Here is a 132,694-nt window from a genome sequence, read left to right on the forward strand (position 1 = left end):
AGGACAATTGCAAGTTCTATAGTCCAAGGCGTCTGATAGGATGAGAACGATTTATCAGTTCTCCAAGTGCAATTGAGAGACAATGGTTATAAGTATTGCTAAATGTACTGAGCTTTAGCAATATATCTGGAGGAGTAACAATAATGAGGGTGTCACGAGTGTAATTTCCTTAGATTTCTAAGCACCTTTGCAAGTGTTTTCTTATTCACCAACCAATCCATCCTTTGTAGAAGGCAGGGAGGGTCTGGCTTCATTAACCCTGTTTTACAAACAGGTGAATGAACACCCTTTTTGAGTGGCTCACCTCCACACTGATTGAGTTTTTGTAAAAGCCCACACCTCAGAACAAGGTAAACCATAAGGTTTGTAACAGGGAAGGCTCAACAAACACAACATGCTAACTATTTTTAAATGTAGCTGGAAACTTAACAAATATATCAGGATTAGAAAATGACTATTCAGTGAGTGCCCCAGTGATGGTCATTATTTGCTTTCTGTAGCCTTAATTATTACATCATGTAACCTCTCCAGGATCTTCACTGAGGGCTCATTGTGAGAAGAGTCAACCTTCAGGCTCATTAGCTTGTCCTGGTTGGTGACAACCTTACTGGCACTTCCTGTGGAGTTGGGCTATCGCCTATTACCATGGTCTCAATGTATCCAACCTACATTCTTTGTCTTGAAAATTTGACAAAAGCCAAGGTCTCTCCTCAGAAAAAAAGTAGACACTCCATTCCATTCATGGAGGTCAGGACCTCCTCAAACCCATCCCTGGGCATCAGGGTAGGAAACCAGGAGCTAGATAACACACACCACTCACACACACACAGCATCTCCCTTTCTTTGACATGAAAAAAATCGAGACATCCATTTGATATTAACTTTTTTTAAGCAGAGGAGGATAATATATGAAATACTTTTTGCTTTTTACTGCACATTGTGGAATATTTAAGAATTTGAGTGGGTTGTAATCATGGAGAGTAATATTTTTTAAAAATCCTCACTCAAAGATATATTTTTATTGATTTTTAGAGAGAAAAAGGGAGAGATAGATATAAAGAGACAAAGAGAAACAGAGAAACATCAATTGGTTGCCTCCAGACCACATCTCAACGGGGATGGAACCGGCAACCTAGGTATGTGCCCTGACCGGGAATCAAACCCACAACTTTTTGGTGTAAGGTTAGCCTTCGGACAACTGAGCCATCCAGCTAGGGCAATGCTTTTTTTTTCTTAAAAACTTCAAGGCACTGCCTTCTTTGATTCTCATTAAGCCCATGACAGCTATATTACTTTAATCGTTACAGGCAGAACTCCCTCCTGAATTCCCAAAGGCATTTAAATGTCCTTTCTGGTTGTATGCAATACCTTAATGGTGAAACCAGGTCAGATTCTATAGGCAAATTTATCCTTGCAATTAAAGGAAATAATTTCACAAACAGAGGGACCCTTGGGAAGCAGCATTCCAAATCTAATGAGGCCTAGCCTCGAACAGTGTTAACGCCCTTCACCGACCACCCTGCCCACTTTCAGGAAACACCTTGTTGATCCACTTGGGTTTTCTTCATTAATGATCTGCTTACATTATTGTTTACATTCAGTTTTCGCTTCCTAAGATCTCTCCTCTCTCATCCATTCCATTGCCTTTTCAGAATTTATGGATGGGATGGGAAGTGCTCCCTAGGCATGATTTATTAAGGCCTATTAAACATTCTTTTCCACGTTTAAATTTCTGAATCATTTTAATCCACAGTTTGACCCTTACTCTCTGCATTCGTCCGTGTTTCAGATGGAAGTTGTTTTCAGTGGAAGGTGTCAGCAAACCCAAAGTACTAGCACCTTCTGTGTGACAGAAGGTGACAGTCACCTGCAGTGAACTTTGGAGATTAGCAGTCTGAGACTAGACTGGAGCTCCCTCAACCATCAAGGACCCAGGTCCTTCTGACATGTTAACTCACCATCCTCAAAGCATGTTAGATTCTACCTCTTGTACAATATAGCTACTCAAACTACGGGAACTGGGTCTATGCTATATTCCAGTCAGCAGGAAGGAACAAAAAGGGCACACCAACTTCTGTTAAGGATATTTCCTAGGTGTTGCATATAACATTTATGCTCACATCCCATGGGCCAAAGCTTCGTCCAAGGCAAGACAGGCTGGGATTTTTTTTTAAATTTCAGGTGGTCTTGTGCCAGCAATAAATATGGGTTTAATTACTAAAGAAGAAGGATGAAATGGATATTGGTAAGGGTTAGCTATCTGGTAGCAGGGACTTTGCAGCAAGTCTGGATAACAAGGTGAGCAGTAGTCTTTGCAGTTATGCTGGCATCACTTAAAGAGAGAGTACTTTTCCTTCATCAAGTCTGATCTTGCCATAGTGCATAGTGAGTCTTGACTCACAACCAAAGCCAACGCTACAATATTTCGTGAACAATGAGACCTTTTGAAAATTTGTATTAGTTTTATTCTCATATAATCCGCATACAGGCTACTTTTCTGGCCCAGGTTTTTCTTGGTGAGGCATTCAAGAAATACCAAGTCAATATACAAAAACTAATTGGAGAATCAATTTGAATATTTTGTGAATTGATTTGACAAAGGCCAAAGTGAATGCATTCATAACATAGCATAGAACTTAAAACCATCTCCCAATTCTCTCAAAATCTCCCTCTCTCTCTCTCTCTCTCTCTCTCTCTCTCTCACACACACACACACACACACACACACACACACACACACACCACAGCATGTACACCCATTGTTGAACTCCCCACAACCCTCCCCCTAGCCTAGGCATGGCTGGCTTTTGTTGTCCTACCCTTCCCCATTCACCTGATCTCTTCCACTAATTACTGCCTGCCCATTCTTTGTAAAGCAATCAAACCAGTCTCAATACAATTCTGCACCTGACCTATTGCCCTAGTTCTCCAGGAAACAATCTAGATTAGATTAAATTGCTCTTAATGTTCAAAGGTCTAGAAGAGCCTGTATAGCTTATTTATTAATTTATCTGACCTTGGACACATAATAAAACATATAACTCTATAACCCCTTATATGTAATTGCAAAATCTAAATAGCTTTAGAAAGAAAGATTTCTTCTAGTTTATTTGTCAAGCAAAACCTGACCTTAACTTTGTGAGGGCATTTATAGTCTCGACAGCCCACTTGGTAGAAATAATTTTATACTTCATGGAGAAATATTAGTAAAACAATATTATAAGCAATATAGGACCTTTCTGAAGTCCTAATAATTCTGAATTGGAAGTAAACCATTGAGATGGAGAATTATTTGCAATTATTTCCCGTGACAATGCTCTATTTTATGCCTATGTGGGAGTAGACAAAATTTTCTTCCACTTTTTAAAATTATTTGTTGTACAAGCACAATATACAATAGGCACTGTGAAATATGTGTGCCTCAAGAAGTTGAACATGTGGTATGTTAAGAAAAATTACTCAGAACTTGGAACTAGGCAAAAGAGATCATTGGAGAAAGTTTTCAGTGGATTACTAAGTACGGTCTAGCAGACCCTCTCTGGGGATTACCATTTCCCCAGAAATTGCACAGCGGTGTGTAATTCTGTTTCATTTGCTACTAACTATAAAAAGTAGAAGCCAATTTGTAAAAAACAGATAAGAATGCAAGTGATTCTTTTCTGAGAACAATACAAATGATTCTGATCACAGCAAAGCAAATTAATTTTGTCCAGTAAATTCATTTTCATCAGTTAGAAAAGCTGATTCCAAATATTAGTTTGTTGCCCTGTCTAATATTAACCAGTTTTGCATCTACTGGAAAAGTGATTTCAGAATGCCTTTTCCTGACTGACTACATTAATCTTTGTTCCTCAAATTCTTCTTTGAACTAGGTATAGCATCTTAATGGTCCCTCATTCATTGAGTTGCGTAAAACCTCTGACACATACTCATTTTATATTTACATACCAAGTCAATATACAAAAACTAATTGGAGAAGCAAATTGAATATTTTGAGAATTGATTTGACAAAGGCCAAAGTGAATGCATTCATAACATAGTGTAGAGCTTCTTAAAACCATTTCCCAATTCTCTCAAAATCTTACACACACACACACACACACACACACACACACACACACACACACACACCAGTATGCCCCTTGTTGAACTCCCCACAACCCTCCCCCTAGCCTAGGCATGGCTGGCTTTTGTTTTCCTACCCTTCCCCATTCACCTGATCTCTTCCACTAATTACTGCCTGCCCATTTTTTGTAAAGCAATCAAACCAGTCTCAATACAATTCTGCACCTGACCTATTGCCCTAGTTCTCCAGGAAAAAATCTAGATTAGATTAAATTGTTCTTAATGTTCAAAGATCTAGAAGAGCCTGTAATGCTTATTTACTAATAAGCATTATGAATGTTATTAACCATTGAAAACAACTTTAAAAGGTGTTTACTCTCTAGCAACTCACATATCAGTTGACCAAAGATAAGCTACGGAAAACCTATAAAGGCAGTCAGTATACATTAAGTGATAAATGATAAATGATCAGTGTGGATTTGAGAGGTTGTGGTCAAGTTTCTGAATGGCTGTTCTTCTCATCGATTCTGCATTGCTTTCCATTCACTTGGCAGACAATTCTGATTTGCATTCTGGAGTGCAGAGGAAGGGAGGGAACAGACCAATGAGGCACGCTCCCTGTCCTGGAGTTGTTAACAGTTAACGTGGGAGATCTGGAGTTGTTAACACTTAACGTGTGAGGAAGATATGAACAAGTCATTTCAAACTAATGCAAATTGGTGGAGAAGAGAATCAAATTTGAGACCTTACCGTGTCCCTTAGACTTTATATTTATTACATTTTTTGTACTATTTTTTTAAACCTAAAATTGGGTAGGAATTTTACCACGGAGCATGGACAGCCAGCTAATTGCTGTAACAGTCATGAACAAGGAGCTATGAGAGCCCCAAAGCTAGTTTACATACAGGACTTTGGAGTTTTTCTCAGGTTTGGCATCCACCAGGACCAGCTCCTTGCTGGGAAGCCATAAATCGGGAAGATCAGAGGCAGGTAAGGGTAGCTGACTTCCCTGGGCGTCCAGTCTTCAGTGCGCTCACAGCCTGGGGAGAGCTGGTATTTGAGAAAGGGGGATGAGGTAGTGCCCAGAGTTGGGTTTTACCTGGAAAAGCACAGAGATGGCCACCCCTTTCTCCACCAGCAACGCGAGAAAGAGTTGCAGAAGGTGGACTTTAAACAATGGCAAATATTGACAGAAGTGAAGGTCATGGCAAGACCCTGTCGCCCACGTCTGTCACGTCTGTCACGGAAGGCTAAGCCTGCACTTCAAAGGGACCGGTCAGCTGGATTTGCATGAACAGAACCTAAGCAATTTCTGAAATTGAGTTTTAAAACTGGCAGTTCTTTTCCCACCCCATTAGGTTTTTGCAAAGTCCTCTCTGTAGCAACATCATACAGCTGTTCTTCATTTCCTGTTACAATTTCTTTCTTTTCTTTCTTTCTTTTTTTTTTTTTTTTTGCATTTTTCCAGGGAAGAAGAATCAATACAACCCGTTCTCTAGGAGGGAGGTGGTTGGACGGTCTGACCTTTAGCGGTGTTAGAAGACCTGTTTTGATCCAAACCAGATGTCCAGGCTGAGTTAACTTCGGCCTGAGTCAAGCAATTGATCACAAGATGTTTTTTCGGTTTGTGTGCTATCTTGTGGTTGTGCGGCTGATTTCTGGCTCAGATGGTACGTATGCTTTTCTTACGCTCAGTTTTCAAGGCACTTGATGATCAGTTTGTGGGTTGGGAGGCATTCTGTCTAGGATTTTCATGAAATTGAAATCAATGAAATGTATTTGTCGTCTTGAAAAATCTCAGGTTACTTGGCTGAGTTCTCGGTGCTCCATAGGGGCTTAGTACATATTTACTAAGTCTGCTCTGTAAGTGGGGGGCTACCTGGTTGCTTTCCCCTTCTGTTCTAGGAGCAAAAACAGTATCCGTTTCAAAATCTTCACTGGTCTTATACAAACTGCAGGAGTGCCTGTTGGGTAGGGAATTGCTCCTTTAGGAGTGGATAACTTATGGCTGAATTTGAGTGAAATTCCGGTTACCCTTTCGAAAACAAAACTTTGGGAATCGCAGGGTCGGGAGGGATGTGGATGTACCCGAACATGGAAGAGTACAAGGAATGAGAATCAATAATCCAGCAAAAAGAGAGTCAGATGGGGGGATCGAACGAGGGCTTCCTCACAGCCCCTGAGATGCCAGTGGATCGGTTTCCTTTTCCCTCCAGCAGAGAGCTGTCCGGAACTCCCCCCGGTGGACAACAGCATATTTGTTGCCAAGGAGGCGGAAGGACACGTTCTGGGGACCTACGTTTGTATCCAGGGCTACCACCTGGTAGGTGAGAGCACCTTGTTTTGCAACGCCTCCAAGGAGTGGAATGCCCGTACCCCCAGGTGCCGCTGTAAGTTTGATCTTTCTGCTTCCTTGTCCATCTTGTCATCCCACTGTATTCTTTCACATTCTACCTCCAGGAGCTCACGTTAAAACTCTGTCAGGCAAAAATCCCAACTTCTAGGAATCCATTTTTAAAGCACTCTAGTGGCGGGACTTCTTTTAGACGGTACATAATCAGCTCTGAATAGACTCACCCACCCCTCCAAGAAGGAAAGAATTTCCACCAAATAGTAAAATGACTTTTTTGGGGGGGAGGGGACTGTGATATGCTTAATATCATACAGATTTGCAATTTTTATATTATGAAGATTTTAAACGTATACAAAAGACGGGTGAGTAAAATGAAGGTGTGGTTACTTATCACCCAGCTTCAACAAGTATCAGCACATGGCTGATCTTTTTTCCACCTACAATTCTGCTTTGCATTATTATTACTTGGAGGTAAATCTATCATATCATTTTACGTCCTTCATCCTATAACTTTGAACTGAGAAAAAATGTATGTCGTCAATTTATAAACGTGATAACTGAGATCCACGAGACTTGCTCAAGTTCACAAAACTCATTTGTGGGTCTGTAGAGATGGAGAAGTAGGCTGTATTCTCTGTTATTACTACCTTTAGTAATAGTTGGATCGACTCTCCTTTATTCCCAGAGTAAAGAACACCAGCATGTTTACCTTTTATTCATATGACTAAATTCACATCTCTGCATTCTCTCCTGTTTAAATATATTTTTATTGATTTCAGAGAGGAAGGGGGAAGGAGAGAGATAGAAATATCAATGATGAGAGAGAATCGATTGGCTGCCTCTTGTACAACCCCCACTGGGGTTTGAGCCCGCAACCTGAGCATGTGCCCTTGACCAGAATCGAACCCGGGACCCTTCAGTCTGCAAGTCAATGCCCTATCCACTGAGCCAAACCAGCCAGGGCTCTCTCCTGTTTTTATGCCTAAGAAAACAAAATGAAGTAAAAAATGATAAGTACACATATATATTTGGCTGGATAAACAAGAAGGAAACACTTGCCTCAAACATAGGCTCAAGAATTTTGAGCAATGCGTTACATAACAGGATGATGAACTTGCTATTGGTAATTTCCAGTTAGATGCTTAACTATTTTTAGTACGTTCAAGTGCCCATTGTCATTCTTGTGCACGACCAAGAAGACCTTTTCACTCTTGGTCCTGCACAGGAGTGACAATGACCAGAGTGACACTTAGGCCGATCCAGTCTTTTCTCACCCTGATTGATACCCCTTGGTATCATGGACCCTATGAAGAAAGTGCAGTTTTAGCTCTAATTTCTTGTTTTCTCAATGAAGCGCCAGGAGGTCTAGTGTTCGCTGTGGTGGGTTTCATCCCACCTCCTGTTTTCTTCTTCAGTGGGCCACTGTCCCGACCCTGTGCTGCTGCATGGCAAGTTCAGTTTCCGGTGGCCTGTGAAAGCGAGAGACACAATCACGTTTACATGCAATGAGCACTACATCCTCAAAGGCGGCAACTGGAGCCAGTGCCGCGAGGACCACACCTGGGTGCCTCCCTTTCCCACCTGCAAAAGCAGTGAGTACAGTGGAAACAAATGCAAATCCCAAAGATGTTGATCAACAGTGGCAGCGGGGCATTCACCACATCCCTTGGATGATTTCCTCTCTTGTGTATCTGGGGAGGGATTAGGATCTAACAGACAGCCCAGAAACACGGGGAGCTCATGGAGCAGGGCCTCAGCTCCGGTGGTGTACTCCAGTGAAATGAGCAGCATTCAGTGAACAACGCTTTTTTCTTTTCTCGTTGTTGTTCATATATGTTTGTATATGATGGTGTTTTACAAAAATTATACTATATTATACATACTCTTCGATGTCTTGCTGTTTTTACTCAGCTATTTGTGTTGAATACCTTTATGTTTCAGTAAATATACACCTATGTAATTATTCTTGATTTAGCCTTTAATCTTGATCAACATTTTTAGACTTAATCTCAGAGCTGAAAGCATAATATCACTTCACCTGCTCATCGTATAGGTTAGGAAGAAAGCCAAGAGGGATGAAATGGCTTCTTTAGTGCCACGTGGTTACTGGAAGAGCCAGAACTAAAACTCACAACATCCAGTACCTCCTCCAGCTCTGTTTCCACAATTCTCATCCTCAATGATCTAAGCTCTGTTCTTTTTTTTTTTTAATGAAGCTCTCATTGTATAACTCTGTCCCTTGGGGGATGTCAGCCTCCATTTGAGCTCACACTATTGATTTCCTGTTTCAGAGAGTTACTTCTTCGACTTCTGTTTGTGGGCTAAATTTTCTTTTCTTGTATATTGACAATTAGCATCTCTACCACTTCACCTTCTTTCCTTGAGCTCCTGCCAATCAGAAAAGTACTCTCAAATTGCTAATGACTCAGGATGAGCCCAGGGAGGGGGTCTTTCCCATGGACAGATATGATTTTGAGGAGAAGGAAATGACTGGAGAACATACATGTCCCTAGATGCCACATGTGCTGCTATGAAGATAGTAGGTGCTGGCATAGACAATTACACGTAGGGGGTGTTGTTAATTGAGCATAACTGAACTTCAAAACTGTCTCTCCTATGCTCCTGTCCCTCAGGAGACTGTGACCCTCCTGAGAACCCAGCTCATGGCTATTATGAAGGAAAAAATTTCAACTCAGGATCTATCATTACTTATCACTGTGAAGACAGGTAAGAGGATGCAGCCTTTCAAATACAAGATCTTGCCCATTGAGTAGTAGCATTCTTTTTGGGAATGACCCAGTTGTGCCAAGCCAGCACGGCCATGGGTGAACCTGAGCTCAGGCCCCTGTTCCCCATACTTAGCCCCACGTTGGGCGCCATATGTGCTGCACCAGCACAGCTAGGATTGGTGAGCCTGAGAGGGGGCAGTGAAGGACTGAGAAAAGACAGACAAGAGGGGAAAGCTGGGTCTGGGTGGGACGCTGTCCTCTCTGATGGAGAACTAGCGACAGTGCCACAGCCTTCAAGCCAAGTCTTTATTTTATAGCCAGATTCCATGAGGTAAAGTAAGGGCGTGGTTACAACATTTTCATGGGTTTCGAATCTACTCAATTACATGCACCTGCACTTAGCCACGTGGGGCTACAGGTTTGGACCATAAGGTCAAGCTTATAACTACATATAGCCTTTGGCTAGAATTGTGCTGGGACTTGCAGGTGGCTTTGCCACGAGAGGATCGTGCCCTCTCATTAGTCCGAGGCTTGAACCTGTCCAAATGCTGTAGCTGCTTTCCACACCCAGTCTGTCTCAAACTAGTCCCCTGATTTCCTACTGCTCAGGATCCTGAGCTCATTCTAATTTTGAGAGCTGCCTCAGTCGACTTCCAGCTCCACCCAATCCCTAGAAGACAGATTCACCTTCCTATTTATCCTAATTAAAGTATCACCTTTTTTTCTGTTAAGTAAGACAAAATAGATACTATAAATGTATATTTTTTCCTAAGGACCCTCAGAACAAAAAACTCAAAGAACCACAGAACACATGGAACTGCAGAAATAGAAAGATTTAGAACAGTGATTCCCAAAGTGGGCGCTACTGCCCCCTGGTAGGCGCTGCACGATCCAGGGGGGCGGTGATGGCCACAGGTGCATTTGGGGGTGATGAGTAACTGCTATTAAAATTAAAAAAAATTAATTTCCAGGGGCTGAGTAATATTTTTTCTGGAAAGGGGGCGGCAGGCCAAATAAGTTTGGGAACCACTGATTTAGAATATAGGTCCTTAAAATACCCTAGTTAAGGTCTAGCCTTAATTTAGACTTCCTGGTCACCCACCTTACAGATCGCCTAGCTTTTTCTTTCCCTTGCCTCATTCTTATTGACTCAGGGTTATGTGCTCTCACTAGCATTTCAGTCTCATTATGTACCTCCAACAGACTGCAGTCAACTCTCACGTCTTTTTCTGATTAGAATCTGCAGCTTCTTTTCAGCCAGTTCACTAAGATGTATTTGAAGGCTCTCTCTAGCTTTCTACTCCTTTTTAGAGCCTAGATGACAGGTGCTTATTTAAAGTTCTTCCCTCACCCTCCCCATCCAAAAGCTGTATGTGTAAACGCACGTATTCAGAATTTCTCATGTTTTATGGGTTGGCTCATCAGTTGGGCTCTCCACACCCCAGGGAGCGGTTTTACTTTAGTACTACCCTGTAATACTGAGAGAACTTAAGCATGCCTTATGGATCCAGGGCCGAGAGGTGGGTTCTATCACAGTAAGAAATACCGAAATATAGCAACACAAAACCAGCCTTAGTTGTCCAGTTCAGAAGGTAGAAAGGCTAAGCGTTGTGGCCATTCTAATTTCTGTGCAGATACCGCTTGGTGGGCACACAAGAGCAGCAGTGCATTGATGGGGAATGGAACGGTGCACCTCCGGTCTGTGAATTGATCCCAGAAGCTTCCAAACCAGCTCGACAGATTGCACATGAGAAGGCACTGGTGAGTAGTAGGCTCTTGTTTGTCTTGTTCACAGCTGGATCTTCAGGGCCTGGCATTGCTCCTAGTACATGCTTAGTAAATAGCTGATCAATTTGGGATGTTTTTGAATGGGTTGGCCTTGACCTGATTGGGCGCATAAACTATTACCTCACATTTTTATATATGGTAGTTCCCATTTGCCACCCGACGAGGTGCTGTTAGTAGGAGTCATTGTCTCGTGTACTTTATAGAGCAAGGTACATAAACTCATGTCTATAATATCTTTATTGATTTCAGAGAGGAAGGGGGAGAAAGAGAAAAACATCAATGTTTTGATCAGCTGCCTCCTGCTCACCCCCTACTAGGGATTGAGCCCGAAACTCAGGCATATGCCCTTAACTGGAATCGAATCAGGGACCCTTCAGTCCGCAGACCAACACGCTATCCACTGAACTAAACTGGCTAGGGTGACAAATCAATGTTCATTGAGACTCCTCTTTTAGTTTATATTTACTACTGGGATAATAGTAAGTGTATGTGAGCATCATGTTTAAGATCCACATCCCTATGTAAATTAGCCTGGTTCTGAGCCCCCATTCACGGACCTAAGGCACTACTCATTATCTTCAAAATATCAAGCTGGCTCTCCGTTCTTAAGTTGTCATTTACAAAAATGTTTCTTTCTTCAGCTTGCCTTTCAAGAGAGTGAGGAACTTTGCAAAGCCGTAGAGAACTTTATGCAAAGATTAAAGGAAAATGGCTCAACAATGGAGGAGCTAAAACATTCTCTGGAAACAAAGAAAGCTGAGTTGGAGGCAACAATATCGCCCTGACATTGTAGCTGAGTTGACTGGGTAATGTCAATACACCTATAAATAAAGTTTCCTCTTGGTTCTGAAGTTGGTTTCAGATTTTTCTCTCATTGGACTGGAAAGCAACTTCATAGTAATCAACTGCAGTTGTATGATGGACCGTGTGTGTGTGTGTGTGTGTGTGTGTGTGTGTGTGTGTGTTTGAGTGTGGAAAGACCAAGTGTGATGGTTGTCTGTTTAAGACAAGAATTAGCAACACATTAATGGAGAGAAAAGGGTTTGATTTCCTGTATCCCAGGAAAATCAAAAGCTCAGATCATAGCTAAGAGTGTACCTCATATGAATATGAGACAGGAATGATGCAGCCAAAATTAGCCTCAAGTGAACCAAAATTATGAGGTAAAAATTAACCTTTTATTTTGGGAAATAGGCTCAAAACAATTATATCTTAAAATGAGCCACTAAGGAAAAAGTAGAATTAGGACCCAAACTCTCTCCTGGGTTTTGCTCCTATATCCTATTTATGAAACCAGGTTTTCAAGTATTCTGCAGTAAGATTGCTCATGGCCTTTTGGATGAAACCCATCCTGCATGGTAAATTTGAGATGGTGCAACACAAATGAATATATTCTTATATTTTTTGAGGGCAGAAGACTCAAGAATCTCAAGGTTTTCCTGTCAAGATGTTTTACTGAGCTGATATCACAAGCGTCTTCCATCTCCCACTCTGCCCTCTGTTTAAGACACATAGGAAATCTGAGTAAAATACAATCAAAATACACAAGAGAGCTTGAAATAATAGAAAATCTCTATGCGAAGTTAAGAAGAAAAAGAGATAGACTCTCGAGTAGCCCACAGTCTCTGAATAGACACAAGACATGGATGTACATGTCTTAATTCAGGATGGTTAGAATAAAATAGGCACTTTTCACAGAACAGTGTGCTATGGGAGCTCACCTGGGAGGAGCAGGATGTCCATCTGGGAAGAGTTAGAGGCAGGAAAATTGTCAAGGAAGATGTCATAGTTATTTGAGCCTTTAAAAATGAGTAAAAGTTAGAGACAAAGATTAGGGAGGAGACATTCCAAGTGGAAAAATAATTTGAGAAATGTAATAAGAGAGCCTGAGCTTTTTTAACCAAGTACGTCCACTTGTAGAGTTAATCGAACTTGAGCAAAATGATTTTTAATTTGAAGCTATTCATTATGTTATTACCTATATTGTCTGCATTCGTAAGACCTTGTGAGCATTTGAAATGTCCAATCTTAGAGAAATGTTAAATAAGTTAGGGCACATCAAATGTAATGCAATCTTTTATAGTGACAACTAGAGGCCCAGTGCATGAGTTCGTGAATGGGTGGGGTCCCTCCACCTGCTGGCTTGCCCAATCCTGATAGGGGCCGATTGGGGCCAGCCGGGGGGAGGAACCATGGGAGATTGGCTGGCTGCAGGAGGTTGGCTGTGGGAGCGCACTGACCACCAGGGGGCAGCTCCTGCATTGAATGTCTGCCCCCTGTTGGCCAATGTGTGTCATAGTGACTGGTCGACCGGTTGTCACTGTCGCTTAGGCTTTTATATATATAGACTAGAGGCCCGGTGCACAAAAATTTGTGCACTCGGGGGGGGTCCATCAGCCCAGCCTATGCCCTCTTGCAGTCTGAGACCCCTTGGAGGATGTCCACCTGCTGGCTTAGGCCTGCTCCCTGGGGGATCGGGCCCAAGCTGGAAGTCAGAAATCCCTCTGGCAGCCCAGCAGCCCTCGGGGGATGTCCACTTACCAGCAGGGAGCAGACCTAAGCTGCAGTCAGACATCCTTAGTGCTGCTGAGGAGGCGGGAGAGGCTCCCACCACCACCGCTGGGCTGGCAGCCATCAGCCTGGCTTGTGGCTGAGCAAAGCTCCTCCTGTGGGAGTGCACTGACCACCAGGGGACAGCTCCTGCATTGAGCATCTGCCCCCTGGTGGTCAGTGTGTGTCATAGTGACCAGTCATTCCCAGTCGTTCTGCTGTTAGGGTCAATTTGCATATTACCCTTTTATTATATAGGATAGTGGCCTGGTGTACAGGTGGGGGCAGGCTGGTTTGTCCTAAAAGGTGTCCTAGATCAGGGTGGGGGTCCCGCTGGGGTGCCTGGCCAGCCTGGGTGAGGGATTGATGACTATTTTCAGGCTGGCCACACCCCCTTTAGGGTGGGGGGGGTCTCCACTGGGGTGCCTGGCCAGTCTGGGTGAGGGGCTAAGGGCCATTTTCAGGCTGGCCAAGCCCCACGGTGACAAAAGCTCCCAACCTCTCCTTTTTTTCTTTTTTTTCATTCTGGGATTTATTTACCTTCTATAATTGAAACTTTGTAGTCTTGAGTGGAGCTCAGAGCCGGCTGTGGCAGGTGGGAAGCTTGGCTTCCTCCATCACTGGGGCAACCAAGCCTCTTGCTCGCTTCTTCTCCGTGGCTGCCGGCCGCCATCTTGGTTGGGTTGATTTGCATATAGTCGCTCTGATTGGCTGGTGGGCATGGCTTACGGCATAGCGAAGATACAGTCAATTTGCATGTTTGTCTTTTATTAGTGTAGATTATGAACAGAAAATCTTAAAAATATAATCTTGAAATAAAATACAGAAAGACAAGTCGTTATGATTGCATTTATTAAAAACCTTATTCTTGTAGAAAAGGACCAGGCAATAATAGGTACAGATGAAAACAGTTGTCTTAAAAGATGAAATTACAGGTGTTAACTTTTAAAATAATATTTTTTTCCCATTGATTTTTAGAGAGAGTGGAAGGGAGGGAGGGGGGATGAAAGAGAGAGAGAGGGAGAGAGAAAGAGAAAGAGAGAGAGAAGCATCAATGTGAGATTGGTTGTCTCCCTTCCCAAATGTACCCAACTGGCCCAGGGATTGATCCTACATCCCAGGTATGTGGCCTTAACCAGGAATCAAACCCATGACCCTTTGGTGTGCTGGGCAACACTCTAACCACTGAGAAACACTGGCCAGGGCTAAATAATAATTTTTAAGAGGTTCTCTGCAGAGGCAGGAAAGATGGGGCCTGTTTGGAGAATAGCACATTGTCTGAACTGGCCTGGATAAAGCATGGGAAGTGATGAGAGAAAAAAACTGGAAAGATCCATTACGGTGAGTTTATAGAGGGCTTTAAAAGGTATGTTGGAGATTTTAAAATTATTTGGTAGGCAGCGAGTACAAATAGAAGACTTTCAAGCAAGGAAGTGATGAGGACAGAACACAGACTGTAGGTACTATTGGTGAAAGTAGGAAAAGAACTGAAACAGAGAATCTACTACAATAGTCCCCATGAGCGACAATGATGACCTGAACTGGTTTGATGCAGTAGAAATAGAAAAGAAACAGCAGATAAGAGAGACATTGCAAAATCCAATAAAAATAATATGTCAACTGATTGAACATTGGAGGATGAGGGAGAGAAGAGTTTGAAGGTGAGTCTGAAATAGTATTCCTGGGAGCCTGGATTAATGTTGGGGTCAGAGGTAAGGCTTCTGGGCAGGAAATGAGAAGTTCGCCTTTGGATGTGCTGAGTATAAGTACTTGTAAGATGTCCAACAGGCACCCTAACCGGTTTGGCTCAGTGGATAGAGCGTCAGCCTGCGGACTCAAGGGTCCCAGGTTCGATTCTGGTCAAGGGCATGTATCTTGGTTTCGGGCACATCCCCAGCGGGGAGTGTGCAGGAGGCAGCTGATCGGTGTTTCTCTCTCATCGATGTTTCTTCTCTGTGGAAAATCAATAAGATATATTTTTTAAAAAAAGATGTCCAATAGACAACGTGAGTCTGCATTTAGAAGAGTAATCAGAGATAAAGATGTAGTTAGAGAATAGTTCTCTTATAGGGAATAGTTAAAGCCATGAGAGTAAGTAAGATAATTAAAGATGTAAAGAAAAAAAAATTTAAAAGAAGAACCTGGGATGTATCTATATTTAGAGATGAGAAGGAGGAAGTCGGGGTAACAATAATCAAGGAAGAACAATTAGTAAGATTGGAGCGTCAGGAAAGTCTAGGTCCATGGTCGACAAACTGCGGCTCGCGAGCCACATGTGGCTCTTTGGCCCCTTGAGTGTGGCTCTTCCTAAGCCTTAGGAGTACCCTAATTAAGTTAATAACAATGTACCTACCTATATAGTTTAAGTTTAAAAAATTTGGCTCTCAAAAGAAGTTTCAATTGTTGTACTGTTGATATTTGGCTCTGTTGACTAATGAGTTTGCCGACCACTGGTCTAGGTGAATGGAAGCCCAGAGAGAAGAGAGTTTCAGAAAGGAGATAATCAGCAGTGTTCCAGGCTACTGAGAAATCAAAGAAGATAAATTCAATAAATTTTGGGTTTGGAGAAAAGGTCATGTCTCAAAGAGGTCTTTCAGAAATGGTGGGAAGAAGCCAGATGGGAAGGCCACAAAGGCGGGCTGCGGACTGATTATGAGAAAGAGTAGGGAGGAAACGTGGGAGCCTTTTTTGAGAAGTTCAGCATCTCACAACGGAATATAATTTAAGGTTTCAGCAAGATTAAGCAATATTTCAGGATGAAAGACACACTGAGAATAAGGAAGGCCCTGGCTGGCAGCTAGCTCAGTTGTCCCGATACGCCAAGGTTTTGGGTTTGGTCCCCAGTCAGGGCACATACAAAAATCAACCAATGAATGTATTAATAAGTAGAACAACAAATAGATATATATCACTCTCTCTCCCTCTCTCTCTCTCTTTCTCTCTTAAATCAAGAAAATAGGGAAAAGGGGGGGGGGGGGTGTTAAGAGATCAACCAAAGGACTTGTATGCATGCATATAAGCATAACCAAAGGACACAGACAGTATGGGGGTGAGGACATGTGCTGGGGGGTGTGAGTGGCTGGGGAGAGGTCAATGGGGGAAAAGGAGATGTATGTAGTACTTTAAACAATAAAGAATTTAAATTTAAAAAACAAATAAAAGAAAATAGGGAAAAGAATAAACAAATATCTTCTGAAATAAGAGTGAATAGGAGAGAGAACTTGAGGTGGGGAGAAGCTACTGTAGAATGATGTTCTTTTTTAGTGAAGTAGGACACAAGGTCATCTGCTGAGAATAAGACAATTTAGTGATCTGGAGAGAAAAATGTGAAACAGTAACTCTGGAAAATAAAGAACTCCAATAGATTGGAAAATGGTATTTTCAAGACCGAATTTTAAGGTAATATTTCCTCTAACTTAGCTCTCAAAACTGTACAATGCGGAATCCTCCTTTATGCTCACTCTTGTCAAATCTTCAAATCATTTTCACCTTGTCACTTGACCCATGTGCTTTTTGCCTCTAATACCTTCCTCATTTTAATCTAATAATTTCCACTTTTCATTCAAAGCTCAGCCCAAATGTCATATCTTCTGTCAAAATGTCTGCTGTGATTCTATTCCTTCTTTTCTGAAAAATTTAAGAGACTTTTGTGTTTATTTTGTGTTTATTACAGAAAAAGCAAAGTTGTCAGGAAGAATTGCTTTTTAATAGCAATCTCCTGAGCACACAAACTTTAATCTTGAGGATTAATAACTTGATTGGATAATGTTAGAGTTTGGGACCCATCCTAGATCATGTGATAATAAACATGGCTGGCCATTCATTGCATTCTTCTGAGCAGCACCTAATGATAGACTAACTTCTGGAGGTCATTTAGTGCCCAGCATTTAGTAGTAGTGGGGTTGGTAGTAGCTAACATTTACTGAGTACTAATAATATTGCAAGCAACGTGGCACCAATCAGGAACTCAATAAATGTGTGAAACTCCCCACCTTTTTTCTGTTTTCTTGAGGTGACCAACACAGGTCAAGGTCATCTATAGGTCATGGTGTCCCAGGAAAGCCTGCTGGACGTAGCATCACAGAAAGTGGATCATGTTTGTGAACTTAGTCTGAACCCTATTGTAGTCAAGGATCCCAGGCTAGCAAAATTGAATCTTTCATAACCTCATGTGTTTATAATAGAGAAAAAGACTTCTGGCATCAAATTCACATTACATTTTCATTTAGGGGAAATGGTTGGCAAGGAGAAAAATGATTGCGACATGTTATCAAGAATGAGGGCTAGTAAAGAGGAAGGAGATTAGGTAAACACTGGTGCTGTGTTTTTGCTGTTAATCATTCACTGGGCCAATGAAGAGTCTGGTCATCTATTTCTATTCAGCTGTCCCCAATCAGTCAACCACATGGCTGTAATTCCGGGACTTTTGTGCACTGGAACCTGACCAATGACTAGACAGGTTCAGGAAATTCTGGTAAACTCTTATCTGAGGATGAACTAGGACTATTAGAGATCAAGGCAGTTTTCTTCCTTAAGAAACTGCTCCAGGCACCATAATAGAGTCTTCTACTGCTTCCTCAGCTACCTGCAGGTCAGTGGATTACTTTGGGTATCTTGGGGAAAAGGCTGGTGGTTGAGGAGTGCAAGATTAGAAGGATGAGACAGAGATAAACACTTGGGGTGTTTTCAGCAGAAATCTTTTCAGGGGTAATGCATTAGTGTGTTACAGGACTTAAAGAGTACTTTTAATCCCTTCTGAGCCTCAATTTTTAATTATAAATGGGGGAATAATAGATACATACTCAAAATAAACTGAAGTAGAGAAGAGGTAAGATGTTGCTCTTGTTATTGTATCTAATAGTTGAGTGTGTTCGTTTGTCGCTTTCTTTTTTAAAACCATCTATGTAGGAGAGTTGAAGCAGGAGGTAAGCCAGACTTCCCAGTGGGGTTCAGAGAAGATCTGGTTTTCATAGTCTGCATTCTGAAAATGAATGCGATTTCCTTTGGAGATTTTATTAGCCCCTCCATATCTCCTTCACCATGGACAGTCAAGACCTTTATAACTGATAACAAGGAGGATATTAGTCAGTTTCCAGTTAGTTTTTGAAGCTAGAAGCCGTGGTCATCCTCACCTCCGTTCTCTCCCTCACTTGCAATGTTGGTTATCATTTCTTCTTGAAATTCTCTTCCTGCTTGGGCACGACATAGGACTATTCTGGTCCTCATTTTAATTCTTCATCCACTTTTCTTTTTGTCAACTCCTGCGTTGTGTCTCTCTATAGTAGTACAAGGAGAATAAAAAGTAGAGTATCCAGAAGAAAAAGTAGCATTAAAGAAGGTTTATAGTAAGTGTAGACATACATTTGAATATAATATGAACACAGAAGGAAGGAACTGATAGATATAGAAATTCTATGATATGAGGGAAAGTGTGAAAACAAGTTCTTTCTGGAATCTCAAAGTGATGTGATTGAGAATGCAGGCATAAGCAGGAGACACAACAATTGAGACTGTAGAAATATCATTCTTTACCAAGGTATCTGCATTTAGGAGGAGTTTAATACATGATACATCACTGAAGTATCTATATTTTTATTTATTTATTTTTTTTAAATATATTTTATTGATTTTTTTACAGAGAGGAAGGGAGAGAGAGAGAGAGTTAGAAACATCGATGAGAGAGAAACACCGACCAGCTGCCTCCTGCACATCTCCCACTGGGGATGTGCCCGCAACCCAGGTACATGCTCTTGACCGGAATCGAACCTGGGACCTTTCAGTCCGCAGGCCGACGCTCTATCCACTGAGCCAAACTGGTTTTGGCAATGAAAGTAATCTTTAATGGAAGAAGAAATCTGGGGCTGAGGATTTTCCCAGTGCCCCTCAAAGTGTACTGTATTGGACAGTACTTTTTGCAAGAGACCCACCATGTTGACTATGGCTCTTGAGTTGGTTTCATTTCCATAAGAATGTAAAAGGCGATGATGTCATTGAAATCTGAGGGCATATGCTAGGGAAGTCTTAGCTTTTCAGTGGGCAGTTATAAAAGTCTGCACTTTGTAGACAATAGAAAGCTGATTTAAGTTTAATGTCATTGTTTTCATGATGGGAAACAGATTCAAGGAGCTGCTGTAGTTGCTACAAGATCACAAAGTTAGATGATGATACTGCTGGTCCTCAAGTTTAGCCCTAACCTCTACCTCCATACTCTGTGGTCTGCTGAGTTCTGTGCAGGTTCTGCTGAGGCACCACAAAGAATAGGATGGTGAACCACAAATACTGCACTTGGCCAACTGAGCTCCCGCACATCCTGACACCTAGTAAGGGAAGTCAGATCACTGTATCATCTCTTCAAAATATACAAAGCACTTCTCACACATTATTTCATTTGGTCCTCAGTAAGGTAGTCAATCGTTCTTAAGAAGATAAAACTGATTTGAGTTTTATTTATTTCCCATTTATTGGATCACTATTATATGCCATATACAATAGTAGGTTGGGCTCCTTACAAAGACACTTGAAGCCCTAGCCGGTTTGGCTCAGTGGTTAGAGCGTTGTCATGTGGACTGAAGGGTCCCAGGTTCAATTCTGGTCAAGGGCATGCGCCTCGGTTGCAGGTTCGATTCCCTGGCCCTCGTTAGGGCTCACGTGGGAGGCAACCAGTCGAAGTGTCTCTCTCACATTGACGTTTCTCTCTCTTTATCTCTCCCCTGCCCTTCAACTCTTTCTAAAAACCAATGGAAAAATATCCTTGGGTGAGGATTAACAACAACAAAAAGGTTGAATAAATAACTTCTTTGTCTTGAAGAAACTTACAGTCTATTTCAGGAGGCAGAAGTGAATCGATACAATACAATGTGGTGTTGCAATTAAGGTGTCAGAAATGTACTAGAGGAGCATAAAAGAGACTGATAGTTCTTGGTGGTGTTGGGCACTTCATCAAGGAAGTGACATGATCTCAAGGTTGGAGGTAAGAGCATTCATGCACAAGAGATATTCTACACAAATGGTTGAAGCTGTTTAAAGATCATTCCAGGGTGTGCTTTGGGAAAGGTAAACACTTTCATGAGGTTGAAGCATGGTGTTCGAAGTGAGCAGAAGCAGAGGAAGGGGGACGTAAGGAATTGGGACCCATGAGAGTTTTTTTTTTAAATATATTTTATTGATTTTTTACAGAGAGGAAGGGAGAGAGATAGAGAGTTAGAAACATCGATGAGAGAGAAACATCGACCAGCTGCCTCCTGCACATCTCCTACTGGGGATGTGCTCGCAACCCAGTTACATGCCCTTGACCGGAATCGAACCCGGGACCTTTCAATCCGCAGGCCGACGCTCTATCCATTGAGCCAAACCGGTTTTGACAAGTTTTTAAGTAAGTTGCTTTTTAGTATTATAACCACAGCAACAAGGACGCTGGCTTACACATGTTTGGAGGCTTTTGCAGTGGTCTAGTGGTAGGGAGAAGGAAATTACGGAGAACCGCACCCTGGACTATGGAAGTGGGGTGGAGAAGAGAGTGACTCTGAATATGAAAAGGGGCCAAGAGAGAGGAGGCTAGGATGACTCAGGTTTCTGGTGGGGGCGGCTAGGAGGAGATTATTTATTACTTTAGCCGAAACAGAAAGCACAGAGGTCAAGCAGTATTCAAAGGAAGAAAGACCATTTAGTTTGGGATCTGTTGGATTCAAGGTACCTGGGAGATAGAAATGAAGCAGTTGGAAATACTGATCTGAACCTTGGAAATTAGAACTTACATTTTTAAAAGGTTTGTTTTTTTTCTTAAATATGAAATCTAACAAATGGTTGCTAGGTCTGGGGGTGGGATAGGAATGGGAGAAATAAGGAGAAGCTAGTTAAAGGGTAAGAACTTTCAGCCGTAAGATGAAAATGGTTTGAGGTTCTAATGTCAAACATGGTGACTACAGTAGATAATATTGTACTGTATAATTAAAATTTGCTAAGAGAGTAGAACTTAAATGTTCTTGCCAAAAAAGTAAAAGATAAGTATGAGAGGTGATGCATGTATTAATTAACTAGAGAGTGGGGAGGGGCGATCCCTTGGCAGTACATCTGTATGTCAATCATCATGAGGTACACTTTAAGGAACTTACAATGAGCCCCTTACACCTCAGTCAAGCTGAAATTTAAAAATTCAAGAGTCAAATTTTTAGCTTTTAGAATTACAAGTGAAGAGGAAAGTGTCGTAATTTATTTCTGGATTTGCAAAGAAAACTGACAAATGGTTACACTTTTCAAAACCAAGTATTAATGTAAGTGTTATCCCAAAAACAATTTGCTGAGATAACCAGTCAGAATCATAGACTTTTACAGAGTTAAGGGTTACGTTCAATTGGCAAAGCTACAATCTCTAAAGTCCAGTAAGAAAAAAAAAAAACCCGTTTGCCAGATCAGTTTTATAATGCAGATAACTGCTTTTCTGCAGCTGCAGGGAAGAGAAAAGATTTCCTCCTCCTTTTGCTGAGATTTCTTTCACTACTTTTTTCAGGCTAAGCACTGGCATTCCACTAGTTAGCAACAAGAATACTGAAAGGCTCAACATTTCCATGGGAGTAATAGGGTAGAATACAATGTTTATTAACCATTGAGTTTATGGTGCATGTAAGGTTTTGTACCTACAGGAGCTAGTTGGGCCCAGAGGACTGTGAGTGACTCATGGATGATGCTTAAAGTCGTGGGAGTAGTGAGTCCCTCCCAGGAAAACAGTGAAGGGTGAGGGGAGAAGGCCCCTGTGAGGGCCAGGATCTCTGCTCTGAGGGTGGCACTGGGTCTCAGGGAAAACCCAACCAAGGGCTTCTGGCCCGGTCCAGCGGGCTTTCCTCTGTGCTGGGGCTTAGAGTCCCTTGGTGACACAGCCATCTGCTGATCCCGGTTGCCCCTGTCAGTTGGAACATGGGGCTCCCACCAATCTACAGAGGAATTAGTCACCAGAAGCCAATGAACTGAATGGCAATTCCCGAAGGATCAGTTCACTGAAGTCAATATATTGAACTTAGCAAATGATCAGTTTACTTAACATTGTCTTTAAAAGCATTCATTTTGGATATATTCAATAATTATTAATATATTCTTTTAAAGAATATTTAATGAATATGTTCTTTGTAGCAGCATTTTAAATATAATTTTGTTCAATTTTCTGAAGGTATGTCTTTAGTCTTAGGGTGTGCTTTTATGAATATAGTCAATGTATATATTTTTCTTGTGACTATACAATGATGACAACTGCAACAATTCATATGGGGAATTTTCACTTTATTCTATTATCCTGATTTTTTATAGTAGAATTCTATTTTGCCAACATATTGGCAAAGATGTTTTAAAATCTTTTCAATTTCACAGATGTCCATAGACATGCCAAATAGACTGCCTTATCAAAAATTAAAGACGCTTATTGCTATATTTTTTTATAGTTCATAACACTTTTTATTGCCCGGGAGAAATTTACCATATTTTATAAATTTCACGATTTAGTGGACTGGTTTTTATTATGTGGAACTTGCCTGAACCTCAACTGTCCTCAGTCTCATTGGATTGCTAGGTCAGAAAGAGGAGAGACTTGAGGTGGGAAGGGATGCACTAGGACAAGTGTGTGTGTGTGTGTGTGTGTGTGTGTTGGGGGGTGGGGGGTGGGACGGGACACATAGAAAGGTGGTGTATGAAATCCCAAAATGTGGGTTCTGGTTCCTCCCAAACTTTTAAGAAAACCTCAATTCACTCGATACATATTCTGTAAACACACTTTTTGTATGAAAATCATTTGATAAATTGTTCAGTAGGTTGAATTTATTAGGGGGTTGGGGGGCAGAATTGTCCTACCAGCCATATACAGAGTTCATCGGATAGGATGTGCACAGGTGGGCTGGGTTTGCCAACGTCTGACAACTGGGGGAGGAATGGCTTCATCAGAATTGAATTTTGAAAAGACAAGATTCTGTGGGTCATTAAAGCTAGGCCCCTCCACAAAGTGTGAAGGGCGACTATAAACTGCCCCCCCCCCCCCGTGTGGGACAGAAACTTCAAGGGAAATACTGAGCTGATACCCTTCATCGAAATGAAGATGTGCTTAGTATGAATTATGGACACATGGGAGTGCAGACTCGTCTGGGTCTAACAGAAATGTCAGAATTAAAGATAAAATTCAACATTTCTGGTGCCGGAAGGTGATTTGACTTTGGGTGGGGGGTACACAGTGCAATGTACCGATCATATGTCATAGAAATGTACACTTGAAACCTAGATAAGCTTTTTAACCAAGGTCACCTCAATGAATTTAATTTTAAAAAGAATGACTACTCAAAAAATTTAATATTTCATTAGGAGTGAACTTTGTATATTCCTTTAAGGACAAAGACTATTTTTAATGCAAATTTAAGATATATTGTGTTTTTTTTCCTCCCAAGGGAAAGAAAATGGTGGTGAAGACAAAAATACCCTTCATGATTCTGCTTTAAATAAGTCTTTAAATAAATAATGAAAGCACATGTCTTTACATATCTACATATATAGATCTCTCTCTCTCTCTCTCTCTCTCTCTATATATATATATATATATATATATCTAGATATAGAGCAATTTTTTCAAAACTGCAAGTTGCTTGATGGTTTATTTTTTTCAGTTGACAGTTGTTATGAGGAATTCCCAAGACTATACATAGCGATCCAACTCCTTTTCTCTATCTCGTCGTTTTCCAGCCCTTTTGTTTTGTTTTATATTTGTTCCCTTTTCTCTAAATCCTCTGCCATTTCTTCGGTCACATCATCTCTGTGGCTCACCTGGTCAATTGTAATAGCCTTCTTTTTTTATGTCATTTTAAAATTATATTATATTTTATTTTATTTTATTATTTTTCCCATCACCATTTATCCCCCATATACTCTCTTTCACCTCTGCTGCCCCCTCAGTCAACTTCCCTGTTTCTTCTCTTTGTTTAATCTCTTACGTACACATCTGCCATAGTGATCTTCTTAAGGCACAACAATGTCACTCCTTAGCTTTAAAGCAAAGAAACCCCAAACCAACCAACAAACAAAAAGGCTCTTTAATCCTCAAAGTAGCATCCATAAATTCCTAACTTGGCCTTTATATCCCTTTCAGGCACACCTTTACGTTGCCCCTTCCTTAACGACTATCTCCCCATCTCAGACACTATTTTCTAGTCACATTGAGATACTATCTACTGATCCCCAATTTGCCCTGCATCTATTCTGTAATTTTTAAAGCATACCTAACTCAGATACAGCCACCTCCTATCTCTCCCCTTGGAGTTAATCTGTCTTCTTAATACTCCCCACCCCAGAAGCTAACGCTCACTGTCTTGTGTTATAACATCTGTGCACGTCTTCTCTTCCAGCCTCGGCTGTAATTTTCTTGAGGACATGGATCCCATAGCTTTTATCCTAGTGCTTTATAACAAGTAAACATTCAATGACTGTTTATTAAACTGAGTTCTTTCAGCAGAAAAATGGTGGCGACGCCTCAGAGCATGCACCCTCCAAGAGCTCCCGATGAGACCCTGGATAGAAAGGGGAAAATGACAGCCTGGCCCTTCTCTAGGCTGTGGAGAGTCTCTGATTCTACTCTGTTCCAAATGGCCTTGGTGGCGGCTCTATTGGCTACTGTTCTTGGTGAGTCATGGACAAGTTTAGATTGGCCATAAACATTCAAGATCATCCACTTGTTCACAAGACTAACAAAGAGATGACTAAGCCTTCACCAGAAATCCATCCTCAGCAACCAAGGGTTTGTTGGACCAGGATTTTGGATTTATCTGAAATTTGGAATTTTAAGGGGATTTGGAATTGCTTGGAATTTAGGGGAATTTGCTTTACCCATGAAAGAGGCAGTTTTTCTAGACACTTCTGGCTAGATTTCTCCTTCAGGAATTTCCCAATCTGTCTCCCACCCATGACTTGAGACAAATCTATCTGAGGTATCAGCTTGACTGGACAATTTTCACTGCCAGTGGGTTTATCCAGAGTGGAGAGGGGGGCCACTAGGACTCCTAGGGCTCCTAATAAGTAAATCAGTTCTGTACTTGATTCTTGCTAGAAAAGCAAGATTAATATTTTTTTGTATTTCAAGGGCTTCATGTTTCTGCCTTCGTATCATTCAGAGTCCAAAAGGTACAAAACACAGTACACATTAAAAATATTATTCTTATTCATCTCCTAGTCACCCAGTTTCTCTTCCCTGAGGCAACCAATGTTACATAAAGTTATTTTTAACGAAATACTATGTTTCTGTTGAGGAAAATTGCAGGGATTTTTTGACTTTGCACAGATGCAGCTGAGTCAGCAGAGATGAAAAATCTGATGGGCTGATAAAATCGTATCTGCCATCTTTAAAAAATAAATTATCTTATATGCAATAGAGGAAGAATGAAAAACGTCTGCCCTTTATCATTATTATTCATCAACATACATGTATTACTGACCAGTCACTGGATTCATTGAGCAATAGAGATAACAGAAGTTATTATTTTTCTTGATCAGAAGAGAAAAGAATGGCTCTTGCTCTAAAAATCCTATTACTGAAAACACCAAGATGCTGTGTCCTGAGCTATAACTTACGGTGCTCTTTGTCATTTTGGTGTCCAGGCGATTGTGGTCCTCCACCCAGCTTACACTTTGCTTTTCCAACGAAAGAGTTGAATGAGACAAGCTACAAAGAGAGAACCCGTCTGGCATACAGCTGCCGCCCTGGCTACGTTAGGACCAGTTCAAAAACTAGTTATGTTACCTGTGAAAGAGGCAGTTGGCAGCACGAAACCTTCTGTATCAGTAAGTATGAACATTTATTCTCTTATTTGTGCTTTTTCCTTTTTTTTTGCAAAGTTGTCTCAGGAACTAAGCTTTCTGAATGCAAATAAGAACTCTTGGTCATTGAGAAACCACCCTGTTTGTCAGTGGCTGATTGCCATATACACATTGCCACTTTGTGAAAAACATAGCAAGCCCACAAACAAATACGTGAAACAGAAAAATTAGGAGCTACCTAGTTGCATTGAGAAGTAAATATTCAGTGAGTCAGGATCTGAAATAAGTTTGAATCTGAATCTCTGGTCTTTCTGGAAACAGAGTTCAAAGCTAGTCAGTCGGCCTTCTTTTCTAATGTCGTATCTGTGAGAACTTGACATCCCTAATCCTCATTTTAACTTTTCTCTCAGGGAAAAAATGCAGCAACCCAGGAGAATTACGTAATGGGGAAGTGATCATGAAGCCAGATTACTCTTTTGGATCACATATAGAATTCAACTGTTTAGAAGGGTGAGTGTGAGGCCATCTAGAAACAACACTTTAAAACAATTAATAGCTGATGTGTTTATAGATTTCAGAACTAAAAATGATGTAAAAAAGTACACACAGAATTCTTGCTTTTACTCTATCGCCAGCCACCCATTCCTCCTGTCCTTCAACAGGCATCTAGTTTGATGAGTTTTCTATGCATCTTTCTGGTGTTTACTTTTACAAATACAAGCTAATATTTTTATTTTGTACCTTTTCAATCACGAACGTAATGTTCAAATCCGGCTTTATCTTTCTTTATCGATACATACAGGAGACATTTCCATGTTTGTGCATAGAAAGGTTCCTTGTTAATAATTTTTTACAACTACATAAAATTTTATTGTGGGATATAGGATGGATTAATACTCCCTTTGATGGATCCCGGGGTCTTTTTAATCCTTTGCCATTCTGAACAGTACTCTGGTACATTTACCTTGTACATATATCATTTTGTACATATGAAGTCATATCTACAGGGTAACTTTCCAGAGTGGGATTTCTGGGTCAAAGAATACTTGTATTTGAAAATTGGAAAGATATTACAAGTTGTTCTCTCTTGGGGTTACATGGTTTTACAGAATATGCTCATGTCCGTCTCTCCCTATACTTGCCAACTAAGTGCGTTGCCAAACTTTTGAAAACTTGTCAATTTTTGGAAATTTTTCCAATTTAAGAGGTAAAAATAAAATCTCACTACAGTGTCAATGTATATGTCTCTTACTATGAGCGAGGTTGAGCACATTTTTATATGTTTAAGAGATGTTTGTATCTACTTGTAAACTATTTAGCACTGTATTCTCTCCTCCTGGCCCCACCCTATTCTGTCTTTTCTGTCAGTAGATTTATGTCATTTGTATGACCTCAGCATGTATAGTTAACATTACTGTTAAATACTCATATATGTCTGTAACTTTTTTTAAAAAATATATTTTATTGATTTTTTACAGAGAGGAAGGGAGAGGGATAGAGAGCCAGAAACATCGATGAGAGAGAAACATCGATCAGCTGCCTCCTGCATGCCCCCCCCCCCCCACTGGGGATGTGCCTGCAACCAAGGTACATGCCCTTGACCGGAATCGAACCCGGGACCCTTGAGTCCGTAGGCTGATGCTCTATCCACTGAGCCAAACCGGTTCTGGCTATATGTCTGTAACTTGATTTCACTCCCAACTCCTGCAGATGAGGAAACAAGAAAGTGGGCTTCGTTTTCCATCTCCTGTTACTTGTTACATTATTTCGGCACTGGCAGAGCACATGACATTTATGTTTCATTCAGCCACCCCACTTTTGTTTTTGTTCTAGATCTGCAAGTGCAGTGCTCACTGCCAGTTGTTTTGTGGTTTTGCTTTGGCTGAAATTTCCTGTGTCAGAGTGTGGCTGGCTACAGTTTGGCTTCTGGTGACTTCCTAAAAGAAAAGCTCCAAGTGAAAATTATTAAGTTCCTGTAGGTTCAATACTGTCTGAGGCCTTGATACTTAAAAGAGAACATGGCCAGATATAAAGTGCTTGGCTGAGACTGACTGGTGTGGCTCAGTGATTGAATGTTGACCTATGACCGAGGAGATCAAGGTTCGATTCCCAGGGCACATGTCTGGGTTGCAAGCTAGATCCCCAGTAGGGGTGTGCAGGAGTCAGCCAATCAATGATTCTAAAAAAAAATTTAAAGTCCTTGGCTGATAATTTCTTTTCTTGACTATCCTATAGATATTGCCACACATTTTTTTTTAGTGGATATTGATTTACAGACCTCTGCTGCATATATATATATATATATATATATATATATATATATATATATATATGTTTTTATTGATATCAGAGAGGAAGGGAGAAGGAGAGATAGAAATATCAATGATGAGAGAAAAATCAGTGATCGGCTGCCTCCTGCACGCCCCCTACTGGGGACTGAGCCTGCAACTTGAGCATGTGCCTTTGACCGGAATCGAACCCAGGACCCTTCAGTCTGCAGGCAGACACTCTATCCACTGAGCCAAACAATCTAGGGCCCTATCTGGATTTCTTATTCTTAAATGTAACTTGGTCTTTTTTTGGCCATTCAGAGATATTACTTTTTATCTTTGAAATCTAATAATCCTACTCTTAGTTATTTTCATCCAAACCATTGTGTTTACTTTTTGTTGCTATGTGATATACAATTTTAAAATGTGGGTTAAAGTATTATTCTACTTTTGTAATGTTTACTTGAAACACATTTAAAGTAGCTATTTTGTGGGGAGTTTTTGTTTTGTTTCTTCTTCAGGTTCTCCAATTAAGTATACGTTGATTCTCCTTTGCTGGTCATCTGTATCTCACATTTTTTTTCTCTAAACTTTTTTGTTATTATTGTTTCATTTTGTTAGATTTTTCTCATGTTTATCCTATTTCCCTTATGAAAAGCTGCTAAGAAAGAAAGGGAGCCCAGTTGGCGTGGCTCAGTGGTTGAGCATCGACCTATGAACCAGGAGGTCACAGTTCAATTCCTGGTAGGGCACAGGCCCAGGTTGCAGGCTTGATCCCCAGTAGTGGGTGCGCAGGAGGCAGCTGATTAATGATTCTCTCTCATCATTGATGTTTCTGTCTCTCTCTCCCTTTCCCTTCCTCTCTGAAATCAGTAAAAAATATAATTAAAAGAAAAAGGAAAAATTCAGCACTATGGTGCTGTTGGAACATTGATGTGTTCCTATTGAAATAACCAGAAACAGTACTTTTCACTTATGCTCCTGACCAGGTTGGAAACATTGCATTTGAAAGAAACTTAAAAAGAAAGACACCCTTAATTCTCACTATATTTTATCTTATTAAAAGATTCATTTTCTTAAGAACTGTTTATTTTTTTTAAAAGTTCTTATTAAATAAACTCTAGGGGCTCTTAAATTAGTTGAAGGTATCATTTATGCTAGTGTTCAATCATATTGTTGGCTATTCCTTGATAATAGTACAATTTGAAATCATACTAACAATCCTTTGTTTTTTCTGTTGCTATAATGCCTAGAGGGCAGAAAGCTTAGGAATCATCAAGAGCATTATTCTGTGAATGGGTGTATTCCTCTCCCCTTATCCTTGGGTATCTCTTCTCTCTCTCTGTGAATGCATTCCTTTTGGTAGAGTTTTTGGTGCTCGGGAGAGGGCAAGCTTCCGGAAGACAAGAGGAAACTGTAAACCAGGAGAGTTTGGAGCCAGTAATCTAGCTGGTACTCTCATCCAAGCTGCATAACACACTCAAATGAGTTTTTTTTTTGCCCGATATAGTCGTGCCTGAACTCTGGGTGAACTCCGTGACTGACATCTAGTTGATGTTCAATTATACATTTCAGAATAAGAGAAACCTCACATCTCCCCGCAGTGGTGAAATTTTACTGACTGGAGTGCTCAGTGGGAAGGGTTCTCTGAGAAAACCTTGTTTCTTCATTTTTTAATATGGAGTAACCATTCTATTCGTTTGGAAGCTTTTATGTCATTTAATTTGGGGCAGGGACAATTCCATTAACATCTTTTATCCTATTTTATTCAGGTATCTCTTAATAGGCTCAACCACTAGTTATTGTGAGATCCAAGATAGAACAGTTGGCTGGAGTCATAGTTTTCCAGAATGTGTGAGTAAGTAAAGACTTTTTTCTCATTTGACTCTACACTTCTACTGTGTTCGGTAATAGAACTCCTGTGCACCTTGGCTGCTTTTTTGCACCACCCGTGAGAATTTGCGTCATGAATGTGCGATGTGGAAAGATATCTCCCCTAATTATTTCTTCTTCTTCACGTACTCATCCCAGTTGCCAAATGTGAGCCCCCTCCAGCCATCAGCAACGGGAAGCACAATGGTTGGCGTGAAGAGTCCTACCCATACGGCTCCTCTGTCACCTACAGTTGTAACCCCGGCTTCTCCTTGGTGGGTGAAGCTTCCATTTCCTGCGCAGTGGAGAATAAAACAAAAGGTGTCTGGAGCCCCAGCCCTCCGACTTGTAAAAGTAAGTTGAATTGCTGGCTTATCCTTCGAATTTTTCCCTTTTGTTTCAAAGAGCAAGGAAGATGAATGTTTTGGGGGAAATGAAAGGATGCAAAGACAAACTGCTTCTTGCAATGATGAAAGCCATGTATTTGGTCAACCGATACTGAGGCATGCTGTGCCATTACGTAGTTACAAACAGCACCAATATCTCATTGGCTTTGCACAGTAGGTTGCTTCTCACGCACATTGAGTCTACTGCATGTAGCAACCAGCTCCGCATTCCAGGTGACACCTCGATATCTACAGGCCCTTTCACAGTGTCTTCAGAAGAGGAAGAGAGAAAAGCAAATTGTGACCTGGCTTTTATGAGCTTTGGCCTGGAAGTAACCCCATATCACTTGACATTGCAGCCTTCAGTCCAGTGGTTCTCAACCTTCCTAATGCCACGACCCTTTCATACAGTTCCTCATGTTGTGGTGACCCCCAACCATAAAATTATTTTCGTTGCTACTTCATAACTGTAATGTTGCTACTGTTATGAATCGTAATGTAAATATCTGATATGCAGGATGTATTCTCATTGTTACCAATTGAACATAATTAAAGCATAGTGATTAATCACAGAAACAATATGTAATTCTATATGTGTTTTCCGATGGTCTTAGGCGACCCCTGTGAAAGGGTCGTTCGACCCCCAAAGGGGTCTCGACCCACAGGTTGAGAACCACTGCTTTAGTCCAAAACTAGTACTGTGTAGTAGACTCTACCTAAGGGAAGTTGAGAATGTCATCTTTTATCGGTTCAGGAATCCGAGCTGGAAATTTTGGTTAGCGCTTGGAATGTCAACCACATATGCCTACAGGGCACGCTAAACCCACTAACCACCAGCAGGTCAGCAGGGCAAGGCGAGCAGTAATTGAGGTGAAAGCTACATTGTGGTATGACTCGTCTGCTAAACTTCCTCAGCTACTCAGGGCCCACACACTATCACAGTGATGGCGAACCTATGACACGCGTGTCAGAGGTGACACGCGAACTCATTTTTTTTGGTTGATTTTTCTTTGTTAAATGGCATTTAAATATATAAAATAAATATCAAAAATATAAGTCTTTGTTTTACTATGGTTGCAAATATCAAAAAATTTCTATATGTGACACGGCACCAGAGTTAAGTTAGGGTTTTTCAAAATGCTGACATGCCGAGCTCAAAAGGTTCGCCATCACTGCACTATCATTTACTATTCTGACTCCCCACAGGACACAATCAAACCAGGGTATATGAGGGCACGATACTGCAAACATGCCTAGGGTCTAGACTGCAGGGTGATCATGATCACCCCTGATACTGACAGATACTAAGGCTGGAAAGTTAGCAGGGCCAGGCTATGAAGGGCCCCGTGTGGTTCTCTCAGAAGTTCAGGATGAAGGTGATGGAGAGACGTTGAAATGTGTTGCATTTCAGAAAGGTAACTGGCTATAGAATGGCTGACAATTCGAAGTAGGACACAATTTAACCCATAGGCACCATCCAGCCAAGAAGTGAAAATGGCTTCAACTGTAGCCATGGCAGTGGGCCTGGAAAGAAGTTAAGGGATTGCAGAGGAAATAAGGTGGCAGGACTTTACCTGACTGCTGGGGGGCCGATGGGAGCGGTTTGTTCTTTGCTTGTGAGGGTGCAGATGTCTGATACCTTCCTTGGCTGCCTCATCATCGTGCACGTCATATAATCACCGTTGGCCACTGACCCACCCCTAAAATCATCCAGGAAGGTAGGTCATTATAAGGGGAAGATTTGGGGACTTTGAGAATGTGTTCCTCTGGGTCAGATATGACTAGTTTTTCTTGAGATACATGAGGAAGTGAAGTTATCCAGAAACCTCATTTTCCTGAGGTTTTTAAAAGTTGAAAAAAGATATACATTTATGTGCTTTTAAAAATGTTTTCCTTGTGGCTGCTTGATATGCACTGTATCAGGCTTTTTCCAATACTTGGAATTGGATTAGCAATAGCAGTAATATTCTTATTGCCATTTCTCTTTTATAATCCACTATCTTTTCTTATGCTACATTTTTTTTAAAGAAATCACCTGTCCTCAGCCATATGTTAACCATGGAAGGATCGTCTTAGGATTTAGACACTCCTATACTTACAAAGACTCTATTACTATTGAGTGCAATAAAGGTTTTACCATCAAAGGCAGCAATGTAGTTCGTTGTGGAGCTGATAACAACTGGAGTCCTCCTCTTCCCATCTGTGAGATCTGTGAGTATGAACCACAAAAGAACTTTAATGTTTGGCATCTAAAGTTACCCAGAAATGTTGGTGAGGGCATATTCATATGCCCAAGCCCACTTGAGTCACAGTAAGAATTTAAAATTTAGATCAATAATTTTCTTTATTTTTTCCTCATGGGAAAAAAGATGTATGACAATACACCGTGCAAGATCACTTAACATCACAAAAAACTGCCACATGCAATTATGCAGGGTGCACACTCCCTAAGGGGAGACATTAACACTGCACTGTGCTATGGATCAGGCTTCTGGCTGAGTGGCGCTCCCCCTATGGGAGTGCACTGACCACCGGGGGCAGCTCTTGTGTTGAATGTCTGCCCCATGGTGGTCAGTGCACATCATAGCAACTGGTCATTCCACCATTCAGTCTATTTGCATATTAGCCTTTTATTACATAGGATTCCGTTTTCAACAAAAGTTATCAGAAATGCAAAGAGATAGGAAAGATGATGATGAAAATTGCCTTTGAGGGGGCCCAAATGTTGGGCTTAGCAGAAAAGAAGTTCAAAGCAGTTATTATAAATATGTTCAAAGTTTCAAATTACTAACTGATGTCACTTGCTTTCAGCCTGAAGAAGTCCCTTTACTATGTCTTGTAAGGTGGTCATCTAGCAAAAGTAAGATACCACTTTACACCTGTCAGTATGGCTATAATAAAAAAGATAAAGTCACAAATGTTGGTGAGGATGTGAAAACATTGGAAGCCTCATACACTGCTGGTGGGCATGTAAAATGGTGCAGTCATTCTGGAACAGAGTTTTGGCAGTTTCCTCAAAAGTTTCAGTTACCCAACAATTGCCCTTTTATCTAACCCAAGGGGAATGAAACAGATGCCCACACACAAACATTTTATGTTAATGTTCACTTCAACATTGTTTGTCATTGCTAAGCACCCCAATGCCTGACTACTGAAAAAAGGAAAAACAAAAAGTGCTATATTTATGTAGTGGAATGTCATTTGGCAATGGAAATAAATGAAGTACTTATATATGCCATAACATAGAGGAAATGTGAAAACATTATGCTAAGTGAAAGAAACCAGTTACAAAACCCCCCACATATTACATAATTCCATTTATTTGAAAAGTCCAGAGTAGGCAAATCCATGGATAAAGTATATTAGTGACTCCCAAAGCCTGGGGGGGAGATGGGAATAGGGAGAGAGTATTAATGAGTAGAGAGTTCCTTTTGGGAATGATCAAAATATCCTAAAGTTGGATAGTGAATTCACAGCTCTGTGAATATACTGAAATCATTGGATTGTGTGTTTTATTTTATTTTTTATATATTTTTATTGACTTTAGAGAGGAAATGAGAGGGAGAGAGAGATAGAAACATCAGTGATGAGAGAGAATCATTGATTGGCTGCCTCCTGCACACTCCCTACTGGAGTTTGAGCCCACAACCCAGGCATGTGCCCTTGACTGGAATCGAACCCAAGACCCTTCAGTCCACAGGCCAACGCTCTATCCACTGAGCCAAACCAGCTAGAGCAGTGGTAGGCAAACTCATTAGTCAACAGAGCCAAATATCAACAGTACAACGATTGAAATTTCTTTTGAGAGCCAGATTTTTTAAACTTAAACTATATAGGTAGGTACATTGTTATTAACTTAATTAGGGTACTCCTAAGCTGGCCTTTGCTAAAAACGTCCTCAATCTGAGGGGTTGACCTCAGTGAAAATACCCCCACTTCTTCTAATGCCACTTCTTCAAAATAGACTAGCTCAGGCTGAAAACTGACTTCTGCCCATGAGCCATGAAGTTTCAATCGCACGTGGTATTTTGTGGAAGAGCCACACTCAAGAGGCCAAAGAGCTGCATGTGGCTTGCGAGCTGTGGTTTGCTGACCACTGAGCTAGGGCAGGATTGTGTATTTTAAATAGGTGAATTTTATGTCATATGACTTACATCTCAGTAAAAATCTTAGAAAAGAACCTTAACCTACATATAAGTTAAAATGTCTGAAGATAAAATGTAATAAATATCTAACTTGGCAGATGTTTGTATTATATTTTCATCCTATATAATAAAAGCCCAATATACTAAGTGTCCAGTCATCCAATTGGTCATTCAACCAATCAAAGCATAATATGCTAATGATATGCTAAGGCCACTCAACTGCTTGCTGTAATGTGCACTGACCACCAGGGGGCAGACGCTCCAACCGGTAGGTTAGCTTGCTGCTGGGGTTCAGCCGATTGGGACTGAGCAAGATGGGCCAGACACGCCCTGGAACCCTCCCGTGGCCCCTCCCAGGCTGGCCAATCTCCCACATCCCTCCCTGGCCCCGATCATGCACCGGTGGGGCTCCTTGGCCTGGCCTGAACCCTCTTGCAATCTAGGACCCCTCGGGGGATGTCGGAGAGCCAGTTTTGGCCTGATGACGGAACAACCAGTTGCTATGACATGCACTGACCACCAGGGAGCAGATGCTCAATGAAGGAGCTGCCCCCTGGTGGTCAGTGCACTCCCACAGGAGGAGCGCCGCTCAGACAGAAACCGGGCTCACGACTGGCGAGCACAGCAGTGGTGGCAAGGGCCTCTCCAGCCTCCGCAGCAGCACTAAAGATGCCCAACTGTGAGAGGTTGCAGGCTGGGCTGAGAGACACCCCCAACCCCCCCCCCCCCCCCCCCCCGTATGATATAAACCAGTAGAATCAGGAAAGAGCAAAGAGGACAAGACAAAGTCCCAGCTCAAAAGATGCTTGGAGTATTTTTGCTCTTGATCAGCCCTTTAATGAATCAGTATCTGGCATCATCTGGATGAGGGGGAATGAATTGTTTATTTTTTCCCAATAAGTCAGGAGATAAGAAACTTAGATTAATCTGGGACAGTTCTCCAGCCACATCTACCTAGCAAGCCTCGTGCTTTAATTCAGAGACTAAACTTTCTGAAGTACAATGAGGAGGAAGGAGAATTGACATTTGGGTGGTTGGCATGGACACACAGTAACCATTTGGTAATATGTTTAGTAAGAACGTCTCTGGTGTTGTGCACATGCCTATTGGGGCACATGTCTATGTGTGTATGTTGGTGTGGCTGATTCACCAGCCATGGCAGGCTGGTTAAGGGCTGAATGAACACATGGCACCCTTTGTTAGGAAAGGCTCATTGATCATGCTGCATCCCTCCTAACAGTGTCCTTTTCCCTTATTCTTCTCTTATGAGCAGATAGTTGTACTAACTTATCAGATATCCCACACGCTTCCTGGGAACCATATAACCACCGCCTACCAACAAAAGATGAACTGTATGAAGTTGGGACTGTGCTGAGGTACCGCTGTCATCCTGGCTATAAAACCGCCGGAAATGAGCCTAAGATTGTGACTTGTCAGAGAAATTTGGAGTGGACCCCATATGAAGAATGTGAGGGTGAGTTTCTATTTTTAAAATACTTTAGTATGTTAAATGTCCAGCATATTCTAGGATTTTCTGCCTTAAATGAATATAATTGTGTTCCTCAAGTTAAATTCATGATTATATTAATTCAACAGGATGACTGCTATTGCCAGAAGAGACCATCAAGGGCTTGGAGTTTGAAGAGCTCTCCCGATTTTCATTTGCCACTTGTGGGTGTGGGACCAGCCCATTTCACATCTCTGCCCTTCCTACCAGTATCGATGTGGCTTCCTCTTTAATTCCCTAGTTGTAGAACTTCCATTCAGCCAGATTTGGTTGTTTTGAATGATGGTTGTTCTGTTTAGTTGCAATTTTGATGCGGTTGTGAGGGGAGAGGCAAGTACTACGTTTACTTATGCCACCATCTCCACTGAAAGCCAATATAAGCTTTTGAGAACATTCTTCCTTCTGCATTTGGGGAAGTATAAGTTATTAGGAAGCTTAATAATGATGTGACCCTAAGTGAAGCCTTAAGGAGATAAATGTTATTTGTCACTGCTCTTGAATAATTTTGAAAATTTACATTTTCATCCAGGTTTCATCCAACTTCTCATTTTGGAGGTCTCATGCAATTATTTAATTGGAAGGAAGTGACTGGATTGAACTACTTTAGCAAACTAGGGACAGGGAGCGAGGACTCAAGGTGTCTTGGGGACCCTTGTCTGTTTCCCCAACCTCTCTTCTGAGGCGAACTCTTCTAAAGGTGGAAATGAGGTTATTAGCCATAGGAGCCTCCTCATGGTGATTTCACTAACCTCCCTTTTTATTAGCCTCACTTTCGATTTTTTAGAGATTTGCTGTCCAGTACCAGAGCTGAAGAATGGCAAAATCATTCCTCGAAAACAACAGAGGAAAGATTTGGCCAACAAGTGTGAATATTTCTATGGAGACTCGATTTCATATTCATGTCCTGGGAGACGTAACGCTGAAGCTTCATGCCAAGGAGATGGCACCTGGAGTCCTGAAACACCAACATGTGGAGAGAGTAAGAGCTATGGAATTATATTATTTTAGAAGTTTCTTCATATCAAAGTATTGGCGTTTATTAAGGGAAGGGTTCAAATTAGGTAAAAAGAATTTCTGTGCTCTGCATGATTCTTAGAATGGATGCATTTGTTTAATAGCACTGTCTGCATTCCAAATTTCTCTTTTCTCCCCAATGGTTGCTCCCATTTTCTTGACCTTCCTGGTTTCCTTTCCTGAATCAGTGAAATTAGGCCACATCTATTAGATCAGCTAGACTTCTGAACTATTGTGTTCTGCTTCTTGGTATTTATCTCTTCTCTTTCAGTGTTTCTGGTCCATATTCCTTAGCCTGCAGAACAAGACTCCAAATCTATTTGAACTTGCTTCCATTCTTCTGCTGCCTGTAAGCCCTCCTTCAGCCTGTCTCTCACTGTGAGATGCCTGCCTCTCCCTCACCAAGAGCATTTAAGTACTAAACACAATCCTCCCATCTCCCGCTGTGTTTCCATAACCCTATCTGTTGATGACCAGGAATAATCACCGCCACCTGAACAGTGATTCTTTGCCTTTCCTTCTGAAATAAGGAGCCCAAAGGATCTTCAGAGTGACCAGGTATCCTTCACAGTGGAGAAATCAATGGGAATCTTGTCTCCCTTAGTTGAAATGTTTCCACTTTGCCTAACAGCACTTTTCTATCTGCAGGTCACAGGGTTCAGGGATTAGAAGCCCATTTTCCCCAAAAGTTCACTTAGAGTGAATATAAATGGGGCTACTCATGCTTCCATCTCTTGGTTTCTAGGCTCATGGACTCTATTTTTTTAAATTGGGAACCCAGTACCATATAAAGGCTGATCTTTGATTTAAAGTGAATACTGTGTTCTTAAAGTTACTGTAAGTAATATTGTAAAGCCCCATTATTGTAAAGTACTGTCTCTCACCTGCACTTCAACTAACCCTTTAACAGCTATGATAAAGGGGACAAATGAACAGCCAGAAGAAGAAATACATGGGGCAAAGTCTGGGAGGGTCCCAAACATGGAGCTTCTGTGCCCATGGAGTTGTGGTTCTTCACCCTCCCGGTGGGTGGATGTGTTCACGCATCTGGAAGCTCTTTGAACTCCCTACTCTTGGAATTTTATGGAGGCTTCCTCCTGAAGGCATGATCAAGTATTAATTCGGTTTCCAGGAACTCTCTGGAAGAGGGGAAGATTCCAAACTTCTAATCATGGTTTGGTCCTTCTGGTGACTAGCGCCTCACAGGAGCTCACCCAGAGTCACCTCATTAGAATAAAAGATGCTCCTAGTGCTCTTATCAGAAAGGAAATTGCAAGGGTTTCAGGATCTTAGTCCCAGAAATTGAGGGGATATATTTCTCTAATCTTACATCGTGCTAGCATCTTCTTGCTCATTCAATAAAATTAATATGATGCCACTGATATACTGGATTACTGTGATATTCTTTATATGTTCAGATGCGCATGTAACTTCAGCCTATTATGAGAGGGGCAGGTGAGTTTTCATAGGACAAGGGTAAAATGGCAAATGTATGATCTTGACCCTTTCATGTGTGAGCAGATTGTTTCTGATCTTTTCTGATAGGGTGGGAAAGAAGGCCTTTGCTAAAACAGTGGCCTCATTTCCCTGAAGACATATTAAAGCAAAGTTACCATATATGGTACAGTGTCTGTAGTAGGGGCTAAAATATTGACTGTTCAACAGTCTACTGTAATTGTCCAGAATTCTAATTTTTGTAGTAAACTGACTGGGGAAATAAATAGAGATATGATGATAATGACCACCTCTACAACTTTAGAGTGGCACTAATTTCTCCCTTACTTTATTTTAAAGTAAATTTATGGAGTGACATTGGTTAATATGACATATATTTTAAATTGACTTTCCTTGCTTTAAGAGGGAGGGGTCTGGGGCAGATCAATAGTTTCTACTAGGTCTTCTTGCATGTGATTGCTGTTACCCCACAGGTCAATGACCCAGTATGGAGAATGGACCTACTAGGGTGCCATCATGTTCTTGATCATGAGGGTACGAGAGGGAAGCACAGGTACTTGGGGTTGGCTAAGTGATCCCTTGGGCAGAGAAGATGGCAGGACAGGACAGAGCCTACAGAAACCACACAGATTCTGGATGTGTTGTCGTTTATGTCCTATAAGCTCAAGCTCTCTCACTTTATGTCTTCCCAACAAGGTTGCTCTTATCCTCCTGTCATTGACCATGGACGTCCTAAACTAAGTAAACACACATTCTCACCTGATGAGGCTAAATATGAATGTGACAGAGGATACACTCTGGTTGGAAATCCCATACTCTACTGCAGTTATTCACGCTGGTCTGGTCCGCCTCCTCAATGCAAAGGTAACCCACCCCATGGATAAGTGGGAGGAACTGTCATGCAGGGATTGAGAATAACATTTCTTTCCAGCCAGAGGCAGAACAAAAACATATGATTTATTTATTTTAAATAATTACTATATCCAAATGGCACCCAAAGCAAACAAAAGTATAAGGGGTATACAGAAACATTAATCTCCCCTATTTCTTTCTCCCAGTTACAAAACTCAGCCTCCTTGAGGCAGCCCCTCTTCTCACTTTCTTGTATATCTCTGGAAATAGCCTACAGGCGGTACATTTTCTTGTGGCCTGGGCACAATTTTCATGGAAACTTGTTCTGGCATGAATGTAGGCTCTCAGGGGCTGATTCCAAACACCGGGAACTGAGCCTCATGCAGTGTAGGGCACCACCTGCCAATGCTGGAGGCCTGTGGTGTGGGAATCCCAGTTTGCAAACTGATGTGGGGGTGGGAGGGAGTCAAGATCAGGTTTGCTGTTTGCATGCATACAGGTTTAGTGTCACTTTGCCACCAACAACTCCAGGAATTATTTGTCACCATTGGTTCTTTTGCTCACAAGAGGACAATGGGCAAGAGATCATTGTATCCCCAGTGATTTGTAGGGATCACAATGGGAGGGATTGTTGCTTTGATGGCTGAGTCTGGGGTCATGTGCCTTTTTTATACCCTGTCATGTAATTTAAAGATGCTATGTCTTCAACAGTTTCTTAACTTCTCTATCTCATTTTTTCTTATTTAAATGGGAATAATAACAGTGCTCACTTTATAGAGAGGAGTGAGACGTCAATGACATAATCACATCAAATGGTGAGCCCTGAAGAATGATATGAGCCAATGCTCAATGTACATGGAAGCTAATATTATTGCTCTCAAAAGAAAAAAAACATAAGACAATGAGCAGCACCTACGTGTAGTTCATTTTCATAATCCTAGCCTGTGATCATGTCTTCTTTTCTTAGGCTTACAGATTGCTTAACTGTGCTTTCCTCGTAGCTGTATGTCCGACACCAGAGATAGAACATGGGAATCTGCTTGTGGATAAGGATCAGTTTGTTGAAAATGAAAATGTCACCATCCGGTGTGACTCTGGCTATGCTATCGAGGGTCCCCAAAACATCACCTGCTTAGAGGACAGGACCTGGTACCCAGAGGTGCCCAAGTGTGAGTGGGTAAGTGGCACAATTCAAGGAACTCCCTGTGCCTTCAATCCCTAAAAATGGTGCCTCCCCAAAGCACTGTCACAGCCAGCGAAGGCCAGATCTGACTTGCCAGGACTCATTTCTCAGTCATTCAAAAGGACTCTCTCGTTTTCCCTCGGAGCACACATTAGGATGGCAGGTTTTCCTGCTCTCACTTGAGAACGGGGAACGCCAAGCCCCTTAAGGAGAGGAGGTTCTCAGAGACCTGGGAGTACTCCTACATTTCCTTTTCCTGATTGTATAACACACTGTGTTCCATGTCTGGATGAGTAGCCGAAGTAGCCTCTGTCCCCACAGAGGCCGTGTGGAAAGCTGTCTCGGGAAGATCTAGATCCCTCTGGGAAGACTACAGTGGGGCCCGGGGTCTCCTGGTTGTCCTGCTCTCCCATTAATCCTGGGGGTGGTCTTGGACCTGACCTTCTGTGCTGCATTGTCAGGATCTCAGAGAAGCCTCCCAACCACTCACCACCTGTATCTCTTTTAGGTGGTCCCTGCAGGCTGTGAGCAAGTGATAGCAGGCAGAGAACTCACGCAGTGTCTCCCTAGCGTGGAGGATGTGAAGATGGCCCTGGAGCTGTATAAATTGTCTTTGGAGATTGAACTCCTGGAATTGCAGAGGGACAAAGCGCAGAAATCCATTCTGTAGTCACCACTCTGATTTTTCCCGGAAGAGGCATGATATGGTGCCCTGCTGCCTTCCATTCAATATGGGTCACTTTAGTTTAGCAACTCTGCCATTCTTTTGCATTGTAATGAATACCTAAAAATGGTAATTTGCCTTTTTTTTTGCTAGTGCTCTGAGATTATAGAATTGTTGATAATCTTGTGGCTCACATTTTTGCTTTTTTTGGACACAAAGTGCACATTTTTCCATTAAAAATTTACTTATACAGTTTTTGTCTTTGTGGTCATTGAGACTCTGTGAAATGAGGTCCATATACAAACCCCAAAATGTATTTACATAATTTACATTAATTGTATTGTATGGGTCTTGCTTATAGACTTGGGTTCGCGTCAGTTATATTTCCAAGGATTCCCTTACTGCATGTTCCCCATGGGCAAATCACCAGGGCCTCAGTATTTAGATTAAATGTCAACAAGCCCCAAAAGTCTTGTCCACTCTCTCCTATTTGCAGAGATTTGTGCCCTTTCTAAACCCCCAAGTGCTTCGTCTCTGACTTGCTAAGGCTGCCTCTTGACTTCATCTTATATGAAGGGCATTTATATGTGTCTGACCCACTTATTTCATCCTCAGAGATCAAACTCTGAAAGCTCGGTGAATGTGAAGCCCACCAGAAAGCCCCCTGTGCATTCGCAAGTCCTCCATCTGATCTGGTTCTCATTTTCTTTAATAGACAAATAAAAAACCTTGAGCAACTATCCCACACACAAGGAGACACCCCATGCGAATCGCTTTTATATCTCGAGGTATTTCGGAGGCTCTATTCACTTCCACTCACCACTTCCTCCAACCTTGCATCCTCTGCAATGAGGTCTATATACAAACCCAACAATGTTTTTACATAAAGTTACTACATTCCTTGTTTTGTATGGGTCTTGCATGTGGACTTGGGTTCTCACTCATATCTCAGCTCCACTGGCTCTCTTGTCTTTCCCTAGTACACAGTACCTAATGGTTAACATTGGCCTCTTTTGTTTAATTTTCCCAAACATACTCTGAAGAGGCAATGGCGTAGAGCAGGCTTTCAGTAAATGACAGATCTCACAGAGGGGCTTGGACTGTTAGGGAAACCCCCTTACTGGGAGGTATCTATCATGGTGTTGAATGCCATTACTTGCTCCTGCTATGAGGAATTCCTTTTGCTTCATGTTTATTTTGAGTTTCCCTTGAGGCAAGGACTTGTGGGTACTTACCAGTATTTTCTCTGAGAGGTGGCCTCAGAGAGCACGCAGAGTGGGTGGGTAGTAAGATGAAGAAGGAAGGCCAGTTTAAAGAGGGAGCATTGCTGAGGGGATTATTATTGCTGTTGCTGACAGGAGCTCAGTTATGCTGAGTGCCCTGTGAATGTGTGTGGAACCCAAGTATGATTCGTCCTCTGAATGAAGATAATGAAGACAATGTATAATTAGCCAATAGGTCTTGCTCATAGGACATCTGACCCACACTGCAGACCAGCTAGGCATGCTCCTGACCAAGCTGACACTGGTTCCCAATGGCACCTATGGGACTGTGTGAAGTAACGTCCAGAGATATGGACAGAGAAAGCAGACACTGGGGTTGGAAGTGGTCCAGAGTGTGCCAAAGTGAGAGGGCCCTAGTGATCTTGACAGGAGTTTGACAGTGTCTGCCACACACTTTGACAGTGTCTGCCACACACTGTGACATGCAGTGAAGGTTTTCCTGTGTGTGTACTTGCTTTCCTGTTCTGTCTGCCTTTGGTTTTTGAATTCATGTTCTCCTCTTTCTTCATGTATTTCCTAATAGAAAGTAAAACTTTGAGTTCCTGCATATTTGAAAGTGTTTTTATCCAAATACTTGGATAATTTGTTGGCCTTTTAAGATTCTATCCTTAGTATGGCCTTAGTTTAGCTTCCCAGCTACCTGAGACAAACTTCCTTTAAATATTGACAAAGAGGCCTTCTGGCTTTCACACTTTGATTTAAGTTGTGATTGGTTGCTTTGATCTCTCATTATTTCAGCTAAGTGCACTGAGTCTGTATTAATGGCACTCAGTCACCCAGTTTCACAACCATTATGGCCATTTCCACTGCCCCTCTCAAGTGCCCGAGGTATTGCACAAGCCAATGCACCTCCTTCCATCTACATCCCCTGGCACTTACCAGGTGAACATGTTCATAGTTGCAATGCTACAGCAAGCAGGACTATCAGTATTCACCCATGACCAGTGATTGCCAGTTGGCTGGTGGGTGATCCAACTATAGAATCCAATTCTTAGAGTTAGCCTTTGAGGTCTACTTGTGGTACAAACTGTCTTCAGTCAGTTTCTCCAGAATGGATTTAGATGTATCTAAACTTTTGATAGTGTGCTCATCAGGAAACACACACACACATACACACATACACACACACACAGACCCCAAAACTGTAAGGCAATGAAGTAGCAAAGGAGCTGAGCAAGGATGTGTTCTCAGCTAGTGTAGCCTTCATTTGATCCATGGTGAGCTCTAGCGAATAAACTGCCTCACAGAAGGTGGCGAGTGGCTACAGCGTTTGGACAGGTTCGAGCCTGGGACCAATGAGAGGGCAGGATCCTCTCATGGCAAAGCCACGTGCAAGGACCAGCACAATTATAGCCAAAGGCTATAGTTGTAAGCTTGACCTTGTGGTCCGAACCTGTGGTCCCCCGTGGCTAAGTGATATAGGCTGTGGGAGGTGCAGTAAGTAAACAAAGCTTGATCAGGTGCATGTAATTGAGTAGATTCGAAACCCAGGAGACTGTTGTAACCCCGCCCTTACCTTGCCTTGTGGAATCTGGCCATAAAATAAAGATTCGCTTGCCGGCTGTGATGCTCTCTCTCCATCAGAGAGGGCAGCGTCCCACCCAGACCCAGCTTTCTTTTCTTGCCTGTCTTTTCTTTATCCTTCACCGCCCCCACTCAGGTTCACCCAAGGCCATGCCAGCTCAGCACACAGAATTGTCCAGACTTGAGGCAAGGAATCAGGGCTTTTGTGTCCCAATATTAGTTGGGCATTGGTTGCTCCTGTGGGCTGGGGTATAACTTCCAAAGTATTAGGATGAGGAGGCTCCTGCCATTTCAGCACATTCTCTGGAGAAGGTCACAAATCTATGCCATTAACTACATCACCAATAGCTTCTGTTGGTGGACATTCCATCGGGGAAGGCCCAACAGTGTTGATTTACTCCCAAATGGCTGATTCATTGTCCTTATAGGAAGCCAACATTGCCCAAAAAGTGGAAATTATTTTGGTATAAAGAAAAAGCCTGTATTATCAAATCAGTCTAGGGCTCAGAATTTGACCTGTCTGGTAGCTACTAACTATCTAAGCGGTTTGAGGGCAGGTTACTTTTTCTATCTAAACTGGTTTCCTCATTTATGCAATGAGGAAGGTAAAAACTATGTCCTAGGGTTTTTTGAAGATTAATTATGCTAATTTATATAAAGTTCTGGTACCCTACCTGCTGAAAGATTAAAAGCAGGCTTCTGGTTAATCCTTTAAATCACTTCTCTTTATTGTGATTCCTCTTTCTAAAGGAAGTAGCCATTGGTGGCTTTGTTTTCCTTGATCTCTAGGAAGTTGACATTTATTTGTGCTTTCCTCAGCATTCCAATGAGTTTCCCTCAGTTATATTTGGTAATTCTTCTCATTTATTTTTGAGAGAGAAGCATTTTGGAGAGATAAGCAAATGGTAGTCATTCCAGTTCAGCTGAGTAGTGAAGGTCCCTTTAGGACAATTTCTGGAGCTTACTCATTTGTTTGAGGCAACAATCTAAGCACAGATATCCACAGCTGGTGGGCTAGATATGGACTCCAGGTTGGTAGTCTCATCTGTCCCACTCAAGGAGACAATTTAGGCAATAATCTGGATGAACAGTCAGGCAGTCTTCGATGGTTAAGAGACACTTATTCTTGGGGTTACCAATTCACGAAGCAGAACAAATGCGCCTTCCATTCACTTGTCTCTTACTGCTCAGAGACAAAGCCCTGGGCTTCATCCTCATCCAGCATCATCCAGACAGTGGAAAAGTCACACTGAACCTTCCTTTCTCCTTAATTGATCATCTCCAGCCATTTTCCTTTCAGTGCATGCTTCTCAGGCGCAGACACAGACTAGCATAGTTCCCACACCAGAACGGTTTCATAGAGTGAGTCATTTGGTGTTTCATGTATATCAGCAAACCCAGGAAGTAAAGAGGCTCCCATTGAAGTATTAAAGAATAATTATTGTTTGGACTAGATTCTTGAGTATTTCCTCACAGACTCATATTAGTGTGTTCTTGGTAATCCATAGGCTACCTAGAAAGAAATTTAAATTTCTACATTAAAAAACTTGATTCTGCCATAATCGGTTTGGCTCAGTGCATAGAGCGTTGGCCTACGGACTGAAGGGTCCCAGGTTCGATTCCGGTCAAGGGCATGTACCTTGGTTGCGGGCACACCCCCAGTGGGGGGTGTGCAGGAGGCGGCTGGTCGATGTTTCTCTCTCATCAGATATTTCTGACTCTCTGTCCCTCTCCCTTCCTCTCTGTAAAAAATCAATAAAATATATTTTTTTAAAAAAACAAAAAAAACTTGATTCTATGAGCAATTCATACTCCAAATTGAAGAAACCACTTTCCTGGACAAGGACTGTTTCTCAGATAGTTTCCTTTCTTTCATACTCTGCCTTGCAATTCCTGGAGAGCCCACCACATACCCTGTGCATCAGGACCTGCAATCCTGGTACCTTTTGCCTTCATTTACTCAGAGAGGAATCATATGTCCAGAAAGAAACTCATTACCGTTACCATCTGAATAGCAATGAAGTCTTGGGGTTACAATAGTAAATATGTAAAGAAGCCCACAGGGCTCTTGCATCAAGCTCCAGACTCTTCTTCTCAAAACGTATCAACTCACCCTGACAGATCTGAGCTCAGCGCCTGGTCTCCTAGTCACTCCCGCTGCCCCTCCCTTTTTGGTGACACAGGCCGAGTTCCTTAGTTTAGGCACCTTTTTGACTGTTACTTACAGAACATTTCTTCATTTTGATTCGAGGTGTCTAAGAGTGCTGAGCCCAGTGCGGCACCTCTGAGACTCTGCACCATGCCCCCCAAGTTGCAGAGCATTCTCCCAGCCCTGTACCTCCTGGGGGTCTTGACCCTACTGCTGTGCCTTCAGGCCTGTGTGGTGAGTACAGTGGTTATGGGGAAAGGAGGTAATTTCTCTAAGATATAAAGAAAAATACCAAACCACAGTTCATCAAATTTAGTCAATTGGTGGTAATTTATAATCTTTTTGAAAGAGTAAGATGAACTACGTTATTAATAAAATGAAGAATTTTAAAATATAAAAGAAATTCTTCTAGATATAGCCTGTTATTATGTCTAGAATAATTGTGTTGATATGTAAAAATTCTCATGAGGCTGCTTTAGCAAGGAATAATCTTTAATTTTGAAATCAATTTCTTACATTTCAATGCTCCAAAATGTTTAAAATACATTTACTTTCTAAAGAAGTTAATTATGCCATTTACAATCTTAGTGTTTTCTTGGAGTGGGGGCAGGGAATTTTATCAGCAAAGCAGAAATATTGTCTATTATCACTAATAGTAACTTTTCTAGAGTAAAATAAAGGACACTTGAAGAATTATAAACCATTACATAACTGTAAGACATTGTTGTTGAAATGTAGAAAATTTTTTACAGATGAAGTAAAAGAGTTTGAGAGAACTTTTGAAGATCTGTTGTTATGGAAATTAATTTGTTGTTATATTATCTAACTGGAAATGGCCTTTAAGCAAAATATTTTTCTCTTGTGCTAGATTTGTTTTTACCTAAGAAAATTCATTTTTGTAATAAAGATATCTCTGCATATTCCCTGAAAATGGATATCATGGCATAAAAAATGTTGGATTTGGGATAGCTTGGAGCTGGTCTCCGGGCCCAGGACCCCTGGTCCACAGTTAAGGGTCCCCAGGGGCCAGTGACTATAGCGCCCCCGCCCTGGCTCCGCCCAGGACCTGCCCCGGGCAAAGCCCGGTCTCCAGCGGCTCTTTGCCCCACCCTTTGGTGATTCAGAGCCCTGGAGCCACCCAGGGCGCTAATTTAAATTGATTTGCAGGACAACTGCGCTCGGCGGCTACCGACAGCTGGACGCGGGAGCCGCTGGATCTCTTTGTGGAGGCTGCCGAGTGTGGGCGCTGTGTCCCCGTCGCCGCGCCATGCGTCCCGCCCGGAGGGGCGCCCCCGCAGTGCTGCGCCTCCCCGGCTGGCTGACCCTGTCGTTGCTGCCGCTGCTGCTGTTCCTGTTGCTGTTGTGTCCACACGCGGCGCGGGGTGAGTGGGGGCCGCTGACCCAGGCCAGCGGGGTGAGCCCTTAGCCTGAGTGGGAGGGGCTGGGTCAGTCTCCATGACAACCGCGAAGTCTGGGGCCCTGGGAAGGTGAAGGGTATGGGCGTTGGTAATGGTCCCCTGACATCCTCTACCTTTAAAGATGAGAGCTCCTGCCCTGACTGGTTTGGCTCAGTGGACAGAGCGCTGGCCTACGGACTGAAGGGTCCCAGGTTTGATTCTGGTCAAGGGCATGTACCTTGGTTGCGGGCACATCCCCAGTAGGGAGTGTGCAGGAGGCAGCTGATCGATGTTTCTAACTCTCTATCCCTCTCCCTTCCTCTCTGTAAAAAAGTCAATGAAACATATATATATTTTTAAAAAGTTAGCTATTAGGGGTCTTGCTGTGCGGGACCCCAACTGCACGGCTGTAGGAGTGACTTTAGGATGAGGCGCTGATGGCTGAGGAAGCACCGGCTGAGTTTGCAGAGCAGCCAACACTGGGAAGCAGAAAGGCAGGGCTGGGCTGGAGGGATTGTCAACCCCCAACATCTCTTTCAGGGTGGGAGGCCACATAACCGACCCCGCGGGCCCCTAACCACACCTGGAGCTACACCTTTAATTGCACATCTCCAGGTGTAACGTTCCAACCCGGACCCAGTCTTTATTGTGCGCCTAGCAACCGTATCTAAGTGGAGAGAAATACTAAACCGCTTCAAAAAATAACGGAGGGAAGGGGTTTATTTCAAGATTGGAAGCCTACCAAGTTGTTGGAATGTCAGTCCGCACTGGATCGAAATGCTACGTGTGTATCAAAAACCATGGCTGCTTCCCTTTGCGTGGAGAAGGGAATGTTGCTATCTATTGAAAAGTGGTCTTTTCTTTAGTTCCATTTTTTTTTCATTTCTAGGTGACTGTGGTATCCCCCCAGATGTACCTAATGCTACACCAGATTTGGAAAGTCTTACAGCTTTTCCTGAAGGATCCATAGTAAGATACAATTGCGATCCCGGTTATGCGAAAATTAGGGGAAAGGTGAGCGGAGCGCACTGCCTTCCGAATGGCGAATGGACAAAGCTGGCACCATTTTGTAATCGTAAGTTCTTCCTTTCTTTTTAGAAAAGGGAGGGGGCCCTGGCCGGTGTGGCTCAGTAGTTGGAGCTTCCTCCCATGCACCAAGAGGTAGCTGGTTGGATTCACAGTGCGGCCACATGCCAGGGTTGCAGGCTCAGTTCCAGTAGGGGATGTGCAGGAAGCAGCTCATTCCGTTTGTTTCTCTCTCATTGGTGTTTCTCTCTCCCTCTCCCTTCTCCTCTCTCTAAAAATATTTTAAAAATCAATAAAAGCACCTGGTCTTCTAGTCACTCCCCCTGCACCCCCCTCCCGCTTTCGTGACACAGTGCTGGGCCTTTGCCAAGGCTGAGTTCCTTGGCTTAGGCACCATATTGACGGTTACTTACAGAACATTTCTTCATTTTGATTCGAGGTGTCTAAGAGTGCTGAGCCCAGTGTGGCACCTCTGAGACTCTGCACCATGCCCCCCAAGTTGCAGAGCATTCTCCCAGCCCTGTACCTCCTGGGGGTCTTGACCCTACTGCTGTGCCCCTCAGGCCTGTGTGGTGAGTACAGTGGTTATTGGGGAAAGGAGGTAGTTTCTCTAAGATATAAAGAAAAATACCAAACAACACTTCATCAAATGTAGTCAAGTGGTGGTAATTTATAACCTTTTTGAAAGAGTAAGATGAACTACGTTATTAATAAAATGAAGAATTTTAAAATATAAAAGAAATTCTTCTAGATAGTGGCAGTTATTATGTCTAGAATAATTGTGTTGATATGTAAAAATTCTCATGAGGCTGCTTTAGCAAGGAATAATCTTTAATTTTCAAATCAATTTCTTATATTTCAATGCTCCAAAATGTTTACAATACATTTACCTTCTAACTAAGTTAATTATGCCATCTGCAATCTTAGTTAGTGATTCATTGAGGGGAGGGAATTTCATCAGTAAGGAAAAATATTGTCTGTTATCACAAATACTTAGCATTTCTAGAGTAAAAGGTAGGGCACTTGGAGAACTATAAAAATTATATAAATATAAGGCATTGTTATTGAAGTGGAGAAAATTTTTTACAAATGAAGGATAAATAAAAGAGTGTAAAAGAACTTAACCAGAACTGTTCCAAGATTTGTTGTTATGGAAATTAATTTGTTGTTATATTATCTCAATGGAAATGTCCTTTAAGCAAAATATTTTCCTCCTGTGCTAGAATTTTTTTTTTATTGAGAGAATTCATCTTCATTATAAAGATATTTCTATGCATATTCATTATAAAGATATTTCTATGCATATTCCCTGAAAATGGCTATCATGGCATAAAAAATGTAGGATTTGATATTGCTTCGAGGGAAAATTCTGAATCTAAAATAATAGTTGAATGTTCTCATGTGAGCCAGCAGCTTGATTTGAAAGTGTGGAAGCCATGCCTTCTCCATCAATGAGAGAGGTGGGGGAAAGCATGGGCTTATTAAGGAAGAATTTCTATCTGGAAGGTGATTTTTCCCTCAAACACCTGAACATTACTGAGGAGTAGCACTAGGTTTAGGTTGGAGAGTCAGCGCAGCATGAAGAACATTCTGCCCAGGGGATGTTCAGGCCTCCAAGTTGTCTCTAAGTTCCCCTCTCTTAGAGTCTGAGGTAACAGAAGAAAACCTTATTAAATTGGTCAACATCTTTCAATTATTTCTTTATGTGTATGTTTCCCTGTCTCTTTCTCTCCTGTTTCCTGAAATCTTCCATTATCAATGGCCTTAATCCTATGAAATGGCATTTAATGTCTGTCAACTTTGACTTGAAATCTCCCTTTCTGATTCTGCCTCCCCTTTTCTTTAAAGTAACAACCTTCTGAGGCCAGAGACTTTGCTCATTGCCTCCATATTGGTCTGCCTCTACTATCTTATCAGCAACTCACTTCTACTCATCCTTCATGTATCTCCAAATCATTCCTGGACATCTTCCCCCGACACACCAGTCCTCAGTTCTGTCAACCTTTTACGGTAGAACTCATTTGTTGTCCTACTCTCCTAGCACTTGTGTGACTGGTGTTATAGTGTTGCTATTTAAATGGCTATATCTCATCTAAGTATATTGCAAGTATGGCTCTTAATATTACCTGAAGAGCCTAGTACAGAACTCCATACATATGTTATTCATGAAGATTAAGAGCTTTTTTTTTTTTTTTAAACCTCACCTAAGGGTAGGATTTTATTGATTTCAGAGAGAGAGGAAGGGAGAGGAAGAGGGAAACATTGACCTGTTGCTTCCTGCATGCACCCCAACTAGGGATCAAATTCACAATCTGGGTGTGTACCCTGATGAGGAATCAAACCTGTGACCTTTCGGTTTTTGGGTTGATGCTCCAACCCACTGAACCACACCAGCCAGGGCAAGAGCTATTTTTTATATTTCTAAGAAGGTACTTAATCTGAGGTTATATGGAAGCTGTTGATGTGTACACAGGTGAATTAAACAGAATGTTATCACACAATTCTCATGACACCAACTGGGTGTCCTAAATTTTAATTCATTCATAACACTGTCTCCCTGGAGGAGTGTCAGATCCCACAGGTTAAGGGCTCACTCCCACAAGACTGGTCCCACCCCAATTCGAATGCCAGTCACAAGGAGTAGGTCCCCAGAGTACCCCCCAACTTCTGTCCAACTAGGCTACAAATCAGAGGTTCTTTGAACCTCCTCCTAGGGTTTGATTAATTTGTTAAAGTTATATATATATATTTTTTTCTTTTTAAAAAAAATATATTTTATTGAATTTTTTACAGAGAGGAAGGGAGAGAGATAGAGAGTTAGAAACATCGATGAGAGAGAAACATCGATCAGCTGCCTCCTGCACATCTCCTACTGGGGATGTGCCCGAAACCCAGGTACATGCCCTTGACCGGAATCAAACCTGGGACCTTTCAGTCTGCAGGCTGACGCTCTATCCACTGAGCCAAACCGGTTTCGGCAAAGTTATATATTTTTAATGTTATATAAAGTTATATATATTTTGATTATCTCACATCATGCTAGCATCTTGTTGCTCAAGTATACTTGTGTTTCTCAAGTTAAATTTATGATTATATTAATTCAACAGGATGACTGCTATTGCCGGAAGAGACCATCAAGGGCTTGGAGTTTGAGGGGCTCTCCTGATTTTTATTTGCCACATGTGGGTGTGGGACCAGCCCATTTCACATCTCTGCCCTTCCTACCAGTATCGATGTGGCTTCCTCTTTAATTTCCGAGTTGTAGAACTTCCATTCAGCCAGATTGTGGTTGTTTTGAATGATGGTTGTTCTGTTTAGTTGCAATTTTGATGCGGTTGTGGGAGGAGGCAAGTACTACATTTACTTATGCCACCATCTTGACTGGAAGCCAATATAAACTTTTGAGAACATTCTTCCTTCTGCATTTTGGGAAGTATAAGTTATTAGAAAGCTTAATAATGATGTGACCCTAGTGAAGCCTTAAGGAGATAAGTGTTACTTGTCATTGCTCTTGAATAATTTTGAAAATTTACATTTTCATCCAGGTTTCATCCAACTTCTCATTTTGGAGGCCCCTAATGCAATTATTTAATTGGAAGGAAGTGACTGGATTGAACTACTTTAGCAAACTAGGGACAGGGAGTGAGGACTCAAGGTGTCTCGGGGACCCTTGTCTGTTTCCCCAACCTCTCTTCTGAGGCGAACTCTTCTAAAGGTGGAAATGAGGTTATTAGCCATAGGAGCCTCCTCATGGTGATTTTACTAACCTCACTTTTTATAGCCTCACTTTTTATTTTTTAGAGGTTTGTTGTCCAGTACCACAGCTGAAGCATGGCAAAATCATTCTGCAAAGACAGCAGAGAAGAGGTTTGGCCAATAAGTGTGAATATTTCTATGGAGACTTTATTTTATATTCATGTGATGGGCAACATAACTCTGAAGCTTCATGCCAAGGAGATGGCACCTGGAGTCCAGAAACACCAACATGTGAAGAAAGTAAGAGCTTATGGAATTATGTTATTTTAGAAGTTTCTTTATATCAAAGTATTGGTGATTATTAAAGGAAGGGTAAAAAGAATTTCTGTGCTCTGCATGATTCTTAGAATGGATGCATTTGTTTAATTGCACTGTCTCCAGTCCAAATTTCTCTTTTCTCCCCAATGGTTGCTCCCATTTCTTGACCTTCCTGGTTTCCTTTCCTGAATCAGTGAAACTAGGCCCCATCTAATAGATCAGCTAGACTTCTGAACTATTGTGTTCTGTTTCTTGGTATTTATTCTCTTCTCTTTCAGTGTTTCTGGTCCATATTCCTTAACCTGTAGAACAAGACTCCAAATCTATTTGAACTTGTTTCCTTCCTCTGCTGCCTCTAAGCCAGCCGTGGGCAAACTACGGCCCGCGGGCCGGATCCGGCCCGTTTGAAATGAATAAAACTAAAAAAAAAAAAAAAGACCGTACCCTTTTATGTAATGATGTTTACTTTGAATTTATATTAGTTCACACAAACACTCCATCCATGCTTTTGTTCCGGCCCTCCGGTCCAGTTTAAGAACCCATTGTGGCCCTGGAGTCAAAAAGTTTGCCCACCCCTGCAGTCTAAGCCCTCCTTCAGCCTGTCTCTCACTGTGAGATGCCTGCCTCTCCCTCACCAAGAGCACTTAAGTACTAAACACAATCCTCCCATCTCCCGCTGTGTTTCCATAACCCTATCTGTTGATGACCAGGAATAATCACCGCCACCTGAACAGTGATTCTTTGCCTTTCCCTCTGAAATAAGGAGCCCAAACAAGCTTCAGAGTGACCAGGTATCAGTCACAGTTGAGAAATCAATGGGAATCTTGTCTCCCTTAGTTGAAGTGTTTCCACTTTGCCTACTAGCGCTTTTTTATCTGCAGGTCACAGGGTTCAGGGGTGAGAAGCCCATTTTCCCCAAAAGTTCACTTAGAGTGAATATAAATGGGGCCACTCCTGCTTCCATCTCTTGGTTTCTAGGCTCATGGACTCTATTTTTTAAATTGGGAACCCAGTACCATATAAAGGCTGATCTTTGATTTAAAGTGAATACTGTGTTGTTAAAGTTACTGTAAGTACTATTGTAAAGCCCCATTATTGTAAACTCCCATTATCTCAACTGGCACTTCAGCGAAGCCTTTAACAGGCCATCCCAATGTCCTAACAAGTCTGCAGGTTCCGGGCGACACCGTTTGTAACATAAGGAGTGCATTTCAGGGTTGCATCCCAAAATCATACCTCTTTTGCTGTAGGTGGCATGTAGTGGGGTCCTCTGCCAATTGTTTAAACACTCTGTAATCCTTCAGATAACAGTGCTGACTGAAATCCTGTAGGCAGGAGAGGAAAATCCACACCTGGAATAGTTGTCTATTTCTGTCAGAATAAATAGCTGTCCCTCCAAGTGGAAGGGGGATCCAACATAGTCATCAACCAAGTGGCTTTAGGTTGTCTCAAGGGATGATATCAGGGACTTAGCATTGCTGCTGGCAGGTTGGATATTCAGTGACAGCAATTGCTAGTCAACCTTGGTAAGTGGGAGTCCATGCTGTTGGGCTGATGCTTGTCCTTCATCCATGTCGCCTTGACCACTTTATCCTTTTCCTCTTGTGACAGCTCTGCTGAGGCCTGTGACAGAGGATGGCTGACTTCAGCTGGCTGAGGCATTATTTTTTACTTATTTGTTTAATGCCTCTTAAATTGAGGGTGCATGGCTGGTGTTAACATACAAAATAAAAACTTGACACTTTCTGGCCACTCCCATATGTCCAGTCACTTGCTTCTCTCCCAGATATCCTTGTGCCAATCTTCCAATCTTAGTCCTTAAGGGGCTATGACAGACAAGCCATTCTTCATTCCAGGCCACAAACCCCAATTTAGTCTATCTTAGGCCACTTCTTTTTTCTAAAAAATAGAATGAGCAGATATATCACCTAAATCTCTGCCTGTCAGAAATATTTCCCCTTACTACTAACCTTTGAGACCACCCTGATTGGGCTCTATGCAGCTTCCATCTAATTTAGCTTGTACACACATATTACTAATATTCTTCTGTGAGCCAGGGACAAGCTTTCCTCTGTTGGGTAAGCTTGCTTGCAGTGGATACCCCATATAGCCATAAGTGCGAGCTAAGAGAGAGGCACTAGTGCCACAGTGAATGGGTATAAGCAAGATGTGGGCTCCTTATTTGTGCAACTTGCTTGTGCCATCTGGTCTTGCTCATGCTGAATCCCAGATGCACCACTTTCATCTTATAACAGATACTTGCCTGCCTGACCTTATAACTTTATGGGTCTGACAGACTCAGCTCATAATGAGTGATTCGGGCTGCATGGTCACATGATGACCCAAGGTCAAGAGCTGTCACGATCAAGACTAAGTAACATGCCGAAACCGGTTTGGCTCAGTGGATAGAGCGTCGGCCTGCGGACTGAAGGGTCCCAGGTTCGATTCTGGTCAAGGGCATGTACCTGGGTTGCGGGCACATTCCCAGTAGGAGATGTGCAGGAGGCAGCTGATCGATGTTTCTCTCTCATCGATGTTTCTAACTCTCTATCTCTCTCCCTTCCTCTCTGTAAAAAATCAATAGAATATATTTAAAACAAAAAGACTAAATAACATGCCAGGAATTGTATTTCAAAACATACGTAATTCTATGCTGCAGTGCATGGCCCTGCTTCAGTATTTCAAGGGCCTATGGTGTGATTGTCCCATTGACATTTGCATCTTTTTCTACTGTAGCCACCTCAGTACACTAGGCTCTGCAGGGTCTTAGGGCCAAGCAACAGAGAGGATTGCACTGCTGACTGGACTTGCCACAGAGCCCTCTCCTAACTTGGGCCCTATTCAAACCTGACAGTCTTTTCTGTCACTACCATATGGGTTGGAATAGTATTCCCAAGTATGGAATATGCTGCCTTTAGGATCTGAAAAGTCATGCTAAGCATTGTGATTCCTTCCTTGTGGCACATGGTACCATTTACAATAATTCAACTTGAGTTTAGATGGGATAGCCTAGCATGCCCCGAACCCTGGACATCTAACAATTTACCGGTGTGGCAAATACCTGAATTGTTACCTTCTATACTCTGGAAGATCATTATATGAATTGTAAAAACCAGTGTTTCTCATCTTGTGTTTCTCCCATGTCTTCTTTACTACTCACATGGGACACTGAAAACACTTCTGGCCACCACCTCTGTGGGTGGTTTTCCACATCACACAATTCTAATGACACCAACTGGGTGTCCTACAATTTAATTCATTCATAACACTACCTGGAGGTAGTGTCAGATCCCACAGGTTAAGGGCTCACTCCCACAAGTCAGGGACCACCCCACTTTGAATGGCATCATAAGGAGTAGGACCCCAGATTACCCCCAACTTCTGTCCAACTTGGCTACAAATCAGAGGTTCTTTGGATCCCCTTCTTGAGGTTGATTAATTTGTTAAAGTGGCTCACAGAACTCAGGGAAATACTTACATTTACCAGTTTATTAACAGATATGATAAAGGAGATGAATGAACAGCCAGATGAAGAAATACATGGGGCAAAGTCTGGGAGGGTCCCAAACATGGAGCTTCTGTGCCCATGGAGTTGTGGTTCTTCACCCTCCCGGTGGGTGGATGTGTTCACGCATCTGGAAGCTCTTTGAACTCCCTACTCTTGGAATTTTATGTAGGCTTGCTCATGTAGACACGATCAAGTATTAATTTGGTTTCCAGGCTCTCTCCCGAAAAGGGGAAGATTCCAAACTTCTAATCATGGTTTGGTCCTGGTGACTAGCGCCTCCCAGGAGTTCACCCAGAGTCACCTCATTAGAATAAAAGATGCTCTTAGTGCTCTAATCAGAAAGGAAATTGCAAGGGTTTCAGGATCTCTATCTTAGAAACTGAGGGCTGAGACCAATATATATATTTACATTATCTCACATCATGCTAGCATGTTCTTGCTCATTCAATAGAATTAATATGATGCCACTGATATACTGGATTAATGTGATATTCTTTATATGTTCAGATGCTCATAATAACTTCAAACTATTATGAGAGGGGCAGGTGAGTTTTCATAGGACATGGGTAAAATTGCCTTTCATGTGTGAGCAGATTGTTTCTGATCTTCTTTTTTGATAGGGTGGGAAAGAAGGCCTTTGCTAAAACATTGGCCTCATTTCCCTGAAGACATATTAAAGCAAAGTTACCATATCTGGTACAGGGTCTGTAGTAGGGGCTAAAACAGTGGTTCCCAAACTTATTTGGCCTACCTCCCCCTTTCCAGAAAAAATTTTACTCAGCGCCCCCTGGAAATTAATTTTTTAAAAATTTTAATAGCAATTAAACAGAAAGATATATGTATTAATGTTTCTACCTTTTTTGTAAAATATAGTAAAGAAAGGTGTAAATTAGAAACATTGAAGTTTGAAATTATGAAACTATTTATTGAACTCAGAATAGAAAGGTAATACAAAAAAAAGTTAAAACAAATGCACCTGTGGCCATCACCGCCCCCCTGGATCGCTGCAGCGCCCACCAAGGGGCGGTAGCGCCCACTTTGGGAATCACTGGGCTAAAATGTTGAGTGTTCAACAGTCTACTGTAATTGTCCAGAATTCTAATTTTTGGGGGAGGAGTCTGGGGCAGATCAATAGTTTCTACTTGGCCATTTTGCATGTGATTGCTGTTACCACACAGGTCAATGAGCCAATATGGAGAATGGATCAACTACCAATTTTGTTTATTCAGATTATACTTTTGAAGACTATAGAAATGACCACCATGTGATCGATTAGAGTGCCATCAAGGTTCTTCATCCTGAGGGTACGGGAGGGCAGCACAGGTACTTGGGGTTGGCTAAGTGATCCCTTGGGCAGAGAAGATGGCAGGACAGGACAGAGCCTACAGAAACCACACAGATTCTGGGATGTGTTGTTGTTTATGTCCTATAAGCTCAAGCTCTCTCACTTTATGTCTTCCCAACAAGGTTGCTCTTATCCTCCTGTCATTGACCATGGACGTCATAAACTAACTACACACACATTCTCAGCTAATGAGGCTAAATATGAATGTGACAGAGGATACACTCTGGTTGGAAATCCCATACTCTCCTGCAGTTATTCACGCTGGTCTGGTCCGCCTCCTCAATGCAAAGGTAACTCCAGCCCACGGATAAGTGGGAAGAACTCTCATGCAGGGATTGAGAATAACGTTTCTTTCCAGCTAGAGGCAGAACAAAAACATATGATTTATTTATTTTAAATAATTACTATATCCAAATGGCACCCAAAGCAAACAAAAGTACAAGGGGTATATAGAAACATTAGTCTCCCCTATTTCTTTCTCCCAGTTACAAAACTCAGCCTCCTTGAGGCAGCCCCTGTTCCCACTTTCTTGTATATCTCTGGAAATAGCCTACAGGCGGTACATTTTCTTGTGGCCTGGAGCACAATTTTCATGGAAACTTGCTCTGGCATGAAGGTAGGCTCTCAGGGGCTGATTCCAAAAACCAGGAAGTGAGCCTCACGCAGTGTAGGGCACCACCTGCCAATGCTGGAGGCCTGTGGTGTGGGATTCCCAGTTTGAAAACTGTTGTGGGGGTGGGAGGGAGTCAAGATCAGGTTTGCTGTTTGCTTGCATACAGGTTTAGTGTAACTTTTCCATCAACAACTCAAGGAATTATTTGTCACCATTGTTTATTTTGCTCACAATAGGACAATGGGCAAGAGAACATTCTATCCCAGTAATTTGTAGAGATCATAATGGGAGGGACTGTTGCTTTGATGGCTGAGTCTGGGGTCATGTGCCTTTTTTATACCCTGTCATGTAATTTAAAGATGCTATGTCTTTAACAAGTTGCTTAACCTCTCTATCTCATTTTTTCTTATTTAAATGGGAATAATAACAGTGCTCACTTTATAGAGAGGAGTGAGACGTCAATGAGATAATCACATCAAATGGTGAGCCCTGAAGAATGATATGAGCCAATGGTCAATGTACATGGGAGCTAATATTATTGCTCTCAAAAGAAAAAAAACATGACAATGAGCAGCACCTACATGCAGTTCATTTTGATAATCCTAGCCTGTGATCACGTCTTCTTTTCTTAGACTTACAGATTGCTTAACTGTGCTTTCCTTGTAGCTGTATGTCCGACACCAGAGATAGAACATGGGAATCTGCTTGTGGATAAGGATCAGTTTGTTGAAACTGAAAATGTCACCATCCGGTGTGACTCTGGCTATGCTCTGGTTGGTTCCCAAACCATCACCTGCTTGGAGAACAGGACCTGGTACCCAGAGGTGCCCAAGTGTGAGTGGGTAAGTGGCACATTTCAAGGAACTCCCTGTGCCTTCAATCCCTAAAAATGGTGCCTCCCCAAAGCACTGTCGCAGCCAGCGAAGGCCAGATCTGACTTGCCAGGACTCATTTCTCAGTCATTCAAAAGGACTCTCTTGTTTTCCCTTGGAGCACACATTAGGATGGCAGGTTTTCTTGCTCTCACTTGAGAACGGGGAACGCCAAGCCCCTTAAGGAGAGGAGGTTCTCAGAGACCTGGGAGTACTCCTACATTTCCTTTTCCTGATTGTATAACACACTGTGTTCCATGTCTGGATGAGTAGCTGAAGTAGCCTCTGTCCCCACAGAGGCCGTGTGGAAAGCTGTCTCGGGAAGATCTAGATCCCTCTGGGAAGACTACAGTGGGGCCCGGGCTCTCCTGGTTGTCCTGCTCTCCCATCAATGCTGGGGTGGTCTTGGACCTGACCTTCTGTGCTGCATTGTCAGGATCTCAGAGAAGCCTCCCAACCACTCACCACCTGTATCTGTTTTAGGTGGTCCCTGCAGGCTGTGAGCAAGTGATAGCAGGCAGAGAACTCATGCAGTGTCTCCCTAGCGTGGAGGATGTGAAGATGGCCCTGGAGCTGTATAAATTGTCTTTGGAGATTGAACTCCTGGAACTGCAGAAGGACAAGGCGAAGAAATCCATGCTATAGTCACCACTCTGATTTTCCCCAGAAGGTGCCCTGCTGCCTTCCATTCAATATGGGTCACTTTAGTTTAGCAACTCTGCCATTCTTTTGCATTGTAATGAATACCTAAAAATGGTAATTTTTTTATTTTGCCAGTGATCTGAGATTATAGAATTGTTGATAATCTTGTGGCTCACATTTTTGCTTTTTTTGGACACCAATTGCACATTTTTCCATTAAAAATTTACTTATAGAGTACAATTTTATCTTTGTGGTCTTTGTAGCTTTGGGGTCTGTGCATATGCAGACCCCAAAATGTATTTTCATAAAGTTACTACATTAATTGTATTGTATGGGTCTTGCTTGTGGACTTGGGTTCACGTCAGTTATATTTCCCTGGATTACCTTACTGCATGTTCCCCATGTGCAAATCACCAGGTCCTCAGTATTTACATTAGTCAACATGCCCCAAAAGTCTTGTCCATTGTCTCCTATTGGCAGAGAGTTGCACCCTTTCTAAACCCCCAAGTGCTTGCTCTCTGACTTGCTAAGGCTGCCTCTTGACTTCATCTTATATGAAGGGCATTTGTATGTGTCTGAACCACTTATTTCATCCTCAGAGATCAAACTCTGAAAGCTCGATGAATGTGAAGCCCACGTGGCAGCCCCCTGTGCATTCGCAAGTCCTCCATCTGATCTAGTTCTTATTTTCTTTAATAGACAAATAAAAAGCCTTGAGCAACTATCCCACACACAAGGAGACACCCCATTCGAATCGCTTTTATATCTCGAGGTATTTCGGAGGCTCTATTCACTTCCACTCACCACTTCCTCCAACTTTGCATCCTCTGCAATGAGGTCCATATACAAACCCAACAATGTTTTTACATAAAGTTACTACATTCCTTGTTTTGTATGGGTCTTGCATGTGGACTTGGGTTCTCACTCATATCTCAGCTCCACTGGCTCTCTTGTCTTTCCCTAGTACACAGTACCTAATGGTTAACATTGGCTTCTTTTGTTTAATTTTCCCAAACATACTCTGAAGAGGCAATGGCGTAGAGCAGGCTTTCAGTAAATTACAGATCTCACAGAGGGGCTTGGACTGTTAGGGAAACCCCCTTACTGGGAGGTATCTATCATGGTGTTGAATGCCATTACCTGCTCCTGCTATGAGGAATTCCTTTTGCTTCATGTTTCTTTTGAGTTTCCCTTGAGGCAAGGATTTGTGGGTACCTATTTTCCCTGAGAGGTGGCCCCAGAAAAATCGGCGAGTGGGTGGGGAGTAAGATGAAGAAGTGAGGGCAGTCTAAAGAGGGATCATTACTGAAGGGATTATTATTGCTGTTGCTGACAGGAGCTCAGTTATGCTGACTGCCCTCTGAATGTTTGTGGAACCCAACTATGATTTATCCTCTGGAGAATGAAGACCTTGGGTAATTAGCCAATAGTTCTTGCTCTCAGGACATCGGACCCACACTGCAGACCAGCTAGGCATGCTCCTGACCACGCTGACACTGGTTCCCAATGGCACCTATGGGACTGTGTGAAGTAACCTCCAGGGTAGAGATATGAACAGACAAAGCAGACCCTGGGGTTGGAAGTGGTCCAGAGTGTGCCAAAGTCAGAGGGCCCTAGTGATCTTGAGAGGGATTTGACAGTGTCTGCCACACACTTTGACATGCAGTGGAAGTTTTCCTGTGTGTGTACTTGCTTTCCTGTTCTGTCTGCCTTTGGTTTTTGAATTCATGTTCTCCTCTTTCTTGATGTCTTTCCTCATAGAAAGTAAAACTTTGAGTTCCTGCATATTTGAAAGTGTCTTTATCCAAATACTTGATGGATAATTAGTTGGCCTTTTAAGATTATATCCTGAGTATGGCCTTTAGTTTAGCCTCCCAGCTACCTGAGACAAGCTTCCTTTAAATATTGACAAAGAGGCCTTCTGGCTTTCACACTTTGATTTGAATTGTGATTGGTTGCCTTGATCTTTCATTTTTTCATTTAAGGGGCACTGAGTCTGTATTAATGGCACTCAGTCACCCAGTTTCACAACCATTATGGCCATTCCCACTGCCCCTCTCAAGTGCCCGAGGTATTGCACAAGCCAATGCACCTCCTTCCATCTACATCCCCTGGCACTTACCAGGTGAACATGTTCATAGCTGCAATGCTACAGCAAGCAGCACTATCAATATTCACCCATGACCAGTGATTGCCAGTTGGCTGGTGGGTGATCCAACTCTAGAATCCAATTCTTAGAGTTTGCCTTTGAGGTCCCCACTTGTGGTACAAACTGTCTTCAGTCAGTTTCTCCAGAATGGATTTAAATGTACCTAATTTTTTGATAGTGTGCTCATCAGGAAACACAAACACACACACACACACACACACACACACACACACACACCCCAAAACTGTAAGGCAATGAAGTAGCACGGTAGGGGAGCAAAGGAACAGAGCAAGGATGGGTTCTCAAGGATGGGTTCTTCACTTGATCCATGGAGAGCTCTAGAGTATACATTCCCTCACAGAAAGTGGAGAGCAGCTACAGCATTTGGACAGGTTCAAGCCTGGGACTGAGAGGGCAGGATCCTCTCATGGCAAAGCCATGTGCAAGTCCCAGCACAATTATAGGCAAAGGCTGTAGTTGTAAGCTTGACCTTGTGGTCCAAACCTGTGGTCCCCCGTGGCTAAGTGTATAGGCTGCGGGAGGTGCAGCAAGTAAACAAAGCTTGATCAGGTGCATGTAATTGAGTAGATTCGAAATCCATGAGAATGTTGTAACCCCGCCCTTACTTGCCTCGTGGAATTTGGCTACAAAATACAGACTCGGCTTGCAGCCTGTGGCACTGTCTCTCCATCAGAGAGGGCAGCGTCCCACCCAGACCCAGCTTTCTTCTCTTGTCTGTCTTTTCTTTATCCTTCACCGCCCCCTCTCAGGGTCACCCAAGGCCGTGCCAGCTCAGCACACAGAATTGTCCAGACTTGAGGCAAGGAATCAGGGCTTTTTGTGTCCCAATATTAGTTGGGCGTTGGTTGCTCCTGTGGGCTGGGGTATAACTTCCAAAGTATTAGGATGAGGAGGCTCCTGCCATTTCAGCACATTCTCTGGAGAAGGTCACAAATCTATGCCATTAACTACACCACCAATAGCTTCTGGTGGTGGACATTCCATCGGGGAAGGCCCAACAGTGTTGATTTACTCCCAAATGGCTGATTCATTGTCTTTACAGGAAGCCAAAATTGCCCAAAAAGTGGAAATTATTTTGGTATAAAGAAAAAGCCTGTATTATCAAGTCAGTCTAGGGCTCAGAATTTGACCTGCCTGGTAGCTACTAACTATCTAAGCGGTTTGAGGGCAGGTTACTTTTTCTATCTAAACTGGTTTCCTCATTTATGCAATGAGGAAGGTAAAAACTATGTCCTAGGGTTTTTTGAAGATTAATTATGCTAATTTATATAAAGTTCTGGTACCCTACCTGCTGAAAGATTAAAAGCAGGCTTCTGGTTAATCCTTTAAATCACTTCTCTTTATTGTGACTCCTCTTTCTAAAGGAAGTAGCCAGTTGGTGGCTTTGTTTTCCTTGGTCTCTAGGAAGTTGACATTTATTTGTGCTTTCCTCAGCATTCCAATGAGTTTCCCTCAGTTATATTTGGTAATTCTTCTCATTTATTTTTGAGAGAGAAGCATTTTGGAGAGATAAGCAAATGGTAGTCATTCCAGTTCAGCTGAGTAGTGAAGGTCCCTTTAGGACAATTTCCGGAGCTTACTCTTTTGTTTGAGGCAACAATCTAAGCACAGATATCCACAGCTGGTGGGCAAGATATGGACTCCAGGTTGGTAGTCTCATCTGTCCCACTCAAGGAGACAATTTAGGCAATAATCTGGATGAACAGTCAGGCAGTCTTCGATGGTTAAGAGACACTTAGTCTTGGGGTTACCAATTCACGAAGCAGAACAAATGCGTCTTCCATTCACTTGTCTCTTACTGCTCAGAGCCAAAGCGCTGGGCTTTCTCCGCATCCAGCATCATCCAGATATTTGAAATGTCACACTGAACCTTCCTTTCTCCTTAATTGATCATCTCCAGCCATTTACCTTTCAGTGCATGCTTCTCAGGCGCAGACACAGACTAGCATAGTTCCCACACCAGAACGGTTTCATAGAGTGAGTCATTGGTGTTTCATGTATATCAGCAAACCCAGGAAGTAAAGAGGCTCCCATTGAAGTATTAAAGAATAATTATTGTTTGGACTAGATCAGGGGTGGGCAAACTTTTTGACTCGAGGGCCACAATGGGTTCTTAAACTGGACCGGAGGGCCGGAACAAAAGCATGGATGGAGTGTTTGTGTGAACTAATATAAATTCAAAGTAAACATCGTTACATAAAAGGGTATGGTCTTTTTTTTTTTTTTTTTAGTTTTATTCATTTCAAACGGGCCGGATCCGGCCCGCAGGCCGTAGTTTGCCCACGGCTGGACTAGATTCTTGAGTATTTTCTCACAGACTCATATTAGTGTGGTCTTGGTAGACCATAGGCTACCTAGAAAGAAATTTAAATTTCTACATTAAAAAAATTTATTCTATGAGCAATTCATACTCCAAATTGAAGAAACCACTTTCCTGGACAAGGACTGTTTCTCAGATAGTCTCCTTTCTTTCATACTCTGCCTTGTAATTCCTGGAGAGCCCACCACATACTCTGTGCATCAGAATCTGCAATCCTGGTACCTTTTGCCTTCATTTACTCAGAGAGGAATCATATGTCCAGAAAGAAACTCATTACCGTTACCATCCCAACAGCAATGAAGTCTTGGGGTTACAATAGTAAATATGTACAGAACCCCACAGGGCTCTTGCATCAAGCTCCAGGCTCTTCTTCCCAAACCTTATCAGCTCACCCTGACAGATCTGAGCTCAGCACCTGGTCTCCTAGTCACTCCCACTGCCCCTCCCTTTTTGGTGACACAGTGCTGGGACTTTGCCAAGGCCAAGTTCCTTGGCTTAGGCACCATTTTCACGTTTACTTACAGAACATTTCTTCATTTTGATTCGAGGTGTCTAAGAGTGCTGAGCCCAGTGTGGCACCTCTGAGACTCTGCACCATGCCCCCCAAGTTGCAGAGCATTCTCCCAGCCCTGTACCTCCTGGGGGTCTTGACCCTACTGCTGTGCCCTTCAGGCCTGTGTGGTGAGTACAGTGGTTATTGGGGAAAGAAAGTAGTTTCTCTAAGATATAAAGAAAAATACCAAACAACAATTCATCAAATATAGTCAATTGGTGGCTAAAATTATTGTGTTGATATGTAAAGATTCTTGTGAGGCTGCTTTAGCAAGGAATAATCTTTAATTTTCAAATAAATTTCTTATATTTCAATGCTCTAAAATGTTTAAAATACCTTCTAACTAAGTTAATTATGCCATCTACAATCTTAGTTAGTGATTCATTGGAGTGGGGGTTGGGGGAATTCTATCAGTAAAGCAAAAATATTGTCCATTATCACTAATAGTAACTTTTCTAGAGTAAAATATAGGACACTTAGAGAATTATAAACCATTACATAAATTTAAGACATTGTTATTGAAATGTAGAAAAGTTTTTACAAATGAAGAAGTAAAAGAGTTTGAGAGAACTTACTAGAACTTTGGAAGATCTGTTGTTATATTATCTAAATGGAAATGTCCTTTAAGCAAAATATTTTTCTCTTGTGCTAGATTATTTTTAACCTAAGAGAATTCCTTTTCATAATAAGGATATCTCTATGCATATTCCCTGAAAATGACTATGATGGCATAAAAAATGTAGGACTTGGGATAGCTTCGAGGCAAAATCCTGAATCTAAAATAATAGTTGAGTGCTCTTATGAGCTAGCAGCTTGATTTGACAGTGTGGAAGCCATGCCTTCTCCATCACTGAGAGAGGTGGGGGAAAGCATGGGTTTATTAAGGAAGAATTTCTAACTGGAAGGTGATTTTTCCCTCAAACACCTGGACATTACTGAGCACTAGCTTTAGGTTGGAGAATCAGTGCAGCATGAAGAACATTCTGCCCAGGGGATGTTCAGGCCTCCAAGTTGTCTCTAAGTTCTCCTCTCTTAGAGTCTGAGGTAACAGAAAAAAACCTTATTAAGTTGGTCAACATCTTTCGATTATTTCTTCATGTGTCTGTTTCCCTGTCTCTTTTCCTCCTATTTCATGAAATCTTCCATTATCCATGGCCTCAACCCTTTGAAATCCATTTAATTTCTGTCAACTTTGACCTGAAATCTCCCTTTCTGACTCTGCCTGCCCTTTTCTTTATAGTAACAACCTTCTGAGGCCAGAGACTTTGCTCATTGCCTCCGTATTAATCTGCCTCTACTATCTTATCAGCTACTGGTTTCTACCCATCCTTCATGTATCTCCAAGTCATTCCTGGACATCTTCCCCCGATACTCCAGGCCTCAGTTCTGTCAACCTTTTCCGGTAGAACTCATTTGTTGTCCTACTCTCCTAGCATTTGTGTGACTGGTGTTTTAGTGTAACTATTTAAATGGCTATATCGCATCTAAGTATATTGCAAGTATGGCTCTTAATATTACCTGAAGAGCCTAGTACAGAACTCCATACATATGTTATTCATAAAAATTAAGAGCTGTTTTTTTTTTACACCTCACCTAAGGATAAGACTTTATTGATTTGAGAGAGAGAGGAAGGAAGAGGAAGAGGGAAACCTTGACCTGTTGCTTTCTGCATGCGCCCCAACTAGGGATCAAATTCACAATTTGGGTGTGTACCCTGATCAGGAATCAAACCTGTGACATTTTGGTGTCTGGGATGATGCTCCAACCCACTGAACCACACCAGCCAGGGCAAGAGCTATTTTGTATATTTCTCAGAAGGTACTTAATCTGAGGTTGTATGGAAGCTGTTGATTTGTACACAGGTGAATTAAACAGAATGTTATCACACAATTCTCATGACACCAACTGGGTGTCCTAAATTTTAATCCATTCATAACACTGTCTCCCTGGAGGAGTGTCAGATCCCACAGGTTAAGGGCTCACTCCCACAAGACTGGTCCCACCCCAATTCGAATGCCAGTCATAAGGAGTAGGTCCCCAGAGTACCCCCAACTTCTGTCCAACTAGGCTACAAATCAGAGGTTCTTTGGACCTCCTCCTAGGGTTTGATTAATCTGTTAAAGTTATATATTTTTAAAGTTATATATACACTGAGTGTCCAGATTATTATGACCACCTGACATTTGTAGGCAAATTAGCTATAATTTCGTGCTGAAGTTGCTAAAGGGCCAGACCATTATAAATAGGGAAGCAGGTTGTTTACCATGACAGTAGAAGTGATTTTTTTCTGAAGATATGGGTAAACAATGTGATTTATCAGCCTTTGAACATAGGATATATATTATGATGAGTGGCCAGATTATTATGACCACCCCATCAGTACTTCATTGGGCCACCTTTTGCCTTCAATACTGTGGCGATTCTTCTTGGCATTGACTTGGCAACAACTCCACGAGATGTTGAAAGGTGATGCGAGGAATCTGACACCATGCCTGATGAATAGCACTGTCCAGTTCTGTGAGATTTGATGGTTGTGGAACCAGCTGCCTGATGGCTCTTTTAACTTCGTCCCATAAGTGCTCAATTGGATTGAGATCTGGTGATTGTGGGGGCCACCTAAGCAAGGTAACGTCTCCCTCATGTTCTTGAAACCACTCCTGCACAATATGAGCACCGTGGCATGGTGCATTGCCTTGTTGGAAGAAGCCATCTCCATTGGGATACGCCATCAACATGATAGGATGAATTTGATCAGCAAGGATACTTAGGTATGTTGTGCTATTCAGACATTGTTCCACACGAACTAAAGGGCCCAAATCATGCCATCAAAACATGCCCCAAACCATAACACTGTCCCCACCAGCTTCAAAGGTTGTACTCATGCGTGTACATGCTTTCATGCTGTTTCCACCAAAGTCTCACTCTGCCCTCTGCATGATGTAACTGAAACGTGATTTATCGGCCCACATGATTTTTTCCAATGCTCGATTGTCCAAACCTTGTGTTCCTGTGTGAATTGGAGACATTTTATCTTGGTAACTGCAGACAGCAAAGGTGTTCAAAAAGGTCTTCGGGTTCCATATCCCATATGATGCAGTGTACGGCTAATTTGCCTACAAACATCAGGTGGTCATAATAATCTGGCCACTGACATTCAAATATATCCCACATTCAAAGGCTGTTAAATTGCATTGTTTACACATATCTTCAAAAAAAATCACTTCTACTATTGTGGTAAACAACCTGCTTCCCTATTTATAATGGTCTGGCCCTTTAGCAACTTCAGCATGAAATTATAGCTAATTTGCCTACAAATGTCAGGTGGTCATAATAATCTGGCCACTCAGTGTATATATTTTTCTGTTATCTCACATTATGTTAGCATCTTGTTGCTCAAGTATACTTGTGTTCCTCAAGTTAAATTTATGATTATATTAATTCAACAGGATGACTGCTATTGCCAGAAGAGACCATCAAGGGCTTGGAGTTTGAAGAGCTCTCCCGATTTTGATTTGCCACATGTGGGTGTGGGACCAGCCCCTTTCACATCTCTGCCCTTCCTACCAGTATCGATGTGGCTTCCTCTTTAATTTCCTAGTTGTAGAACTTCAATTCAGCCAGATTTGGTTGTTTTGAATGATGGTTGTTCTGTTTAGTTGCAATTTTGATGCGGTTGTGAGGGGAGAGGCAAGAACTACTTTTACTTATGCCACCATCTCCACTGGAAGCCAATATAAACTTTTGAGAACATTCTTACTTCTGCATTTTGAGAAGTAAAAGTTATTAGAAAGCTTAATAATAATGTGACCCTAGTGAAGCCATAAGGAGATAAGTGTTACTTGTCATTGCTCTTGAATAATTTTGAAAATTTACATTTTCATCCAGGTTTCATCCAACTTCTCATTTTGGAGGCCCCTCATGCAATTATTTAATTGGAGGGAAGTGACTGGATTGAACTACTTTAGCAAATCAGGGTCAGGGAGTGAGGACTCAAGGTGTCTCGGGGACCCTTGTCTGTTTCCCCAACCTCTCTTCTGAGGCGAACTCTTCTAAAGGTGGAAGTGAGGTTATTAGCCATAGGAGCCTCCTCATGGTGATTTTACTAACCTCACTTTTTATCAGCCTCACTTTTTATTTTTTAGAGATTTGCTGTCCAGTACCAGAGCTGAAGCATGGCAAAATTATTCTGCAAAGACAGCAGAGAAAAGATTTGGCCAATAAGTGTGAATATTTCCATGGAGACTTGATTTTATATTCATGTGATGGGAGACGTAACGCTGAAGCTTCATGCCAAGAAGATGGCACCTGGAGTCCTGACACACCAATATGTGGAGAGAGTAAGAGTTTATGGAATTATATTATTTTAGAAGTTTCTTCATATCAAAGTATGGGATATTATTAAAGGAAGGGTTTAAATTAGGTAAAAAGAATTTCTGTGCTCTGCATGATTCTTAGAATGGATACATTTGTTTAATAGCACTGTCTGCATTCCAAATTTCTCTTTTCTCCCCAATGGTTGCTCCCAATTTCTTGACCTTCCTGGTTTCCTTTCCTGAATCAGTGAAATTAGGCCCCATCTAATAGATCAGCTAGACTTCTGAACTATTGTGTTCGGCTTCTTGGTATTTATTCTCTTCTCTTTCAGTGTTTCTGGTCCATATTCCTTAACCTGCAGAACAAGACTCCAAATCTATCTGAACTTGCTTCCTTTCTTCTGCTGCCTCTAAGCCTTTCTTCAGCCTGTCTCTCAGTGTGAGATGCCTACCTCTCCCTCACCAAGAGCATTTAAGTACTAAACACAATCCTTTTGTCTCCCGCTGTGTTCCCATAACCCTATCTGTTGATGACCAGGAATAACCACGGTTACCTGAACAGTGATTCTTTGCCTTTCCTTCTGAAATAAGGAGCCCAAAGAAGCTTCCACATGACCAGGTATCAGTCACAGTGGAGAAGTCAATGGGAATCTTATCTCCCTTAGTTGAAGTGTTTCCACTTTGCCTACCAGCGCTTTTCTATCTGCAGGTCACAGAGTTCAGGGATTAGAAGCCCATTTTCCCCAAAAGTTCACTTAGAGTGAATAAAAATGGGGCCACTCCTGCTTCCATCTCTTGGTGCCTAGGCTCATGGACTCTTTTTTTTATTGGGAACCCAGTACCATATAAAGGCCGATCTTTGATTTAAAGTGAATACTGTGTTCTTAAAGTTACTGTAAGTAATATTGTAAATTCCCATTATTGTAAAGTACTGTCTCTCACCTGCACTTCAACTAAGCCTTTAACAGATATGATAAAGGAGACAAATGAACAGCCAGATGAAGAAACACATGGAGCAAAGTCTGGGAGGGTCCCAAACATGGAGCTTCTGTGCCCATGGAGTTGTGGTTCTTCACCCTCCTGGTGGGTGGATGTGTTCACGCATCTGGAAGCTCTTTGAACTCCCTACTCTTGGAATTTTATGGAGGCTTCCTCCTGAAGGCATGATCAAGTATTAATTCGGTTTCCAGGAACTCTCTGGAAGAGGGGAAGATTCCAAACTTCTAATCATGGTTTGGTCCTTCTGGTGACTAGCGCCTCCCAGGAGCTCACCCAGAGTCACCTCATTAGAATAAAAGATGCTCCTAGTGCTCTTATCAAAAAGGAAATTACAAGGGTTTCAGGATCTTAGTCCCAGAAATTGAGGGGATATATTCCTATTATCTTACATCGTGCTAGCATCTTCTTGCTCATTCAATAAAATTAATATGATGCCACTGATATACTGGATTAATGTGATATTCTTTATATGTTCAGATGCGCATCTAACTTCAGGCTCTTATGAGAGGGGCAGGTGAGTTTTCATAGGACAAAGTTAAAATGGCAAATGTATGATATTGACCCTTTCATGTGTGTGCAGATTGTTTCTGATCTTCTTTTTTGATAGGGTGGGAAAGAAGGCCTTTGCTAAAACAGTGGCCTCATTTCCCTGAAGACATATTAAAGCAAAGTTGCCATATCTGGTACAGTGTCTGTAGAAGGGGCTAAAATGTTGAGTGTTCAACAGTCTACTGTAATTGTCCAGAATTCTAATTTTTGTAGTAGAAAGACTAGGGAAATAAATAGAGATATGATGAGAATGACCACTTCTACATCTTTAGTTCTTTAAGAGTGGCACTAATTTCTCCCTTACTTGATTTTAAAGTAAATTTATGGAGTGACATTGGTTAATATGACATATATTTTAAATTGACTTTCCTTGCTTTAAGAGGGAGGGGTCTGGGGCAGATCAATAGTTTCTACTTGGCCTTCTTGCATGTGATTGCTGTTACCCCACAGGTCAATGACCCAATATGGAGAATGGACCAACTAGGGTGCCATCATGGTTCTTCATCATGAGGCTTACGGGAGGGCAGCACAGGTACTTGGGTTTGGCTAAGTGATCCCTTGGCAGAGAAGATGGCAGGACAGGACAGAGCCTACAGAAAGCACACAGATTCTGGGATGTGTTGTTGTTTATGTCCTATAAGCTCAAGCTCTCTCACTTTATGTCTTCCCAACAAGGTTGCTCTTATCCTCCTGTCATTGACCACGGACGTCATAAACTAACTACACACACATTCTCACCTAATGAGGCTAGATATGAATGTGACAGAGGATATATTCTGGTTGGAAATCCCATACTCTTCTGCATTTATTCACGCTGGTCTGGTCCACCTCCTCAATGCAAAGGTAACTCCAGCCCACGGATAAGTGGGAAGAACTCTCATGCAGGGATTGAGAATAACGTTTCTTTCTAGCCAGAGGCAGAACAAAACATATGATTTATTTATTTTAAATAATTACTATATCCAAGTGGTACCCAAAGCATACAAAAGTACAAGGGGTATACAGAAACATTAACCTCCCTTATTCCTTTCTCCCAGTTACAAAACTCAGCCTCCTAGAGGCAGCCCCTGTTCCCACTTTCTTGTATATCTCTGGAAATAGTCTACAGGCGGTACATTTTCATGTGGCCTGGAGCACAATTTTCATGGAAACTTGCTCTGGCATGAATGTAGGCTCTCAGGGGCTGATTCCAAACACCAGGAAGTGAGCCTCACGCAGTGTAGGGCACCACCTGCCAATGCTGGAGGCCTGTGGTGTGGGATTCCCAGTTTGAAAACTGATGTTGGGGTGGGAGGCGTCAAGATCAGGTTTGCTGTTTGCATGCATGCAGGTTTAGTGTACATTGCCACCACCAACTCCAGGAATTTTTTGTCACCATTGGTTCTTTTGCTCACAAGAGGACAATGGGCAAGAGAGAACATTTTATCCCAGTGATTTGTAGGGATCACAATGGGAGGGATTGTTGCTTTGATGGCTGAGACTGGGATCGTGTGCCTTTTTTATACCCTGTCATGTAATTTAAAGATGCTATGTCTTCAACAAGTTTCTTAACCTTTCTCTATCTCATTTTTTCTTATTTAAATGGGAATAATAACAGTGCTCATTTTATAGAGATGAGTGAGACTTCATTGAGATAATCACATCAAATGGTGAGCCCTGAAGAATGATATGAGCCAATGCTCAATGTACATGGAAGCTAATATTATTGCTCTCAAAAGAAAAAAAAACATAAGACAATGAGCAGCACCTACATGCAGTTCATTTTAATAATCCTAGCCTGTGATCATGTCTTCTTTTCTTAGGCTTACAGATTGCTTAACTGTGCTTTCCTTGTAGCTGTATGTCCAACACCAGAGATAGAACATGGGAATCTGCTTGTGGATAAGGATCAGTTTGTTGAAAATGAAAATGTCACCATCCGGTGTGACTCAGGCTATGCTATGGTTGGTTCCCAAAACATCACCTGCTTAGAGGACAGGACCTGGTACCCAGAGGTGCCCAAGTGTGAGTGGGTAAGTGGCACAATTCAAGGAACTCCCTGTGCCTTCAATCCCTAAAAATGGTGCCTCCCCAAAGCACTGTCGCAGCCAGCGAAGGCCAGATCTGACTTGCCAGGACTCATTTCTCAGTCATTCAAAAGGACTCTCTTGTTTTCCCTTGGAGCACACATTAGGATGGCAGGTTTTTCTACTCTCACTTGAGAACAGAATTCGCAAAGCCCCTTAAGGAGTGGAGGTTCTCAGAGACCTGGGAGTACTCTACATTTCCTTTCCCTGATTGTATAACACACTGTGTTCCATGTCTGGATGGGTAGCCGAAGTAGCCTCTGTCCCCACAGAGGCCATGTGGAAAGCTGTCTCAGGAAGATCTAGATCCCTCTGGGAAGACGACAGTGGGGCCCGGGGTCTCCTGGTTGTCCTGCTCTCCCATCAATCCTGGGGGTGGTCTTGGACCTGACCTTCTGTGCTGCATTGTCAGGATCTCAGAGAAGCCTCCCAACTACTCACCACCTGTATCTCTTTTAGGTGGTCCCTGCAGGCTGTGAGCAAGTGATAGCAGGCAGAGAACTCACGCAGTGTCTCCCTAGCGTGGAGGATGTGAAGATGGCCCTGGAGCTGTATAAATTGTCTTTGGAGATTGAACTCCTGGAACTGCAGAAGGACAAGGCAAAGAAATCCACTCTGGAGTCACCACTCTGATTTTCCCCAGAAGGTGCCCTGCTGCCTTCCATTCAATATGGGTCACTTTAGTTAGCAACTCTGCCATTCTTTTGCATTGTAATGAATACCTAAAAATGGTAATTTTTTTATTTTGCCAGTGCTCTGAGATTATAGAATTGTTGATAATCTTGTGGCTCACATTTTTGCTTTTTTGGACACAAATTGCACATTTTTCCATTAAAAATTTACTTATAGAGTACAATTTTGTCTTTGTGGTCATTGAAGCTCTGTGAAATGAGGTCCATATACAGACCCCAAAATGTATTTTCATAAAGTTACTACATTAATTGTATTGTATGGGTCTTGCTTGTGGACTTGGGTTCGCGTCAGTTATATTTCCCTGGAATACCTTACTGCATGTTCCCCATGTGCAAATCACCAGGTCCTCAGTATTTACATTAAATGTCAATACACCCCAAAAGTCTTTTCCATTGTCTCCTATTGGCAGAGAGTTGCACCCTTTCTAAACTTCGAAGTGCTTGCTCTCTGACTTGCTAAGGCTGCCTCTTGACTTCATCTTATATGAAGGGCATTTATATGTGTCTGACCCACTTATTTCATCCTCAGAGATCAAACTCTGAAAGCTCGATGAATGTGAAGCCCACGTGGCAGCCCCCTGTGCATTCGCAAGTCCTCCATCTGATATAGTTCTTATTTTCTTTAATAGACAAATAAAAAGCCTTGAGCAACTATCCCACACACAAGGAGACACCCCATGAGAATCGCTTTTATATCTCGAGGTATTTCGGAGGCTCTATTCACTTCCACTCACCACTTCCTCCAACTTTGCATCCTCTGCAATGAGGTCCATATACAAACCCAACAATGTTTTTACATAAAGTTACTACATTCATTGTTTTGTATGGGTCTTGCATGTGGACTTGGGTTCTCACTCATATCTCAGCTCCACTGACTCTCTTGTCTTTCTCTAGTACACAGTACCTAATGGTTAACATTGGCCTCTTTTGTTTAATTTTCCCAAACATACTCTGAAGAGGCAATGGCTTAGAGCAGGCTTTCAGTAAATGACAGATCTCATAGAGGGGCTTGGACTGTTAGGGAAACCCCCTTACTGGGAGGTATCTATCCTTGGTGTTGAATGCCATTACCTGCTCCTGCTCTGAGGAATTCCTTTTGCTTCATGTTTCTTTTGAGTTTCCCTTGAGGCAAGGATTTGTGGGTACCTATTTTCCCTGACTGGTGGCCCCAGAAAGCTTGGCAAGTGGGTGAGTAGTAAGATGAAGAAGGGAGGCCAGTTTAAAGAAGGAGCATTTCTGAGGGGATTATTATTGCTGTTGCTGACAGGAGCTCAGTTAAGCTGACTGCCCTCTGAATGTGTGTGGAACCCAATTATGATTTATCCTCTGGAGAATGAAGACCTTGGGTAATTAGCGAATAGATCTTGCTCTCAGGACATCTGACCCACACTGCAGACCAGCTAGACATGCTCCTGACCAAGCTGACACTGGTTCCCAATGGCACCTATGGGACTGTGTGAAGTAACCTCCAGGGTAGAGATATGATCAGAGAAAGCAGACACTGGGGTTGGAAGTGGTCCAGAGTGTGCCAAAGTCAGAGGGCTCTAGTGATCCTGAGAGGGATTTGACAGTGTCTGCCACACACTTGGACATGCAGTGGTGGTTTTCCTGTCTGTGTACTTGCTTTCCTGTTCTGTCTACCTTTGGTTTATGAATTCATGTTCTCCTCTTTCTTAATGAATTTCCTAATAGAAAGTAAAATATGAGTTCCTGCATATTTGAAAGTGTCTTTATCCAAATACTTGATGGATAATTAGTTGGCCTTTTAAGATTATATCCTGAGTATGGCCTTTAGTTTAGCCTCCCAGCTACCTGAGACAAGCTTCCTTTAAATATTGACAAGGACACCTTCTGGCTTTCACACTTGGACTTAAATTGTGATTGGTTGCCTTGATCTCTCATTATTTCAGCTAAGGGGCACTGATTCTGTATTAATGGCACTCAGTCACCCAGTTTCACAACCATTATTGCCATTCCCACTGCCCCTCTCAAGTGCCCGAGGTATTGCACAAGCCAATGCACCTCCTTCCATCTACATCCCCTGGCACTTACCAGGTGAACATGTTCATAGCTGCAATGCTACAGCAAGCAGCACTATCAATATTCACCCATGACCAGTGATTGCCAGTTGGCTGGTGGGTGATCCAACTCTAGAATCCAATTCTTAGAGTTTGCCTTTGAGGTCCACTTGTGGTACAAACTGTCTTCAGTCAGTTTCTCCAGAATGGATTTAGATGTATCTAAATTTTTGATAGTGTGCTCATCAGGAAACACACACACACACACACACCCACACACTCACACTAAGAGGTTTGAGGGCAGGTTTCCTAAACCAGTTTCCTCATTTATGCAATGAGGAAGGTAAAACCTGTGTCCTAGGCCAGTGGTTGGCAAACTCATTAGTCAACAGAGCCAAATATCAATAATACAATGATTGAAATTTCTTTTGAGAGCCAAATTTTTTAAACTTCAACTATATAGGTAGGTACATTGTTCTTAACTTAATTAGGGTACTCCTAAGGCTTAGGAAGAGCCACACTCAAGGGGCCAAAGAGCCGCATGTGGCTCGAGAGCCGCAGTTTGCCGACCACGGTAGGGTTTTTGAAGATTAATTATGATAATTTATATAAAGTTCTGGTACCCTACATGCTGAAAGATTAAAAGCAGGCTTCTGGTTAATCCTTTAAATCACTTCTCTTTATTGAGATTCCTCTTTCTAAAGGAAGTAGCCATTTGGTGGCTTTGTTTTCCTTGATCTCTAGGAAGTTAACATTTATTTGTGCTTTCCTCAGCATTCCAAAGAGTTTCACTCAGTTATATTTGGTAATTCTTCCCATTTATTTTTGAGAGATAAGCATTTTGGTTCCTATGGGTACGTCGTAGTCATTCCAGTTCAGCTGAGTAGTGAAGATTCCTTTAGGACAATTTCCAGAGCTTACTCTTTTGTTTGAGGCAACAATCTAAGCACAGATATCCACAGCTGGTGGGCAAGATATGGACTCCAGGTTGGTAGTCTCATCTGTCCCACTCAAGGAGACAATTTAGGCAATAATCTGGATGAACAGTCAGGCAGTCTTCGATGGTTAAGAGACACTTAGTCTTGGGGTTACCAATTCACGAAGCAGAACAAATGCGTCTACCATTCACTTGTCTCTTACTGCTCAGAGACAAAGCGCTGGGCTTCCTCCGCATCCAGCATCATCCAGATATTTGAAAAGTCACACTGAACCTTCCTTTCTCCTTAATTGATCATCTCCAGCCATTTTCCTTTCAGTGCATGCTTCTCAGGTGCAGACACAGACTAGCATAGTTCCCACACCAGAACGGTTTCATAGAGTGAGTCATTTGGTGTTTCATGTATATCAGCAAACCTAGGAAATAAGGAAGCTCCCATTGAAGTATTATAAGAATAACAAGAGGCCTGATGCACGAAATTTGTGTTTGGGGTGAGGGGTGTCCCTCAGCCCAGCCTGTGCCCTCCCACAATCCAGGACCCCTCGCTTCTATCTGCCCACCTGCTTGCTCCTAACCACCTGCCTGTTTACTCCTGGGTATCCACATGCTGGCTCCTTACCCATTGGCTCACAGCTCCTTAGTGCTGCTGTGGAGGTGGCAGAGGCTCCCGCCACCACTGCTACACTCACCAGCCATGAGCCCAACTTCCTACTGAGCAGCGCTCCCGCTGTGGGATCATACTGAACACCAGGGGGCAGCCCCTAATTTGAGGGACTGCCCTCTGGTTGTCAGTGTGCCTCATAGTGACCCTTTGTTCTGGTTGCCCAGTTGTTCTGCCATAGCAGTTGCTGGGCTTTTATATATATAGATTATTGTTTAGAATGAATTCTTGAGTATTTTCCCATAGACTCATATTAGACTCTTCTGCCTAGACCATAGGCTAACTAGAAAGAAATTTAAACTTTTACATTAAAAAACTTTATTCTATGAGCAATTCAAACACCAAGTGGAAGAAAACACTTTGCTGGACAAGTACTGTTTCTCAGATATTTTCCTTTCTTTCATACTATGCCTTATAATTCCTGGAGAGCCCACCACATACCTTGAGCATCAGACCTGCAATCCTGGTACCTTTGCTTTCATTTACTCAGAGAGGAATCATATGTCCAGAAAGCAACTCATTACCTTTACCACCCCAACAGCAATGAAGTCTTGGGGTTACAATAGTACATACATACAGAACCCCACAGGGCTCTTGCATCAAGCTCTAGACTCTTCTTCCCAAAACTTTTCAGCTCACCCTGACAGAGCTGAGCTCAGCACCTGGTCTTCTAGTCACTCCCCCTGCTCCTCCCCTTTAGTGACACAGTGCTGGGACTTTGCCAAGGCCGAGTTCCTTGGCTTAGACACCATATTGACAGTTACTTACAGAACATTTCTTCATTTTGATTCGAGGTGTCTAAGAGCGCTGAACCCAGTGTGGCACCTCTGAGACTCTGCACCATGCCCCCCAAGTTGCAGAGCATTCTCCCAGCCCTGTACCTCCTGGGGGTCTTGACCCTACTGCTGTGCCCTTCAGGCCTGTGTGGTGAGTACTGTGGTTATTGGGGAAAGGAGGTAGTTTCTCTAAGATATAAAGAAAAATATCAAACAATAGTTCATCAAATGTAGTCAAGTGGTGGTAATTTATAACCTTTTTGAAAGAGTAAGATGAACTACATTATTAATAAAATGAAGAATTTTAAAATATAAAAGAAATTCTTCTAGATAGAGGCAGTTATTATGTCTAGAATAATTGTGTTGATATGTAAAAATTCTTGTGAGGCTGCTTTAGCAAGGAATAATCTTTAATTTTCAAATCAATTTCTTATATTTCAATGCTCCAAAATGTTTAAAATACATTTACTTTCTAAATAAGTTAATTATGCCATCTACAGTCTTAGTTAGTGATTCATTGTGGGGAGGGAATTTCATCAGTAAAAGAAAAATATTTTCTGTTTTCACAAATACTTAGTATTTCTAGAGTAAAAGGAGAACTATAAAAATTATACAAATATAAAGCATTGTTATTGAAGTGGAGAAAATTTTTTACAAATGAAGGAGAAATATAAGAGTTTAAAAGAACTTAACTATAACAGTTCAAAGATATGTTGTTATGGAAATTAATGTGTTGTTATATTATCTAAATGCAAATGTCCTTTAAGCAAAATATTTTCCTCTTGTGCTAGAATTTTTTTTTACTTGAGAGAATTTGTCTTCATTATAAAGATATTTCTATGCATATTCCCTGTAAATGGCTATCATGGCATAAAAAATGTAGGATTTGATATTGCTTCGAGGGAAAATCCTGAATCTAAAATAATAGTTGAATGTTCTCATGTGAGCCAGCAGCTTGATTTGAAAGTGTGGAAGCCATGCCTTCTCCATCACTGAGAGAGGTGGGGGGAAAGCATGGGTTTATTAAGGAAGAATTTCTATCTGGAAGGTGATTTTTCCCTCAAACACCTGGACATTACTGAGGAGTAGCACTAGCTTTAGGTTGGAGAGTCAGCCCAGCATGAAGAACATTCTGCCCAGGGGATGTTCAGGCCTCCAAGTTGTCTCTGAGTTTTCCTCTCTTAGAGTCTGAGGTAACAAAAGAAAACCTTACTAAGTTGGTCAACATCTTTCGATTATTTCTTCATGTGTCTGTTTCCCTGTCTCTTTTCTTCCTATTTCATGAAATCTTCCATTATCGATGGCCTCAACCCTTTGAAATGGCATTTAATGTCTGTCAACTTTGACCTGAAATCTCCCTTTCTGATTCTGCCTCCCGTTTTCTTTATAGTAACAACCTTCTGAGGCCAGAGACTTTGCTCATTGCCTCCGTATTAATCTGCCTCTACCATCTTATCAGCTACTCCTTCTACCCATCCTTCATGTATCTCCAAGTCATTCCTGGACGTCTTTCCCTGATACTCCAGGCCTCAGTTCTGTCAACCTTTTCCGGTAGAACTCATTTGTTGTCCTACTCTCCTAGCATTGGTGTGACTGGTGTTGTAGTGTAACTATTTAATTGGCTATATCTCATCTAAGTATATTGCAAGTATGGCTCTTAATATTACCTGAAGAGCCTAGTACAGAACTCCATACATATGTTATTCATGAAAATTAAGAGCTATTTTTTAATCCTCACCCAAGGACATGATTTTATTGATTTTAGAGAGAGAAGAAAGGAGAGGGAGAGGTAAACATTGATCTTTTGCTTCCTGCACGTGCCCCAACTGAGATGGAACCCACATTCTGGGTATGTGCTGGAATAGAACCTGTGACCTTTTGGTGTTTGGGATGACACTCCAATCAACTGAGCCAAACTGGCCAGGGCAAGAGCTACTTTTTATATTTTTAAGAAGGTACTTAATCTGAGGTTACATGGAAGCTGTTGACTTACACACAGATGAATTAAACAGAGTTTACCTTGGAATTGCTGAACTTCCCAGAGTTTAGCTTTGGAAGGGCAGACATAGGGAAGCAGTGCTTGACTTGAGCTGAATCTTGGCCTCTCGGGTGTTTAAAGCTTGCTCTGTCTCCTGTGAGTTTGTTTGTTTTTGTGGGTGCTTCATCATCACTGAGGATCTGCCAACTGCAATTCCTGGGAAACGGTCAAACCCACCTCCCAGTCTGGTTGATAGCTTCCCTGTTCCTATCTCCTAGATTTCTGGTGACTCCCAGAGCTTGTTTTAACTGAGGCCTTCCTTGTACTTCAGGTGGTCCTTTTCGGATAGACCTGACGAGGACTCCACCTGGGTGTCTTTTCAATGCAGTCTAGTTCTAGTCCATGGAAGGTACTTATCCTTTGTTATGAATAATGTGAGGAATACCGACCAATCCTACAGCACAGAAATCTGTCTTTTGCTGTCATCATCAGAGCTGCTGAAAGAAGACATACCAGGCTTTCTCACAACTCTTTTCTCATCTACATTATCTGGGGCTAGAGGTAGTATTCACCAGATATCAAGAGCGTTATAAAACACTTCCCCAAGTATTATGCTTAAAAAGTTAATTTAACTGGTTCTGAGCCACCTATTTTTCAAGTATGGAGTATTACTTGACATTGAAAGTAACAAGAAACTGCTGTTCTAATCCCCAAATTTTATTAATCACTGGCACGTATGTAGAATATGTCACCCCTTTAAGGTTGTGTTTCCTTTTCTTTAGAATGGGCATGATGATAATACTGCCTCGAAGAGTTCATGTGAGGAGTAAATGATATAACATACTAGTATATGAAATGATTAACACAGTGGTGAAGGATGAACACATCCTTTCTCTTCATTTTGTTAAGGAAATGAAACACACCTCAGTAGTATGATTTAATGACTTAGTTCTATCTCATGAGAGGCGTATCTCAATCTGAATTGTTAATGAAATTAAACTCTAGCTCATTCTCTTTCACCTTTCTGTATCACCATTCAAGATTGCAGGATACCTCCTGGTATTGCCCATGGATCCCATCATGACATAAGTTCATTTTTGTCCTTTACGACTGTGGTACACTATGAATGTGACGAAGGATATGTTCTGGTTGGAGACCCCCAAATCACCTGCAGAAGTTCACAATGGTCATCTGCAGCCCCTCAGTGTAAAGGTAATTTCAACTTTACTGATGGCTCTTGTTAAGGTAGAACCACCGTGAAACCTAGAGTCTCCTCCCAGCCAGAGGCAGCACTTAGAAATTTGTATTCTGTTTATTTATTCACTTCATGTAGTTAATATTAATGCATGCATATAGTACCATATTTTAAAAGTGTGAACCAAGATGTATGTTTTCAGAGGTACGTTTTCTATAAGGCCACCTTTTGCTTTGTTTTAACAAAAGTTTTAATTTAAATATGACATGCTATAGAATTGTGCACAAATCTTAGGTATATAGGGCAACCAGTATCATAAAGTGAGCCTGAACCAACCGATGAAACTATAACTCAGGTCAAGAAGCACTACCTTTGCCAACACTCAGAAGTGTTCCACATGTCCTCTCCCATTCGCTACCCACAGAAGGTCACTAGTCTAACAGCATGGGTTAATTTTTGCCAACTTTTAAACTTGATATAAAGAAAATCATGCACAAGACACTGGGGGGTAGGGGAGGCCAGAGGAAGGTCAAGGGGAGAAAAAAAGGAGACATATGTAATACTCTTTGTAATACTTCAAGCAATAAAACAAAATTAAAAATAAAATAAAATAAGAAAATCATGCACGTACTCTATTGTGCCTGGCTTCTTTCCTCACCATTATGTTTTGGAAAATCACCTATGTTCTTACTTGTAATGAGAGCTATTCATTTTCATTGCTGTATAATATTCTTTTGGATGAATATACCCCATTTTATGTATCTTATACAAGTTTGAATTTTTTATGTTTTAGGCTACTATGAATAATGCTCTTATGAACATTCTTGTGCATGTCTCTTGGTACAAATGTGCCAACATTTCTGTTGGGAATAAATTTAGGAGTAGAATTACTGTTTCATAGAGTATGCACATATTCATTTTTAGTAGGTGATACTGACTTTTGTTCAGAGATGGTTGCAACGATTTACATTTCCACCAGTAGTGTATATGTGTTCTAGTTTTGATAAACAGAAGTTCCACATTCCAATTTGGCTCAATTTATCAATCTTTTTCTTGATGTTAGAGCTTTTTGTGTCCTGTTTAATAAATATTTGCCTACAACAGGGTCACAGAAATATAGTCTCCTATTGTTTTATCTTTCACATTGATACCCCCAACCCACCTGGAATTTCTATGGGCTTATGGTGGAAATTAAAAGTCAAAGTTTGTTTTTCCCCAATGAATCATCCATGAACCCTGCACCACTTATTAAAGGGACCATAGTTTCCACACTGCTCTGCAGTGCTGCACGTATGCTTTGGTTTCTGCTACCATATTCTCACAGCAAAGCTGACCTCATAGGAGGTTCCTGGTTGACCACAAAGGTTAGGTGTCCCTTTAAAAAAATACCACACTATAAAAAACAACTCAAGGGACTAATGTCTCTCCATTATTTCCATTTAGCGCAAAGAGATATTAAGAATATGCAACTTAAAAATAAAAAAATAAAAAAATAAAAAAAGAATATGCAACTTAAAATTATAGTCTTAGGATCATGTAAAAAGTAAGGTTTTGAGATATAGTTGCTTTGAAAACTCAGATTCTAGGACCACAGTACCTAGGTTTATATCATAATCATGCTACCGAAAAGCTATGTAACCTTAAAGTCACATAAACTATCTGCACCTAATTTTCCTCTCTAGCAAAATGCAGATAATAATAATGTTTTATGTTGATAGTAGAATGTAAGTTATTTTTATTTTTTACTGTTACAGTAATACAATAAATAGAGGTCAAAACAACTCACATCATGCAGGTATAATTTATTATCGGTGTTATTCACCCCTCAGTATTCTCTACTATTGTAAGATTTTATCCTGAGAATCACAAGACGATCAAAATTGTGTTTCCATGAACAACAGCTCTGTGTCTGAAACCAGAGGTAGAAAATGGGAAGCTGTCTGAGGATAAAGATCTGTTTGTTGAGTCTGAAAATGTCACCATCCGGTGTGACTCTGGCTACGGTGTGGTCAACTCTCAGAACATCACCTGCTCTGCAAACAGAACCTGGTACCCTGAGGTGCCCAAGTGTGAGTGGGTAAGTGGAACACATATCAGGGAGCTTTATCACATTCTCCAGAGCATTGTCCCAATCAACACTGATGAGCTCTGACTTTTGTCAGGAATCGTTTCTGAGTTGTTTAAATCACTTTTGGAATCAGCAATTCCACCCTCAAAGCCCGTGGTGAGCTCATTAAGGCAAGTTCTAACTCTCTCAAGTTCTAATTCTCTCATTTAATAGCAAGAAAACCTACGCCCCTAGATAGGAGGGCAGGGTTCCAAAGACCCAGGTAACCTGGGACCAGCCCTGTGTTTTCTACCATAAGTGCTATGCTTGTGCATCGCCATCAACACCATCCCTTCGGTGGTCCCTGAAGAGGTGCCCTGGGTGTCTTCGGCAGCACTGTTCCTCCCCTGCTACATTGGTCTGGAATCATTCTCTGATGTTTCTCTGATTTACGCCCTCATATCTTGGATTTCTTCCATCCATCCTGCGGAGGGTCCTGATACTCCACTTTTGTTGTCATCAGCGAGGCATCCTGAAGGAATCTTCTACTTCCAACAGTTTGGAGAGAAATTCACTCAAAATCCATCCTTTTATCTCTTTTAGGAAGTCCATAATGGCTGTGAGCAGGTGGTAGAAGGCAGCAAACTCATGCAGTGTCTCCCAAGCCCCACGGATGTGAAAATGGCCCTGGAGGTGTACAAACTGTCTCTGGAGATTAAACGACTCAAGCAAGAGTAAGACTTGAAGAGGAACACCCGTTAGAAATCAGTACAACATAAACCAATGAGCAAAAACAGACCTAGAGACAGGAAGCATCAATCAGACCCTCAAACCTCAGAGGAAAGGTAGGGGAGGGTGGGGGTGAGGGGGAGAGATCAACCAAAGGACTTGTATGCATGCATATAAGCATAAGAGATGGACGCAGACAACAGGGGGTGAGGGCGAGGGCAGGACTGAGGGGATGAGGGGACAATGGGGGTATAAAGACACATTTGTAATACCTTAATCAATAAAAATAAAAAATAAAAAGAAATCAGTACATCGCTTTCCCCTCACTCATCACCCCCCAGTAAAGCATTAAGTACATTTCTTATTAGCAAGTCTACTGTACCTTAAGTATTATTTACTGGGGAAAAAAACACACATCTGTTTTAGAAGAATCTTAGTGACACTGATAATGTGGAACTATTGATCATTTGTATCTTAGCTCATATTAAGCTCTGTTTTCCTGGATTTGGTGGAACGGCAGAAATAAATAATCACCTGTCAAAAATTCAGTGTCTTTGTTTCCACTTTGATTCCTGTGTAATGCAAAATTAGGGTCCTCTATGAATCATTCTCTGATGTTTCTCTGACCTAGGAACCAAGAGGTCAGGGTACATGTCCGGGTTGCGGGCTCCATCCCCACTAGGGGGCGTGCAGGAGGCAGCTGATGGATGATTTTTCTCTCTCATTGTTTTGTCTGTTTCTCTCCTTTCCTTTCTTTCTAAAAATCAATAAAAACATTTTTTAAAAAAAGAAAGAAAGCTGCATAGCTGACTTTTACTAAAGCTTAGAGTTAACAGAGGGGTATGAGGCTGGCTACAACACTGGACTCCCAGAATGCATGTGACATAACTAATCAGGAAAGACCATTGCCTTCTGCTGCCATCAGGAATATTATCTGGCTGACTTTCTCTGCATGACCCTGCCAGCCTCCGGGCTGGTCTGATCTGCCACTTTCCCCCCTCAAATCTCTCCTTGACACACGTGATCCAATCTTGCTCCCACTATCCCAGGAACCCATTTTCCTTTATTAGAGAAAGGATTTTAGCTCTTGGTCTTTCCCTAGTCTCAGGGATTTATATCCAAAAACTTATGAATATACTCAAATAAACAAAGGACCGTCCATTAGGTTTGAGCACCACGCTGTGGAGATCTAGAGGAATCTCTGAAATATGAGTCTTTCTGTATTTCCTCACCCTCAAGTCTCTGTGGGGGGCAGTGTGGAGACATTTTCACACAGATGTGAATTATGTCACTTTTTTTCCCTAAATTAATTTCACATAATTACAATGATAAAACAAATACGTGTATGTGCAAGCAATAATTCAAAGAGGGTGGTAAAAAATAAAAATAAAATTCCTCTCTTTTTGTGCCTCAGTCCTACAGTTCCTGCTGATTAGCTTAGCCCCTCTGAAAAGGATACACACACTATATCATTTGACATTTTATCTCTAAGCCATGTATTTAAATTTCTTGCTATAAAATTATCACTCTAGCTCCTGCCCTGCCCTCTCCCCACTCTCTCTCTCTATTGGTCAGTCTCATTTATTTATTTTTCTTTTATTGCTTACTTATTTTCATGGCTTTAAGTAATATATTTAAACCTGTACTATTTATGCAACTTTATTTTTGACAATTTACTATTTTATTAAAGCAATACATAAAATAATTTAAAAATAGAATAATCCAAGAAGACTTACAATGAAAACTCTAGTGTTCCAACTCATTTAATCTTATCCTTTGGTTTTATCCTTCCCCCTTCCCCTCCTGCCCCCCCCCCCCCAATAATCACTTTCAACTCCTTTGGCTCTTATGATATTTATCTATATATTTCTAAATAATATTCTCATTCTGCATATATTTATTATTGTTAAGCATTATGTATTTGTGGAGAGTGGCTACAGCATTTGGACAGGTTCAAGCCTCGGACTAATGAGAGGGCACAATCCTCTCGTGGGAAAGCCACGTGTAAGTCCCAGCACAATTATAGCCACAGGCTAGAGTTGTAAGCTTGACCTTATGGTCCGAACCAGTGGTCCCCCGTGGCTGAGTGATATGGGCTGTGGGAGGTGCAGCAAGTAAACAAAGCTTGATCAGGTGCATGTAATTGAGTAGATTCGAAACCCATGAAAACGTTGTAACCACGCCCTTACTTTGCCTTGTGGAATCTGGCTATAAAATAAAGATTCGGCTTGCAGGCCATGGCGCTGTCTCTCCATTAGAGAGGGCAGTGTCCCACCCAGACCCAGCTTTCTTCTCTTGTCTGTCTTTTCTCAATCCTTCACCGCCCCCTCTCAGGCTCACCGAACCTGGCTGTGCTGGCACGGCACAGTATTGACTTAGTACTATTAAGAGATAATAGGGTTTAGGTTTTTGCCATCTTTCCTCACAGAGTAGTTACATCCCACTCCTTGGTTAATATTCAGTGTTTACATTATTATGACTAAGAAAGTCTTGATCTTTGCCAAGCCAAGGTAAGACAAACAATGATCAATGAGTTTATTTACTTACAAGACAACTCTTTAATTTGTATGGAATTAATAGTTGATCTTGTTTTTTGGTTTATTTTTCTAAGTCCCCGTTGCTGATTCCTGCTACATGCTCCCATAGACCTGTCATAATCTAGTAATCTATATCCTAGTGCTCAGACCTATCAGATGCTGTTTCAATTCCATCCATTCCCACCTAGTTCCTGGAGACTCATTCCCAGACCCTTTCTATTCAGTGGTTCTGAAATGAGCTGCTTATTTATATTATTATTTATTATTTTTAGAGAGAAAGGGAGGAGAGAGAAACATCAATGTGAGAGGGAAACATTGATGTGAGAGAGAAACATGGATCAGTTGCCTCCCATAGATGCCCCAACCAGAGATGGAACCACAAGCTAGGTATGTGCCCTGCCTGGAAATCGAACCTGCAACCTTTCCGAGTATGGCAAGGCACTCCAATCAACTGAGCCACCTGGTCAGGGCTAGCTGTTTCATATCTTAGGTCTTTTCTTTGCTGTTCTCCTTATTTCTTTGATTCTAAGTCTTTGTTTTAATTTTCTAATTTTCACTGGAACAGATCCTTCAGAAAATGCTTAAGACAGTATGCCTGGGAAATACATTTTTGAATCCTTAAATGTCTTAAAATATCTATTTTTCTTACCCTTACAGTTAATTGATGGATAGGTTGTATGTAGAAGTGTGGGTTCTCTCAGAATTTTGATGATATTTCTCCATTGCTATGTGCCTTCCAGCACTGCTATGGACTAATCCATGATAGTCCAATCCTTGATACAATGTTGTTCATCATTTTTTCTCTCTCAGTCTGAGATATTTTAGTACCTTCTCTTTATTCATGTGGCCTTGCTTTAGAATGCTTTTCATGCATTGACCCAGGTCCTTGCTGGGACTTTTAGATATGGAAACATGTTCTTTAGATCAGGGAAACTTTTTAGAATTTTTTGTTTTCATTTTATTTTTTTTCCTACCCCCTGGTACTCCTTTAGTAAAATATTGTTATAAATGTTATTTCTGTCCTACTTTCCATATTTTGTTCTTAGTGTTCTACTTTCTGGGAAATTTTCCTGACTTTGTATTTTAAGATTGTTATTGAAGTTTAAAATTTATTTATCTTTTTTAAAATTTTTCAATAGCTAGTTCTTATTCTGTATACATTACTTTTAAGTAATATCTTGTTCTTTTTTCATGAATACAATGCCATATTTTTCTGTCTCTGAAAATATTAATTATAAGGTGGCTTTTGGGGGGATATTACTTTCTGCTCATACAAAGAAATGAAACTCCAAAATATTGACCGATATCTCTGTATGTATGAGTGACACCTCTCTAATGGTCAGCTTCTTTCAGCATGATGGGCAGCAAGAAGATTTAACTATTTGCATGCTTGTTTTAATTTGAAATGAACATGTATCTGCAGTCTTTTTTTGTAGGTGCTCAATGCCTCCTGAGAAGGTTTCTGTAATCTCCTCTTTATTTAAAAAAATATTTTTATTGATTTCAGAGAGGCAGGGAGAGGGAGAAAGAGTTAGAAACATCAATGATGACAGAGAATCATGGATCGGCTGCCTCCTGCACAGGTTGCGAGCCTGCTCCCCAGGGATGTGCCCTGACCGGGAATCAAATCGAACCGTGACCTTCAGATTCATAGGTTGTTGTTCAACCATTCAGTTGTAATATCCTCTGCAGGAGACCAATTTCAGCATGACAGCAGGGCTGCATCTGGGAATGGCTGAAGGCCCCAAACCTGAATAGGATACATTACATTGATTCTTGGCTGCCAGGCAGCTAAAAGGCATCTTAATCTACATGTTATTGCCTCCTACTGGCCAAACACCTGAACAGCCGTAAGCTAATTCCCCCATTCTGCCAATGTTTCAGTATACCCTTTGAAGTCTGTATCTCTGCCTTGCCTCAGGACAAGTTGTGTTAATAAAAAGCATGGGGTCCTGGGGACAACGAGAGAACCTAAGGCCTTACAGCGGTTCTCAACCTTCCTAATGCCACGACCCTTTAATACAGTTCCTCATGTTGTGGTGACCCCCAACCATAAAATTATTTTCGTTGCTACTTCATAACTGTAATTTTGCTACTGTTATGAATCGTCATGTAAATATCTGATATGCAGGATGTATTTTCAGGGGTTGCGACCCACAGGTTGAGAACTGCTGCTTAGGCTTAAGACCTTAGAACTTAGCTCCTTTAGCTAAGCTCCTCTGACCCCCAATGCCTTTCAAAATTATATTTCGTCTCCGGACTCTTTATTAGTCTCTGGATTCCTATTTAACATCTACGCACAGCCTTCTCCAGATTCCTGAACCCTTCTTGATGCTGGGACAAGAACCCCGGTAATCCTCTTTATTGATCTATCTACCTTAGCCTTTTCTCTTGAGCTTCTACTGCTTGTATGTGCTATGTAAAATTAAGAAGTGAGTGCTTCTAAGTTTATGTTCAATTTCACTGCCCTTTTCATCTGCCAGCCGACTGAAGGATCCCGGGTTCGATTCCGGTCAAGGGCACATGCCCAGGTTGCAGGTTCGATCCCCAGTAGGGGACGTGCAGGAGGCAGCCGATCAATGATTCTCTCTCATCATTGATATTTCTATCTCTCTCTCTCCCTCTCCCTTCCTCTCTGAAATCAATAAAAATATATATATTTAAAAAAAAAGAAGTGAGTGCTTCTAAGTTTTGTTCAATTTCACTGCCCTTTTCATCTGCCAGCCTTTATCTACATACTATTATTTTTACATTGAATCATATATAGCACTTTGATTTTATTGATTATCTGTGACCATTACCCATTGAAGGCAGAACTAACTAACTACACTTACCATTTCATTTGTGGGGTTTGTTCAAAGTAAGTGTTCAATAATCATTTCATAAAGGCCTGTTTGAAGTTCTATGAGCTAAAACTTGGTACAAAAGATCACATTTTAAAACTTCCTGCTGAATGCAATTTCTTCTATGGTATCACAAACCAAAATCATGTAGTCTGATCCTTCTCTGGGCTTAACCCGAGAGTCCCAGGGCCATGAAAAGGGTCAAGAACAGCCAAGATAATCTTGAAACAGAACAGAGCTGAAGGACTAACACTACTAGATTTCAAGAGTGATTAGAAAGCTATATTAATAAAGGCAGTGTTGTGTTGGTACAAATAGAATCAAGCTGGCTATATGAATGAATACAGAATTGAGACATATTTATGTGTATCTTAATATATTTACTTTAATTGTGACAAATTTGACTCTTCAGTGTAGTAGGCAAGTATTTATTAAATGCATATTTCCTGGGTCAACTGGAGAGCTACATGGAAAAATTTGTCTGACACCCTACCATATTTCTACTGCAGTGAAGTACAAAGTGGATTATAGATTTACACGTGAAAGGTAAAAAATAAATAACAGCCCTACCTGGTTTGGCTCAGTGAATAGAATGTTGGCCTGTGGACTGAAGGGTCTAGGGCAGCGGTTCTCAAAATGTGGGTCACGACCCCTTTGGGGGTCAAATGACCCTTTCACAGGGGTTGCCTAAGACCACCGGAAAACACATATATAATTACATATTGTTTTTGTGATTAATCACTATGCTTTAATTATGTTCAATTAGTAACAATGAAATTGGGGGTCACCACAACATGAGGAACTGTATTAAAGGGTCGCGGCATTAGGAAGGTTGAGAACCACTGGTCTAGGGTTTGATTCCAGTTAAGGGCACATGCCCGGGTTGCAGGCTCAATCCCCAGTAGGGGGCGTGCAGGAGGCAGCCAGTCAATGATTCTCTCTCACCATTGATGTTTCTATCACTTTCCCTCTCCCTTCCTCTCTGAAATCAATAAAAATATATTTAAAATAAATAAATAACACACATAGAAAAATACCTTTATGATCTTGAGTTAAGCAAATATTTAGTATATAAACAACATAAGAAGCATGTTGTAAAAAATGTTATAAATTGTCCAAAATTAAAATAATAATTTCTATTTATTTAAAGACATCATTAAGGTTTCAAAAGAAGATGTAGAAATGGCTAAAAGCACATTTACTCAGTCTCATTAGTCATTAGTGAAACACAAATCCAAACCACAATGACGTACCACTTCCCACCCACTAGGATGACTATATATACTGCTATTTCTAAAAGGGAAAATCACATGTGTTGGGGAGGATGTGGAGAAACTGGAACACTCATTTATTGCTGATAGTAATGTAAAATGTCTTAGTTGCTGTGAAAAAATACATCAATTCTTAAAAATATTAGAGTTACCATATGATCTAGCAATTCACGCCTAGTGATAGTCCCATGATAATTGAAAGCATATCTTCATACAAACGCGTATACACAAATGTTCACAGCAGCATTACTCATGACAGCCCCAAAGTGGAAACAACCCAACTGATAAATAAATGAACAAGTGTGGTATATCCATACAATGGAATATTATTCAGTCATAAAAAGCAATGAAGTGCTGACACATGCTACAGCATGGATGAACTTTGAAAAACATTATGCTACGTAAAAGAAGCCAGACCACAAAACCACTTATTGTATGATTTAATTTATATGAAGTATCCAGAACAGGCAAATCTATAGACACACAAAGTAGATGTGGAGGAGGAAGGAAGAGTGATTGCTGAAGGATAAGGTGTTTCTTTTTGGGGTGATGAAAATGATCTGGAATTAGATAGTGGTAATAGTTGCACAACCTTATGAATTGTACATTTAAAAATGGTAAATTTTAGCCCTAACCAGTTTGGCTCAGTTGGATAGAGCTTCGGCCTGTGGACTCAAGGATCCCAGGTTCGATTCCAGTCAAGGGCATGTACCTTGGTTGCGGGCACAACCCCGGGGGGGGGGGTGTGCAGGAGGCAGCTGATCGATGTTTCTCTCTCATCGATGTTTCTAACTCTCTATCCCTCTCCCTTCCTCTCTGTAAAAAATCAATAAAATATATTTAAAACAAAATAAAAATGGTAAATTTTTTGGTATATCAATTGTATCTCAAAAAAAAAAAGAGAGAGAGAGAAAAAGCCACTTAATTGCATTCCCAAATTCAGATGTTCAAATCAGAGATACTCTAGTATCTCAGAATTGAAGTGTATTTGGAGATAAGGTCCTTAACATGTGATGAAGTTAAAATCATGTATTTAGTGTGGGCCCTAATCCAATATGATGGGTGTCCTTATATGAAGACACATGTGCATGTAAAGGGATGACCATGTGCAAATACAGCAAAAAAGTGGACATCTGCAAGACCAGGAGGTACCTGAAGCAGGTTCTCCCTCCTCGCCCTCATTAGAAACTAACCCTGTTAACACTTCGGCATCAGACTTCCAGTCTCCAGAACTGTGAGAAAATAAACCTCTGTGTCCAATACAGACACCATTAAAGGAATGAGAAAGCAAGCTGCAGCCCAGGAAGTGACATTTGTAATAACGATGCCCAATCAAGGACTTCTATCCAAAGTATAGAGTATCCCCCAAAATGTATACACACACTTCGAATAATTATAAAGGCAGTGTTTATTAACATACCTTTCACTTTCGCTGGGCCAGTGTGGCTCAGTGGTTGAGCGTTGACCTATGAACCAGGAGGTCAAGGTTTGATTCTCGGTCAAGGGCACATGCCGGGGTTGTTGGCTCAATCCCCAGGAGGGGGTGTGCAGGAAGTAGCCAATCAATGATTCTCATCATTGATGTTTCTATCTCTGGCCCTCTCCCTTCCTTCTGAAATCAATAGAAAAAATATTAAAAAATACATTTCATTTTCAAAATTGAGCTCTCAGCTATAAAAGTGTGTATACATTCTTTGGGGGGACCCCCTGTATATAAAGAACTCCTACAAATCAATAAGAAAAATATAATCAACCCACTAAAAGAATGAGCAAAAGACCTGGAGAGTCATAAAAAAAAGGATATTCAACTGTCCTATACACATATGAAAATATAATTATCAGGGAAATTATAATTAATATCACAGTTTTTTGTTGGACCACAGCATGGATGGACCTCAAGGATATTAAGTGTGGGGCAGGGGGAGAAATGCATAAACTATTTTTTGTTTTTAGTTAAAATAAATTGAATAAACTGTAAAAATAATATGAAAAAAACCCTTTAATGTGAAAGGTCTTAATCTAAACTAATGAAATATTTCCCCTTATAGATACTCATGCATACAGCTAAAGAACAATGTTTTAGTGTACTCTATTGCACCAAAGTTCCAGAAAACAAGTAAAGCAACTGCAAGTGGATTTTGTTTCTTAAAAAGGAAGTTGAAGAGAAAAAAATGGTTGTATATCTGAAGTGGCTGTTGATTTCTATAAGAGTTAAAGCAGGTCAAGGAAACACACACAAACACACACAAAGGCCACTCACAAATACACGAGGGATCAGGCTGTCTCTTCCACACGGAATTTCAAGTACAGCTACTTGAAAAACATTCAAGTCCTTTTTAAATAACTTGTACTTGGACTTGTTGCTAACAGCAATAAAAGAGCAAGTATATTAGAAAACAAAGCACAGTGCAGTTTCACTGCATACGCAGAAGAATTGCTAAAATGATAACATATCAAGTACTAGCAAGAATATATTGTAATCAGAACTCTGAAAAATTGTTGGTGAAAATATAAAATTCATCCACCTGTCTTGGCAAGTTTGTTAACAGTAACTATGAAAGCTGGACATGTGCTTACTCTATGACCTTGTAATTTCACCCTAGGTATTACCCCTCAGAAATGCACACACCTGTCCCACTCCCACAATGGACCTGCAGTAGAATGTTTGCAGCAGCCGTATCTGCAATAGTCCCAGACTAGAAACTACCCAAATGCTCATGTGTGGTAGGGAGGATACATTAATTGGGGTATGTGACAGGATGAAATATACCACAACAGTGGAATGAATTTCAAAACAGAATAGTGCATACAGTTATTTCATTTGTTTAATCTACAAAAACAGGCAAAAGCAAGCCATAGTGTACAATGTCAGAACAGCAGTCCCTCTTAGAAAGGGGGCCTGAGGAGGGCTACGAAGATTCTGATGTTTGTTTCTTCATCTGGGTGGTGTTTCATGGGTTCGATCCACTGTGTGAAAAGTCAACTAGATCTATAGTTAAGATATTGTGCCTTTCTTGTATGCATATCATATTTTAATAAAAATTAAGTAAAACATGGTAATGTAAGAAAAAGGATAGGGAATATAGTCAACAATACTGTAATAACTATAGTACCAGGTGGGCATTTGAATTAGCAGAGGGAACACGTAACCTATATGAATGTCTATCTGCTGTGTTATATGCCTGAGACTAACACACAAAAAAAGTGTTGAGTGCAAACTGTAATTGAAGAATAAAATTTTAAAAATTAAATAAAATATTGGAAAGAGGGTGTGTCTTCTGTACCCTTGTGATCTGGGAGGTAATGGCAGTCTTTTTTTTATTTGCTTAGACAGCGGTTCTCAACCTGTGGGTCGTGACCCCTTTGGGGGTCGAATGACCCTTTCACAGGAGTCGCCTAAGACCATCGGAAAACACATATATAATTACATATTGTTTTTGTGATTAATCACTATGCTTTAATTATGTTCAATTTGTAACAATGAAAATACATCCTGGATATCAGATATTTACATTACGATTCATAACAGTAGCAAAATTACAGTTATGAAGTAGCAACGAAAATAATTTTATGGTTGGGGGTCACCACAACATGAAGAACTGTATTAAAGGGTCGCAGCATTAGGAAGGTTGAGAACCACTGGCTTAGAATATTCCTACCAATAATGCATTCAGATACCATAGAAACTGCCATTTTCCTCACAGTCTGGTCTTGTCGAAGTTTTTATTGGTGGCCACTTTTTTGCCCTTTTACAGCTGTACTTGATATACCTAAGGTTACTACTATAGCACCAGTTTTGTGGGACACTGTGCTAAATCCCATATCCAGAAATGTTATCTGTGTTGTTTTGGCTCCCTGGGGTGGCTCACTGATTTTCAGCAGTGCAGTGAACAATAACTAGGGCAATACAGTTTGTTGTTAGTCTCCAGATTATTCTATTACAGCAGATCCTTGGGAGTTCAGAGTATAGTTCCTATGCCCCATTGGTAAGGTCTACCTCCAATTACACATCTCAAGCTTTGGGTATCTCAAACTATGGCTGGTAAGATAACCTGGGCTTGGCCATATCATACCTCTCCCCTTCATTGTCCCAATATTTTCCTCACAGGTATTTAGACATAATGGGTGTGGGGACTTTGCCTCAGCCCCACTGTTACCACTAATTTATTCAATGATAGTATTTACAGTATTGACAAATGTCAAGAGGAAGCTCAGATGGGTGAGATCAGATATTTGGGTAAATCAAATCCTTTTCTTATATAAAAGATATAGAAGTAAAGAAGGAAGTTATCATGTCCTAGCTGGTTTGGTTCAGTGAATAGCGTGTTGGCTGGAGGACTGAAGGGTCCGTGGGTTCAATTCTGGTCAAGGGCATGCTCCTCTGGTTGCAGGCTCGAATCCCCAAACCATGTTCAGAGTGCATGCAGGAGGCAAACCAATAGGATGTGTCTCTCTCACATGTTTGTTTCTATCTCTCTGTCTCTCCCCCTCCCTTCCACACTCTCTAAAAAAAATCAATGGAAAAATATCCTCGGTGAGGATTAACCAAAAAAACAAAAGAAGGAAGTCATCAAGGGTGGATAAAGAGCTGAGAGAGCAGGCACATTCTCCAGGTTAGACAGAGGTCAAGTTTCCGGACTTCAGAATCATCACAGTGGGAGATACACTGCTGAGATGACTTTTATCTGAGGAAAAGCCTCAGGGAACTTCTGGAAACTTGTGCTCCCTTCTGAGCGTCGCCTTACACGCCCAGTTCTACACGCTGACATTTGACAAAAGCAAATCAATAAAGAAAACCGAGCCCCTCTGACAAATAGTGCTAGAGCAACTGGACATTGCAGGCAAACATGAATCTTAAATTTAAACTTCACAGCTTATCGAAAAAATTAACTCAAAATGAGACCCGGACTGAAATGTAAAACATAAAATGCAAAAACCTTTTTAAAAAGCACGGGAGAATTTTACGGGATCTGAGATGTAAATGTAAAGTGTAAAACTATAGCACTTTTAGAAAAATATATGAGAAAAACCTTGGAATATATGGCTCGGCAAAGCGTTTCTAGACTTGAAACCCAAAGCATTATTTGTAAAAGGAAAAATTGATAAGTTAGACATCCTTAGAATTAAAAACTTTTGCTCTGCAAAATATAACATGAAGAGGATGAAAGACAAGCTACCATCTGGAAGAAAATACTTTCAAACCATATATCTGACTAAAAGACTACTATTTGAAATAGATAAACAACCCCAAACTCAACAGGAAAGCAAACAATCCCATTAGGCACCAGGCAAAAGTCACAAATAGATATTTTATTGAAAAGTATATGTCAATGGAAAATAAACATATGAAAAGATGTTTAGCATCCTTAGCCATTAGGAAAATGCAAATTAAGATAACAAGATACCACTATACACCTAGTAGAATGGCCAGAGTAAAAAATGCTAATACCAAATGCTGGCTAGGGTGTGGACAAACTGAGTCATTTGACATTGCTGGTAGGAATGTAAAATGGTCCCCCTCTCTGAAAACAGTATGATAGTTTCTTAAAAACCTAAACATGCAACTCCCACATGCCCCACCAATTGCATTCCTTTTGTTTAACTTATGTTCACACAAAAACCTGTACATGAATGTTCTTATCACCTGTATTCGTACTAGTTAAAAACTAGAAATAACCAGCCCTGGTTGGGTAGTTGAGTTGGTTAGAGTGTCATCTAGATACAAGTTTGCAGGTTCGATCCCCAGTCAAGGCACATACAAGAAACAACCAATGAATGCATAAATAAGTGGAACAAGTCTCTCTCTCTCTCTCTCTCTCTCTCTCTCTCTCCTTTTCAAATCAATCAATAATTTAAAAAAACACACTCAATGATTCTAATTTTAAAAAACCCACAGAAACAGTGTAGATGTCACCTCAAGGTGAGTAGTGAGTAGTTAAAATACTGCGGTGCATTCATACAGTAGAAAACTACTAGCAGTTGAACAGACTATTGACACATACAAAAACTTGAATGGATGTTAAAGGAATTATGCTGAATGAAAAAAAACACACAAACTAATCCCCAAAGATTCCGTACTGTATTATTCTATTTATCTAACACTTTTGAAATGGAAGCCAGACTAGTGGTTGCCAGGGGTTAGGGATGGGGCGATGGCCAGGACGGAGGTGCTGTGGTTATAAAAGGGCAACACGAGGGATCCTTGTGGTTACAGAACTGTTCTGTGTCTTCACTGGTGGTGGGTACACAGTCCTGCGTATGTGATAAAACTGAATAGAATTGAATAAGATTAATGTCAATATTCATTCATTCAGTAGCTCTTGATTATGTCCTTTCATGAGTTGGAGGAGGGAGTTAGTGCTTCTGCTTTCTAGCTCTTTCCCCCATTTTCTTACCTTCCATTTCATGATCTAGTTATCTATTTTTCTTGGACAATTACATTATTTAAAAAGGACTAGGTTTATAGTGGAGAGTACATATCTGGTTCAGATCTTGGCTCAGCTACGTATTGATTACAAGTCTTTGGGCAAGTGTTACTTAACTGTGTTTGAGAAGGGGATACAAAAAATCATAGGATTATTATAAGATTAAATGGAAGCATTTATGGAAAGTGCTTAATATGTGGAAGGAATAATTAAAAACAGTCTTTTAGTGAATGTTTAAATTGCTTGCTTTTTCTAATATTCCGTATTGTCTTAGATTCTCTTTCTGAAGTCAGACAAATTCATGGTGTATTTATTTGCTTTCCTTTCTCTCCAGGAAGGTTGAAATTTAATTGTGCTGCAATCAGTATTACGTCATCATTTACCCAGTTATCTTTGGTAAGAGCTAAGCACTTTGGAGTTTGAACTCAGTAGGTAGGTCATTTTCAGGACAGTTTCCCCCAAATTGTCTTAATCAACATCAGCATATCTTCCAGTATTACTTCCCATGAAAGGTAAAAAATATGCATGTAAACACTTGTCTTGCTGCTTTTATCAGAGACATAATTCCGACTGGATGTGTCATTTGGCTGATCTAACACATTCCAAATACTCTCAAGTTCTTATGAAACCTTCCTCTCTTCCTGGTTCACCACTCCCAACCACCTCACTGGTGCATGCTTTCAGTGGGGCAGGCACCACCATTCCCTCTTCTAACAGATTAGAATGGCACCCAAGTGTAATTCAGTAGGTGTCTTAAGTAAATCAGGAATATCCAAAGGAGTGTCCCACTCATATTGTCTCACCATTTAAAATATATATATATGTATGTATATATATGTGTGTATATATATATATATTTATTGATTTCAGAGAGGAAGGGAGAGGGAGAGAGAGAGAGAGAGAAACATCAATGATGAGAGAGAATCATTGATCGGCTGCCTCCTGCACGCCCCACACTGGGGATGAGCCCACAACCCGGGCATGTGCCCTGACCAGGAATTGAGCCATGATCTCCTGGTTCCTAGGTTGATGCTCAACCACTGAGCCATGCCAGCTGGGCGGGGCCATTTTTTCCTGAGTCTTTGTATGCTTCTCTCTCCTCACTAGGCTTTAGAACTTGGGGAAGGAAATTTAACTTCCTTCATCATTTTTTGTTTTGTTGTTTATGTTTTAATTTCATGCCGCTGTTGGCAGTACAAACTCCTAAGTGAAGTCACAACTTTTCCTAATAGGAAGTGCTTCTCAGAAATGACTTTCTTACACACTAGTTTCCAAACTCCACTAGACTTCCTTTGAGGTTGGTTGAGTCCGCCTACTCAGAACCAGAGTGTTATTTTATTCCATCCTTTGTCTTATTACTCAAAAATGAATCGTTTACATTTCTAGAAAGCAATTTCCATTCTTACCACAAAAACAAAATATTGGGATTAGACTTCTAAATACCCCCAGAGGCTGTGTGCTCCTGGCACCGGGCCTTGACACTAGAATTGAAGTTTCCGGTGTTTTTTGACTCAGATGATTCCAGGAGCTCTAATTCTACCCTCTTCCCCTCAGCTTCTTCCTAGCTCAAGAGCTCAGCCTTGACCCGGACTTTTCCCTAGGAATTTGCTGTGACTCCAGTTTAGCTCATGAGGCCTGTGTCAGGGAGCAGCTCTCCAGTTCTGCGCCTCCTTGGGGTTCTGACCTGTCTTTTATGTCTGGCCAGCCCACATGGGAAGTAAGATAGTGCTGATACTCAGGATCCCAGAAAAGCAAGAATGAAGTACTCAGTTAATGAAGAGGTGGTTTAGACCAATCAATTGCAAATGTATTCATTCCATATTAGAAAATTTAAAAATATGGTCAAATCACAAAAATTTATACCACTTTGTAAAAGGTATAATAACTTGTTTTATTGCTGTTAATTTTTATTAACAATTAACAAATTGCTTTATCAATGGTATAATAAATTATTTATTAATTTCCATTTTATTAATAAACTAGAGGCCTGATGCATGAAATTCATGCAAGAGTAGGCCTTCCTTCCCCTGGCTGCCATCACCGGCTTCCCTCTGGCACCTGGGACCCGGGCTTCCCTCAAAGCCCTGGCTTTGTCCAAAAGGCCGTCTGGAAGGATGTCCAGTTTAATTATCACATTATGCTTTTATTGTTATAGATTCCAAATTTTTTCAAATGGTTTTAATATTTTTAGGCCTATACAATTACTAGAAAAAATAAGGTTGTTTGGATAAATTTCTGGGGATATGCTCTAATAAAAAGATAAGAATGAATTACAAATAATTTCGCTTTCTTATATATGTAAATCTAAATTCACAAATGCTTAAAATTCCTTTATTTTTTGAAATGAACTTATTACCCCCAGCGATATTTTTGTTTCTAGTCTGTTATTATAATTTTACCATCTGTAAAGCAAATGTGAATTTGTCATTATTATCAATAATTCTGAGAAAATTGACTAAAGTCTACATTTATGAATTATGTATGTAAGAGTCCTTTGTAAACCATAAAACATTTCTAAACATAAAGGTTTATTTTTGCACTTTGTTAAAAAATTTTCCATAAATTAATCAATACTGAAAAGGTTTGACAGTACCTGCGGGGCTCCATGGGGAAGTTGTGGCTGGAGTTTTTCATTATGTTTTATATAAATGAATATGTATTTCAGGTGGTTATTTCTTATTTGGTGATATGATTTTTTTTCCCCTTTTGAATAATTTCAAACATACACAAGACTTCATGTTCTCATTGCTCAGCTTCAACAATTATCAACTCATGGCCAATCTTGTTTTATCCATATGGTGGATGAAAAGGGGCCACATGCTAACCTGACAAGCTCAGGGAAGGCCTGCATGGTGGCCTTGCAAATTCAGACCTCAAGTAACCACAAAAGATGGTCTGGTATTAAAACTTTTTAACTAAAAGCAATTTATGGCAGGTAATCATGTTGTAGGCTAGAATCTTTGCTGACGAAAGTCAATCTTTACCTTACTGAGCCTGTCTATTTCTTTTTTGTTTTGTTTTTTTAATTTTTAATTTTTATTTTTAGAGAGAGGGGAAGGGAGAGATAGCAACACTGATGATCTCTTGCCTCCTGCACGCCCCCTATTGGGGATCAAGCCTACAACAAGGGTATGTGCCCTGACTGGCAATCGAACCTCCTGGTTCATTGGTGGATGCTCAACCATTGAACCACACTTCCAGGCAGTACAAAATACTTCTTAATTTCTTTTCTGATGTTTCTTAAAGCCATGGGCTATTTAGAAGTATGTTATTTAATCTCCAAGTATTTGGAGGATTTTTCAAATAACCCTCTTTTACAGATGTCTAACAATAGCAGTGTGAACAGACGTGATATTGTATATAATGTGAATCCTTTCAGAAACTTATTGATACATGTTTCATAGCTGAGAATGTGGTATCTTGCCAAATGTTCAATTTGAACTTGAAAAAAAAATGTGTTTTTGCTGCTTTTGAGTGGCATTTCCTACAAATGTCAATTAGATCAAGTTGGTTGTTAGTAATGTTCCCATAAATTCTATACCTGCTGGGTTTCTGTCTACTTGTTCTATCAATTATGGAGAGAAGGGTATCAAAATTTCCAGCTATAATTGTGAATTTGTCTATTTTTTCTGCTTTCAGTTTTTAAAAAAATCCTTGTTATTGAAAGGACTCTTTCAATAACAGTCCTTTGTACAAAGGACTCTTACATACATAATTCATATTACACGTGTCCCCTTTTTTCTCCCATTGACCCCTTATAGCCCGCCCCTGCCCTCCGCCCCAGGCCTCCACCACCCTATTGTCATAGGTTATGTAAAAAACCTAGTTTTTTGGTTGATCTCTTCCCACCCAGCCACCCACCCACCTACCTACCTCTGCCTTCCCTCTGAGATTCCACAGTCTGTTCCATGCTTTATGTCAGTTTTTGCTACATGTATTTTGAAGTGCTTTTATTAGGGGCATACATAGTTAGAATTTGTATGTCTTATTGATGAATTGATCCCTTTCTCACTGTGTAAGAACCTTCTTTATCTTTAAAAATGTTCTTTGTTCTCAACTTACTAAAATATAATTTGTCTGATATTTAAACATTTTACATTTCTTTTCCATAAAATTGCTAGATTAAAGTCTGAGAGCCACAAAATGAACCAGGTAATTTTCAAGCAGTTACATTAATAAAAGTAAAAATAAACAAGTAAAATACATTTTAATAACCTATTTTATTTAACCCAAGTTTGCAAAACATTCTCATTTTAACATGTAATCAATACAAAAGTTACTACTGTGGTAATTAACAGTGTTTTCTTTATGTCTTCAAGATATAGTATGCATTTTATTACTTACACACGTCTAAAGTTAACCTAGCCACATGTCAAGGGTTCAATAACCACATTTGGCTAATGGCTACCATATGATATAATTCAATTCTAGATCTTCTACAATGCAAATGTCAACAAATATTAAAATACATGCTCACGGTTTCATGATTTAGGGGTGTTTTTGACATTTTTATGCCTTAGAATCAGGAAGGCATAAGGAAAAATGTGCAAAGAATGCAACGCTAGGTACAAGATAGGAGGATATTTATCTATGGGTAAGATATGAAATACTGCAGGAATGTCAGTGCTTGAAGTGAAGACGTAATAGAAATCAGAATAATTCAGGGCTCTCATTTCTCCAGCTCTTGAAAATGCACATAGAAATGATGAGTTACCAGCATTTTAAATCTTGAGTGCCTGATTTGAAATCATTCCTATATTATGTACGAAAATACTAGACCTTTATCCCAAGCCATATAGAACAGCTGTTTAGTGCTACAGATAACAGTGCTAAAGTGGAGAACCAGAGATGACGCAGGAGTGACTCGGGCTTCTGAAGGGTGTGGAAGGACTGGGATTAGTAAACTGAGTGATTTCACCATGTATAATCGGAAAGTTATTCAGAGGAAGTTTGAGGTCTGAGTTGGAGACTACCCTCTAATGGCAGATGGCCAGAAACAGCCTTGGATACTTCTACAGATGTGTCCACATTCTTAATCAGACCTCTCCATAAAGGTAGAGTCTTTCTTCATTCATTCCTTGAGTTTAAGCTGCCTTGTGATTTGCTTTGGTCATGGGACAAAATGGCAAATATGAAGCCACCAGAGCCTTGTACATCTCTTTGATGTATTAGGGTATTAGGACTTGTTCTTGGAACTCCGTGACCACCATCGTGTGAATAAGTCTAGACTAACCTGTAGGGGGATGGAAGATAGATGCTCTTCTTTGTCCCTGCTGACAGCCAGCCAGTTGCCAGACATGTGAGTGAGGCCATCGGGACTAGCCAGTCCTCGGCCAGCTCATCAACTGACACAGACACATGCCACAGTCTAACAGAGATTAGCTGAGCCTGAACCATACCAGAAAGACCGCCCAGAAGAATCCTTGTTTATAGATAGCTGTTTAGGCAACTGAATTTGAAGATTGTTTTGCAGCAAAAAACAGTCCAAACACCCTTGTAATTTGATTGCAGTTTGTTAAGCTAAGGCGCAGAGAGGTGGCCATTTTGTCAAGTTATCAACCCCAGGCACCTTGCTGGGCTCATTATATGTGGGACAGATTCAACTTACAGAGAATTGATCAAGGCTGTGGCACATGAGAGTACTCACGTTTTGTCATTTTGTTGTGGTGGTTTATGTGGTCTTTGTGGTAGACTACACAAGCAAAAATCACAGAGACCGTGGAGGAAGAGACTGGGATGGGTATGCACCCAATGCATTCTTTCTAGAGACATGGGTAAACCCTGACTAGGACCTGAGTGAGGGTAGGAAGGAAGTGTGATGAAAGGCTTGTTCTAATGCTGCTTCCGAGCCTCACACCATGGAGCCTCTTTCCTCTGTGATGGGGGTGATGGAAGTGACACAAGTGACCATGCAAGTGTTTCTCATGGTCCCAACAAATCAGGCCAAGCAAGGGGGCAGGAAACAAGAGGGGTTTCAGGGATGTTCCAGGCAATGCCCTGGGAGAAAGGTGGTCCAGGGTAAGGGTGACATGGGAATAAGAATATGTCTCAAAATAATTATTATATTGTGTCGTCTTCCTACTTCTTTGAGAGAGAATTGTGAATACATTTTTTTGGAGAAAGGTAGTAATGGGTAGAGAAAATATTTCATCAGAAAATGTCAGGCAGAGAGGATGTGGACTGAACTCACAAAGGTCATGTATCTGGAGCATGGCCTCCGGAAGGGGCCCAGCGTGGCCAGCCCCGTCCTAGGGGAGGAAATGAGCCAGCGAGCCCATAGGATGCCTTCAGAAGCTACTCGGCCCTCAAGATGGCCCTTCCCAGTGTGCATTAGTTGGGAGGAGCTAGGTCTGCTTCCAGAGCAAACAATCCCCGAGTCTCAGGGAATTAAAGAGGAAAGGTTTATTACTTGTTAACACTACATGCCCATCGTGGGTTAGCAAGGGTGGGGTGGGCTCTGCTCTGGGTCCCATGCAGAAGGAGCCTCTGCTGCAGTGGAAGGAACATGACAATCACACACAGGCTCTTCAAGACTTCACAGTGTACTGGCACTTTAAGGGAATTTTAAAAGGAGCAGAGAAGCACAATTCTGCTATGTGCCTGACAGCAATTTCCAGCCAAAGTTATACAATTATATGTGCTCATTCCTTTTGAGTTTCTTGTGAATGCCAATCAAGGGCAATTTCTGGGCGGATCACACAGGAAGTAGAGAGCATTTTAATAAACATGGATACAGGAACACTGGCAGAGGGACTCTGGGGGTTGTAAGGACCAGAGGATTCAACAGGGAAGGCATGGCCTTGTCTAGAGCAGTTCAGGCCAAGATGATCTGTAGTAGCAATAAACTGAAGACAACCCAAATGTTTATTGATAGGGGACTGGATTCAAATACGATGTGGTTACACATAGTAGAATTTATTCATTCATTCACCAAATACTCATAGAGTGCCTATGCCCCAGACACTGTTTTAGGCACCAAAGCTAGAGCAGTGGATATTAAAAAGACATTAAAATTAAAAGCAGCATTCAAAAGAATGGGTGTATGCCCTGGCTGGTTTGGCTCAGTGGATGGAGCGTCGGCCTGCGGACTGAAGGGTCCCAGGTTCGATTCTGGTCAGGAGCATGTGCCTTGGTTGCGGGCACATCCCCAGTGGGGGGTGTGCAGGAGGCAGCTGATTGATGTTTCTCTCTCATCGATGTTTCTAACTCTCTGTCCCTCTCCCTTCCTCTCTGTGGAGAATCAATAAAATATATTTTAAAAAAAATGGGTGTATTTACATGTATTTATGTAACCTGAACATATTTTTATATGTAATATAACAAATCACAATTTCTATCTATGTAAGAATATTTGACAACACTAATATCAATGTAAAGACTGACAAAAATTGCATTTGGCTGCTAAAGAAAGTAAAGGCAGAGGGAAGACAGTAGCTGGGAGCAGCACATCAAGTGAAGGGATAAAAGGGCTACAGTGGACAGAGGGAGATGGCATTGAAGAGGCTGATGAGGGAGAATAACACAAGAATCCTGATAAAGAGGGTCAGGATTTGGCTGAGAGAAAATGACCATACATAGGAGGGTGGGCGTCGTAGAAAGTATAAGAGCAAGCTTGTTAAAGAGGGAATTTCCGGCGTCAGAGTTGAGGGCCCCGGTGAAAGAGGTAACCATAACTTTATAGTGACACCAATCTATTTAATTGTATGTTTTTGTTTTGTTTTGTTTTGTTTTTCCAGAGCTCTGTTGGCATGCAACAGCTGAGCCCTGACTCATTTCGTGTTTTGGTTTTGGTTTTGTCAGATGGATATGATGAAAGGACAAAGGAGCAAAAACAGTTTAGGATATTTATAAAGATTGAAATGGGGTACCACTGACTTTCAGTTGGGAAGAGAAAGAACAATTGAAAAGAAGAAGGACTGATGGACAGTGTTGTTGAAAAAAACATGTTCAATGGCAGACTATTAAGAATGGACAAACTGGAAAGACAGAGGGTCTGGCCACAGAACGGCATATCTGAATTTTTAATTCTTCAGGTGGCGCAGTTCTGAGTAATCATAAGGATGCCCCTTGGAAAGGGTGCTGCGTGAGAAGGATGTGCCTGGAGATATGGAACTCAAGGGAGTGAGGGGCCTGGCCCTAACTGGGATCATTTACTGACATATTTCCCAGTTAGGAAGCCAGGCCAAGGGAGTACGGATGGGGATAGGGTGATGACAAGGAAGGCGGGGTGCATTTGGCCAGGCATCAATCAGGTGTTCCTGAGCCCCTTGGTCACACTGCTATTGACTGCCACCCACTCCCTGTATGGTCTCTAATAATGAGATCCCTGGCCCCCTGGAGATTAGGACTCTATGCCTTAGCTTCTGCCCCCTGGCACCTGAAATTCCATCACTGGCCTGGTTGATCGTTGCTCCAGGTCCTCCAAAGGGGAAGGCTCAGATATTTTGCTCTGAACCTATCAAACGAGACTAATAGGTTTAGTTTGTGGCTATAGCCTTTTTACTGCCCTGGGAAAGTGTGCTACCAATTAAGGATCAAGCCTACCCCTCAGGGGGTGGCAGCCCTTGAGGGCTAATTACCAGAGATTCTGTTGGCGACGTTTTCTTCTCACGGGCCCTGATTTTTGCAGCCCTTCCTCCCAGCTCTCCCAGGGCTTCACCTATCCCTAACTTTAGCATTTGTATGGCAGAGTAATTTAAAGTCATTGTAACACTTCTTACACAATTTCTATCTTTTATGAGTAATATGAGTTCTTGGGTTGATTGCAAAAGACTGTATTTTTAGTGTCCTGTCTGACAGGGAAGATAGAAGAAATTAGTGGTCATCCACACAGAACCTAACAAACATCCTGCTCCCAGAGGGAGCTTTGGGACAACATGAAACATGACAACAGTCAAATCATAGGATACCAGCAGGAGTAGAATCTGAGCAAGGAATAGAGAACCCGTTTGAAGAAATAATGACAAAAATGTCCCTAACTTGGTGAAGGAAAAAGTCACACAAGTTCAGGAAACACAGAGTCCCAGTCAAGATGAACCTAAAGATTAAACATAATTAAAATGACAAATGTTCAAGTCAAAGAATCTTAAGAGCAGTAAGAGAGAGAGAAACAGAAAGTTACGGACAAGGGAACTCCCATTAGACTATCAGTTTATTTCTCAATAGAAATACTTCAGGCTAGAAGGGAGTTGCATAAAGTAGACAAAGTAATGAAAAGCAAGACACTGAGACCACGACTACTCTATTCAGCGAAGCTATCATTTAAAATTGAAGGCAAAAGAAATAGCTTCCCAGACCAAAAAAAAAAAAGAAAGAAAAAGGCTAAAGGAGTACATGACCAACAAACCAGCATTGCAAGAAATGCTGAAAGGACTGCTTTAAGAAGAAGAAAATTAGAAAAAAGCTAACAAAGGTATGTAAAAAAAAAATGTCAACAAGTAAGTACTTATCAATAACAACCTTAGTTGTAAATGGACTAAGTGTTCCAATCAAAAGACACAGGTCAGCGGAATGGGTAAGAAAACATGACCTGTACATATCCTGTCTACAGGAGACCCACCTTAGAACAGAAGATTCACACAGACGGAAAGTGAAAGGATGGAAAAATGTTCCATGTAAATGGAAACAAAAAAAGAAAAAGCTGGGGTAGCAATCCTCATATCTGACAAAATAGATTTCAAAACAAAGGCCATACAGGAGACAAAGAATATCCCTACATAATAATGAAGGGACCAATCCCACAAGAAAATATAACCCTTAGTAACACATATGCACCAAATGCATATATTTAAGAGCACGTAAATATATAAAAAATCTCTTGATGGACTTTAAGGGAGATATAGATAGCAATACAGTCATAGTAGCGGAGTTTAACACCCCACTGACATCACTGGATAAATCTTCCAGACAAAAAATCAATAAAGAAACAGTGGCCTTAAATGACACACTAGATCAGTTGGATCTAATTGATGTTTACAGAACATTTCATCCAAAAACAGCAGAATATACATTCTTCTCAAGTGCACATGGGTCATTCTCAAAGATAAGCCATATGTTAGGACACACAATAAGCCTTAACAAATTCAAGAAGATTGAAATTATATCAAGCATCTTCTCAGGTCAAAATGGCCTGAAACCAGAAATCAACTACAATAAAAAACTCAAAAACATTCAAACACATGAAGACTTACTAGCATTTTATTAAGCAATGAATGGATTAACAATGAAATCAAGGGAGAAATAGAAAAAACCTGGAATTGTAAACAAATGAAAATGAACACACAATAACTCAAAATCTATGGGATACAATAAAAGCAATTCTGAGAGGGAAGTTCATAGCATTACAGGCCTACCTCAAGAAATAAGACAAAGCTCAAATAAACAATCTAACCCTACAAATAAAATAATTGGAAAGAGAACAAGAAAAACCCAGAGAAATTAGAAGGAAGGAAATAAAGATTAGAGTTGAAATAAATAACATAGAAACTGAAAAAACAATACAAAAGATCAATGGAATCAAGAGCTGGTTCTTTGAAAAGATAAACAAGATTGATGAACCTTTAGCCAGAGTCACCAAGAAACAAAGAAATAACACAAATAAGTAAAATCAGAAATAAAAGAGGTGAAGTAACAATTGACACCACAGAAATTCAAAGAATACTATGAACAATTATATGCCAACAAGCTGGACAAAATGGACAAATTCCTAGAAAAATACAGTCTTCCAAAACTGAATCAGGAAGGATCAGAAAACCTGAATAGGCTGATAACAACTGATAAAATAGAAACAGTATTGATAAAAAACAAAACAAAAAACTCCCAGCAAACAAAAGTCCTGGTTCAGATGACTTCACAGGTGAGTTTTACCAAACTTTCAAAGGAGACATAATAGATGAAACTACTTCCTCAAACTACTTCAAAAAAACCCAAGAACACTTCCAAGCTCTTTTTTTGAGGCCTGCATTATCCTAATTCCAAAATGAGATAAAGACACTACAAAGAAAGAAAATGACAGGCCAACATCCCTGATGAGCATAGATGCTAAAATCCTCAACAAAATATTAGCAAATTGGATCCAGCAATATATTAAAAAGATCATGACCAAGTGAAATTTATTCAGGGATCTAAGGGTGGTACAATATTCACAAATCAATAAATGTGATACATCACATAAACAAAGTGAAAGACAAAAATCACATGATCATATTATAGATGCAATATTCACAAATCAATAAATGTGATACATCACATAAACAAAGTGAAAGACAAAAATCACATGATCATATTATAGATGCAGAAAAAGCATTCGACAAAATCCAATGCCCATTTTTTATTAAAACTCAGCAACGCAGGAATAGAGGGAGCATATCTCAACATAATAAAGGCCATATATGACAAGCCTACAGCCGACATCATACTCAATGGGCAAATACTAAAAGTGTTTCCCTTAAAAACAGAAACAAGACAGGGATGTCCACTTTCACCACTCTTATTCTACTACTGGAAGTCCTAGCCAGAGACCAGACAAGAAGAAAAAGTCAAAGGCATTCAAATTGGAAAGGAGGAAGGAAAATTGTCTTTATTCCCAGATGACATGATACTGTACATAGAAAAGCCTAAAGACTCCACCAAAAAAAAAATATTAGAATTAAGAAACGAATTTGTCTTTCTTCTGTGGAGGCTGAGGCAGGTGGCAACCTTTTTCTCGTGGTTCAGCTGCATGTGAAACTGCTCCTGCACATCTGACATCTGTCTTGGTGGAGTCCTCCACAAAGGCCCAATTCCACTCCCAGGCGTAGGCAGAGCCATTCCTCCTGGTCAATTCTGGTGGCGGCTGTCATCCCATTCATTGCCCACCAGCGCCATAGGGTACTTACCGTATGCAGATTGTTGTCCTGGATCTTACCGGATCAGCTCATAATCTGCTGCTTAAAACCTCTAATGACTTTCCACTGCACCTAGAACCAGTTCCAAATTCCAAATTCATAATATGATTGACAAGATTTCGTATGATCAGAATCCTATCTAACTCTCCAACTTTATTGGGAGTCCCTTTCCTGCTTGCTCCTGCCCCTATGGCCTTTCCCCAAATACACCCAACACTTTCCTATCTCAGCATTTAGCACTCAGTGAGTGCTCAAAATATACATTTTTTGGAAAAATAAGTGAATGGGTGGAATACAGGGAACTATTGAAATCCCTAGATTTAAAGTTAAATTAGGAATTGTATAACTATAACAGATTAAGTGGAGGAAAAAGATTGAGATACCAGGGATTCTGGTGACAGTCAAGAGTTTGTTCAATGGTTATGGAAAAATGGAACATGTGTGGGTAAACATAGAAAGAAGCGAGGGAATGGTTCAACATGGATATGAAGTTCAGGAGTTTTCAGATAATTAGGGTCATAGTGTGGACATGTTGGTGGGAAGGGCAGAGTTGAGGAAGATCAGCTGAGCTGGAGAAACAGGAATTGGGACATAAAGGTGTCAAAGAGATCAACACAGAAGACACAAGTACACCTGCCCAATAAACCTGACCCTTAGGAGATATTTCAAAAGGGTCTGTCCATGAAATGAATGCTAATAGCAGGAATCTGGAGAGAGAAGAAAAATGGGAGAGCAAATTTCATCAATAAAAGCCATATGTGCAGTGCATTTACATTTTGGTAAGTTAATGTGAAGATGACAGGTCGGAAAGACTAGCCGTGGCCGGTGTGGCTCAGTTGGTTGAGTGCCTTCCCATGCACCAAAAGATCACCAATTTGATTCCCAGTCAGGGCACCAACCCAGGTGGTGGGTTTGTCCTGGTGGGGGTGTGTATGGGAGGCAACAGATCAATGTTTCCCTCTCACATTGATGTTTCTCTCTCCTCCCTTCATAAGAACATATTTTTTTTTTTAAAAAAAAGAGTTGGAGAGAGTTAATAAAAAAGTGTGATGGCTGACCGGCACAACAGGACATAACTTTTTTCCATCATGAAACAAGTGGGAGTGGAAGGTAGGGATTTCATAAGGAAAGGCAGTTGAGCGTAAGTATCAGGAAGATTACAGGGTTTCTGTTAAGATAAGAGGAAATGAAAGTGAACCTGTTCAACAAGGTCAGCTGTGGGACGGGCCTAGTAGCAGTCTGATGATGGAGAGCAGGGTTGAAGGAAAAGCAGGAGTGATTGTTTTTTTGTTTTTGTTTTTTAAGTGGTAGGAGTAAATATTATAAATGCAGGAAACTGAAGACTTAAATAGGAGGCTGAGAATGAAATTTTGTACTACTTCAGGGAAGAACAAGCTAGAGCGAATCCTATTGGTTAAGGGGGTTTGAGGTGGGTGGCAGGAACATTCCTAGTTAACAGATTTATGCATGCAGGCATAGTTTATTCCAAATAAACACTCTTGAATTGGATTAGATATTCAATAGAGCTGCTTCCTTTTCCAATGAATAAAAAACACTTTGTTTTGTCTGAATTCATGTTATGAACTCCATGGGATCAACAGGTCAGAAGCTCACATCTGTTTTTTTTTCAGGCTTCAGACATGAGACGTGTAGCCTTTGATCCCAGCTCATTCACAGTTGTTTTTAAAGAAGAGGATGTTCTTGCCATAATTCGGCAGGTTCCTTTTCCTACTCATTAGCTTCCTGACATTTGTCATTCTGTTAGAGCAGTGGTTCTCAACCTTCTGGCCCTTTAAATACAGTTCCTCATGTTGTGACCCAACCATAAAATTATTTTCGTTGCTACTGCATAACTGTAACGTTGCTACTGTTATGAATCGTAATGTAAATATCTGATATGCAGGATGGTCTTAGGCGACCCCTGTGAAAGGGTCGTTCGACTGCCAAAGGGGTCGCAACCCACAGGTTGAGAACTGCTGTGTTAGAGTGAACTTAGAATGACAAATACTCTTTATAATGATAAATATAAATCCTCTGGTTGGGGAACCTGAACCTGGCCATTGTAAGTCCAGTTACTTTTGACTCCACATGTCTTATCCTTGCAAAGGCTCAATCAACCTTATCAAATAAATTCAGGATTCTGTGTAGGTTTGGGCAAACTGATCTCACAAGAACGGAAAAAAGAGATTTTAGTGATGGAAATCTTATACAAATAGATCAGCAGTAGTCATTTTATGTAAAAAGTATAGTGGTAGAAAAGTCATCAAGCCTCTTTGCTTCAATAAGCACTCTAGCCCTGGCTGGTTTGGCTCAGTGGGTAGAGCATCAGGTTGCAGACTGAAGGGTCGTGAGTTTGATTCTGGTCAAGGGCACATGCCATGGTTGTGGGCTCAATCCCCAGTAGGGGGCGTGCAGGAGGCAGCCGATCAATGATTCTCTCTCATCATTGATGTTTCCATCTCTCCCTCTCCCTTCCTCTCTGAAATCAATAAAGATATATATATTTTTAAAAAGCACTCTAATGGCATAAGCTCACCGATAAGCTACAGAGTAAGGAAAAACTTGATAGTTTCCAATGTTAATTTAGGGGTGGAGGGTAGTTTATTCTGATTCTCTGGAGCTGCCCCCATCTCCTCACCCATTCTCATTGTATGGACATGGGAATAGTGTGTTAATGAATTGTTTATGTATTTTATATTATTAAACCTAAAGTAAAAGCATCTTCTGGTGTATGGGGGTGGAGAAATATCACACAAAGAGTAGTGTTGTTCCTGGCAGCAATCACTTGTCTAGATATGTGTTGACCACAATGTAGTCGAGATGTCTAGGAGAGTCAAGATGTTCAGATGATTTCCTCCACAGGAAGCTGAGCCGAAACTTTGGAAGTCAGAACGCAGGCATGATGGGGTCCTGCTACCCTAAACTATGGCACATTGGCATATTGAATGTCTTCACCGAATGGAGTTTGAGAACACAGTAGAATCAGAAAGGTCACTCTGCCCTCTGCCCTCACGTTTTCCCCCTGAAAGGAGCAGATAAATCTCTGGTGTAAAAGGTTCCCTCCCTGAATCGTCCTTATCACTGGAGACAGGGAACTGGGGGTTGAGAAGGCGGTATAAGCAAACCTTGTTACTTCACCTTTTACGAGCCCAAACTCCTTTGTCTTGTCAATTCTTCACAAATGTATTGTTTCTTTGTCTAAAAGGTGTAAAAGCATTTCACTCTGTCACTTCTTTGGGTCTGCATACTCGTGTGAAGGCTCCCATGTACATGTAAAAATTTAATAAAGTTTCCATGTTTTTCTCCTGTTAATCTGTCTTTGTCCATTTAATTTTTAGATCCAGCCATGGGCCCTAAGAGGATCAGAAGAGCCTTTTCCTCCCCTATTGGTAGAATTTGTGCCTTCCATTTAGGGTTAAGTAAATCCATCTTGGATAGGGTATAAAACAGGACAAGGTCTGTAAGCCCTGGGGGCACACCGGCACATATAAAGTTAGAAAACTGTATTTTATATGACACAGAGTTTTCATGTATTTATATGTTTTATGTTCCTTTCCTCTTTGTGTTTTGCTATTTAGAAAAGCTTCTGGGAAAAGTCCAACCTGTCTTAGCCATGCTAAGGGGGGAAGCAAAGAACTGAGTCTGTGTCCACATTTTGTCCAAACTTAAAAGGAACAGACTTCAACCAGGAGTGGCAAAAACAACCCAAATGTGACCGGCCGCCTGGAGCAGACGGTCGATTGGGAGGAGCAGAGAGCCGCTTGGCTACATGCTGGGCCCATTTGAAGATCCTCTAACGAAGTGGTCGGCAAACTGCAGCTCGCGAGCCACATGCGGCTCTTTGGCCCCTTGAGTGTGGCTCTTCCACAAGATACCACGTGCAGGCGTGCATGTACAGTGCGATTGAAACTTCGTGGCCCATGCGCAGAAGTCGGTATTTTGTGGAAGAGCCACACTCAAGGGGCCAAAGAGCTGCATGTGGCGATGAGCCGCAGTTTGCCAAACACTGCCCTAATGAAATGAAAGCTTAGAAATGCTGCATTTCCTTTACACATGGGTGGAGCTGCTCCTTCCCAGGCAAACCCAGGCCTCTAAGTAGAAGTGTTATAGTTGCAGGGAGATTTATTGCAGACCTTTAGCTGCTTTCATGTCAGGATACTGCATACCAAACAGCTAGGGGCGGTAAGCTCTCCCTTTAAAGATAAAACAACTAAATGCTCTGTGTAATAATATCTGACGGCTTATTTCTGCAACAGACATTTACTACAGTTAGAACTGGCCTCATGAAAACTCGTTGTCAGCCGTTGCTTATCTTAAAGAAAAAATGCAAATGTTGTGTGTGTTCATCTGGATTGGGCTAACGCTTGAATTTCTGACATGCACAATGTATTTGTGTTAACTGCCACTCTTTTTTCTGCATCCTCTTAAGAGGATATTTTGCTCACAGAGGAAAAGTTGACGAGCTTCATTTGATTGGAACAGAAGTTTTTTCTGATGTCAGGAATGATATTAGAGAACCGGCCAATTTGTGGTGGAGAAAGCCGTGGCATTGAGGGTGGGATGTGGGACAAGGAGTACGTCAGGCATGGACACACTTCACCCATGTTTGTTTGGTCTGCTTAGAATTGCTCATAGTCGTTTTTAAAACAATCAGATTTCTTTTCAGTTTGTAAGTGGGAATGACCTTAAAGATTGCGATCAGAATGACGTAGAAAGAGTATTATTGAACAAAGCTTTTAATCCCAATTTTAATCATAATGTAGGTAATGTCATACTACTGTTTTAATTTGTTTGCAATGACATTGTAGTTGGAAAATACTGGTAAGTTCTGTCCCCTCCTTCCGTCTGAAGGCTGTTGTTAGGGTGAAGAATGAGAGTGTCAAGAGCCAACTGAGGGGCCAGTGTTAAGACTGTCACTGGCTGGTCCTTCCCAGATGATGCCGGTTTGATTTGACTGCAGTCGGACTTGTGAAGGTTAATAGCCAGAAACACAAAAACAGTTGACTAGTTGGACTCCAGAGTGTCCAATGTTGAGGGAATCAGTTTAGTCTAATGGGACTGATAGACAAGAAGAAGGGAGGAAGAATTGTTCATTAATGAAGCAAGCATTTAATGAGGACTTGATATAAGCTTATTGAAGCAAGTGTTACTGAGAAGTAAAGGAAAAGCTGAAGGCCTCCTCCCTCTCACAACCCCAGAACCACTTGGAGAGACAAGACATCTGTAGCAGAAAAACTAAGTGGGAGGTCTGAGCTGTTGTGGTTAAATGTCAGGGCCGTGTATAGGAATTCGGGCCAAGAGAGACAACTTTAGCTGGAAGGCTTTGTGGGGAAGGTGGAATTTTGGTCACGAACTCTATACTTACTAATTGTTTCTTTCCATTGAGCATGCCTAAGAATTTTGAATACTGTAACTTGCAAGACCCATATTAGATCAACTAATGATGGAATAGAAGCCGCGTGGTCATCCTATGGGTCAATAGGATTGGTGGAAGAGTCGATACTCCTATTGACCTATAACTGACAATCTTATTGACAAAATATCTGACATGATTTTTTTTTACATTTACTAAGTTGTGTTGATGCTCAAACCTCAGGAGGAAAATGGTTGTGTTTTTTCTTCTGAGGAAGATATAGGACAAAGCAAAACCCTGTCTTTATGATTCTGAGAATGTATATATATATATACAGCTAGACCTTTTCCATCTCTGACTCATCCACCTCTTCCTGGGGCTCAGCCGAAGGCATTTTAAGAAACCCCAGTGTCTCTTCCCATAATTGGAAATTAAAATCAGACATTCCTCTCCATTCTTAAAAGGAACCTATTTCATATGACGCTGCCCACACCCGTGTTCTTCAGATGTTGAGAAGAAATATGCCGAAGAGTAGCATGTTAACTACATGAGGTTTCAAGATGTGGTGGGCACAGGAATCCCAAGGATGTAGACAGAGCAGCAAAAGAATTTGAAGTGTGGGGAGCCATTACAGTGTTTGGACAGGTTCAAGCCTTGGACTGATGAGAGGGCACAGTTCTCTCATGGCCACGTGCAAGTCCCAGCTTGGAGGGCAGAGCCTTCCCAGCACAATTATAGCCAACAGCTATCGTTGTAAGCTTGAACCTATGGTCCGAACACGTGGCCCCACGTGCCTGAGTGATGTGGGCTTGATGGAGTTCAGGTGCATGTAATTGAGTAGGATCGAAACCCATGAGAACATTGTAAACATCTTGACCACGCCCTACTATAAAATAAAGACACGGTTTGTGGGCGTCATCGATGTCTCTCAGAGAAGTAGCGTCCCACTGAGACCCAGCTTTCATTCTCTTGTCTCTCTTTTCTAAGCCTTTCAGCCGCCCCCACTCAGCTTCACCCTTGGCCGTGCTGGCACGGCACACTGAAGGGAATGATGGCTTGTCTGACAGGAAATGCCTATCAAGTGCAGCATCTCTTACTCCTAAAACAATGATGTAGGCCATGGTCTCAGGAGATTCTTAGTTCTTACCTGTGCTTGTGTTTTTTATGTTCTTCTACCTTTTCTCTGCTCTAATAAATAAAACCACCTCCGACCTCAGGGAAGAACTCAGGTTTGAGTTATTCTGATGGGTATAATACGCTTCTAGCACAGTATATTTTATAAGCACTTTCCCTTATGCAACAGATAGATGGGTCTCCCCACCTTTACCAGCAACAAATATTTCTTTCCTGTAAGACAGGGTGGGGCAAAATAGGTTTCTAGTTGTGAGTTTGTGAAACACGGAGTTCATTCTTGCATTATTACTTCTTGTATTATTTTCCACATGAACAACTATAAACAAACCGACTTTTGCCTCACCCTGCATTATCGTCAGGCCCCAGAGACGTGAGTGTCCCCAGAACTCACCAGGTTTAGCGTAGACTGAGCCACTGTGAGCTGCCTGATTGAAAGTGGCATGGCTCTTTCCCAGAGCTTTGCACTCTAAATTGTGGTAAGGGATTTCTCACACACACAGTAAGATGTTTCCACTTGAGAGAAAATGTTTTCTGCATCAGCGAACTAGGAGGATGTGGCACTTGACCAGTAGTTTCTTTGTGGCTTAGAGTCAATAGTGACCAGATTCTCAGCTTTCACTTTCTGGCAGCAAGACTGCTGATTCCAAAAAGTAGTTCCAAAAGCATTTATATAGGCACAATATGTGTGTGTCTCTTTCTTTAAATTCCCTCTTATGGAGTCCTTATTCTTACTCATTCTCTTTTTCAATATTCGTGCATTTGTTTTAAAGATCTATAAATAAAAAACCAAGCCCTCCCCATGAATTAGCTATAATTGTTTTTGATTTTTTACAGGAAAGATGTCTTTCCCACAGATTCCTCTGGTTTACAAATAACGAAGTTCTTGCATAGAACAGATGTCTTTGGGTGGGCTGGGTGCATTCAGGGATGCCAGAAACAGGAAAGGGCTGCTATTTCTACTCTGGAATATTTGGTATTTTGGCTCTGCATCAGCTATGCTTAAATTAACAAGAAAATGATGTCTTAGTGTCTTTAGTGTCCGTAGTTTGTCCCAGCTCTCATAAAATAATGCTTCCAGATTTGGGAACAACATTTAATTGCATAGCACACACCTAGTTGTGGAATGGGGAGAAGTTCCAAAGCAATTTGAGGTGGACAGCATGAATAAATGGCTGTCACCTGAAGTTTGTGTAAACTGGTGGCATTTCTCTTCTTTATCAGAGCTGGATGAGTTTGGATATTTAAAGATGATATCATCACAGTATAGCATGCTGTAGTCCTAAATCAACTGATAATTTGACAATGTTTCTTCTCTCTAGAAGACACCCCCTCCAAAGAAAAAATAAATTCATTGCCAACTTTCTCATTTTTCCAGGAATATTGGGGGAGGAGGATTCTATAAACCACAGAACAGTTCATAGGCCTTGATGCATCCAAACACTTTTTAGAAGCTGTTAGTTAATAATGACATCTTAATACTTTATATCTTTCCGAGATCTGTAGTATAAGTCATTTACTAAATGTCATTTACTAAATGACATTTGTGATGTCAGCAGTTGCACTCGACATGATGTCCTAATCCCCCTGCACACTCACCGATGTGGTACATTTGAGTCTATGGCAGAAGTTAGACTCCATGAATCAGCTTCAGGTTAATTGAAGACAAAAAAAAACTGCTTCTCTCCCCTCAGGCTGCTGCTGAGCAACCAAGCCTGGGGCATCCCAAGGGCAGAGGCAGCCGGATGGGTTAGGCCCTCCACCACTGGGACTCTGCAGAGCAGCACAGCCTGTAATTCCCAAAGTGAGAGTCCAGGGGGGAAAGGGGAAATAAATAGACCGCACTGAAGTACATTCTACCAGCCATAGCTCCCTTTGGAAGAAACCAGCTCAAAATATCTCTGGGAGTTACTGAAGTTAAAAGAGTCCAGTGTCTAACCCATGAGGGTAGGCAAACTTAGAAGAAAGATACAATTTTGGTTGAAATACTCTTCACATGGCCAAGGTCATTGCCCGAACAGGCAATTATCTGGAGGAAAGCTTAACAAGTGTGGTCTGTGTGTAATTGGGGGATTTATAGTCTGGCCTTTAGAAAAAACTGTTCCCAGCGGTGACCATCTCATGAGCCAAAGTGAGAGTTGCTAAGCAATGAGAGAAACAAAGGCAAGTTCCAAGAAGTTCATTAAAACCCACAGCTGCAGGGCTTTGCTCAACCGTTCTCCACCCTAGTGGAGGAAACATGCCCAGTCAGAGTTGACCCCTCTTCTCTGTCTCAGCCTTCCCCACATCACACCCCTCCGAGTTCCTACAGAATTCTGTTTACACTGTTAGCTTTAGCATGGACTACATTTTGCCTTGTACCACAGCCTTGAGTATGTCTATGTTTCCCAATTAGATCACTGGCCCCATGAAGGCAGGACTCCTGTCTTATTTGTCTTCTCACTGACTTAGTGCCTAAAACAATCTTTCTATACACAATATGGCCATAATTCATTGACTGTTAACTGCATATTAATGATCTCTGCCTCTTGAAGTTCTAGCCTTGCTTTAAGGCCTATCTCAAACGCTCCCACTTTCAAGAAGTCTTTTCTGGTCTCTGATGCATTGTCATTTCTCTTTGAATTCCTACACACTTCCCTGTACCACTTCTATAGCACTTATTTTGCCTTGATTATAGTTATTCCAGTGTGGCCTTAACTGTGTGCTCCCTTGGGATAGGAACCGTGTATGTCTTCCTTGGCTCTATATCTTCGGGTACAAAGTCTTACACACAGGTTTGCTCATTTATTCATTCATTCCATAAATATAACTATGTGGCATGTGTTCTAGGACTGGGATATAAAGCAAATAAAATACACGTCGCTTTTATTCTCATTGAGCTTAACATCCCAAAGGGGATTTTGACAAGTAAATAGGAAATCAAAGCTCGGTGCTTTGATGTGATAAAGAGACCATGAGATCACTTACCTGATTCAAGGAACCAGGGACAACTTCCCCGACAGATGATACTCGTGCTGAGACTTAAAGAACAAAGGAACAGCATAAGCAAAGGCTAGGAAGTGGGAGAGAGACTGGCGTATTTAAGAAGTTAAAGTTCAGAAGTTCAAACTGGCTCAAATGAAAAATGCTTCACATTTATGTCATATTTTCTCTCTAGAAGAAAATATGGCAAGCCTCTTTTTCCTCCTCACACTCATTGAAATCTGTTGATGCAGAAAGTAAATATATGCAAACATTCTATGTAGCTTATGTCTTCTTAAGTCATGAATATATTCCTCCACTCTAGTTAAACAGTATTTGCTCTGATTGTTCATCCTTAAGTAAGAGAATAATGTGAGTCCAAGTATCACACATGGGACTTGGCCACAAGTATTTGACAAGTAAACACTTACACATAAGGAAGTACATACGTAGGGAGTAATTTTCCTGTCTGTAAGAACACAGACCCATGAGTGACCTGGACAAAGCTGGTTTCAGGAATTCAGTGCGTACAGGGCTTTATTTTGGGCTCTCTACAAAGTTTCGATGGGAAGGAGGAAATGGGACTGTAAGGAGGGTTACCACAGTTTGTCATCCCAGTTGGGACACTTTTGAGAGTAAAATTGCAAACTCATAATAACTATGCACTGAAAAAACAGGAATAAACTGGGGTTACGGAGGTACATTGGGACACGTAATCATTCCATCTATAGCCAAAATGTTTACAGATTTAGAAATCTTAATGTTCAGAGTTTCTCTTCTTTGCTTTTATTTTAGATCACATTTTACAGAAAATGCTCTGAAAATAGTCGATGCTCAAAGAATGTTGTTAACTATATCTTAGAAAACAGAAGAACCATGTTCCCTTCCTTCATTCCTAGCAAACTGGGTCCCTCATCTCTAATTTAAAACTCTCTAAATATTGGCCATCTGCACAGCCAGTATTCATGAGTATGAAGTAATATTACTTATGAAGTAATAAGCAATATTTCTCTTCCCTTGGCTTCTGTTAATATTGTTCTGGGGCTCTCATTTCTGACATAGAACTCCTAGAACCCTCGTAATTTCCTGAGTGATAAGAGCATCTGACACAGAGCTCCTAAATTCCTTGTAAATTCCTGGGTTATAGGAGGATCTCTCGTTCTAATGAGGTGACTCTGAGTGGGCTCCTGAATGAAGACTGGTTACCAGGAAGACCAAGCCATGATTAGAAACTTGAAACTTTTAGCCCCACCTCCCAGTCTCTAGGGCAGCGGTTCTCAACCTGTGGGTCGCGACCCCTTTGGGGGTCCAACAACCCTTTCACAGGGGTCGCCTAAGACCATCGGAAAACACATATATAATTACATATTGTTTTTGTGATTAATCACTATGCTTTAATTATGTTCAATTTGTAACAATGAAAATACATCCTACATATCAGATATTTACATTACGATTCATAACAGTAGCAAAATTACAGTTATGAAGTAGCAACGACAATAATTTTATGGTTGGGGTCACCACAACATGAGGAACTGTATTAAAGGGTCGCGGCATTAGGAAGGTTGAGAACCACTGCTCTAGGGAGAAGAGGTGGTTGCAAACTGAGTTAATAATCAATCAAGCCTACATGATGAAGTCTCTATAAAAATTCCTGAAGTATGGGGTTCGGGGATTTTCCAGGTTGATGAACACATCCGTGTGCTGGGAAGGTAGTATATCCCAACTCCATGGGGATAGGAGCGCCTGCGCTTGGGAAATTCACAGTCCTTGCCTTATGTATTTCTTCAAGTGGCTGTTCATGTGTACTCTTTTGTAATAAGTCAGTAATAGTAAGTAAACTGTCTCCAGGGATCTGTGAGTTGTCTAGCAAATTATAAAACCCAGGAAGAGGATGATAGGAACCTCAGATTTGTAGCTATGTCAGTTAGAAGTTGTGGATAACTGGGGAACCATTAATTGCCATTGCCATCTGAAGAAGGGCGTCGTCTTTTGAGACAGAGCCCTTAGCCGGTGGAGTCTGCACTCACTCCAGGCAGTTAGTGTTAGAATAGCTTGGTGTAAAAACCCATACATCTGGTGTCAGAAGTGCGAGTATGAGGCGAGAAAAACAGTGAGTTTCTCCCAGATTGTGAGCCGACAGAACTACCTCACACTCTACATCAGCACTGGCCAGTAGAACTTTCTACAATGACTGAATGTTCTATATGTGCACCATCCAGTATAGCAGTGTTGAAATTTATAACAGAGACCTTAACCAAGACAGGAATTGAGAGGGCTTATGGGGGAGCTATCATGCCATATGCCGGTCATGAAAGCCCTACAGAAAGAACTTTTTATGGTTTCAACAGAGCTTTATGGTGTAACAGCCCCTCCTTTTAACTTCCTCCTTCCATCTACATAAGGGACTTACTGTCTTTTTTTTCTTGGCTTGAGTTTGTGCATGTGACTTGTTATGTCTGCATGCAGTAGACTGCAATCCCTTCTTTGTCCTGAATAAATCATTTTTTGGCAATGGAATGCCTACTCGACTTTATTTTTATGGTTGGCAGTAGCCACTGGCCACATGGACTGTTGAGGAGTTGAAATATGACTAGTGTGACTAAGGAACTAAATTTCAAATTTTATTTAATTTTCATTAATTTAAAAGTAAATTTAAACAGCTACATGTGGCTAGCAGTTACCACATTGAATAGATCACTGGGAGTTACAGGGCAACAAGTGTATGGCACTAATATAAAACCAGAACATCTTTCTTTCTTCCTTTTTTCCCCCACTGTACATACACACAGCCAGAATCCTAGTAGGCCAAAGGTTCACTCGTTCCTTTTGTTTAACTCCACCACAAGAATCAGTTTCATCTCTATTAAATATAGGAAAAAGGAAAGACCTTAAAAATATAGATCAACTATATTTGCAAAATGGAGAATTGATTTGTGTATTCATTCTACCTGAAACACTATGGAAAGTATTTATACTAGTGGAAATGATAGTAAAGATAATTATAAGATTTCATTCCATCATATACAATGCTTTAAAGAAACCCCCAATTTCTATATTTTTGCCAGAGACTTATATAAAAGAATCTTAAGGTCCCAAAGCTCTATCTCTAGCATTTTACTCATTTTAATGCAAAAAAAGGACAAAGTAATTGATATTAGATCTCTCCATCGCATCTGTTCTGTTTTCTCATTAAACTCTTTGTAAATATGGCTCTTATTACTTTCTGTTTTGTATTAGCTATATAACTAATATATGGAAGACAAATATACTGTCCTACTGGAGAGGAGGTAGTTTAAAGAAAGGACTGTATTTTTAAAATGTATTTTTATTGATTTCAGAGAGGAAGGTAGAGGGAGAGAGTAATAGAAACATCAATGATGAGAGTGAATCATTGATTGCCTGCCTCCTGCACACCCCACACTGGGGATCTAGCCAGCAACCCAGGTGTGTGCCCTGACAGGGAATCTAACTGTGATCTGAAATATGAAATGAGATAAGGTAAATTCTTAACTCTGATAGCAAGCCTATTGTCAGAGAATCATGGAAACGCAGGAGTGCCTTCCAGCTAAAGTGCCTCATATATGAGTAATGCAGATGTCATTATTGAACTGAACTTTGAGAGTATAGTAAACTGAATATTTTCTTTAAGGATTTCATGCTAGTACAAGTTTTTTGGAAGTAAATATGTAAATTTCTATCAAAAAACTTTGACATAGCCTTGGCTGGTGTGGCTCAGTTGGTTGGGGTGTCATCCTATACACCAAAAAGTGGTGAGTTTGATTCCCAGTCAAGACATATACCCAGGTTGTAGTTTCAATCCCCTTTGGGGTGAGTGCATATTGATGTTTCTCTCTCACATCAAAGTTTCTCTCTCCCATATGAAGATTTTTTAAAAAAGACTTTGATGTAATAATTTTGTATGTGAGATTTTATCCCAATAAAATACTTTTTATCACTTTATTGAGGTATGATTGACATACAAAAAGCTGTACATATTTAATGTATACAACTTGGTGACTTTGGAAATAGTATATAACCATGAAACCATCACCACAATCTGTACCATAAACACATCTATTACCTCCAAATGCTTCCTTTCGTCCTTTTTATTTACTATTTTGTCTGTGCATGTGTGTGTGTGTGTGTGTGTGTGTGTGTGTGTGTGTGTGTGTGTGTGGTAAGATCACAGACATAAGAACTACCCTCTAAGCAAAATTTTACATATGTAATACATAATTGTTAACTATAGTCACTATGCTGTACAGTAAATCTCTAGGACTTATTCATCTTTCGTAACTGAACATTTGTGTACATTGATTACTACTTCCCAATTTTCCCTTAGAATTTGTTAATGTCAATCATATAAAATCTATATTAGTATGCAATGTGTGATTTGACACTAATTATTTTCTCTTTTTTAGAGGTAATTCTGACTAACAAAGATGCAGAGGAATAATTAAACTTCTAGAAAGCCTATGTTTTGTGAAAAGTGAGAAGGTGGCTTACCATGTCCTAATCTAGATTTTGATAGCCTTAAGTGCTCAAGATTTTTGTGTCTAGATAAGTGAGGATTGGTCAATGGCGAGTTCCAAGGTACGTTCCAAATTGAAGAGTGCCAAAAATATCAATATCTATATATCTATATCTAATCTATAACTACATCTATATCTATATCCATATATGTGTTTATTTATTTATTTTAAAAATGGGTCTTGTAAAAGAATAAATATTAACTTTCTCAAGAAAACTCAAGTTAATATAAGTAAAGGGGTTAGGGGTATATTTATATCATAATGTAAAGCCTTATGTTACAGCGTAAGTCTTGCCTCTTCAGACCTTCCTATGATAAAACTTTGATTGCTTCCTGCCCAACAGATTCAAAAGTGGTCAGTGTTTGTATAGGACAGAGAGAAGAAAAAGAAAATAGCGACTGGGAGAATGGGAAGTCTGGGCAAGTCCAGATGTAGTTGCGCAGGTGATGTACATTTGGCAATCCATTTGGGAATTCGTATCCTCATCAATTCAAAGTTCATTCTACAAAGTTTTGCACCACGTAGAGAATCAGAAAGTACTGAATGAATTAAAAGCATAGGGGGTTGAGATGTCATCTACTCAGATTATTTGTTCTTTATAGTTTTCTTCAGCTGAAATTTGCCTTTTTTCCAACAAGGTGTAATTTTAAAGGGTAGCAGCTAAAAAGGTGTTAAAGTTGTAGAAAAAAATCCAAGAAAAGTATAAACATAGATTTTTCCTGGAGGATTTGTCACTTAAAACCGCAGCTGTTTTTAATGCCAGGTATCCTTGGTGGCCAGTACCTCATGAAAGCAATGAAGCTGCCGAGAGCAGGGTTCAAGTGCTCCCAAGGGCATGGCTTGTAGCTTTCCATTCATTATGGAGTCAAGCTTTGAGAGCCAGTCCCCTGTCTGAGCCCAATGCACTGCCCTGCCAGAGTGAGAGAGAGAATTAAGAGGATCTGGAGAGCAGAAAATGGAAGACACTTGGGCAATGATTAAATTTAAGGGATGTAGTAAGTTTTTAAAACATTCATGTCTCATTTGAACATGAAGAAAGGAGCCAGAGAACATACTGTAGGCCAGTAGCTAGGCTGAGAAAAGGGGGCGGGGTGATTAAGGTGGAATGAAATTTCCTGTGCAGTATTCTTGGAAGTATGAGACCTATGGATAGTTGTCCACATTCTCTCACAGTTGGTTTCAATCACATCAAAAGGATTATTTTTTCTTTGCTTCTTCCTGATTTTTACTGCACTTGTCTCCTAGGTCCCTGGGGGCAAGTACAATGATGGTCATCATTAGGTGTAACATTTCAAAAACACTTTTAACTTAACCAAGCCTGTTTGTATGGAAAGAGTAAGGGCATTGGAGCCAGAGAAATTTGAGTCTGTTTCCTCTTCCACTCCTTCTAAATTTTGAATTCTTGGGCAGCAGCTTAACCTGTCTAGTCTGTCTCCTTAGATAGAAAAGGAGGATCAAAAGTGCTACCCACTTCTAAAGATTGTTGAATACATCAGCCCAGTGTCCAGTGCACAGTAACCACATAGTGAATTTCAGGGGTTAATATATACCCCCAAAATAAAATGTTTCCAGATATTTATTTACCTAATATATCCTATATAGTTAACCTTCAAAATCAAGGTAAGACCAAAGGTAGACAATGCAGTGTAATAACCCTAGGTGACAAAAAATGAAATAGTGCCGAAACCGGTTTGGCTCAGTGGATAGAGCGTCGGCCTGCGGACTGAAGGGTCCCAGGTTCGATTCCGGTCAAGGGCATGTACCTGGGTTGCAGGCACATCCCCAGTGAAGAGATGTGCAGGAGGCAGCTGATCGATGTTTCTCTCTCATCGATGTTTCTAACTCTCTATCTCTCTCCCTTCCTCTCTGTAAAAAATCAATAAAATATCTATTAAAAAAATGAAATAGTAAGAATAATAGCAAATAGCGTAGGAATCTAGGAAATAAAGATCATAGAGGTAAGCCACGTTCAAACCTCCTATTTCATTTGACCCTCCTTACGATTCTGTGACGGAGGCAGGGACATGACGAATGCAATTGACAGAGTGGAAAAACGGAAGCATAGACAGGTCCCAGCTCCATTGTAGCTGCTGTAAAATAAAGTGCTGGATTAAGAAAATTCTAAAGTTTCCTTCAAGGCTGCAATTCTTTAATTCTCTGACTTTCCTAAAGTAAGCCTACTCATTACTATGAGATTTGATACCAGAACTCACATTTCCTGTTTCTCAGCCCAGGGCATTCTACCAAAGCCAGAAGTTGGTAGACAGCAGAACACCGTGCTTCAAAGGAAAATGAAAACTCCGCCTGTGCAGAAATGTCCTTCGTGCTTTTCTACTGGCATCGTTTTCACATGGGCTTCAAATCTCCATCTCAATGGCCCGGCCCATGTGTGCTCACGCCTCCGTAACAATGTCCGTCTTTAGACATCAAAGTGCTTTCACTCTGTTGTCCTTACACACTCAGTTCCTAGGAACCTACTGATGTTTATTCAAGTCTCTCTCAGCCTCCTCCGCACTCAAGCTTTCCTCCACGCCAAGAGAAACAAAGCTTGTCACCTCTCGGTCTTACTTCCTTGCTTTTTAGTTGTTTACTCTACTACTTTACTAAAATAAATAATCTTGCTTTTCAAAATAAATCAAGTTGAAGTTCTACTCTTTTGTCAGAGGAGAAAATAGACACCATAGCAGAAGAGCTAATTACACACTTAGAATATAAGTGGAAGCCAAGTAGTTATATTTGCGGGTGTCTCTGTGCATATATGAACATGCACTATGCCTCTGGTTTACTGTGTGGTTGGCTTCTTTCGACTCCAATTTCATCTGAAGTCCGAAGTGGCCTCGGCTCCCCAAAGACCTCGGGGCCTTATTTTGTTCCAAGAGACAATGCCATAGCAATGTCATGTTTGCCTGGTTACAGAGACTTCCACAGAGGCCAACATACTGCCAGCAAGGTTTAGCAGGCACTGAATTTGCAATAACTATAGCATCGCTGTTATTTGGTTTTGCCTGCTTTTATTTCATGAATCTGTCAAGATGTATTGAAGCAGAGCGGTCCCTCCTTTGGAAAAACTGCTGTTTGAACTCCTCTGTTATTCTTAGTCTCTTATTCTGTAGGTCAACTCTGTTATTTTTAGACTATAAAATAACTTTGTTTTTAGCTTGAATAATAGAAAAGATAAATTTAACTGTCTGACCTTGCAAGCTAGCCATCTAAAGAGGCTGAAACACTGATACTGATAACAATTTCCATATTCTCATTCCAAGTGTTTGTTCTCATGCCAGGTGTCTATATAGATATGTACTCAAGGTTATAACATTATTTGTATAGATATGACAGGCGTTGGTTAGATATGATATATATACTCAAGGTTACAAATTGTCTATAAAAATAACTGACACAAGGACCTAAAAGAATATAAAAAAAGAATGCTTCCTCCTTTGGGTGTCCAGAATTTGACAGAGGTAATCTGCTCTGAACCTGCACGCAATAAAGATGACTCCTCACTAATTGGCTTATTAAGGCATCTTGTCCAGCTCGCTGATTTGCAATGCAACAGTATAATAATAATAATAAAACCCTATTACATTATTAAGGTGAAATGACTAACTTTTTTAAATGGATAAATTACATTTATATTAAAAGTAAATAATTGACATGGGGTGGGTAGGTAGGGGCTTGGAGGAGGGAGGTAAAGGGGGGGAGAATGGGAGATATCTGTAATACTATCAACAGTAAAAAACATATTAAAAATAAAATAAAATAAATAAAGGTAAATAATTGTTTTTCAAGTGTGCTAAGTAATCATTTTAAAAAATCTACTCCTTTATTATACTCATTAGATTACAAGCACCTTCACGTGTATAAGTTGTTCTTCTTGCCCTCATCCTGCACCTAGAGCAGAAGGTACACAAGGGATGCTATGCGGTCCATATCAATGGTAAGAACAATATGACATATCATAACAGTTACTAGACAGTGGAAAAATTAGAGGCCTTGAGATGTTTGTAGGTTATAGGTCCTTTTCATTAAAAACTGTAATCTGACCAAGTCATGGATTTTTTTCCCAATGTAAAGTGGTGATAATAATAACATTCTCAAAGTCTTCTTGGGAAGATTCAATGTAATTATGCCTGCAGGTGCCTAGCATAGTGTTTGGCACATAATAGGAGATCAACAAAGCCTATTAAATCTGAACTCATGGAATGTAAAAGGACATACTGGAGAATGGTCATGAGAAATTCCTTGGAGGATAAAAGTATTGAAACACAATGAAAACAACTGAGGGAGCATGTACTGGGATAAAGGACCCTGGCAACATCTCAGAGGGAAGTAAGGCCTGAAGGCAGAAGAGAGGAATCATGGCAGGAATGAAAAGTGAGTCCAGAAGCGGGGCTCCAGATCTTTTAAGAGTGCTGACGGAACTTGGTGCTCGGTGAAGCCATTTTCTGTAAAACAAACTAATAAAGTGACATTTATAAATGTGTATAGGTGCTGCTCATTCAACTAAAATAAACGTTAAAGTATTTCTGAATTGATGGCAGCTTTATCATCATTGTGTATTTTTAATCAAAGGGTACTAAAAAGTAAAACTACTTTGTGTACAAGGACCCATATTTTGACATTCAAACAGGGTTTCGTATTGGGTTGGGAACCACTTGTTCTGACTGATAGCAACTAACTGAGGGACGGTAAAACCTAGTCTAAGATCTGCCGCACCCAGGAAATTCCTTGATTCAAGTTAGACCGTCTAGGTGTTCCCCAACAAATCTAACAGCACCCTTTCATAACAGCAAGCAGAACTTGAATGTCAACTTTACATATTTACACTTGATCTTAGCCAAAGTGATAACTTTACATATTTATATATTACCTTTAAAAATCTCCCCTACTGAGGAGGTGAAAACAGTGTCACATTAATTGTTGCCATGTGTAGCAAACACACCTAGGGCCATGTGTGGAACTGAGGCCTAAAGAGACAAATAGTGGCAGGAAACATTTTTTTAAAAATCAGAGAATAGAGATGTTGAAAAGTCCAAAGTCCTGAAGGGAAATTCTTCAAAGAAGGTGATTCCCTGTGTCTCTGTCTCTTCCAGAGCTGGGCTGAGTTGCTTACTCTGAGTTAAAAGCTGTTTATTTTTGCGCAGGTTTTAGGAGGCCACGGTGGGAGTTTCTGGGCTTCACTCAGAGCAAGCAGTGGGAGTCAAAAGCTTAGGCTTCTATCATCATTTGTGAATCTGTTGCCAACTCCTCCTCCCCCTTCCCTGCTGGCTTACCTATTGGAAGAGATGGGTAAAACTTGCTACCTCTCAACATTTTAAGCTTTGTTATTGAGGATGTATTTGTATATGATAATAGGGAGGGAGTAGCCCACATATATGATGAGGGATAGTAACATTAACTTGGTTCCTGTTGTGAAAACATGTATTAACTTGCTATTAAGTGTAGGTTTATGGGGAGATGTCAGGAACACAGCACTCTGCAGCGATGACGGATACATGGCATGATCCGCATTTATTTAGCTCATTATAAGTGGATCCAGGACTTCCAGAGAAGGGTAAATGGACATTACTGATTAAAGGTTAAAGTCCAAAGGGACTAGATGAGAGGCTAAGTAAAAAAGATGAAGTCAAAGATGGCCTGTGTTTGTCAGAAGAAAATTAAAAATACCCAATGTACAGCTTAGGCAAGATCCGCATCAAGATGATCTTTGTTTACATCTATCTTCTTCCTTTTTTCTCTCTTCTATTGCTTCCTATATTTATTGAAATCTTACCATCTCTCAAGCTCCATGACAGGTCTTAGAATTTAAAGAGAACAAAACAGACATGTCATTTCCCTGCTGGACCTGGTCATTGCTTCTGGTCATTTCCACACCTGCAGACTGGAGGGGGGGGTGGTGGTAGGGACGGATCCCACAGCCAGAACAACCCCCAAGGGTACTTCTTAAATTGGGGTGAATATTCACATTCTGACATTTGAAGAAGCGGAAGATCTCTGAAGTAGGACTGATCTGTAGCCCTCCAGGGCAAGGTTAATGCTATTAAATAGGGTCTATTTATGCAGGTGCTTTTTGTGAATAGTTTGACCTTTTTCTTTTCTTCTCTTGGGCTATGGTTGCAATGATGTTTAACCAAGAATTTTTGTTGTTTGTCTTTTCTATCTCTCCTTACACAATAGGATCTCTCTTTTTTAACATGTTTTTATTTATTTTAGAGAGAGGAAGAAAGAGGGAGAGAGAAACATTGATTTGAGAAACACTTATCAGTTGCCTCCCATATACATTCCCCTGGGGGACCAAACCCACAACCTGGACATGTAGCCCCACTGGGAATTGAACCAGTGACCTTTCTGTGAACAGCACGACACTCAACCTACTGAGCCACACCAGCCAGGGCCAAAATAGGATCTCTTACCAACTCTTCAGAAAAAAATTCAATGTGTCAGGATAGCTTTATATGAGTGATACGAGAAAGACGTGGATGGAGAAGTTAAAAACAGTGGATGGCCTTCCCCACATTCACCCCTCTGCTGAACCCAGCTTGATTTTGAGGAGGCTTTGTGCACGGGTTCCAGGCAGTGGCCGGCAGCAAAGAGTCTTTTCCTTGGGTGGAGTTGGCAGAGGTTATGAGAAGCAGACGATGCAGAGAAGCAGCTTCCAGGACTTGGGAGACAACGCCTTCCTCCCCCTAAAACATGGGTGGAGTGAACCTGGAAGAGTGTTTGTGGGGGAGGCTGATGCCTTACATCTGCTAACGAGAAAGGAAAATTCCCTACAGAAAGTCATGGAAAGATGTGTTGGGGGTGGGGAGGGCTAGATGTTTGAGAAAAGTGGAGAAGTGTGAAATAGGCTAGAGAGATGGGCAGAGTTGATGAGGAAAATAGGCAGTAGTGACAGTTCAGTCCCGATGGCTTAGTGTCCGTCGTATTGTCTTATTTTCTCCAGGAGATCCTCTGAAGGTTTAGAGATGGGTGACAAGGGAGCTCTGATATTTGGCTCTGCAGGTAAAATGGAAGAATAACAGGGTAAGAAAGTAAAGGCATTAGAACAGCCGTGGGCAAACTACCGCCCACGGGCCGGATCCGGCCCATTTGAAATGAATAAAACTAAAAAAAAAAAAAGACCGTACCCTTTTATGTAATGATGTTTACTTTGAATTTATATTAGTTCACACAAACACTCCATCCATGCTTTTGTTCCGGCCCTCCGGTCCAGTTTAAGAACCCATTGTGGCCCTCGAGTCAAAAAGTTTGCCCACCCCTGCATTAGAAAGAAAAAGGGGCCCAGATGTTGTAGCTCAGCAGTTGAGCGTCAAGCCAGAAACCAAGAGGCCACCGGTTCAATTCACAATCAGGGCACATGCCTGGGTTGTGGGCTCCAGCCCCTGAGGGGGGCGTGCAGGAGGCAGCTGGTCGATGATGTTTCTCTCTCATCAATGTTTCTCTCTCTATTCCTCTCCCTTCCACTCTCTCTAAAAAATCACTAATATATATATTTTTTTAAGAAAGAAAAAGGGAAGAAGTGATGGTCCACAGAATATCAATCAGGAAAGGAAGAAATGAAGACAAACGGGAGCTAAAGGAGAGATAGAAGTGGAGGAATCTGTACATTGGAGGTCTCAGTGAGGGCACAGAAGAGCAGATCGAAAGGAACTGATTAAAGGTTATGTTCAGAGTCTGAGGTAGTAAGGTATTTTCAGAGCAGGAGCAATTCCAGGTGATGACAAGTTCTAGGGTGTGTCTATGGAAATGCCTGGCTAACGTAGAGAAGTCACTGGAAATAAATGTCTAGAGCACCAAACATGGATATGATGTCATCCTAAAATGGGAGGATGGAAAAGAAGTGAGGATGCCAAGTCTTCAATGAATCAAGAGCAGTGATGAAGAGAGGCCAGTAGTTGACAGAAGCAGAAGGCCTGGAATAGTATTGCTAAATAGAACCATCTCCACAGGGGCAGGGACATTTTTCAGTAAGAGGGTGGGAGAAATCAACATCGTGGAACAAACATATCATTTTCTAATAGAAACCAAAGACGCAGGGAGGCTGGCGTGGTACTTGTAAAGTTTCTTTTACAAACTTTTAAGTAGGAAATGAGCCCTAACTGGTTTGGCTCAGTGGCTAGAGTGTTGCCCTGCAGGCTGATGGGTTCCAGGTTCAGTTCCAGTCAAGGGCACATGCTCGAGTTGCCGGCTCGATCCCCAATAGGGGGCATGCGGGAGGCAGCCGATCAATGATTCTCTCTCATCATTGATGTTTCTCTCCCTCCCTCTCCCTTCCTCTCTGAAATCAATAAAAATAATAAATAAATAAATAAACAAATAAATAAATAAATAAATAGAAAAGGAATGAACATCTTGCAAATAACATGTTATTTGTTTGTATATTTTCTTTAAGTTGTGTTTTCTGCTCCTTAGTTTATCACAGTTTTAGGCTCTGCCTTGTTCTGCTCTGAATAGCTTACTTTCTGGTCCAGCTCTGTAATACACTATGACAGAGTATATAATGTGCCATACCCAGATCCTTGTGACTCACAATTTCTAGGAAGGATTGAGAGACCTTTAATTACGGGTCTACAGTTAAGTGATCTGAGGTTTTATTACTAAAAGCCCATGAGATGAGAGTTACTGCGTACCAACCCCTGGAACAGGGCTACTAAAAAGGAAAGAGAGTTGAACCAAGTCTCTGCCCTTGACAGCTTCACTTGTCAACTTATTCACGTGTATTGACTATATCTTTTATGTCATGCACTGCAAGGTAAACATAAAGCTGATTCACTCCTATTCCCTGTCCTTAAGAGGCCACGGTCTAGTGACTTAAACAAATGACAGATCTTTGTGGAGGGCTGTAAAAGAATACTCTACAAAGGGTTATGAACGTGTATGTGGGGAGGCTACAGGACTTCAGGAAGCTGACAGTAGTTCACCTGCATTAGAGTAAGAGGCTCTTAGGTAAAGGGCCTAGTTAACAGGTGTGGGCAACCTTTTTGACTCGAGGGCCACAATGGGTTCTTAAACTGGACCGGAGGGCCGGAACAAAAGCATGGATGGAGTGTTTGTGTGAACTAATATAAATTCAAAGTAAACATCATTACATAAAAGGGTACGGTCTTTTTTTTTTTTAGTTTTATTCATTTCAAACAAACGGGCCGTAGTTTGCCCACGGTTGGCCTAGTAGTTGCAGTGAAAAAGAACATAGCACGTAGGAAAGAATAGCTAGTTCAGCCAGGCTTTAACGTAGGGTGCGTGGAGGCAAGAAGCAAGAGATATCAATGGGAAGGTATAGAGGGAGCAGATCCTCAAGGGCCTTGAATGTTATGCTAAGGAGTTTGAATTTTAATCTATAGAAAGTCAAGGTTCTATAGGGTTTGCAAGAAATATTTTTAGATGGCAACATGAATTGAGAATAGAGTAGGGGTAAGGGTACGGGAAACTCAAGACTAGATGATCACTTAAAAGATGATTATGAGGGGTGAGGGCATGAGTGAGGGGATGGGAGGACAATAGGGGGATAAAGACGCATTTGTAATACCTTAACCAATAAAGGGAAAAAAAAGGTGATTACGAAAGAAAAAACTTGTGATAAAGAAAAAAGATAGAAAGAAAATAGGAGATGTTTAGAAGGTAGAATCCATCAGACTCGATGAGTGAAGTGTATGTTGGACATGAGAGATAAGTAGACAAATTCTAGAATGACCTCAAGCATCTGACCCAAACGTACTTGGTGTCTTATAGCACCATTAATTATGATTAGAAACACTGGAGGAGATGGAATT

At 41.1% G+C, this 132,694-nt stretch overlaps 3 protein-coding genes across 11 annotated transcripts; all 3 read left to right on the top strand.

The window, feature by feature from the left end:
• Positions 1–5,539: 5,539 nt before the first annotated feature.
• C4BPB (complement component 4 binding protein beta) lies at positions 5,540–11,786 on the top strand. 2 transcript variants are annotated; one of them, XM_006094875.3, is made up of 6 exons: positions 5,540–5,735; positions 6,282–6,455; positions 7,834–8,010; positions 9,052–9,145; positions 10,782–10,908; positions 11,577–11,786. In XM_006094875.3, the coding sequence occupies exons 1-6, from the start codon at positions 5,678–5,680 to the stop codon at positions 11,718–11,720; spliced, it is 774 nt and encodes a 257-aa protein (XP_006094937.1). In that variant the 5' UTR covers positions 5,540–5,677; the 3' UTR covers positions 11,721–11,786. The 2 variants fall into 2 exon arrangements, with proteins under 2 accessions (XP_006094937.1, XP_014316470.1); XM_014460984.2 differs by having other exon boundaries at positions 6,285–6,455.
• A 6,057-nt stretch (positions 11,787–17,843) lies between these two features.
• Positions 17,844–73,803, top strand: C4BPA (complement component 4 binding protein alpha). 8 transcript variants are annotated; one of them, XM_014460977.2, is made up of 13 exons: positions 17,855–18,076; positions 24,962–25,128; positions 26,101–26,283; positions 26,670–26,769; positions 30,302–30,387; positions 30,561–30,755; positions 32,816–32,998; positions 36,206–36,406; positions 37,224–37,418; positions 39,605–39,772; positions 40,762–40,937; positions 41,452–41,650; positions 60,009–60,217. In XM_014460977.2, exons 2-12 carry the CDS (start codon positions 24,966–24,968, stop codon positions 41,611–41,613), a joined length of 1,812 nt encoding a protein of 603 aa, XP_014316463.1. In that variant the 5' UTR covers positions 17,855–18,076; positions 24,962–24,965; the 3' UTR covers positions 41,614–41,650; positions 60,009–60,217. The 8 variants fall into 8 exon arrangements, with proteins under 8 accessions (XP_023614782.1, XP_023614780.1, XP_014316467.1 ...); XM_023759014.1 differs by lacking the exons at positions 39,605–39,772; positions 40,762–40,937; positions 41,452–41,650; positions 60,009–60,217 and adding exons at positions 71,560–71,727; positions 72,721–72,896; positions 73,410–73,803 and having other exon boundaries at positions 17,844–18,076; positions 24,959–25,128; XM_023759012.1 differs by lacking the exons at positions 39,605–39,772; positions 40,762–40,937; positions 41,452–41,650; positions 60,009–60,217 and adding exons at positions 71,560–71,727; positions 72,721–72,896; positions 73,410–73,803 and having other exon boundaries at positions 17,845–18,076.
• LOC102434523 (apolipoprotein R-like) lies at positions 65,027–84,058 on the top strand. Its single transcript, XM_023759017.1, has 5 exons — positions 65,027–65,151; positions 78,053–78,185; positions 81,054–81,224; positions 83,109–83,284; positions 83,858–84,058. Exons 2-5 carry the CDS (start codon positions 78,101–78,103, stop codon positions 83,990–83,992), a joined length of 567 nt encoding a protein of 188 aa, XP_023614785.1. The 5' UTR covers positions 65,027–65,151; positions 78,053–78,100; the 3' UTR covers positions 83,993–84,058.
• Positions 84,059–132,694: the final 48,636 nt, after the last annotated feature.

The sequence above is a fragment of the Myotis lucifugus genome, unplaced genomic scaffold (assembly GCF_000147115.1).
Source record: "Myotis lucifugus unplaced genomic scaffold, Myoluc2.0 scaffold_145, whole genome shotgun sequence".
NCBI classification, from domain to species: Eukaryota; Metazoa; Chordata; class Mammalia; order Chiroptera; family Vespertilionidae; genus Myotis; species Myotis lucifugus.

What these genes read in the sequence shown, in the direction of transcription:
- C4BPB (XM_006094875.3), top strand. Translation starts at nt 5,678, where the DNA reads ATGTTTTTTCGGTTTGTGTGCTATCTTGTGGTTGTGCGGCTGATTTCT. An exon ending in CCGTACCCCCAGGTGCCGCT is followed by an intron (nt 6,456 to 7,833) that starts GTAAGTTTGATC and finishes TTTCTTCTTCAG; the next exon opens with TGGGCCACTGTCCCGACCCT. An exon ending in TTGCACATGAGAAGGCACTG is followed by an intron (nt 10,909 to 11,576) that starts GTGAGTAGTAGG and finishes TTCTTTCTTCAG; the next exon opens with CTTGCCTTTCAAGAGAGTGA.
- C4BPA (XM_023759014.1), top strand. Translation starts at nt 24,966, where the DNA reads ATGGTGGCGACGCCTCAGAGCATGCACCCTCCAAGAGCTCCCGATGAG. An exon ending in TCTTCCCATCTGTGAGATCT is followed by an intron (nt 32,999 to 36,205) that starts GTGAGTATGAAC and finishes TCTTATGAGCAG; the next exon opens with ATAGTTGTACTAACTTATCA. An exon ending in AACACCAACATGTGGAGAGA is followed by an intron (nt 37,419 to 71,559) that starts GTAAGAGCTATG and finishes CTTCCCAACAAG; the next exon opens with GTTGCTCTTATCCTCCTGTC.
- LOC102434523 (XM_023759017.1), top strand. Translation starts at nt 78,101, where the DNA reads ATGCCCCCCAAGTTGCAGAGCATTCTCCCAGCCCTGTACCTCCTGGGG. An exon ending in GTGCCCTTCAGGCCTGTGTG is followed by an intron (nt 78,186 to 81,053) that starts GTGAGTACTGTG and finishes TCACCATTCAAG; the next exon opens with ATTGCAGGATACCTCCTGGT. An exon ending in AGGTGCCCAAGTGTGAGTGG is followed by an intron (nt 83,285 to 83,857) that starts GTAAGTGGAACA and finishes TATCTCTTTTAG; the next exon opens with GAAGTCCATAATGGCTGTGA.